Genomic DNA, 144,179 nt, shown 5'->3' with positions numbered 1-144,179 from the left:
CTGCTGAGGGAAGAGAGAGGGAGAGACAGATGTGAGGACGAGGACAAGGAGGAGGAGGAGAGGGGAGGTCCAGAAAGGAGAGAGAGAGAGAGAGCAAGAGAGCGAGAGAGAGAGAGAGAGAGCGAGGGAGAGGCGGAGGAGGAGGAGGTGCAGAGCGGGGAGGAGTGATGGGGACAAACAAGGAAAAATGAATGGGAGGGGAAAAAGTAAGTAAAAGTAAGTCCTCCTGACTGTCACATATTCATGAGCCCTCAATGGCTTCATTTAGTTTGGATCATGCCATCATGCACAATAACTAATATACTGTACTGTCAGTAAAAACAGAATCAACAACAAAAACAAAAACCCATCCAAACTTCCAGATGTTCCATTTGGACATCTAGAAAATGTCTTTATTGAAGCCAAAATAAAGAAATGAATCCATCCTTCCATGTGTCATTGCTGGATGTTTTACTATATGTAACTGATAAGATTGGTTAAACATTATTTACAGGTACCCTGTGGAGTTGTCTTGTAAGTTTACACCAAACCACATTGTTTGTTTCCTTGAGATCTAACAAAAGTGTTAAATGTATTTCCCTCCCCGTGAAATATCTGTAAACCCGTTTTATTCGTTTGTTTGTTTGTTTTTGTTAAATCCTGCATTATTTACACGTGTTGGCTAGCTGGCAGCTTTCTTCCGCCCTACCTTTTGCTGGTGCGGTGCTACGTTTTTGTTGTATTACTGCCACTAACTCTTAATCAGTGGAATAGCATCACATGCGGGCTCGTACGAGTGCATGTGTGTGTGTGTGTGTGTGTGTGTGTGTGTGTGTGTGTGTGTGTGTGTGTGCAAAAAATAAAACAGGTTTCCACCTATTACAGCACTTGATAGTGCCACTGGTGGTGTTTGTGACATTAATACAGAATCAAATGACTCTATGCAATTTGAAAGTATCACTCGTAGTACCAAACCCACTGAGAATCAACACCAATTCTACACCTCTTAGTCTCTTTTAACTAATTGTTTTGGTTTTCCAGTATATAGACTGTATGGTTGATTCTTATGGCTCTAAATATCCCCTACATAAAACCTAACTATTAATAAGGTCAGCTGATTTTGAAATAGTCTAAGTTCTTTTGCACAAACATTTTAATTGCTAACTGATTATTTTCAGTTACTGTGATTTTAGTTTTGTTTGTTTTATGTGAAAACAAACAAAACTGAAATCGCAGGTTATTTCGTGGTTACAGTAACCTTTCACTAAACTCTGTGATGCCTCTGCTGTAGTTTTATAGCTTACTTCCAGCAGTTGCCTAAACATGATAATGCTATTAATATACAGTGATATCTGGGATTGTTCACCCATTCTCATGAGGGCGCATGAAAAAAATCAATCTGTAAACAAACAAAATTAACAGCTTAAGCCAAGTGATGGCACTAGACACTGTCGGTGTTTGTTTATCATGGCTTGATGGATAAATTCATGTGTTTGAGGTAAAATTATGATGTGAATAAAAGAGAAGATGTGATTTAGAGAGAGGAAGAAATAATGAGTATCTGACTACTAAAGTTCACACAGAGACACATGGACTTCAGTTAGTGTTTTCCCATTTGAAAAGGAGAGATAAACCATTGATCTCTATTCATTACTCTTCTCCCCTCAATGCCATTGACTTTGTCTCGCTCTGCCTCAGTCCTTTTCACTTTAGGAAAACCCTTGGTCGAGTCAAAGCACAATAAATGATGGTAGACGGGAAAAAAACAACATGTGAAGTCATAATTGACATCTTTAAAACCCTTTATAGACCATGCCAGCACTCCGGAGAGAAGTACGAGGAGAAAGGGGATCGAGACGGGGGGATGAAAGGAGGATGAGTGAAACAACAAGGGACATATAGAGGCTGATCTGATCTCAAACAGTACACTCACTGAGGATGTGTTCAAACTTTCCATTGAAGGACTCTGTTGTGTAAATAGCATGTAACAGAAGTCACTCAGTCCCTGTGCACAACTGACTTGCTTTTTTCATTTGGCTATGAACATGGTAAATCCATTAACATGAAGGTCACTGGGTAATGGACATATACAGGAGAGCTCAAACACTTCAGCTCTCCTTAGTGGACAGATTTAAAAAAAAAAACAAAGAAAAGAAAAGCGGTGACATCATATAAAAAAGCTTTATGTCTCTAATTGAGACTTTTACTGGAAGCGTTTGTTAAACAGTGTCAACAGTATTGGATAAATCACAACAAATTCAATGATAGTTACTAAAAATCAGGAAAATATGAGATACCATAAATAAGAGTTAGAGCAAAGGTATTGTCAAAATGAATTAGTACTGTAACAAGAAAACAAAGGTATAAACCAAAAGTCAGATTACTTACACCTGTGCCAACTGATAATTCTGGTTTCTGATTGGCTGGACTTTTAATAACTGGACATATAACTGGATACCTGTGTTTGTTTGTCTGGAAAGACAGTTTTAATATTATCATGTGGATGTAACCCTATCCTCTATTCTTATAGGCTGAGTATGTTCAAAATTTCCGAACAACCAGAAAAACAAAAACATTTTTTTAAAATCTCCTCAGGCCTTTACCACAAAGCCGGATTTGTGCTTAGCGAGGTAACTTCAGGTTTAACCCGGGGTTTTCAGGGTTACGACGGTGGTTCAATTCTTACCGGGGAACATCGCCATGGTTACTTTTGGAGCTCGGTCCTCTGATCGCGCGAGGGTCTTTTAGGAGGGCGAGAGTGTTCCGAGACCATCAAAAACCCTTTAACTTTCCCTGATGATTTTCTACATGAGAGATGCAGATTCTCGTCAGAGGGAGTAACCCATCTTTGTCAGCATCTTGAGCCATATGTTGCCAGTGGGACACGTAGGAGTAACGCGCTTACAGTACCACAGACTGTATCCATTGCCTTGCATTATTTTTCTTCTTTTGCTGTTATGTATGTTGTGGGCGGTGCAGAAAACACAGTCAGCATCGCGAGTCCCAAGGTGGCACATGCTCTAACAGGGCTACTGGATGCCTTTGTCATGTTCCCTGACCACTTGCCCACGCTGTCCATAAAAGAGGGCTTTTATGACTTTGCAGGTAGACATTATGTGACAGCTTGATCTATAAATAAAGTCGAACCTAATACGTATACTGTTGTATATTAAATGCAGCTCCTTTCATAGGGTTCCCCATTGGTGCCATTGATTGTACCCACATTCCCATCTCTGCACATCTGGGTGAGAATGAAGCCGATTATGTGAAGTCAGTTCAGAGCAACATTCAGATAAATCTTGCGATGGTAATGTTGCAGCGCACAATGCGCATTTTACATTCAATTTGCACATTAATAGCAATATCTTGCCTTAAGTTTGAACTGATATTTTACTTTGTTTTTGTAATTCACACACACACACACACCTCTCTGTGTGTTTTTTGTAAGCTTTTGTCATTTTGTCATGTAGGCCTATGTGAGAGCCACTGTAACACGAAAATTTCCCCTTTGGGAATGAATAAAGTACACTGTTTATCTGATAAGGACACTCATTCTTTGGTCATACCAGCACCTTGCCTGCTTGGACGCTAAGGGTTTGCAGAAAATGCAGTAGCCTGGATAATTAAAGGTCATTCCCTTTGAGCACATATGGAAATATTCACACAGCACAGGTGTCACAGTTGGACTACCTTTCTCTCCACCATGGAATCCTTTCAAATGCACATTCATTCTCCATTGATTTTAATGCTGTCATCTTGTGGAAGTATTGTTAACCCCAGATGTTTTTGCAGATGACTTGTGACCATCACTGCATGGTCACCAGCATTGAGGCAAAGTGGCCTGGGTCAGTCCATGACTCCCGGATCTTCAGGGCGTCTGCACTGTGTCACAGATGTGAGCAGGGTATGACAACTGTACATAGCATATTATTTTTTTATGTTCTTTAAACTGCATTTTGTGATACCGATCATGGCAATATTCCTTTTATCATCAGGGCTCTTCAGTGGACTGCTGCTTGGTGACAGGGGGTACGCCTGTCGGCCCTTTTTAATGACCTCCTGTCCTGACCCTGATGCAGGGCCAAAAAATAGATTCAACGTGGCTCTTACCAAAACAGTGGTTAGGATAGAGATGACATTTGGAGTCCTGAAAGCCCGGTTCACTTGCCTGCGTGGGCTCAGAGTGGCCTCGGACTGGGCAGGATAATTACGGCATGTGTAGTGCTTCACAATATTGCCACCATAAGGAGGGAGAGGGCCCCTCCTGTGAGCCAACAAACCCCCTGATGTTGTAACTCCATCACCCTAGACCACCCTGTTGGCAGGGCTGTGTGAGAGGGCATCACGCAGCAATTTTTTGCCTGAGAAACACTTGCCTTTTTCTTTTAATTTTTTTCTGACATCCACAAAGAACATGCCTTTTTCTTTTCATTTACAAGTCTTATTATCTTTTGTTCTCCTGTTCCTGTTAACAAAAGGGAAATACATTTTTGTTTAGTTGTTTACCAAGCCTGGAAATAAATTAAATTACTGAAATACCTTCTTTTCATTCTGTAGCTTTCTCCAACTTGAGTTTTACTTTTTTCATTAAATGTTTTTTGCGTTCTATATCAAGCTTTCTGTACCTGATATCTACTTCCAATATCCTCTTGTAGAGAGACCTCCCATTGTCTGCTCCAACTTGAAATAGGTAACAATTAATACAGTTACTTTAGCATGTAAGTACTGTTCCTTGGAAAATAAATACAGATGTCACATTGACTAACCTGTTTAAATTAAGGTTAATTCATTGCCACTTGTGATCCTCTAAGCCCAGATGTTGGGGCCATGGGCTCGGGGGGAGGAAGATTTCCCTCTTCCTGCAAAATTATCCCGGCAATGGAAGCAATTGATTCATTTTAGGATGGAGATTCCTATGTGCAGACCACCAGCATACGCAAGTAATTAAAGATAAGTCAATTATAGTGTCCACGTTCTCATCCTGTGTGTGCAAATTGAAAACTGCATGACATTGGTACCAAAGGACTAATGTGTACCCCCAAAGCTCTCTCTGAGCATACAGACACTGTCTCATCATCAAGGTCGTCCACCTGAGAAAATGGGACACGTAAATGGTCTATTTAATCTGTGATCAGCAACCACAGATGACATACCATTGTATATAGGTTGCTTTCAATAATACCTCTGTATGGGACAGTTTCTAAGTGGGTGTTGGCAGCAACACTAATTTCTTCCCATCAGCTTTAGACTAATTAAATACATGTTACTTATTCCCACAATGATTAGTATATTATATAACTGTGTTTTATTAGCAGCCAACATTGACTCATTGACGCATACCCTGTACAAATGTGGCCTGTTAGGTGCTGCCACGTCCACCAGAGGCTGATGAGACACCCCCTTCCATCCCTTCCATTAAGGGGGGACCCTCATTATTGCTGAGGGACAGCTCCTCAGCAGCTTTGTACTTCTATGTTAGAGGGCCACCTCCTCTCTTGTTCCTTTCACTTCTTTTCCTGTTGGCTGCAAGCAATGTCAAAGCCATTTCATTGTGGTCTTGCATACCGATATTATCCTACAACAGAGATTGATTGAAGCACTAAAACCATGCACTTGCTGTACTTATAAGATATGAAAGTAAGCCTACTTACTACTTTAAATCATGTTTTTATGTTTATATTCTAATTGCTCCCAAGAAATACTTATTCTGACCCAGGATCTTTTCCTAAACCTAACCAAGTAGTTTTTGTTCCTAGACCTAAGCAAATAGTTCTTTGGCTTACGCCTGACCAAACCTTGTCCGTGCCACAACTTTAACCATGTGTTTATTAGTGTCACCCTGACGATGAGGGTCTAGCATTCCTCCCGTTGATAGGCTCTATTATTGGTTGTATCCGAGGGTAGGGACAAGCGACCTATATGGTCTTTTGTATATCTACAGTATTTCCACAACAGCCCGTGTAGTCGACTTACTATAACAAATTAGTGTGCTCAAATATAGGGTGGGCCAGCTAACAACTCTTCTATAGTTTCTTCATACATCACCAAATATACTGTCCACCAACTGAATTCTGGGGAGGCTGTGGTTCAGGAGGTAGAGTGGGTCGTCACAGGATCACAGGGTTGGCGGTTCAATCCCTGGCTCCTCCTTTCCAAATGTCAGTGTCCTTGAGCAGGAAACTCTACCCCAGTTGCTCCTGGAGACCGGGCCAACCTTGCACGCCTGCTACGTTGCCATCACTGGATGAGTGAGTGTGTGTGTGTGTATGTGTGTGGGTGAAGGGGGAAGCACATTGTTAAACACTTTGGTATAAAAGCTGTATATAAATGACATCCATCTACAGTTCACAAGTGCAACACAAAAAATTCTTCGCCAAAAATATTCAGAAGTTTAGTTACTGATCTAAGTCTGTCATCAAAAACAAAACAAAAATGTTTACTCCCCAGCTTACCCATTGTTTGGTTGGACTATACTCTTGTAAGTACAATCAGAGGAAAACAGATGCACCAGGACAGGACATGACTACTGTCTACTTTTACCATGGTGATTAGTTTCATTTAGACTGTGCTGCTCAGATTCATGTAGAAGCTGTCACACTTGTAAGTCGTCACTGAATTAAACAACTCTGCACAGGGAGTCTAAGGAGGAGGGCTTCTCTCTGCTGGGTTTAGAAATTTGGAGTCTAGGTTGAGGCTTTGGACTAAATCCTGGATTAGAGAGGCCAATGAGGAGACAGCTAAACCCATTCAACCTGCTCAGCCGCAAAACACGATCAAGTCAAATTTAGAGAAGTTAGAGAAAAAGAAAGAAGGAGAACAAAAGAAGGAGAAGGAGGGATGATTTGGATAGAGGGAAGAAGAGAAGAACAGTGAATTCTTCCTGTGTTGTGAGGAAGTTTAATTCGGTGTTTGTTTGAGTCCTGCCTGCCTATCACAACACTTCGCAATTCGAAACCCATAAGAGATTCAAACTTGACCTGCATGTCTTTGGATGGTGGGAAATATTAAAGCTTCAGGTTCAAACATGAGGGGATTATTTTGCATGTTTGGCTGCAGGAGTATGTTCTGAGTGGTGAAGCCTTTTCCCACATTATGGACGATATATTTCCTATCTAACTAACTAACTAACTAACTAAATGTCATTATGAGACATGAAGTTAAGATGTTAAGAGTCACGGTGTTGCTTCCAGTACATAAAGATTTTGGGGGAAATAAAGAGTAGGCTTTTTTTTTAAAGTCATGAATACATCCACTAAGTTAATGGAAACAAATCAAATTTCCATATGTGACATTTCAAAAGGCTGCTTGACATTCTGATGAACTGTGCTATTAAAACATATTTTATTATTATTCTTAGAACAATGTGGGCAGAAAAATCCATCCAAACTCCAAACATGAAAGTAGAATGAAATAAAATAACATAACATATAATCGACTCGCACAACTTTATGCCAGTTTAAACAGCTTTAACCATGCGCAGTATTGGTTACATAAAAGTAAAGGTCATTTCAGGCAACAGATGCCACCACTCATTGATCTTCAGTTCTGAGCCGTGATGACATCTTGTGATAAAACTGTCTGATCCTTTTCTCCCTTCAAGATTAGATTTTCACTTCAGTGATGTTCAAAACTGCTTATAAAAGAGAACTCTAATACACACAATAACACTTTACAGCATATGTCTGGGGTATGTCAAGGTAAAGGTAGACAAATACAAGGGTATGTCAAGAATGTATTAAGCCTTAATTCCATAGAAAATGTAATATGTCATATTTCACATACAGTTTATATACTTGTAGTCTTTAAAGCAACGCGAGATCCCAAAAAAGATGAAGACAAAACATTAGAAAATGAGATTTGAATGTACCCATCAGTGGAAACACAGAGATGGGCTCTTCTGCTGCTTTGTCTTTCAGCCAAACTTGCAATCATAGTGTTGTGGCAGGCTGGTACAGAAAATTACAGTATTTCGGGTAACGGCAATGAAATAGCAGGTAGAAGACAGAGGCTTAGCTGTTCCCAAAATTCAGGCTGCAAAAACTTGAAAATCAGAGCGAAAGATGGGAAGGAACACAGGAAAGAAAGAAGAAAAGAAAAACCGAGGGAAAGAAAGAAAATACATGTCCAGTGTTGTTGAGAAGTTGTCAAACAAGATCTGAAATGATTTATGTTTTCCTTACCAGTATGTTTCAGGTCTTGATGCTCTGAGGAGAAATGAAAGATGGGGAAACTGCTGTCTGGACGCTTTTATCAAATCATATGACAAGACCTTCTCGCTCAAAGACAGAGAAAAACAGATGAAGCAGCTGCAGAGAAGATGAAGCATGGGAAGTTGTACTGGATGCAAATTCTGCCTTAAATGTATTTTAGTGAGAACGTATAACCTAATCAGTTAGTATTCATGCAGGGATTTCACTACCGTTGCGTAACTCATCCCGTGTTATGTCAAACATCAGAATGATCTCAATGACTGTGACTGTGGAATGATTATTTGGTGCCAGACGGGCTGCTTTGAGTTTTTCTGAAAACGCTGATCGCCTGGAATTTTCACGTGCAACAGTTTCTAGACTTCACTCAGAATGGTGGGAAAAACAAAAAAACACCCAGTGAGCAGCAGTTCTGCGGACAGAAACGTCTTGTAGATGAGAGAAGTCAGAGGAGAATGGCCAGACTGGTTGGAGCTGACAGAAAGGCTGCGGTAACTCAGATAACCACTCTTTACAACTGTGGTGAGCAGAAAAGCATCTCAGAAGTCACCACACGTCGAACCTTGAGGTGGATTCTGGATTCAGCTCCTGTCAGCCAAGAACAGAAATCTGAGGCTGCTGTGGGCACAGGCTCACCAGAACTGGACAGTTGGAAGACTGGAACAAACGTACGTAACGTAGAATTTGAAACGCAGGCATGCAGAGCTAGAAAGAGATGCTAAAACTGGGTAGTTGCTAAATGCTCGGTTAATGCTGGGTGGTTTTCTGCTTTATTGAAGCGGCTCATTGAAAAATCCTGTTCATGTATAACTGAATTGCTTTGGTAATGTTGTGATGGCCAGTGATTCAGTTTGCCATCACTTATGCAAATCATAAATGTAACATTGCCGACTGGAGTCACCACGAAGTGGTGGGGGTGGATAGCATCCATCCATAAGTGCACGACTCTCACACCAGGGAGCGGAGTTGGCAGCCACAATCCCGTCTGTGGTTAGGATTAGGCCAAAAAAGGGACTTTGGCCAAGGTTAGGCAAAGACTGAGATTTCTGTTAAATGTAAATAAACACATTGTGTCGGAGGTCACTGTGAACGCTGTCACTGTGAGTGCCTAAACATAACCATAAAATGGTTTAAAGAGACTGTAGTCACTTCAAGTAGACATTGTTCTACAAGATCGGATATTTTGGTGGAAAACGGATATGCTGTCGGTGAACATCTTACTGATATGTTCGGAATCAACACATCTGTCTGGCCAAATATGTATGTATTAATAATTACAGTTATGTTTACTTCAAAAAATATTTTCTGTTGCAAATTAGTTTCATACACATGTAATTTCTGGGGTTGAGTTGAAACAACAAATAAAGTTAAGTCCTGTTTTTTCTCACTCACAATCTTACTTTTTCTTGAAGAATTTATAAGCTACAAAACTGCAACAGCATCAGCATCAGAAGAAAACCCTCATATTGGTACTAGCGACAACTAGCTTGATCAAAGTCTAGATGAATGCCGTACACAGTGCCCCTGGACCAATCAGGGGCACTGAAGACTGCTCACACCTCCCATTCAGTTCCCGGGCCATCAGAGAGCACTACCTCAGTTATGGAGACTTTTTGGTTCGCGGGGATGAAAAGCAGAGCTGCGCTCCTGCTGTTGAATTTCAGGTAAAAGTCTTCAGTGCCTAAATCAGCTACTTAGTAAAGTTCCTGCGGTGAAACAAGGCTTTGAAGGAATGTGTTTATGTGCTGTTTACCTGCAGAAAACACCCACACAATCCTCGTTCCATGTGTCCGAGCACGGAATTTCCTTGGTGGAATGCAGTCCAGGCATCGAGCGCAAGTTCTTTTTCCTCCGGTCCAGGAGGCACTGACAGTCATCCGAATCAATAGGACGAGAACCTGTTACCCCCCATTAATGATGCTGTGTATGTGTGAGCACTAATTAGCCTCCATTAGCTTGGACAAGAGCTGCAGAGAGAGGAGAGCATCAAAATTTAATGAGTCTCTTGTAGCTGCTCTGAATATTTGCTGTGTTTTAAGTGCTGCATTTAACTATCTCTTGCTCTCTCTCTCTCTCTCTCTCTCTCTAACATACACACACATACACACACAAACACACAGACTGCTGGTGCATTCAAATAAAAAGGCGAGTTGGTCGATACAAGTGATATTAGGTCAAGGGAAAACATCATGTCCACTTAAAATGGGCTGCTTGTTACTGGCTATGAGCCACTTGGAAGATACATTTACTTAAAGGAACATTGTACATTTTCTCTGGATGTTGCTTTGGAAAGTAAATTCTGCTAAATAAATGAGGGGCTATGGATTCACCTCGCTAAAAAAAAAGTGTTTTATGAATCTCTACCCACAGATCTTTGTCGTAGTGATCGCACTGTCAGGCCGTAAAAGTATTTAAGCCGAGATCTTTTATCAACTTTGACAAGGGTAACAGGTTTCACTGTAATGTCCTTTACTTTGATGGGCTCCGTGTGTATCCAGTACCACAACCGTTGTTTTTTTTTCTGACTATGCAAGTTGATCTAGTAGTTCCCAGCACCCTTATGGTACGCAATGTGCGGACAGCTCTTTCTCTTTCACGGTTACGGTAATCTGTCACAATGTCTGATTTTAGTGAGGGGAGAAGTCAGGAAAAATTCCAGGATGTAGCTTTAGCTGAAACTGTCTTTCTTTGTTTTTCATACCTGTTGAGAAATGGATTAATATAAGCATCAGTCCGCACAATTTTTCTTCAATTTAATTGCCACTTATAAGATGTCATGCTCATGCAATATCATCATATATCACAATCATGCTCATTTCCATTCATATGTGTAATGTTTACAGGAAGTAAATACAGTTATTCAATTTCTTGCCAAGAGATAGATGAGAGGATTAACAGCAGAGACTTCTCGGGGTCTCCACTGGTTGTCCAGCGACTAGTCCAGACAAAGACATTGATTTGAATGATTTGATTTGTTGTTTTTACACTTTGGTTTTTGTTCAGATTAAACAAATGACATAAAAATGTGTAAATTAAAGAGTCTTAGAGGTGCCGGTAGGTTGATTTTCTTACCTTTGGACAGAGCCAGGCTAGCTGTCTCCCTGTTTACAGTCCACTCAAATATAGCCAATTTACAATGACATATAAGATACGAGGTTTGATATAGAGAAAAGCCGCAAATCCGCACATTTGAGAATCTGGAATCTGGAGTGTTTGCCTGATAAGTTTTTTTAATAGACTGTGAAAATTGATGTTGATTTTTTCGCTGATTAAATGTTTGATTAATCGGCTTTCAGTGCTAGAATATTATTAATATAAATATTTTCCTTTATTTAGCCTTCTAATCAAAAAGAATTAGAAAAAACTCCATCATTTATGATAAGTGATTGTTTTGCCTTCACTACATATTGTTTTTTTTTTTGGTTTGTTTTTCCTCAAAGATTTATTTCCCAACCCTAGAGTGATGGCATCTTGACCAGGTTTCTCAGATTGTCAAGGTTTGATTAATTTACTCTAACCCAGTTATGACACTGAAAAATATTGACCAAAACTCGGGTTACTTTAAATCACCTCTTTTCCATATTGGGCCTCTGCTGTTGGGGATTCTTCAGTGTTTGATGAGTATCTGATAAACCTTCATACAGACCCACACACAGTTAAGACAGACAGAGAGTCTGCCTCCTGGGCCACTAATGGACAAAGACAGCAGCAGAGATCAATACAACCAGACACAAAGCTGCCTGAGAGAGAGCGAGAGGAAGTGGTCTAAAAGGAACACATTAATGGACCCTGTTGGTGGCTTTAGTTTGTTTTGCGAGTTCTGTCCTAAGTTAGAGAGGGCAATTATACTGTACATGCACATTAACATGTGTAAATGACAACAACCTGCATATTTTCAGCGTCGGTAATGGTTTGTAATGTGCTTCTTTTCTTCAACGGCAGCTGAATGCATGCATGTGGTCAAGCTAAAAGTGTAAAAATAAAATAAATAAAACAATATATAAAAGTAATGCAATAAATTACATTTAGAATAAGATCATCCATTTAATTACGGTTCAAAAGTGCTTTTAAGGCGAGAAACCTTTCATGATGAATGTGTTAGAACCATGGGAGGCATCAGGATGGGAGAGAAAGAATGAGAGAGTTTATTAGGCTGTCACTGCCTCATGTTATCATAAAATATTAAAAAGTGAAAGTGAAAAAACAGATACCTCTAGGTGAGAACTTCATGCCTGCTTTAAAAAATCTGTCATAGCATGAAATGATCCATTTCAGCAACAAACAGTGGCTGTTTCTTACATGCAATCTATTCCATAAACCCTGAAGCTCAGCCATAGTGATGCGAGATAGGCTGGTGAACTGAAAGAGCATTTAAGGGCACCGTCCTTCCTAACGTAGAGTCGTCTGGCCTTGCTCGTATTGTTCACGCTGGCAGAAGGCAGCAGCAGTGGGGGAGTGGGTAGGAGTTTCCCACTCTTGTCGGAACACAAATCTCTGCAGCCTGGTAGCCGACACTGCTCGCGCCGAGAAACCTCCCTCCAAAGAAATTTCAAAAAACAAAAAAAAAAACAAAAAAAACATCACTTTTTTGTAAACTCACTGAGACTTCGGTGAGAATATTGCCATCAGCGAGCAAACCACGGAGTAATGAGCTCTGGATTCACAAATGAGGCTATGTTTAGCTTAGCTTAGCACAAAGACTGGAAGACTGCTAGCCTATTTCAGGCTGAAGGTCTTAAACTGCAAATTTTAGTTTGAAAAAGTACAACTTTATTTACAAAAGGTCGTTTTTGTACAGTATGGCTGATTTTATAGGGCATGTCGTGATTTTTTTTTTTTTTAAACACACTGACATGATGCATATTTGCATTTTTGTTTTTTAATTATTTGGGTGTTTTGTACAAAAATAACAGACTCCTCTTGTTTTTCTGAAAAATATGTTTCTATTCATTAAAAAGAACTTGATGTATCGAAGTTGTAGCAAGTCTTGTGGTACTGAGAATAACATTCATAGAAAACTGAGGCATTGTTTCGTGACTCCCTCCTCCATACACCTTGCAGGAGGAGGGAGTCATGAAACAGTTCTGTCCTCCTGTAACTCTTTAAAAATAATGAATATGGCAAGAACCCCTATTCTTTTCAGTAAAAACAGACATGGCTCCCTTCACACATGTAGTGTGCATATTACAGCCTTCCCACACTAGGGCGCATTTGCTTTCTGCTGTCATTTTGGTTTTCCGCGATCATGTAAACTTTACATTACTGCTGAACCTTTAGAGAACTTAAACTTGTTTTGGACATGAAATCCATCAGCGGAAAAAACAGAAACTCCCAGACTGCCTTTTTAATAGCTTTCTAGCTCCCTAATTTAATTTGTTTGGAGAGGAGACAGAAGCTTGTCGAAGGACTTGAGGCTCAGAGCAGCGATGACACGTACAACAGGGGTTTTTGACCACTATGCTATTTTCTCTGCGAGGGAGGAGGGCATTAATTATCTTCATATGCCAGTGTCCCCTCCTGTTTGTCTTATCTATTACTATCAGTGAAATGGATGAAAGTCATTACACTGAATGATGAGTTTGTGTTCGCCGGGTTTACGCAGGAGTTCAATTACAGCGTATAGATCTACTTTCGGCTAATGTTTTCTGAAGACAAACAAACCTCCAACTTAATGAGCAGCTCGCTAGAACGAATTTGGACTAAATTGAATTAGACCTCGTGCTGATGCTGCCCATGCTGAGTATTCCGCAGACTGGGCCGTTTGTCAGTGCCACAGGAGTGACAATGCTAACATGACTTAAAAACAGATCTCGCTGTGTCACGAGCTCAGGACCCGGTTATAACATGCGCGATGTAATTACAAGTCATTTTAAGTCTCGTAGCCATTATTGCGTGCTATTATCAGCCGCACAAAGCCGCAGCCACTTCACTGATGGACTGGACACTGCTTCCATTTGTCACTGCCAAACACACACAAAGGAAAATATATACTGATGCACATATCACACACCGTATACGGGGGTCCATGCACAAACACACACACAGCCTAATTTAGTGTTTCTTGGGATGAGACCAGCTACTGTAGGGATGGCAATGTCAGTCTGTGGGTTAGTCCAGCACTTTTGTCCACACTCAAATATATTAACCATGACTGAAGAGACTGACGTGAAATGTTGTACATACATTTGTGGTGCCGTGAGGATGAAGCCCATTAACTTTGGTGATCGTCTTGACTTTTCATCTAGTGCTGCCGTCAGATCAACTTTTTAATTTGTCCACTGTTTTGGTTTATGACCAAATACCTGTAAAACTAATGACATTCCTATTAACCTCACTTTGTGTTTTTTTTATGTGCAAATGTAGGCAAGCTAACACGCTTTAACTAAGATGGTGAACGTGGTAAACATTTTTACCGGCTAAACATCAGCATGTAGCATTGTGGTTGTGCGCATGTTAGCATGCTGAGCTTAGCATTTAGGTCAAAGCACCACTGTGCTGCCTTAAAGAGCCGCTGGCAAGTCTGTAGACTCTTAGTCTTGTTTCAACAGCATTTAAATATTTCAGTGTGTAATTATGACCTGCTTCACATTTAAGTATAGTTTTTTTTTTTTTAAATCTAATAAGACTACATCAAGCAAAGTACTGTTGCTGTGGTTACCTGCAGTATATATATATATATATATATATATACACCTTGCACACTCATTTAGCCTAGTTTCAGACGTCTGAATCACCGCCCGTCACATCTCCAGCTTCTTTCAACTGTTATACTGAATATTATATAATACTATATTACATACATAAATTGTTATGTAATTTGATATGTCTTACAGTTACACTGTCTGGTGGTTGCAGTGAGGCTATGTTCACGCTAAGCTGAGCAAATCTGAAAAAAACTATCCATTTGGGAAGATTATGAGGTACCCTTTTTCAGGTTGTTTTGATAAATAGCTCCATTCACGCTGAAAATCATGAACAAAAGCAGAATCTTCTTTATTTTATTTTAGTCAGCAAGTTGAGGAGTGGGACGGATAAGACCTCTGCTCTGTCCCCTCTTGCTCTCTGTGATAACCTATACTGTCTTTTTATACAGCCAAGCTCACAATTTACTAGCTCTCATTTACACAGTTTTCTATTTCGGTTGTCAGACAACCAGATGAAAACTGTGATTAACCGCAGCCAATAAATACTACCTGTTAAGCAGTCAAACAGTAACTGCCGCTGTGCTGCACTGATACACTATTTTATGATCTCAAATCGTCTGACAAAATAAGCATACAGTGAGAGAGACTTGAGTTTTGATCTGGTGGTCTGGATCAAACCTCTGGTCCTCTGTGTCCTCTCAACCCTGATCTGCCTCATCATTAACAAAAAGGAACATTTAGAACAGAACATGGGTAAACATAATTTGCTTCCAGGTGATCTCAACATGGGCTTGTCTCTTTTCGATATCACAAAGCAGACAAACAAAGAGAAAGCCCCACAGACATGTGCAACTGCATCCATGGATACTGTCGGCTAGGTAACAGGGAAAATGCTTTATTACATTACCGTATTGTACACCGCAGATGAGACACACATAAACACACTGAAAATGAACGGGGGTAATAGCTTTTAGGCTGAGCTAAGCTGCAAAAACATCCAAGTTGTTCAGTGTTATTATTCAGTGTTGGAGACTCGTTTTTGTCGAAACAAGAAGCAAAATCCTGCCAGTGGTTTCCAGTTCAGTTTCTGTTGTTTCAGGATTTGCCTCCAAATGAGAGAAAATGTTTTTTTTAACCAAGGAAAAAAAGAACAAAAGAAAGAAAAAACATTTTCAGGGTGATCTCACCCTCACTCTGTGTGCTTCCCCCAGACCTCCAGTGTGTGTGTGTGTGTGATTTTTTTGGGGGTTGTTGGTGGTGATGGTGGTGGGGGGGCTACACTCACCTTCACCCATTTCCTTGACCCAGTTTCAACGTTGTGTTTCTGCTGCACCTTTTCAAGGCTGAAGGAAGAGAAATCCCATTTAAATCCCCCCAACATGTCTGACCTTCTCTGCTGCCCCTCCACACACACGCACACGTGCTCACACACACACACACACACACACACACACACACACACACACACACACACACACACACACACACACACGCACGCACGCACTGCATGTTGTCCTCTTTCTGCCTGGCTTCACCAAAGAATTTGGGCAGAACAGTTGAATTATTCAGTATCACCCCTCCTTCCAAAACACACATTCACATCCTGTCCCTCCATCCTCAGGACTGAAGTAGATTAAAGTAGAGGTGGGAATTACGAATCACTTCACAGAATCGTTTCAGTCTGCTCACTTCTTCAGTTTCTTTCCTGTTCTTTATTTCTTTCTTTCAATTTCAATTCTTTCAATTTCAATTCTTTCTTCCCCTTAACTTCTCAAACAATCTAGTTGGTCCCTGTGAGTGGAGAGTCTCTCTCCATCGCTCACTCTTACTTCATAAATGAGCTGCGACTGTATGTTCAAGATGCTTGAAAAACATGCACTAACAAAATGTTTACCAAAACATTTGAAGTAATGAAGGAAAAGTGGCTGCAGTAGAAAAGACTGACTGACCTCAGCTTCTGAAACATTTTCAGCTGAGGTCCTAACTGTCATGGAGATTAGGCGGACGAAGCGGGACACAGCACTGAGCCTATAAAATTTTATTATCCAAATTTTAATTTCAGTTTCTCCATAACAAAAAATAAAACGATCTGATTCTCTAGCCTAACTAGACTTGTACTGTTGTGCTGTCTTGTCATCTTTGTCCCTCGACATGCTTTTTCTTCCTTGACAGTAAAGCTCTCTCTGTCTCTGGGTTGTTATTTTGGTTTGGTTTCTCCCCTTAGGCCAAGCTTATCAGACAGACCCTAAAGTATTGACGCCAAAATCCCAGACTAGTTTCTATGCGCTGCTCAGCAGGTGGCTGCACACACACACACACACACACACAGATTTCAATGGTGAAGTCCTGGGGGAAAACAGTGAAGAAAAAAATATAAAAAATTATTCCACTCCTGCCTTGGCTCATACGGAATTAAAGAGCTTTCTGTCTTCAGTTTCAGATTCTTCTCTAACCTCCAGCCATCCTTCCAACAAGAGAGATTTTGTAGCTTTTGGTTCATCACAGCAGGCACAAATACACAAGCACACACACTCTCCCTCTGTCACACAAACACACACATACAGATATCTAATAGATGAATCCTTGGCTACCAAACACTGCAGATGTCATCGCTGGGCTGATGAATGTTCAGTCTGCCATCTTATAGCTCAAATATAATTACATTACATTTACTGTAGTAATACAGGCAGATGTGTTGTTAATTCTTTGCACATTAACGGTTTCAAAGTAGCACGACGACAGTAGCTGTGTTGCAGTTCAGGCTCTGTCTCCTTCAAAAGTCAAATTTACTACTTGAGATAAATGTTCCAGCAAAACAGCCAACAAAGATCGAAGTGGTAAAAAAAAACCAAATTAGATACTTGATGGAGAAATGGCAAAAAATTGTAGCATGTCAGTGGTGAATACAGTTATATAACTTACATTTTAATGTACCATCTGTGATTAAAATATCTAGGCTGTTAGTCAGTCCAAGTATCTAGTCTCCACTTGTAGACAAAAAGCTGGTACGACCTAGTTGTGATATTTCCTGACATAACATGTTGACAAAAAACACCGCCTTGCAATAAACTGAGGGATACAGAGGGCTGCGAAGGATTCATCGATTGTGTGGTGCTGCTGAGACTTTGAAATGGGGCAGGCAGACCTTGTTGACTCGTTCTGACGTGTTTGATCTTTAAGCGGAGACTTTGAAGGAGGCGACGCTTTAACTTCTCAGTTGTGCAAATCTAATGATATCTGGAAGTCGAAGTATTTTAGCCTTGAAGATATTTCACCATTCATCCAACAGGCTTCATCATTACCACTGTTGGTTAAAGTCCTGGTTGTTCGTAACTGTGAAATCAATTTTAGGAAAATAAACCAATGCTGCCACCACTGTACATGTGATGCGCTGTGTGATGTACATGTGTGTTCATGTGCTTCTGAGGAAGAGCAGCAGATGGTTGTTTCATGTTTTGATAGTCTCTTCCTCAGAGCGCTCAGACATGAAGGCAAAATCCAAAAGACCTGTGGCAGATATTCAGGCAGCGATATAAAAGATATAAGCTAAATACCTGTGGCATTCATTCAAATGAGTGACAGATGGTGCAGAGCAGATAGAGGAGCAGCGGAGAGAGGATGGATGAGGAAACTGCACATGGAGTCTGTTCAGGGTCCTGATCTGAACAAACCTTGGTGTTTTGATGGACATTTCAAAAACCACTGTCAGTTCTGATCAGTTCATCTAGCAAACATTGAAGTACAAATAAATAATAGATTGCTATCATTATGCTATGATTTTTTTTACTTTAATTTTAAGGCATTATACCATTTTTTAAAACTTTGATTTACAGTACATAATACAGCAGATAGAGTTTTAAGCAGAATTATAAGTAGGCTTCAACAGTAAACTGAAACTTTACTGATTTTCAAGACCATTTTGTTTGGCTCTGACAATATGAGAAGATTGTGTGAAGGTACAAAGATAACCCACAAAGCTCATTATTTTTAATTAGACCCACCTTTTCAGTCTTTTACACCACCTTTTTACCACCACCACTGCTCTGCGCCAACAATCAATTAAGGTGACAGTAACGTTTTTTTACTGCTTTCACACTCAAAGCTTCAGCATTTTTTTTTTTTCTTCTCAGTTTTACAGTTGAGGAGCTGTGAACAAATGTGTATTGTCAGAAAGCCGCTGGATCTAAACAAGGTTATACCAAACCAAAAACATTATTGCTCTGATATAATATAAGGTTATATGCAGCATAAAAAATAAAAATAAAAAAAAATTCCATTGGTTTTACAGCAGGTGCACAGATAAGCCACCAGAGCTCATAAAGTGAGCAATTTTTTTTTCGCTTGGAAAACAAAAACTTGTATATCACAGTTCCCTTGTCTTAGTCCTTTTATGAATCCCTGCTATTTGCCACTTCAAAAAGATGATCACATACTGTATGTCAAGAGACCAAATCAGCATAACATGGACACATCACCCCCAGGAGACATTATCAGTGATGTGTCAGCACCACTCTCAACATTCGACACCCCCTCGCAGGCGACCCAGCCAGGGTTGATTAAACCCTGACGTGTGCCCCAGGAGCACTACCCTAACCCAACATCAGACAGTCTCTGAACATAATCCAGCCAGCGATATCATTGCGACTACAACGTAACTGGAAAAACAGGTGGGTAGTGTATGAACGTAACTTCTGGGAGACCGGGTTGCTACATCCCACCTCCAAGCAGTAAAGTCTCTATCCCTGTCTGTGATTCTGATCTAACAACCTCCTTATATTTGACCCTCTTTCTCTCATGGGCCTCTTAAATCCAATCTTCCCACAGGAGTCAACACCTGCTCGATCACCTGCTTTAGGACTACATCAGGCCCAGGTCCACACAAAGCTGCCAAATGTGTAACTTTAACAATACTGATAAATTCTGTGTTTATATTTGAACGGTTCCCTTTGTCTCCTAATAACATTTGACCAGATTCCCCTTTGATGCAGTCCATGTTATTCAACCAGGATACAGTGTAATCAGACCAACCAGAAGGAGTCACTAGTGCCGAGACAGGGACATGATCCCTCACCAGCTTCCCACCCATGAACGCCACTGATTTTGTTTGATGGGACCAAACCCCTCAGGGTCATAACTCACAAAAACAGACCAATGAGAAATCATTCAGATACTAATGGAATCAGCACATCTTACTCTTTTTGTCAGGTGTTGGCTCATAATGACCAAATTTAGACTTTTTTTCAGTATTCAGAGTGAATTCAGGAGATTGTCTGCACGTCCATGGCTCTGCTTGCACTGAAAGCAGCTGATGCAGATTTTCATGATGCAGTTTCACCAAATTTTAACAAATTTAAGTTAAACAAACCAGCAAACTAACTGGATCGATGACAACGTTCTTGTTTGCAGTACCCAAAGAATACGTACAAACAGTTGGCATATGTACAAACAGTATCGGAAGCGGAAATTAAAATATACTTTTTTGTACAAATATGTACAGATCTATAACTCTGTTTTTCAGTGTGTGTATGTTAAGTATGCAAACCCACTTTTTATGGGGTTTTATGTTTACCAGTCCTCTCTCCTCTCAATAAAAGGCCACAACAGAGCTTTCAACAAGTTTTTATTGCGAAGAGACTCTCATGCCAGCACCTCACTCACAGACTGTGGAGAACGTGGAGGACAGATGAGGGATGGGTGGATTGAAAGGAAGATGGAAGATGGAAGGATAGATGGAGATGGAGTAGAGACAGGAGGTGAGGAGGCGGAAAGCATTTTGGGAACTTTCAGACTGCACAGCAGAGAGTTTCAGAGGGGCAACCGGGCATGTGTGTTCACATTGTGTCTATCCATGTGGGAAGCTCATAACGGGTGTGAGTTAGTGTAGGTGTGTGCGTGTGTGTGTGTGTTTGTGTATGTGTGTGTGTGTGTGTGTGAGTGTTTGTATGTGTGTGTATGCGTGTGTGGGTGGATACAGTATGTGCGATAAGGTTTCTGGTTCACAGAAGTTCAGAGAAAATCACCAGAAGCACAAACTAGAAAACTGCATTTTAGAGGATCTGAAATTAAAATTTTTGCTGCTTTACACCACCACACACTCTCTGCTCCCAGCCTGGTTTCTGCTTCACATGACCTTCATTGAAGAGGGAAGCAAAGTCTTCCAGCAGCATGATGTCATCTCTGAATTAAACATGTTAGAATAGAGCAAGAGTTCTCTGTTAGAGGAATGATCTCATCGTTTTACCGGAAAAATCTTCTCCTGAGCACAAAAAGATTTAAATGCCAGTGTCATCACACCATTTCACATCAGATCTAAAAATATACTGTGGCTTCATTTAAATGAATGGGTATAGGCACTTGCACACACACGCAAACACACACGCACACTTGTACTCGTTTCATACACACATAGAATGACTCATAACCCATCATCAGATCTTAAAGATGTACTCCCTGATGGTGTCAGATTGTTTTAGAGTGCCGGGAGTTCATATACAACATAAACCAAATTTTTGTCCATTTCTGATTTTCAGACTTCAGAATTTTTTTTTTTCCTTTCTCATATTTTTCATCTGTTTCTGTACATTCATGAAGTGGACTCATGCAACTCTGAATACATTTTGCAGAAAAAGTATGAGCAGATGTTTGTGTTTGCATCAATTTAATAAGATCAGTTGGAACTGATCATATTTATGAGGAATTAAGATGGTAACAATGAAAGATTTGGGGATTTAGACTCAACTAGAGTGCATCATTTTTATAAAACACTGGTCCATAAAGATCTCTTTGAATAATAAAGAAATCTGAAGAACAGACAAAGATATTCCAAGAACAACATCTATCAATTTATTGCTTCTAAGAGTGCAAAGGGGAAAGTTAATGGATTAGATATGATGACATATGAAATCAGTGAATAAGAGGTGCTTTGAGAGCGTGAGAAAAGCACCAGTAATAGAAAGTTTATACAGTGGCTTTAGAAAGTATCCACACCCTTTCACTCCCTGTGCAGCAGATTAAATTGTAAATGGATAAAATGGTCATTTTTGCCCATTAATATACATTCAATAATCCATAATGAAAACATGAAAACATGTTTTTAGAAATGTTTGCAAATTTATTAAAAATAAAAAACTGAAATCTCTCATTTACAAAAGTATTCAGACCCTGCTGTGATACTCCATATTGTGGTCAGGTACGGTCCTGTTTGCTTTAATTATCATTGAGATGTGTCTAGAAATTGCTCGGAGTCCACCTGTGGCAAACTGAATTGATTGGGCATATTTAGTAAATGCACACACCTGTGTATATAAGGCCCCACAATTCACACTGCATGTCAAGACAAAAACCAAGCCATGAAGGTCCAAGGAACTCTCTGTAGACCTGTGCAATAAAATTGTTGTATGGCATTTCTAAAGCTTTGAGGGTTCCCTGGAGCACAGTGGCCTCAGTAATTGGGAAATGGAAGAACTGGAAGAGTCTCCAGGATTCTTCTTAGAGTTGGATATCTGGCCAATCTAAGTAACTGGGCTTGAAGGGGCTTGGTCAGGGAGGTGACCAAGAATCCATGGTCACTCTAAAAGAATTTCAGAAATCCTCTGCAGAGATGGGAGAACCTGCTGCAGGGACGACCATCTCAGCTTCACTCCATCAGTCAGGCCTTTATGGTAGAGCGGCTAAACGGAAAACATTTTGAGGAAAAGGACTGACAGAAAGAGGAGAGCAAGAGGAAAAAGATTTTCTGGTCTGATGGGACAAAAAAATGGTCTGTTTGGGCAGAACTGAAAATACTCTTTCTGGCGATCACCGGGCACTGCTCATCAACTGTCTAATTCCATCCCTATGGTGGAGCATGGTGGTGGCAGCATCATGCTGTGTTGGTACTTCTCAGTGGCAGGCACAGGGAGACTGGTCAGAATTGAGGAGAGGATGAATGCAGCCAAATACAAGAGAGGTGAAGAAAACCTGCTCCACAGTGCACGCGAATTGAGACTGTGGCAACAGTTCACCTTCTAGCACGACAGTGACCTGAAGCATATAGCCAGACACTGTCCTTGAGTGGCCCAGTCAAAGCCCAGACTTAAACCCCATAGAATATCTGCGGAGAAACCCGAAGATGGCAGTTCACATCCTATCTGACAGAGCTTTAGAGGATCTGCCAGGAAGAATGGGATAAACTGCTCAAATCCAGGTGTGCAAAGCTTGTAGAGACTTACCCAAGAAGACTCGAAGCTGTAATTGCTGCCAAAGGGGCTTCTATAAACTACTGAATTAAGGGTCTTTTTTAACATCAGTTTTTGTGTGGAATAAACAAATGAGATATAACTTGTTAGTAACCTTCAGAGGTGCTGGTAGGCATATTTTGTTACCTTTGGATAGATCCAGGCAAGCTGTTTTCCCCTGTTTCCAGTCTCTGTGCTAAACTGAACTAACCAGCTGCTGGTTAAAGCTTCACATTTAGTGCACAAATGTGAGTGTGATATCAATTTTAACTCTTGAAAACTGAAAAGAAAGTGAGTATTTTTTCCATACATGTTGAAATATTTCTTCATAGCATGTTTTCAGATGGCTTTTCGTTGTTGCCTAAAGCTGCATGAACTTTCCCCCATGGTTCAAAAATATCAACAATGAGCTGGAAGGAAATTTAAGGAAATTTAAGGGGCTCTAATGGCATGAAATCAGTTAGTTTTGGGCCAGGTAGTCTCAACCGAAGTACAAAGCAGGTTTTTTTACATGGTTTTGGCTGTAGGAAATTTTCAAGTAATTTTAGTGTGTGTGTGTGTGTGTGTGTGTGTGTGTGTGTGTGTGTGTGTGTGTGTGTGTGTGTGTGTGTGTGTGTGTGTGTGGTGTGTGTGTGTGTGTGTGTGTGTGTTTCTTTGCCAATGCCAAATACACATGCACACACACAAACATACTGTCATATGCAGCCAGCTAGCTCATTTTGGTTTGGCACAACAATGGCACCATAAAATTATCCATGAGTGATGTGAAATCAGACTCAAGGCCAAGCCCTGCAAGTGCAGAAGGAATGAGATGCTAACGCTGTCAGAACAAACAAAAAAGGTACAAAAATATAGAAAAAAAAAGACAAAAGCCAATCAAACTACGAAAACTGACATCTAAACCTGTTCAATCACTTTCACTGCTGGTCACTTAAGTCAAACAATCAAATCAATGAGAGCAAAGATGAGAAACTGAACATGCAGTAATTACTGGAGAACATCACGACCTCCTGCTTATACACCCCGGGCACAGGAAGTGACACGCGAGAGCAGACAGTGGTTAATTACTATTGGCCCTCTATTGCCGTCCCACCGGGCATCAGCCTCAGTCGCTCCTGATGCTAAAATAATTAATGCTGTTGCCGTCATCCCCGGTCCCTGTAGCCATGGTGATGAGAAGATTTTCCCCCGAGTCCCCCCTCCCTCTCGTTGTCAAGTAGCAGTTAGCCAATGAGGAGAGTCAGAGTGTGTGTGTGTGTGTGTGTGTGTGTGTGTGTGTGTGAGTGATATACTTTTCAATAAAGATTGTTCTGAGTGTTCTAAGTTATGGTTTTAAGATGCAGGTTCCAGGCTTCAGTCAGAGTAGGATATCTGTTTTTCAAATGATACATTTCCTGTGAATTATTCAGACGACATAAACTAAGAATCCACTAAGAAAACAAAATTAAAGCTAAACAATATCAAATCCTACTGCAGTTTGGAAACTGAAAATCATTTATAGTTTTTTACCCAGTGGGTTTCTAAGACTCAAGAATTTTCTCATTTTGACAACAATGCAGACATTTTTGGCCAAATAATAAAGTATCACCTCACATTATTATGCCAGAATTAACTTTGGATGCACTCTGCAAAAGTGATGAATACATTCAAGGTTGTTTTTGCTTGAGATTTTAATACATTTGGTGAGACCCTGTCTTCAAAAACCTTGTCTGAGTTTTCAATGAAAAACTTTGGGAAACACACAATTTAGGGAAATTTGGTCACCCAAAATCAGATGAAATGATCAGTTTAATCTTCGTCCATTCGATAGAGAGATGGATCCACAATGGTTTTAGGCCGGCATAGCAGCCTGTTGCTACAGTTCCAATGCGTATGTTTCACCAGTCAGCAAGGATCAACACTGTAGACTTCACCAAGTGAGTTCCTTCAGCACTGTAAACTGCAGCTGGAGAAACTTTTGGGGGGTAGGAACAACAGCCCAGGAACCTAAACTTACACCACACTACTTGGCCAAAAGAATAAAACTGTTCACCCATGTGTATTTGCGGAATATGCCACTCCAAAACCATGGTCATTAATCAGAAGCTATAACAGCCTCCACTCTTTTGGTTTCCACCTGGCTGCAGGGATTTGTTCCCACTCAGATACGAGAGCATTAGTAAGGTCCAACACTGATGCTGGGTGATAAGGTCTTGCTTGCAGTCTGCGTGCTTGTTCATCCCAAAGGAATTGGGGTTGAGGTCGGGGCTCTGTGGAGATAAGTCAAGAACAGTCACACCACATTGGGAAAAGCATTTCTTTATGGACCTGGCTTTAAGCGCAGGGACATTGTCATGTTGACACAGGAAAGAGACAACACAAGCTGTTGCCACAAAGTTAGAAGAACACTATTGTGTAAAATAATATTGTATGCTGTAGCATTAAGATTTCCCTTCACTGAAACTCAAGGGACTGGATTAAACCAAGGAAAAACACCCCCAGACCAAAGGTATGTGGACACAAGTATGGTGTCCACATTGGAGAAAGGTATTGCAACAGGTCCATGAGCATCTTCAGTCTCATGAGCACTTGTTTTGCCTGTGATAATCATGCACCATTTAAGGTCACATTGATTTTTAATTTTTGTTCTCCACAGTAATCTCTCACACTCTCTCCATCTCTGTTGACCTCTCCCTCCTCTGCTTTCATATCTGTCAACTCGCTGTGCTTTTATGGATTGAATTGCAATGAATATGGGGACAAACAATTTGCAAAAAAGCACTTGAAAAGGATTATGGGATACTTGACATTTGTATGTGTGTGTGTGTGTGTCTGTGCCCGCGTGCCCATGTGCATCAGAAGGTGTCCTGGTGGTCTTCTGTTTTCTGTTGGACCCTCTAATCCTTTTAAATCAGCTTAGTTAATCCCACTTTCTTCTCACAGCGGCATTGGCTTCATGTGGGCACATACAAGCCTTCTCACCACTGAGCATACGGGTTGCATTTTCAGCCCACTTGAAAAGAATGCTGACATTTTTTGAAACATACTTGTTTGCTGGCTTACAAAGACAGAGTAAGATTAAAATAATGATATCAGTTTAGTCAGATATCAGTCAGTTAACAATGGCAAACTAATGGTTAACAAAGGTAAACACAAGTGGATGAAATGAATACAAAGATGTGGTTGGAAACACTGGGAAACACTCGGTGGCTGGGAAACACTCAAAGGCTACGTTCACTGCTCTTGAACGTAGCCCTTGCCGGTTCACTTGCTCCTCCTTTCTTATCAGTCATGGCCAGGGATATTTAAGACACCTACTGCATTATGATTGGACTGCTAACTGTGGGCACTGTTTTCCTTTCTTTGCAAGGGTATTCCAGAGCTGCTTCCTGGTTGTAACCTGTTTTCGTACCATGGTGGTAAATTGGGCTCAGTCAACTGTTAGGTTGTCGTATTGTATATGCAGATTGAGGATAACACTGATTATATTGTGTTACTATGCAGTTTATAGTCAGTGTCTTAACCCCTAAACCACAGGGGCTCATTGGAAAAGCTATTTCTATGTATCTGTTTATATAGCACATTTTATACAACAGGTTGTACAACTCAATGTGCTTCAAGATAAAAAGCAAAACATAGAAAGAGATCATACATGACAAAAACATAAGGTATTACGATTTTAAAAAAGAGAATAAAATAGGAAGGTAGCATCATTAAAAGGGAATAATAATACAGATAAAAGGTTTACCTGTTAACATACTTTACACCTAACTAAAAGCTAGACTGCAAAAATGTTTTTAGTTTGCTTTTAAAAGATACTGTTGTAGCAGACCTTAGCTGATGTGGTAGATGATTCCAGACAGTAGGACCATAATGACTGAAGGCACCATAAGCTGATTTAGAATTTATTCTATCCGCTGTTTACTCAATCAGCATGTCAACAACATAGGGAGGATCTAAGATATTCAAATATTTAAAAGCAAGAATGTAACATCAATTCTTTGTTTCACTGGGGGCCAGTGAAGAGAAGTTGAAACGTGTTGTGAACATGTGTTCAAACTTTTTAGTTTTAGTTAATACTCTGGCTGCAGCATTCTGAATGAGCAGGAGTTTAACACCTGCTTTGTCAGTCCAGCAAAAAGTGCAGTACAGTGATCTAGTCTACTAGAAATTAATGCATGAACCAGCTTTTAAAAATCTAACCGAGACAGGAAGCCTCTAACGTTACATTTCTGAGATGATAAAAGGCAGTTGTGGAGATATTAGATATGTGCTTATGGAAGTTAAGATCAGCGTTCAAATCACAACCGAGTTTTTGACACTTTTTCATAAGTTTTTACTGACAGGGGATTTAACAAAGAGTGAATCTAGTGCATAAAGGCCTTGGGAACAACTAAAAGACTCATTTTTCCCCCTCATTTAGCTGTGTTAAAAAAAAAAAAATTTTGGCCATCCATGATTTATTATCAGCAATGCAGTAGACGAAGTATCACTGGGCTAAGGCTGTTGGCAGAAACACATACTCTTCGTACAACTGTATCATCAGCATAGAAGGGATATGAAATATTGTATTGCTGAATGATGGGAGCATATACAAATTAAACAGACCCTTGAAGGAATCCATACGGAAAGCAAACATCATCTGATTCAAAGCTACCAACAGAAACAGAATTTGCTTTCGTCCTGTGTTACTGGAAGATCAATGTCAGAAACAGTTTGAGACCTATCATGTATTTAGCCAGCCTTTTAGCTGATTCTAGCATGTAACAAGATCACTGACATCAGAGTAGCCTGCAAAAACTCTCAAACAGTACCTAAATCGTATTTTAAGGCCTTAAGCAAACTGCTTCCAGTAGCAGCACAATGTCATCAAGAACATCTCAGATCATGTTTTGTTTGCGTTCTGATTTTTAGGTATATTAAAAATGTTTCCTGACTTAACTCCAATGTGAATTTGGAAAAATGCACTGTTTCATGAATTTAATCAGTTGTATAGTCAAAATTCTTAAATGTGAAAACAATGATTAGTTCAGCTGGTAAAGATGTAAGAGAAATGGAGATGAAGGATAAGTGAATGTGAGATACAAAGCAACACAGTCACTCCCCTGTGCTACCACTGGGATTTTTTTTGTTTGGCAATTTTGCCCTTTTTCTCCTTCACCTAATCTCTCTCATATTTTCTCCCAACCAACCTCCTTCCAAAATATCTGTTTATGGAGACAGTCTTTCAACCTCACCCTTTATAGTTCATAGGCTGTGACATGGCAGCTGCTTATGTCAATGCTAATTATTCTTCCCCAACCTGGAAAAAAACTTCTGCACTGCCAGTTCACAAGGTCCGAGGTACCGACAGTCCTGAATTCTAATTTTGGAGAAGTCAGGTTGGGTGAAGGTTTTTTGGGGGTGGTGGTACAAATGAAGCCTTTTTTTTTTTTTTTGCCCTTGCTAAAGAAATCCTGAGGAGGGAAACAAAGCTGCAGGGAAAAAGAGATTGTAATGAGGATTGTTCTTATACATAGTGTCTGCTGCTCTCTCCCATTTCAGGTTGCTCCTTCTGAGAGGCTGAAGGTCATTGGGCTGAACCTGGTTGTCCTCCCAAATTAAACATTCCACCAAAGACTCCGCGTCATCATCAGTTCATGCCTCGCAACCTCTAGCCAATCGGCAAGTTTACATCACCGATGTGGACCGGGTAGCAGGGAAGTACCATTGTTATGTGCATAATTACAAAGGTGGTAGCCCTGTCTGATGACATTCAGCCATGGTATATAATTCACTCAAAGGTCATTGTATGATTATTTCTTTAATTGATTTTTGATTTTTTTTTTTTTTTTGAGGGGGGGGATTAAGCAGATCTGGAAATTCTGAAACCTCACATTTTTGTTCATCACGGGTCACATTCAGCCTGTATCCCATTTATTGTGCATTGAAAGGTCACATACAGATAAGGTCAAAGGTGAAGATGGTTGAACTTTGAGTACAATGGTGAGCTATTCCCAAGGTAGTGCTGCCACAATGTTCAGTGTCTCCACTCTCTGCTTGGGAAAACCATGGCTTATGCCACAAAGAAATTCAGATCATGGAGGGCCTCATTCTGCTGTCGTGGCACAGGTAGTACTGGTTAAACCATTTGTTGTTAGGTGTAGTGAATTCAATTAACACTAAACCTTTTAAGGAAAACCAGCTACAAACAAGCCCCAACATAAACTGTATGCCTTGGTTGCGAAGGTCAGAAGAAGGATGCAGGCCTTACCTGAACCACTCATCTACTGCAGCGTAGTCTCTCCTGACTGGGTGGTTGTGAGGGCCCAGCCTCCTCTTGCATCACCAACCGTGGACTGAGCTCACTGTTGGTTTCGGCTCATTTAGGTTAACGCACAAACAGAAAGGGGGAACTAAACAAAAATAGTTCAGGGATGAGGGCTATCATTCATTGTCAGTCAGTCTCATCATGTGTCCCTTGCTGTCAGCAGCACACCGACTTTCCTCCTATTCTTTGTCCCATCTCTTCTTTTTAATTTCCCCTCCATCTACCTTCCGACCAGCTCTTATTAAATCTTATTAAAGACCCATCTTCTTGACTTTTGACACACGATCAATGTGACAAATGACAACCTGTGACACTGACACTGTGTTCATGTCGTTCTTAGTTATTTCCTCCTCATCCTATGTTTTTCCATCTCCCTTTTCTTCACTGACTACTCTGTTCAGGTTTCTCTGTTTTATGTTTTTTAACTTTTCAGCTGACTAACAGTGGCCTGTCATATGTTCAGTCTTTAATGTCTATTGAGTTTTCCTTTTTAAAAACCTTTTTCCTCAGTTTCAGATGCCGCTGTATAACTGGATCTCCAGTTATCTCAGGTTTCTGAATTCAATTCTCTAACCACGCTCTGTGCATTTTTGACTCATATTTATCTTCAGTCAATTTATGCTGTGATTTAACCTAGTTTTCTATTCCCCTGCTAGCTCCACTGTTCTTCACAATTAGCGTCCAACACTAACTGGCTCTTACTTAGCAATTAGTTTCCTCTCCCACAATAAAACACTCCAGTAATAACTGCTGGTCTCTTCCCTCTCTCATCTGAAAAATACATAAACAAATCAAAGCAATTCAATTAGATGCCCACAAAACAGATTATAGTATTAAGCAAATGAGGATGCAGTAAGAAAATGAGCACGGACGAGTTAATGAGAAACAATCTGGATTTGCATAAAGATCTGCCAGGAGAGGGCGCTGATTACGAATAGTAACTGCGTCGGTAGGCTTAAATTAAGTGGCTCTTTCAAAAACAATAGTTAACAAGTGCTTTAGAAAGACAAATACACAATATAGTATATAAAACATACAGGAGAGATAAATTAGAGAAAGTAAAGTTATATCAGGAGAAAACAATTTTTAAAAAGTTGATTTGTGATTTGGTCTTTCTTAGATATTGAGGTTGGTTGCTCCAAAGTCGACGAGTTTCTTATTAAAATTGATAAGAATTAAACAAATTCCACACAGTGTTCAAAACTGTTCATATAATCGACAGCGCCTTTATGTGTGTTCATGTCATGATTGATGTTTGGTTCTTACTTACAGGCATAATGATTCACTATAAAGTGAGAGTGCAAAAGAAAAAGAAGAACAATAAAGAATAACATAAATACAGATGATTAACAAATGTTAAAAGGCATAAAGATCTGGACCAGCCAGAAACTGACAAAACTGAGAGACAGGGAATTAACATGAAAAAATTACAGATATGGGTTCCAACAGTGTTTAAATGCTGGTTAAGTGAGAAGAAAATGTAAACAGATTCACTGCCTAGGGGCAGAAAACCCAAATCAAGGGCCAGTGTCTTTTTATCTTCCAATACAAAACTCAAACACTGCAGCAGTTGATTAGCAATTGGTGCCTGGATAAATCAATACCTCCAAGGATATGACACAGTGAAAGTGCTTCCGTTCACACAAGAAATGTATTAAGGTTGTTTAATTAAAAAAAAAAAAAAAAAAAATATATATATATATATATATGTATATATATATAAAGAGGTGGGAGCTCTGGCTTAGTCATACCTTATAAAATACGTAAATATGTGCAGGGAACTTGTTTCATGCAACGGACCGAGCATCACGTCCTTTATCTGAGCACTAATTATTGTTGGCTTTTTAAAAAAAATTTAACCATGACGACAGTGAAAGTTAACCTATTCAAGTGATCTTAGATGCCCCACCTTAATCAGACCTGACCTTTGATATAGTTTCCACGTGTGCATATAGTGCCTGGTACAATATGTGAATTCATAAATATAGTTGAGAGTATTTTGGGGTTTTGCTAAATTGTCCAGCACCAGCATTTTGTTTAGTGAGTGGATTCTTTCAGTGACAACATTTTTTTAAAGTTCTGAAAACATACAGTCTAGTGCACATACTAGAAATGTGAACTGCTTTAATAATGGATGAAAATGAAATGTCCATCTTTGACTGAAGGCTACAATCTCCACAAAGGCTTCAACTTTGAAAATATTCCAGACATTGTCCAATATATTCTGAGGCCCCTTTTCAATGAAATGTAAGAGTTTTGTTTGTTGTTTTTTTGGCAGATTTATAGACGTCTGAAGGCATGAAGGAGAAAAATCAATCAGTCAGTGACTGATGAAATTGTTTTTACTTGGTGTAAATTTGGAGTCTCACTCCACTAGTTCTGTGCCTCTGTTTCCATGGATTGCTCTCTGTTTCCCAGCAATAACAGGCTGGTCTCTGGCTGCGAACACAGCCACAACTCCAAAGCAAACTAAGCACGTTTCCATCTTGCTTTTGTCTAATCATTGTGCATAAACGAGACAACCGCGGTGAAAAACCTCTGCATTCTGCGTGCTACTTTCAGCCCATTTGTTCTCAGTGCCACAGCCTCGTATGTTTTCTGCAAAGTTTACAACAGGGTCGTTGTTATGCTACCACTAGGAGTCACCACAGTCAAGTCCTGCACATAGGACATAAAAAAAATACTGTAAATTCATTGATTTACATCTTTGTTGTACATACATACTTTCCAATGCTACTGCGCACTCCCACAAAACATGATGTGTCTGGATGCAAAAAATAACCAATAAAAAAGATCAAAATGTGAACACCTAATTTATTTTCAGTGAATATGAGCTATTGCAAAAATAGCAATGGAAGAAAGTGTGCTGATGTGTGTTTTTTATTTTGTTTCACTGACTTTTCGGAACTAAATATGAAGTGTACATTTTCGCCGTAGTTGACCATGTGACCCTCCAACCTTCACGGCGCAACATGTCAACACGCTGGTGGATGTGAAACCGGAAAATCTGGAAAATGTGGGATTGAAAGCAACACCGTTAGACAGCAATTAAAGTTTTGTTGACTGTTGTTTAAGTTGGTCATCTGTCCTAACAGAAACTATATGCACGGGCGCGCACACACACACACACACACACACACACACACCCACAGAGACACGCACACAAATGTAGCCACATACATTGAAGACACTTGCAATGTAGGCAGAACTTGAGAGTAAACCCAGGGACAAAAAAATAATTTGATTTACAACATCCAGTGTAGAAGCTGTCGCTGCATTTTAATGGAAATGAAAGAATATGTGTCCTTTATCTGTTTGCCTTCACCTAACTCATTTGTCACACTTCATTTCATAATTTGCACCAACACTAATTAACTTTATATATTTTAATTCTCCCAATTAAATTTAATTGTTTTTACTTGATTGCACTGATTTGTTCCGTTTAATAAGTCCGATATTGTGGATGGAGAACTTTTAAGTCAGGTAAAGGTTGGGATTCTTTCTGAAGGCATCGCCCGCTGAAATCACTGCAAGGCGAGGTAGAGAAGCAAATGTCAACCCAGTCCAAGTGCTTGTTGTTTTTGATGGAGAAAAACACATTTACCTACCACAGAAAAATTACACAATAACAGCATATCAAATAGTGGCAGCTTTAAATTTCCTTTTAGTTATATATATATATAGATAGATTTATTTTATGTTATATTATTACGATGTCTATAAAATAGTGACCTTGAGGTTACTGGGACTGCCAGTTTTCCGCCCCATTTTGACACATCAGCTCTGACAAATTATGTGAATATAAAATTGAATTTGGAATAGCAATTGAGTTCACCAGCAACATTAACTGCCAGCACAGAAATAGCTTAACATTCACACAGTTCCATATGAGCACAATTTTAAAATTCGAACTTATTAAAACGCATAATGGAGCCATACCATTGCACAAGGTTCCTACGCTGTGATTAACACGTCCATGCAGTTTGGTCTGAGTCAACTCTGCAATTCCACGTTCAGTCTCGGGACAGTAGCTCTGTGTCGAGACGACGTCATTGAGCATGCTCAGGCAAGTCATGCACTGAAGCAGTATGACTCTTTCATGTATTTTTAATACAGTGGAGCTCTATGGCACCACTGTTGCCAAATCTACATCAGGCTTTGGCTGCACAGAGAGCTACTGTTTGCACTTTAAATTCATGGCTGGTTTTGGTCTTGTCATAGGATTGGTTGGCAAAAAGAAATATTGACATCGTCATGCTTTTTGACTTGAGCACCACCTGGACCAACTCTAACACTGAATTAGTGGGCAGAGGTTAATACGATAGGTTAAACTTTAAAGGCTGAAAGTTTGAATGGACGTCCTCTACCTCCAATAGAGTATTTTTACTTGTAATGTTGCTACTTTTGGGCACAGTAAGGATCTGAACGCTTGTGCAGTGTTTTTTTTATAAAAAGGTGAGGTGTACAGCAAAGGTCTGAAAATAATGATCACCCTCTCAATATAGGCCACATGAGCATTATAATAACCTTTGGAAAGTGTGTGTGTGTGTATGTAGAGGACAAAAGGGTCAAATTCTTTTTCTATAAATGCTACACTAAGAGGCAATTTCTCCCCTTTTCTCTTTTTTCCTGTTCTTGTTCTTCTCTTTTCTTTTTTCTTCTATTTTTTTAACCGCAAACATTTTAAATCAGTTGTTCCCAAAGGTGCATTAATGTATGATTTCCCCTAAAAATTCCCATGTAATTCTGTTATATTCATTTCATATCACTTATGGTATATATGCTGATAATTTAAAATCTAAAAAATCATTGATCTGCTTATCCCTTGTGTGGCCACAAATGTGTGTCCTGCAACATAATGAAACGCTGAAACAACCAAAACACAAGCACCCCTTATATACCCCCCAGTAACTAACTGGAGTGGACTATACCACTAATGTGGGTGTTCATGATGTATGTACATATAAACAGACAATATGGCCAAACAGTTAATTGCAGTTTGCTCAATTCTGTTCAAAAATCACCATGCAAGTACAGAACAAACCCTAAACGTAATCAACGATTTCAAAACAAAATATCAAAAAAAGACATAAAATAGTCCCCCCCCCCCAACATGGTGGAACCAGGAAGTATAAATACACACAAGGTCCTCTGCAGACTGTATTGCCTCAGGACCAGAAAACAGGTAAAAAAAACAACATGAGATGATACTTTAATATATCAAGTGTGCTCGCAGCTTTTTATGTGGCTTTGTTAGTATGCTTAGCAGATGATCAAACAGAACAGAAGACAGTTGTTTGTGGTCCTGGCTGTACTGCTCTTTTATCTCTTGTGCTATGTTAAAGGACTGACTCTGAACTCTAGACCAACAGATCCTCCTAAGCTGCACAGGTACGAATATTAATACACACAAAGCATGAAATACAACACTTTGACCAGGATATGTGCAAAAAAAAATATGAATCTTTCATGAATTTTCTCATTTTTTTTCTTTCTCTTTCTACAGTTGAACCAGTTTCAGAGATGTCCACGCAACACTGGAGGCCCCTGTTGACTAGACCAGTCTCCTCTGGCAGCACAATAACTGTTTGATGAAGAAAGAACACAAAATCTGGTAAGGAAGTTCAAGCTGATGCTCTTTTTAAATAATGCACATGAAATCAAATGACTTTGTGTGATGTGAAGAGGTCACTTTCAGTGAGAACTAACACCAACTCACTTTGCACCTTATAGTCTCAACCTCATTGTTTTGGTCCTCTGGCTGCATATACTGTGTATATATACTGCATATACTGGTTGAGTCTATTTAGTTCCAGTTAACAGCCCCAAATAAAACTGCAGCTGTTTTCAGCGAGCGAGCTGTGACAAACCGACTGTACACTACCTTGACCAGCAGCAAGTTTGTAGGGACCAAACTAGAGCTAAAAAGGAGAGTGAATATTGATGCCACATGTTTGCTGCATCTGTCAGAAGGCACTTTTTTTTTGGCAAACATGTTAGCAATCAGACTGTCGTAGGTTCCTATTTCAAGGCCGTGTTGCTCTGAAGTGCTTGTGTCTTGCTACTTCGTGACGGACAGGAGCTATACACTGTTTGGATTCACTGCAGTTGCGGTGGATTCTAATGGCAACCACTGTTGAGAAAACGTCAAAACATCCATAGAGACACAACTTTGGTTTATAGCTACTGCCGTTAACTATTTTGTCTGTCAATCATGACCACCGTAAGCAAACATATCTGCTTTTCATAGCCACGTTTATTCCAAAAAAGTGTGAGTGTTAGTCAAAACAGGATTTTTGTGGAGTGTTTCTTTTTAGAAAATCTGTTTAATGCATATTTTAAAACATATCTGGGTATATTTTGGTAAATTAAAAAAAAAAAAAAGGTAAAAACTGAACAGCATGGGTCTAAATATGTCTCGGCTGCTGCTCCTTCTCCCCGCGTCTCACTTCCCTCCCCTTGAAATATCTACAGAGAGTGATTACAGCTCACTTCTCTCCATCAAACTCTAATGGTGTGAACGTTCATTGTGCGTCTGACCGACAGCTTCAGTTTTTTTTTTTTTTAATTTAGTTTTGTTTTTTTTTTAAATCGAAACTGTTTTGGAGAGTTGGCTGCAATTTGTGGTGCTGCTGAATTGTACTGCATTACATGAACAGGTGTCTCTATTATTTTGTCCACCCCTTTATTTCCGTGAGGGTAGGCATAATAACAGAAACACCTCTATATAATGCAGTACTTTGTATAATTGCATCCGTATTATGTAATACAGTTTGATATCACAAATTGTGCTAACTGCAATTTAAGTTAAAATCATGACGAACAGAAATAGACAGAAAAGCCAACTGCGAAGCTCAACTGCAGTGAGGTCCACTTGCTAAATGTCATTTTTAGCTCTGTCGCTAAGTCGAATTTAAAAAATGTATGCGTTTTCATGGATGTGTGTGTGTGTGTGTGTGTGTGTGTGCGTGTGTGCGCATGTCCATCTTCCCTCCTCTCTCCTCCCTCCCAGATTTAAGCCCAGTGCTGAGCTACTAATGGAGGACAAGCCTGTTAGAGCAACACGCCACGCTTTACTATCAGCACACCAGGGACAAACACACACACACACACTGAAAAACACACATACACACACACACACACACACACACACACACAACACACACAGAGAGAGTGAGAGACAGACTCAAAAACCCATACACGTATTCATGCAAAAACGCACAGAAATGCACCGAAATACAGAAGACATACACTCAGATGAATCCTCACAAAAACAACAAGCATTCAATTCCCTAATAGGCAAACACACACCAAACAGTAAACACACCCTCACACACATCCCAGTAGAGCGCACCACCATAGCAACAGCCTGCAAACAGCTAATGTATTCAGTGATGCAGCAGTCTTCGCTAGTGTGAGCAGAGCCTCCAATTATACCTCCATTTGTTTGTCCGTTGTTTTGAAATCAACATGAAAACTGGCAGAACGGCAGCTCTACAGTTTACAGTTTGGAAACTCGGCACCACTTCTCAGACATCATACGACAAAGCCTTATTCTTTGGAACAAAATGCTTCAGGCCACAGAATAACATTAAGTCTCAAACGTGGTACCAGAAATGCTAAAAGCAGCCACGCAGTGTGTAATAATAGCGATTTTCACGTTTATTGCATGCACGTCACATTGTGCGAGATGGGTCTCAGAAAATCTTGGTCGCAATCAGTGTCAGACTGTACGATATCAGGTTGTGAGACAAACGCCTCTAAATGGTGAATGCGATGAAAATAGACAAACGTATGCAAGCAGAGAGATGTAAACTGCAGCAAAACAAAAAACAAGCTTTGGCTATATCACTGGTGCTTTTTTTTTTTTTTTTTTTTTTTTTTTAAACTTTATTCAAAAGTGGCACTTACAATATCAGTATATTTTTATAATTTCATGTCACATTCCAGTTTGTTGGTTTTGTACATGTTGGTTCTAAATCTGCTGTTGGGGGCCCAGTCTCCCAGCGAGCTTTGTTTTGAGAACTGTTGCACAGACAAGCAAATATTTCACCACTTTTCTCTCAGGATTGGCCAAAATTGCACAATTATAGGGGACTTAAGAGAGGTCAATTTTTTCCCAAAAAACTGCCCTTTGACACACTAGTGTCTCTAATATACTAAACCAGCTGAGCTACAGCTGCCCCATTGCTTGTGCTGCTTTTTTTCTTTTGGAACTGTCAATGTCCAGATTTTTGTACCATGTAATTTATGTGTATTAACTCCTAGCTACTAGCAAGTGCCTTAGGGGAAGCTAATCGGGATCTTACAATCATCAAATAATAAACAACTGGGCATCAGACTAAATGGTCTTAGCTTGAATCCAAAACTAATTTTTTTTTTTTTTCTTTTCATTTTTTTTTTTTTTTGTCACGAGTTCAGCAACTAACACAGCCATACAATCTTTGCAAATTTTTTATGGTAAATATTGTGTAATTCATCAATTTGGTCAAGGTCCCTTTCACATTTTACATAGTAAATGGCCAACTTTGGGTTGCAGTTTTGGTCGGTGGGATTGTTAATAAAACTATGTGACGCCCGTGTTTTTACTCTTGCGTATATAGTCTGGACGTAATGGTATTTAAAAAAAGAAACAGACACTTGTCTACATAATTTAATTTCATCTACATGCAGTATTTGGTAAAATCATTACTAGATCAAAATCGCTTGTGTGGATGATGTCTGCCTTCAACTCGTAACAGCTTTAAGGATGAAAATGCAGGCTGTTTTGAGGGGGAAAACAAAAGTGTGTAGTTCTTTCAGTTGTTTTTTTCTTTTTTTTTTTTCTGGAAAGCCAGGTTAAAATTCAATCCTGCCCATGGCACTAGTTTTGACCCCAGGGTTTCACCATGCTTACATCACTCAGATGTAGCAAACGGGATGGTGAAAGTGAGTAGACAGAAAAGAGAACAGAGCAGAAGGAGAGAAGGAACAGGGAATGCGAAAAAGGAAGGAGGGTTTCAGAGACACAGCAGTGTGTTAACCAGAGCCAAGCATGGCAAATTGGACTGAATTTTCCGCCTGCGCGATTTCAATACACAAACGCAGGCGTACATAACCGAGCTTAATAAGTGCCAGGCTAATGCATTGTATAATCTCCTCTAAATTAATATGTTAGACACAATTGCCTGGTAATTAATTCCTGTCACAGCATATCCAAATGAGAAGATTTATTCAAATCTGTCAATCATAAAACCCTAGAGCCTGAGGCAGATTATTGCCCAGTGTGATGTGGCAGTGTAAGGATGATGATGTGGTTATATGTGGCGGTATATGTGTGATATGTATAAACATCCATTACCAGGGCCTTTTAAAGAGCCGGTCATCGGACGAAGGTCACCGTGATGATGGGATGAAAGGGAAAGGCAGCAGCCTTTTGTTTTATGGCTTCATAAAGAACATAATGTCTCCACGGTCTCTTCAACCATCGGACATCCACCCACCGTTCATTTTCTGGGCTTTTCCTTTCCCCCACTTGCCTTTCTCCCTTATTGTTTCTCAGGGTTCCGTTTTGGTGAAACTGCGGGTACAATCCACACAAAAACTAGCGATGAATAGCCAGAAACTTTTATTTCTGGAACTGAAGCCTTAAATGACTCGTGGCCTCTATAACAGCAGTAAGGTTAAAACAGTGAATATAACTGTGGATGACTGGCGCTTACATTTTTAATGTTGAAATTTGTGAGACTTTATGAGATTCGTGAGGCATAATAAACCTGATATGAGCAGTTTTTTTAATATATTATGTGAAAATAGTAACACAAAAACACTTTTTTTAAAGATAACCATTCTCAAGCATTGACCATTGACTACATTTGCTGACGTTTGTATCAAGTGACAAAATTCGAGGCTTTTTGTTACAAGATTTTGTCCAAGATGGAATAGCTCTGGGAAAGGCTAGCAGCTGCGAGCACATGTTGAGTGAGAAGGCGAAGAACAACACATTTATTTGATTTTGCTAAATAAACCGCTTTCTAGAGAAAAGAGACAATATCCCACTTTAAACAGCAGATCGGGCCAAGAAATCATGACGACGGTTGCAGGACCAGGGCGTCACGAGAGATGATTAAAAGGGTCAGAAAGCCCACTAATAGACAGGTGGTGATGGGTCAAAAGTAGACATTGCCTAATTTTAAGGGATTACAAGCCAACAAGTTTGGAAACCACCGGACTAGAGTACTGTAGGGACTTGAAGTTGAAGCCTGATCCACCACAATTTGTTCAGATCCAAAGATCAAAACCAAGATTTAATGTTAAAACTGTCACTCTCACGCTCTCTCTTTTGTATTCTCATAGCTACACACAAACAATGGTACGCAGTTTAGTCATGCTATTGTGATCCATGAGGTTGTCCACCACAAAGAATTAAGTAACTAGTATTTGCCAAGACAAACACTGGTAACCCAAATGTAGCCCACACTAAGCCGTTAGTCAACCAGCTCACAAAGTGATTGTTCTGTAGAGACGTGATAGAATGGCTATAATTCATTTTAATTCATGTGCTATTGTAATTTTAATATCAGAAGTAATACTTAATGGTGGTGTGGAAACAATTGGGGGATTAATCACTAAGTTGATCAAGGGAAAATAAATGGTTCAGTACATTCAAACCTTCCAGCTTCTGAAATGTGAGGATTTGCTTTTTTACTCAGTTGTATATCATTGTAAACTGAATTAATTTGGATTTGTGGCTGTAAATCGAACCGAATAAAGAAAAAATATAGTTAGTCCCTATTTAATAGTAAGTAAACCAGATTGGGGAAACAGACAACTGGTCGCCAATAGCTAGAAAATGATAGTCACTGTTCCTGCTTTACAACTAAACACAAATACACACACTACACACACAGACAACACATATACACACAGATGTTGAAAAACACACAGAATTAGACACACGTTTCTGCACACACAGAGCCAAAAGGTATTTCACTTTTCAACTATTTGCTCATGCCTGGTGCTGGTATGAAAACACACTCTCATATATACACACACACACACACACACGCACACACAGGCCTGCAGGCATGTGATTTTTCTTTATTAAAAACCAGAAAGCGCAATTAGCTGTAGAATATGTTTAACCCTTTATCGCTCCCTCAGCTCGAGGATATATTGCTTCTTCCTCTCCATTATTAAAAATATCACAGATATGAGAGGAGGAGGGGAGCAGACAGGAAATATCACAGCTACATGTTTAGCAAGCGGAGGTTGGGAAATGTGTTCTGTTTAGTGGTAGGAAAGCAGCTGTTACTGTGTGTGTGTGTGTGTGTGTGTGTGTGTGTGTGTGTGTGTGTGTGTGTGCGCGCGTGCACGTGCGCAAACAAGAGACTGAATGCATCTTTGTCTACGTGCTGTGTGTGAGTATGTTGGCATGCTCCAGATGACAGTGCCCTTATATTTCACAATAATGACAATTATTGTTGGACCCTAGAGGCGGCGTGAACTATGACAGTGTATGTCCCTCACTGACTGAGTGAAATGTATATGACTGACAATCATGTGACAGTTTTTCAGGGACAGTTTCTCAACCAAATGAGGCATCCATGAAACTGCCACCATTAACTTATTGCAATTTCTACTTTGACTTAAAGTGCGTTTCCATCCACCTGTTTTTATGCGCATTTTTCCAAATTGTGTAAGAAAAAAACCTGAGTGGAAACTCTAGCAATTGCAAAGCAGATTTGTGGGCTTAGTTGGAAAAGTGGGTGTATTGATTTATAAAATTGATTTAATTTGACTTAAACGTCCCTCAAGCTCCGACTGAAGGGACGAAAACATCACATCTGTGCAGACCAATACGGAGATTGTAACGTTCTTTATATTGAGACATGAAAAAAGCATGAATGCCATATAGCCACCATTTTTTCATCTATTGAGGTTTAACTCTAGCTCTTTTGAAGATGTCATCTCGCTGAGCCCTCTTCTCCTGCAATGATTTAATGCCAAACAGCTGGAGAATTACCACCACCCACTCTGTATCTCCGCACAGCCAACTCCTAATATTCACATAGCAGTAGTGGATGGAAATGTGCATTCATTTGCATTTTCTTTTTCTGATTTTTCCAGAAATTTCGGATTAAAGTTGCACTACTTTTGGATGGAAACTTGACTTGAGAAGGTAGAAGACCAAAACCCCTCTAACATACTTGTGGGTTAAATAAATGGCTCAGGTAGAATAAGTTCCAGATTTAAAGATTTAAGATTTAAATTTTTCTAAAAATTTTAAAATTGTAATATTTTTCAAGTTTGTTTCGTAAAGTTTTTTCATATTTAATTACATTCCCTTGTTTTAATGTAGTCAGTTGTGTCCAATATTTGAAGTTGAAAAAAACAAAACGTTTGCTCTTCATCAACACCTTGTCAGAATTATACTATTATAAAACGCTTAATGTAGCCTATGTTTCTGTTGTTTTGCTTCTGTTTTGTGTCGCTGCTTCTCCTGTGCTGTATGCAAAGTTGTTTGCTCATGGTTCACAGTTTGTGGTTTCACCTCCGCTTCTCTCTAGCAGACAGAAATGTTGTGCTGCAGTCAGATGTCTGCTTCAGTGATCAAGCTGGTGGTACATGATATCCGTGTAGCCTCCCTCTGTCGGGGCTGGAGAGAAAGAGAGGGAGTTTGTGTGTTTTTTGATGTGTTGTCCGCCTTGATTCAGGATTACGTGCGTTCCCCTCTGCCGGGAGGAGGACTTTGTGTTTTTGGCATAGTTGTCTGGAGGCAGGAGAGAGCTCAGGCCTCAGGTCTGCCTCCGGGTCCCAGTTAGGTCGGTTGCTCCAGTTTTTGCCTTGTAAAGATGAACTTTTTCCGGCTTGCTGTGACTTGACCTATGATCAACATTTTTCTTGTTATTGAGTACATTTATATAAATACTATAACCTAAGCCTGCAGGAACAGTACTCAGCAGTTTAGAGGTTTTGGTGAAGTGGCCACAGTCTGAAATATTTGTGAGTTGCAAGAAGTTCTTTAAAAATTATTATAGTAATTTTTGTAATTCAAATTTGAGGCAGGGACACACATCATGACTGTTGGGTCGATGTTAAAATAAGATTTGAGCCTCACAATTTAGCCGACTGTGACTGCTGCAGTCTTGTCCAGTTAGGGTTGACAGTTGGCAGATAAAATTATATGGTATGTGGTGGTGCAGGACTGTAATCATTTATCAATCATCTAGTTTAGTCACTGCTGGTCATTCTAATTAAGATTAAGTGTTTTGTTTTTTTGTTTTTTTGTTTGTTTTTTTTTACAAATGGCAAGCAAATAATCAAATACTCATGGTAAGTCAAAAATATGACATGGTAATTTAAATTATATAATACTAAGTCAAATATTTGACTAATTTTTTTGACTTACTATCTCATAAAGACAAACTGAGTATCTTAAATGTCTATTTACCATCATTACACCATTCACTGCAGAGTACCACTCTACAACCTTCAGCTCTTTGCAGAGTTTAAATGGGACCTGTTATGCTTTTCCTTATTTACTCTCATATTAAATGTGTCCCAAAGTTTCAAATAACAAGGTAAATGTATGTATAAGTAATCACTGTGAGGCAAAAGCTCAGGCATTAGACTGCTCTGAACGCTATGTTTCCAACGTATTTTTCTACTTCCACGACGAGCTGATTTCTTTGTACGGTCACCCGCTCCAAGCACTGCTCATTCTCCCAAATAGTCTGCTTGAGTAGTAATATAAGCATTTAATGTACTCCAGCATACAAGTAACTGATGGTGCCGGTTTCATGTACAGTTTCATGTACAGTCTTTTGTATTTCCTGACAGCAGACGTTTTCCACTCAGTCGGCATTTCAGCACATTTCCCACACCTACACTTATTAACAGGAGCATATATTTAAAAAAAATGTGATTGAAGAACCAAATCCACTGTTATCTCTGTTATTGCGGATGTTCTGGCTGTCCGCTCTCATATTCCGGATTGGATTCGGGTTCGACTAAGTACGGATTGATTTGAGAAGTTGCCATGTCCAATCAATTAATTGTGATACGTTACTTTTACTATTTGCTTTCAGAACCTCCACACTGGTAAGAGGATGAGGCGGTGCTCTCAGGCACTGGGTGTGGCGCGACTTGGCAGGTGTCAGAAATTGGCCAATCAGAAGAAAGTGGGCTTTTAGGGAGTGGGGCCCTTAAAGAGCTCGGAGCTAATATTGCCTGTTTCAGTCAGAGGCTCAACCGAGGGGCTCCATAACAGGCATCATGAGATAAATTAGGATATTTTTTAAAAATTATGTATCATGCAAAAATATTCTAGTGGAGCCCAAAAATGAAAATATAGAGTTGGAAATGAGAATAATAGGCTCTTATTGCCCACATCTCTACATTAAAGTTTATATTGCCTTTTGTTTGCAAATTACACTGTAAATTAGTGAAGCTAACAATTAACCATGGATGTCTTTCTGTTTTGGTACAGAAATGTACATTGTTGTGGGATTTCAGAGGTTGCCTAGCAACTTGACACTACCTTTTGTCTGACGTCGTCCTCACTAAGGCCATTTGATACATGCTCCTTTCTGACTGTCAATGGATATCAATGGAAATGGTTTTCACGTGTGAGGTGTCTCAATTGTCTCAAGGTCTGTTCCTAGCCGTAGCAGTTTCCTTTTAAACTCACAATACTTAGAGTAGAGCATGTAGCTGCTTTGCATTATGATCCTGGACCTGCCACCATCCTTGAACGCAAAAACACAGGATGGCTCAGATCTCTTCAGTAAGCCTCGCATACGTATGTTGTACCTAAAGACCCCTTTGGTCAACTGTTGGTTTTTTCAAGAAATAAATAATTAAAATAGAGTGTGAACTTTGTAAAGGAAACATTTGCAAAGCCCGGGGCTCTGCATCAGCCAGTAGAACTGAAGGCCCTTGGATGAGTGTCGAAATGTCTTCAAGATTAAAAAAACTGATTCTTGCTGCAACTGCAGAGATACTGCTGCAGACACTGATCAGAAACCTGGATAAGGTGTTTACATGCCACAGTATCTCTGCTTGATTCTGAGTAACAAAGCCTGCATATTTCTCAAAACCAGCATAGGAGCTTTTCTGAGTTCTTGAAGCAAAAATATATGTGAATACAGAAATGGTATACTCTAGAACCTGAATCAGAAGCAGGATGATTTAAGAGTTTATGGAAGTAGAAGCAGGTTATTTCTGCCCGACCCATCATCCTACCTGTGGTTATTTTACATTTATGTGGTCTCATCTTTTTTGTGTTGGCTTTGTATATGTACAATTTTACTTCACTGTCACCAAGAGACTTACATTTTTTTTTTTTTCCATGTCTTCATGTTTAAATCGACTCAGTTTAATCTCGACTAGTAATAACTAGACATTTTCATCCTAATTTGTATTTTACCATCCTGAAATTCCAGCCCTGATGAGATTATGGAAATGCAGTGATAAAATCCTTTCCTCTCCTCTAACAATTTCTCCTCCTCCCCCTCTACCTCCAGTTCTTCTCTGTGCCAGAACAACACAACACGATAATAAGATTACAACACTGAGTGTGTGTGGAGCTGGGCAGCGTTGCCCAGATTTTAAGAGATTGTGCGGTAGAGAGACATGCAGCCCACAAACACACACACACACACACACACACACACACACACACACACACACAAACACGAAGCTTTTGTGTTTTCTCCTCTTATGGTATTCGGTGGTTTTAGCCAGAAACTAAAACATGAAATTACACGGGGGATCCATTTTCCCATGAAATTCTTTCTCTCTCTCTCTCCTTTCTTCTGTTTCTTTTTTCCTCTTAAACCTCTTTGTCTTTTTAATGATTTCTCTCATTTTCTCTTTCTCTCCATCTTTATTTGCAACAACAAAGGAGACAAAATTGTAGCTGCATTGATAGTTATAGAAGAAAAACAGCTAAAAGAGTCAGTTGAAGTAGTGTAAATGGTGGTGGTAGTAGTAGAGGTAGTTCTTGTAGTATAGGAGTAACAGTAGGAGTAAGTGGAGGAGTAGTAGAAATGGCAGTCCTAGGAGTTTTAGCAGGAGTGATTCTGTAGTAGCAGTCATCATTGTCATCTTAGCATTCAAAATTGTAGTTTAAGTGCAGTAGAATGTCAGTAAGTAGAAAGTAAGAGGAGTTATAGCAGCATTCGTATCTGTAGTAGTACTATAGTAGTGGTAGTACTGGTAGGACTACTGCTACTAGTAGTGATAATCGCAGTAGGGGGAGGAAGAGGAGGAGGAGTAATAGTTATAAGAGAGATAGTAGTTATAGCAGCAGTGGTAGAATAATAGTACCATTTATAACACTGACCGGTGGCAACCTGCCATTGGTAATTATTGCTAAAAGTGGTAGTAATAGATATACAGTACTTACTGATAGTAGCCATAGTAGGCGTATTGGTTGTGTTAGTATGGTAGATAAAAGAAGTCGTGGTTGTAATAGTAGGGGAGGGTGGTTGTAGTTGAAACTCATGTGGCATTAGAAAAATAAAACATGATGATGATTGCCGATTGCTCTGTAGTGTTGTTTAATATTCAATCTCAACAAGATGCTGCGTGTGAATCTGTTAAGGGTCTTACAGGCAGCCAGTACAGTAGTATTGATCCATGGTGCTCCACCACACACACACACACACACACACACACACACACACACACACACACACACACACACACAGTTTCTGCTCCTTGACTCCAGCTGCCTCCTCCTTCCTCCCGTCCTTCCTCTGTTCCTCCGGTGGCAGACTGAGCTGTAAAAATCAATGGGGAAAATGTCCTGAAACAGCCAATCCAGAAGCCATCTGGCTCTTGTAGCCCTCAGAGACCGGCAGCATGTCCCTGAGGGATGAGACACGAGGAGAAGAAGTTGAGAGTGGGAGAGAGAGAGCGAGAGAGAGAGAGAGAGAGAGAGAGGGAGACTGAGAAGAAGCCCAAGCCCACAACAACACAAAGAAAGTGTTAACTCAATAACACGTAAATCCTCAGTATGTGGTTCACATCATGTGGCTGTTACGTAAGAGACAGGTGGGAGCCTCAGTAGATAGACAGACTGGTATCAAACCCAAATCTGAAAAAAAAAAAAAATGTTTTTAAGCTTATTTGAAGATGATTTGACCCTGTCCTTAAATCATCTACATGTGTGATGTGCAGCGACCTTAATTTACCATATAACAACTTGCTGTCTGTCGGATATTTCTGTAGCCAGCCTTGCCCTTACAGCTTAGGTTCATACTTCTTTACAATCAAAGAAGTAAGGGTGGCATGGGCAAAGGGAAAAAAACAACTAACAAACAAAATAAATCATTCTCCAGACACACTGTTCCTCAACTTTTATCGAACTTGGACCGGAGGTGGAGCAGTTTCAGTACCTCTAAGATGAAATTTTGAAATTTAATGACGTGATCGCCGTAAGTAGTAAAGCTTTGTTCAATAGTAAAACAAAGTGCCAGAGTGCATTACTCTACGTGTTTTGTTAAGATAAGACCAGTGTTGTCTAGGACATCGCATTTGATTTTCAAATTTTGACCTTTAACTATTGCACCCTCGTTAAACCAATTAATGTGATTTGCAAGGTAACTTGATGTGCGCCGCAGTATGTGACAGTCACACTAATGGTGTCAGAGCAAGAGACGCACAGTGCCAGAGGTGGAGGTAGGTTTCTGAAAATTAGACGCGATCATTGAAAGTAGAAAGTTACTGATGACAAAACTATAAAACTTACAGAAAACAGAGAAAGAAAGTAAGATGGAAAGAAAGAAAGATTGAGACAGGAGAGAGATGGGAATATGACAAGGGGGTAGGAAGAGGGGAAGAAATGAACAGAACAGAAGAAGGGGAGGTTGAATGAAAGTGGGAAAGGAGGAAAAAATAAAGAAAGATGGGAATATAGCGAGAGGAAGAAAGAAATGAGAAGAGGGGAAGAGGTGTGTGTGTGTGAAAATGAGCAATAGAGAAGCTTTAGACCCAATCTGCCAATCCAGTTAATACACCTCAGCAACCCATCAAACGATTTGAGAGCCTGTTGGAGATGATTTCAGTCATCTGATCCTTTAAAAGGGTTTATGATCTCTATAACAAACCAGAGGAGCCATCCTATCTGTCTGCCCATCCTCTCGGCTCAGGTTCAGTCAGTCATGTTAGCGTTTCATAGGACCTCAGTCATCCTACAGTCATATCAGGTAGACCACGTAATCATCAATCGCTAAATCAAGGATCAAATAAAATAAATCCCCCGTCATATCCATCTATCAGTGACCAGTAAACAGTCGATACAGAAACATATAAACGAGTATGGATCTATAGTTCATATAAAAAGTGTCATATAACAAGCCTCCGATGCCATAAAGTTAGAGCAACACTGGACAGAGAGTGGTGGATTGTCATAAAACTGTGTGCTTACATTCCTGAACTAAAATTGGGTGTGTACAGTATCTGGGGAAAAAAGAAAAGAAAAAAAACCATTTGAGATGGCATCACCCAAATGTGTCTGTTACAGAGTTGGCAGGCAACAGCAGTCAGTCGGTTGTACCTGTCATGTATAAAGGAACACAAGCTGCAGTCACCCAGAAATTGCCCACTGCGCCGGCAGTCAATCTCACCACTGATGGATGAACCTCCGGGGCTACAGAGCTACTTAACTGTGTAAAAACTGAAAGTAAAGTCAGTCTTTAGAGAGTATACATATAAACCGTAGAACTGAAGGAGAAAACCTTAAACTCTTTTCAATGACGGCGCGCCACTGGCAAGTCTGTTTGCTGCGCCAAAAATGCAACAAATGTGGATTTTCTGTTCTACTAGACACCTGCAATCAACGAATAATCAACTTTTGAGTATCTAGTGTGTCCAAATACATTATAACAGCTCGGTAAATAAAAAAAAAAAAAAAAAAATGAAGCAGTAAATCCTTGATTAAAAACCATTTCGGCTATTTGCAAGTTTCCAATTTTTCAACTGGCAGTAGTGTTCACAACCCTGCACAGCCTCGCGTCTAGTATCATTTCCTGCCATACTTAGCGGTAAAGTTCATTACATTTTCAAACACAAAATGACAAAATAGTGCACTGTCATCATTACCACTGGTGGAAAGTTTAAAAAAAAAAAAAAAAAAGTACATTTACTTATGTGAACTGAAGTGGAATTTTGAATTATTTTTACTTGAAAGCGGGTAGAGTATTTATTAGAGTAACAACTCTTCTTCCAGCACTGCTCATTAGTACATAGTACTTTGTTTATAGTGCTATTTGGCAAGTGTGAGTTCAAGTCCAGAGGAGATATATTTATAGTGTGGCGACAAAAAAAAAAATGCTGATGAATGCGGATTCATTTGTACTCCAGAAATAATTAAAAAAAAAAAAAAAAGTGTGGGGAGTGGGTGGTGGTGGGGGGGGGGGTAAACTCTCCTAAACTAAACAGGTGGGCGGATCGAGCCGTGCTCTTCCCTCCACTGCATCCCTGCTCTCCGTGCAGACATCACCGCATGGAGACCGCATGGAGGAGTCTCCGTGGTGGGGCTGTCACGCGTCAGGGACACAACACGGCGTCTTATCTCCAGCATCGCTGCTGCAGCTCCCGCCGCCGCTCAGCTGCCGCTTTGCTGCAGATTCGCGCCACTGTTCGTGTCTTTTTTTTTTTTTTTTTTTGGTCGCTGCTCCCTCACGGTAGCAGAAGCACTCGCGGTTTCGCCCCTCTCCGCCCGTGCAGCCTGTAATGACTGAAAGAGGAATGCTGCTGGTTTTATATAGGCCTCTAAAAATAACTCACCCCTCATTGCCATCTATGGGCCGGACTGACAGCCCCCCGCAGCCAATAGCGCCTCGGCCTCCCTCGGAGCTCCGCCCACTCGCTCGGTCACAGAGCCTCCTTAATTGGACGCCAGTGACATCATCAACCCTATTTACCTTATTAGGTCACGCATAAAATTGATTGGCAGGTGGCTCCTCCCCCGCCGCCCTCCCCTCTCGCGCCGGTCGCCTGGATTGCAGCGGGGTCCAGTCTGCTGCTGGAGGAGCAAACCTGGCAACCTGGCAGTTTGCACTGAGACCGATTGGCAATCTGGCAATGCGGAAATAGATCTGGCACCCTCGAGCCCGGATTGAGGAGAGAGGCGTGACAGAGCGAGCAGAGAGGAGAGGGAATAGCGTTGTTAAAGATAAAATAACCAACTCTTTCTCTTTCCTGTTAGCTTTTTTTTTTTTTTCTTTTTTTAAATTAAAGTGCTCAGGTGCGCTCGTCTGCACCAGCTGGGGGGGGTTTTCCAGCGTTTGTTTTTCTAATTTGCCAAGTCTGAGAAGCAGAAAGAAGAAGTGCGTTTTTATCGTTTGGATTCCGGACTTCTTTACTGAGTTTTCCTCTTTGCATCAAGCATGGATGTGTTGGCGAATTACAGTATTTTCCAGGAACTCCAACTCGTTCATGACACTGGTTATTTCTCCGCGATGCCTTCCCTGGAGGAGAACTGGCAGCAGGTCGGTGGTGATGCGTTTTCTCTTTCTTGTTCCGGGAAACCGAAGGGGTTAGAAACTGGGATGAAATGTCAGACGTGCGCTGGTGGATGTTTTTCTGTGTGTGTTTTTGGTGTTTTGCATCACTGGAGCGCTCCGGAGTGGCGGCAGCAGCCCCGTGTAGTTGCGTCTTTTTTTCTTTTTTTTTCTTCTTATTATTCCTCTTTTTTTTTTTTTTTCGCTCACATGGAACACGGCGAGGTCCGCTGACAGGAGAAAACACACACACACACACACACACACACACACACACACACACACACACACACACACACACAGGGAGTGGGGTGGGGGGGGGGGTACAGACAGAGAGCATTAAAACATTATGCATAAAAACATTCTAACCATCCTTACATTTACGCACACGCCCCTTACTATAAACGAAAGGTCCCTTGAATGCACCTTAATCATACCAAAGGTAAACCCACTGATCATTCATGCAAAAGCAGGAGCATGACTCCCCCCCAGGATGATTTTCGGATTTTAACCATCCGCCATCCCCCCAAACGCTTTTAAATGCTGCTGGGGGGGGGGCACCCCCCTCCCTCAACTAAAACGCAGGTGGTCAAGCTGGCTTTTCCTTCCAGGTTGACGTTTTTGAGATGAGAGGATTTCCCCTTCACTAATAAGGCAACATGTAGGGTTTCACTTTGGTCCGTCCAGGACCAAATCTAGGTGTCTTGCCTCTCACTCATCCCACGCATGTTAACCACACGGGCAGTGTGAAGCGCCATTGGGTAAAACTCCGATACGCAGGTGGTCGTTCTGAAAATGTTGCTTTTCTTGTAGTTTTCTCCTTCTTAAAGATGACGTTCCGGAGATAACGGGCAGAGAGAGAGAGAGAGCAACATTTAAGGGCTCCACGTTGGTCCGATGGGGATGAAATTCAGATGCCCCCCCCCTTTTTAAGTTATTAAGTTCGTGCATATGTGACCTTAACGTTAAAATGAAGGGCTCAAGGGGTTGGTGGGGTTCAAACACGGTGCGCTTCCTCTAACTTTCCGTCAAGCTGCGAACGGCTTCTGTCCCGCTGTGTCGCATGAAATCGACTTCATGCCGTCATTCTGTGTAGCTGGCAGTCCGGACTCGGAGTGAGAGCTGATCGAGGGTGAAAGTGGGGTGATTTTTTTTGTTTTTTCTTTTGTTTGTTTCTCAGTCTGAGCTGATGATGTAGAATTTAGAGTATTTGAATCCCGGAGCCCGGTGCCGTTTTTTTTTTTTTTTTATCACGACTGATCTGATCGATTGACCAGTCTGCAAGCCTGATATGTTTGGATTATCTCTCTCTCTCTCACACACACACACACACACACAAACACACACACACACGTACACACACACATGCAGAGAGAGAGAGAGAGAGAGAGTGAGAGAGGGGCCACGGAAGATGGACACATGCCTAATAGCTGGTGACTTGTTCTTAAATAATATATCCGCATCTGCCACTGTTTGTTTGCAGATAATCCTGCTGAATTATGCATTATAACCCGCTATAGAACATACACTACCCTCTGCATGACAGCCCACAGACTGGCTGTTTTTATAACGTCCATCTCACATGCAAAACCCTTAATTTTCTTGGCATAAAAATAGATGAAAAGGCCAATTACAGTGATTTTCTGTGTACAGAGTTTTTATGGTCTGGTGGTGGTGGTGGTGGTCGGGGGGAGTGCAGGTTTCAAAATCTGAACGAGGATTTAAAACACTTCCTAGACTCACAAATACGATACGTAGCACCTGTTTGACACTTTTTTAGTGAAAGCAGAATTTAATAAGAAAGAATCAGGTTATGAAAATATTTTCCTCTTCCGTTTGCCCCCTTGAACTCGACAAATGGAACCTGTCAATTGGAAGCCATCTTCAGCCTCATGTGTGAGTGAATGAGCGAGTGTGTGTTATAGCCTGGTATCACCTTTTTATATGCTATCAAAAGTCTCCCAATGAGTCCCTGCATGGGAGAAAGTCTGCTCAGATGGCGCTGGGTCGGTCCATTGTGTGTGTGTGTGTATATGCAGAGGGTTTAGACCATGTGTACGTTTATGCTTGTGGTCTTGAATGAAGCCCGGACTGCATTTCTCCCGTCTTACTGACACAATTCAAACTGCCTCGTCCTATTTTTAGTCCAAACAGCACATACTTTCATCCCCTGTAACCTATTTTTTTTTTTTTTTTTTTTTTTTTTGGGGTCTGTAATCATATTGCTAATTGATTGAGAGGTTTCATAGAGTTTCAGGTTTTGATGTCATGTCTCATTTTCCACAGAATGGCTGGAAAAGCTGTTTAAATTGGTGCCTAGAGACCTGGAATGTAGAGCTGGGGAAAAAGTAATTCCACTCAGTTTATCCACGCTTTTATTCACAGAAATTTTTTTTTTTTTTTCATATTGCAGCCTATTACAAATACTGTTTAACTAAAATGAGAGTGCATTGTAAGTTATCATTTGAAATTTGACACCAGTGCCACTATGACACAAGACACAAGTGAATGAAAGCACCTGTTTTTGTGTGTGTGTGTGTGTGTGTGTGTGTGTGTTTATAATGACACATGGGCAGTCCAATAGAGCGTTTTTGTTTATCTGGGTCCCCATTAGTTGTTACCCTGGCAACAACTAGTGGCAATGGATAGTAATTGGAGGCAACTGAAGACTTTTCGAAGGGGTACTGACATTTTTTTTTTTTTTTATAAATATGCTTGTTTGCCATAAAAGTTGGCTTCCATTGACTTTTAAAGCTGCTATATTTACACACTGTGTCTTGTATATTTAAACTTCCTTTAATATTTTTTTATATTAATAATGAATCAAATGACTACATGTAATGTGAATCGAGTCACTCACGCTCAAAAACCCACAAAAAATTAGCACCAACTGTAAAAGCTCCAATTAGCTTTTTAGCCTCTTTTAACTTGTAGTTTTGGTCTCACGGGACATTTTCTGTACGGTTCAGTCTCAGTTTTTCGAGCAGCAACAGGCAGCAACATGTTTTCATCAGGCGAGCTCTGCAAAACCCAGTGTACACTAGCCGCCCAACACCAAACAGGAGACGGACAAAGTTAGCGACACGCGAAAGTGGAACATCCAGCAGCTAGAGAGGGAGAAATTTTGGGCAGGAGTTTGTGGAGACTTAAGCAGAGCAATTAGGAGATTCGGTTTTTGTATTTATATCCATCATGTGGAGAGAAAAACAGCTACTAACGAATGATAACGTTGCTTCAGGCCTGCTGTGTGCTAATAGCCTATAGCTTAGCCAGGACCATTTTGGAAAGGTGTGATTTGTCAAGGCGCGTGTCTGTCTGCTTGCTGTTTAAGAGGTTGGCGTTTTGGTGGGTATTGCTTGATATCTAACATGATGCAACAGGTAATTAAGACAAATTTCAAGCTGATGAAAGACTTTTTTTTTTTTTTTTGCCTCCTTATTTCGGAAACTAGTCTCCCCCCGCTCCCACCATTTGTGCTAAACTAGACTAACGAAATCCCGGTGAATTTTCTCATTTGACTCTTGGTAAGACATCAAACCAGCATCCAAAATGTCAGAATATTCTTTAAATGTTGCTGTTTTGTGGACATATCCAATCATGTTTGTGAATGTGTTTTTGGGGAAAAAAAAAATAAAAAAAAACATCTCCATTTTATTCATACAAACCTCTTTGCGAATTTCCACATTCACCAAAGAGAAGATTTTTGATATAAGCTCAGTTTTTCAGGGTGGAAAACACTGGCTTATTGTGGATGGAAGACCAAAACTGAGAGGAAATTTATCTGCACCAGTGGGGACGCAGTCTCAGTAGGAGGAGAGACAAACACACGCACTGAGACCAGGCACACCCACATTTTTTCCACTCTTGTGCCTCCTGTCTCCCTCTATCCCCTCATTCACTCCATCTCACACACACACACACACACACACACACACACACACACACACACGCACACGCATGCGCGCGCACACACAAGGGTTGGCTGGCATGCACTAATGGAAAGCTATGGTCTGGCAGGACTCATCCCGCCACTTTCGACAGTAATTGGCCGTTTGCTGTCAGACGGACAGAGAAAGAGACACACACACACACACAGGCACACACACAGGCACACTCTCAGACAAACATGCACATACACACAAACAACCAGATTTGGTGTGTGTCAGTTATCTTTCCTGTTGGTCCCTGCATCATTCTCCTGGTCTTTGTTTTCTCATACAGGCTTCTTTTATCAGCTGCTTTGCATCATGGCTAAACATGTGGACCCAACCCCCCCCCAAAACACACACACACACACACACACACCACCCACCCCTCTCTCTCTCTCTCACCTGTCTATTAGTCCTTTTGCCTTTGACGGTATGAGCCCATGTTGTGCATATAATTGGTGCATCTTTTCAGGTTTGGAATGATGTGATAGGCTTTAGGGATTTGTGTGTGTGTGTGTGTGTGTGTGTGTGTGTGTGTGTGTGTGTGTGTGTGTGTGTGTGTGTGTGTGTGTGTGTGTGTGTGTGTGTGTGTGTGTGTGTGTGTGTGTGTGTGTCCATGTGTCCGTGTCCGTGTCCAAGGATAAAACGGCAAACCCAGTCTTCCCAATTAGATGTAATCCATTTATTTGAAAGCACAGCCATGCCAAAGTCTGATAAGTGAGGGGAAAACATAGATTGTGAAAACAGAAGGATGATTGAAGTGAAAACTGAAACGAACGTTAAACCGGCAGACTCTCTCAGTCTCGTCTCTTGATTTACATGCTCTGTACGTCTGCAGCTCCTTTCAAGCTGATTGATTTATTTGCCGTGGTGTTGTTACAGCACTATGCTGGACCAACTAGCTCTGTGTTAGTGATATACAGTGTCTCCATTAGGCCTGACAAGCCTCCAACCATACAGCCCTGCATTTTTCTCAGGAGTGCATTCTGTCAGTGTTATATCTACTGCGGTCTATGAGTGCAGTGTTGCAGAATTTCTGTCCAATCCTCAGTGTTTCCACAAAAGAAAAGCTCAGAAATGTTCACAACCTGTGCCGTTTCTCACAGAAGCTCATCCAATTAACCGCTGTTGGATGCCCTGGTCAAACGCCACCAAAACGGTACTTTCTCTCCTGACGGAGCAGAGCTTTACTCTCAGGTTTTGTATCCACCCAGCAAGCCCCATCGTTTCAAATCTCCATTAACCATTTCACACTTTCTGCTGTCTGTCTAAACTGAAACCACATCAGTAACACAACAACTCAATCTAGGCCTTTGACCCATGGAGCTTGTTGGTTATGCTACACATCCTGGGAGGAGGTTCTGCCCTATGGGTTAAATTCAGGTAAAAGCATTTTCTCAAGCATTGTTTTATGCACCAAAAGTTTTGAAGGTTTTCGTTTACTCTCACTTGAACTACTTGTGTATTATTATTATTATTATTATTATTATTATTATTATTATTATTATTATTATTATTATTATTATTATTATTATCAATGAATTATCTAATCACACACACAATTTTCCACTTACTGACTTACAATCACAGGTTACATATCAACACAGTTTATTGCAAAGTGAATGAAAACGGAAACAAATTTCATTTTGGGTTCACATCGGGGGCACTGGTTCTGTATCAGTGACCTACTTGTAGAAGATGCTGATCATAGCGGTCACTCTGCAGGCACTCTCTTTTTGGTAACCTGTTAACCCACTGCATGGACCATTGAATAAACTGGTTTGCTATCTCTCTCTCTCTCTCTCTCTCTCTCTCTCTGTCTCTCTCGCTCTCGGCCATGGCATGACGCTGGCCCAGGGAAGTTTGACAAGATAATGAATTGCAATGCATGCTGTGATTTTTCACATTTCACAGCCCAGTAACTCTGTATGTGGACTGGAGGGGATGGGGGCGGCGGGGAGGGGACGAGCGGAGGAAAGGATGGGAGCGAAAGAAAACACCGGCGCAGACACTAAATGAGCTAAGATGAATAAATGCACCTGAAAGTTAGTCAGGAAAAGGAAGACCTTTTCAACATCCTTTTTCACTCCGTCTTCCTTTTGTCTCTCTCGCCATCCATCCTGTATCACCGTAGATATGCCCACACACACAGAGTTATGTAATTGTCTGTGGAGCACAGCTGCTTCCTCATAGTCACAGCAGATGAAAAAAAGAGGAAGATGAGGGAAGGAACACAAAGGCATGAAGAGAAAAGGAGGAAAGAGACAACAGGACGTTGAGAGAGTGACAGAAAGACAGAGAGAGATGACGAAGAGGAGGAATGTAGCGGCTGATTATGTAATAAGTTATCCAAGTATCAGAAAATACGCCATTTTAAAAGGCAACTTAAAACTGAATTTATCATATCGCCTAAAAACATCAACTGGAACCCTTTCTACTCCAATTACTTCAATAATTGTATGGAAGTATTACAACATATTTTTAGTGCTGGGTGATTAAACCAGTTAATCGGCCAGTTTATTGGAAGCATCTTGTAAAAATTGCAACATGTTTGTTCTAGCTTTTTAAATCCAAAACTACTCATTGTATCCTTTTAAACTTAATTTTTTTTTTGGCATTGTTGACTCTTTGACTGTGATGTCGGTCCAGTACTTTGGCCTAGAAAAAACATATCTTTGAAAGTGTTGTATGGATTACTGTGAAATGTGGTACAGAACTCCACGTTCCCTAAACTTTCATTCCTAATGAGTGGTAATCCTCTGACTTTTCATCTTGCATCTCCAGAAGGTCAAACTTTCCACATGGGCACATATTAATGACTCATTGCTGCATTGTCTACAGACCAGGAAAACCTCTCATTATTCTGACTGAGGAGCACTCGTGGATTGTTTTCAGATTGTTACTCCCATTGCAAACCTTATAGTCATACCCTTTTTTAATGGAAATGAAGCCTAAAGCAGACTTTAGAAACCTTATGCCTGAAAACGGATGTATTTCTCCTTAGCTGAATCAATTGCATTAGTGTTAATATGATTTTATTTAGATGTAACAATGATGGCAAGCAATGCTGGTTTTGCAGCCATTTTTCCACTAGTTTGGTGACAGTCTTGTAGTTCTTTTTGGGGGGGATATTAGAGCTGTCAGAAATTCCTCATATCACCTCCTTGGAACTGTCATTCATCTTGGAAGCTGACTGGGTTTTTAACCATCAGCTGTTCGTAATTTCTTTCTGAACCGAGGATGCTAAGCTCAGGCCGATAAGCAGAACTCTAGCCTGTCTCTGAATGTCGGCCCTGTTGTTGACTCACGGCCTGTCCAGGGTGACCCACGTCTTGACCACTGCATGCAGGGAGTGACTATAGCCCGCTGGGACCCTGAACAGGATGAGTGTTGTAGAAAATGGATCGATGGAAGTATAAATTGTGATTTCTAAGCACATAATTCTGAGTCACTTGCATTTGCCATTCATATATGTAGATATACTGTCTAGTGACAACCACAAATTGGAGAGAGACAGAAAAACGTTTGAAGCTTTAAAAGAAGTCAGATCTGTAAAATCTAACCAGTTTCCACACTTCTTACAGTGTGGAACCTGGTGCCAATATTTTCCTCAATATGAGCCACTCTAATCACTGCATTCATTCATTTTCTTTTTTATCCTGCTCCCAAACAAACAGTTATTATCTTTTACTCATAATTTGAAATCACTCGAGTCAAACACACACACACACACACACACACACACACACGCCTGAGAACCCATAATTCAGTTAGTGAATAAGGCATTCAGTGTACGGTGGCAGAGATTAGATAAGAAAGTGAGCAGTCAGACTGCCACGGCAGGAAAGCAAAACAAATGAACTGCACTCGTGATGGAGCGCTTATACTGTGAAAGTCATAGCCCTGATCTTTCAAGATGAGTAGTTTTCTATGGAGGGCAACTCTCCAGCACTATTCGCCATGGAGCCTGATTACTGCAGTTTACAAGGAGATTACGCATTCATCTCTTCATGCTTCAAGTACACTGTGAATATCAACTATTGTCTAAGAATCATCATGTTGTTCGTCATGTGCTGCATATAAATCTTGTTTGTTTTTTTTGTTTTTTTGTAAAAGACATACTGACATTTGAAGAAATGTGTTTGATTTTTTTTTTTTAATCCACATTCAGATGAGAAGACTGATAAAAGTTTCATCTCTTTGCATCCGGTGCAGAGATGAATTTAGGACGTTAAATTGGGTCCAGCTTAGCAAAGGCTGGAAGCAGGGGTAAACTGCTGGCGTATAGCGCCGACAAAAGCTTCCCACAACACCAAAGCTGTCTAATATTCGTGATGTATCGTGATGTAGATAGCAGGGTAGTGCATCCAATTATTAGTCACTTGGATTTGGAGTTAAAATCGGATACTTTTTTGCTAATTGTATTGCCATGTACTTAGTAAGATATTAGTGTTTTCTAGCAGTATAAGAGTACTGAATATATGCGGTGGTTAAAGCTCTGAGATGGAAATCACGAGAGCCCTCTGCACATGGCATTAAGATAAGCTAAAGCAAGATTAGGGCTCAGTCAAACCAGCATTTTGGACCAGACTCTGTTCATTTCAGTAGCAGCGCTGCGATCAGTAGATTGGCTTGTAGAGGTAAAGTAAATACCTGGCAAGCTTTCGTATAGAGTTCAACTTTGGTGAATTTAAGAGCTGCAACTAGTAGTCGGACTAATCCATTTTCAACAGATTAGTAATCAATTAGTCAATCTGTAAGTATTTAGGTAGACAATGGCTTGGGAATGTTTGGCTGAAAAAAGACTGAAATAGTGAAAAGTGGAACAGTTTATACTCTTTGTGATTTTATATTGCCAAGAAAAATATTTGAATAGAGGAGAACCTATCTGAGTGGGCTACTTACACAGATTCTGTATCTGGGGAGCAGTGGACTGACTGAATGATTAACAGCACCAAACCATAATCAAACTTTTAAAGATTACAGGAAAGTTAAGTATTTTTGAATGAATGAAATTAGTGGATGTACTCATGGAGCCTGTAGATTATATCCACATTACAGATCAATGAATTTTATTTAACTCCTCTATTTTCTGTTATGAGGCTGGATTGGCTGTTCAAACACACTCGCATTCGGGAAGTTATCTCAAAATAGAGCAGCTGAGGGTGTTTGATTTTATTCTTTTATATTAGGAGAACTCCTCTCGGTGATCACGGGCTGAGCTGTGTTGACGCACGCACACACACACACGCACGCACACACACACACGCACACACACACACACACACACACACACACACACACACACACACAGGTGTGTTGTGTTGTGTGTGTGTGTGTGTGTGTTTGTGTCTCTACATCCTGCTGAGCCAGTGTTTGCAGAGCGACTGGCTCAGGGATAAAGCCCTGTGACCTGGCATCCATCCAACCCTCCTATTCTCTACTCACCCCGCTCTCTGTCTTTCTTTTCTTCTCTCTGTCCTCCTCCCTCCCTCTTTGCCCTCTTTCTCTCACTAACATGCTTTTGTTTGTGCACATTTTGAATTTGCACATTTAAAAAAAAAATGAATGTAAATGATAGAAATTAAAAAAAAAAAGCCTAAATATAGCAAAGAGTTTTTCCTCTGGACTGATGTGTCAGCGAAGAAAGGATGCAATAAAAGCTGATGGAAACATATTTTCCAAGTAAACAATGACATTTTAGGGCCTGCTTCCTCCTCTTTTCTTTCTTCTTCTTCTCGTTTATTACTGCCAGAGTGGAAAATGGTCAGAAATCCCGAAAAGAAAGAGAAAGAAATAAGAAAGAAAAAGGGAGGCTGACAAAACCATGGTGTGTTTGGCCAGAGGAGGCAAAAATAATTCATGAAAATAACCTAAGTACCAGCAGAACTGAAATGCCTTGATACACCAGAAGAATTACTACAGCTCTTTTTATTATATTGTCTTGTTATGATCTCCTGAGAATATTCCCACAGCTATAGTTAATGAAAACCCACTTATTCATAGTTTACTTTGCAAACTTTCTTTTGCAAATCTGTTTAATATCTGCACATCTGGTCAGAAATGCACCCTCTTCCTGCCTCTTTCGTTTGTAGCTCCAGCAGTGAACCAGCAGCCACCGGGGCTCTCGCATGTAATGTTTGTGTGTGTTTTGGTAATGACATCACTCATAGTGTGCGGAGGATGTTGACAGTGGCAGAGGAAGTGTGTGCCTGTGTGTGTGTGTGTGTGTGTTTGTGTGCGCGCTAGCTTGCCAAGGCCTACAGTTGGCAGTACACCATTCAGGATACAGACATGCACACACTTGCAGCTGCTTTCACAAAGATCCAGTACACTAGTGTGTAAAGTTAGACCTTGCTTAGTTTTGCTCTTAGGCTAGTCTTAAGTAAGTCAGACAGCCACACAAAAATAAATCCGGGCCACTTTTAATCATAAAGTCACCACCCTGTACTCAGGCTATCTCAGCAACAAACAATGTTAACAAACAAACGATAATTTTCGCGAGAGCAGACATATTTATTCACATGGGTACTCATAAACTCTAAGGTAGCAAAGAGATCCACTTATGAAGTTGCGTGTATGACAGCGGTGGGTAATTCTGATGGACTCTCATTATGACCATGGTAAACACAAACTCACATACAATGCACCATCGTTGAGCCATGTGTTTTAGTTTGAATACAGTCTTTTATAGTTTTAATTTAGTCAAAAACCAGTCATCTCTGTGCCAATGATGACCAAAGATCTGATATATTACCTTTTTTTTCCCAATATCTATCTATATGGCATATATACAATAGGGCAAATGTATGTACCATTACATATAAAATAATGTTCAGTACAATAACTGTGGTCTGCTCTCATGGTTTACATCAGACAAAACTTTTCACATGTGAAGAACAAAAACTTGAGCTAATTTTTTAAAACTACAACAGAATCCTTAATTTAGACAAGAAGATTTTGTAAATTGATAACAAATTATTATCATGTCAACAAAATCAGTGAATCTCTTAAACGTTGATATAAGATAATGTTGAATTATTGCCAAGCCCCTGCTCTGAGCCACAGTCAAAGTGTGTCTGTATGAAACCAGATCCTGCTGAAGAGTTTCGGTAGGGATGTCACATTGTTTCAGGGCATTAGAGCATAATATACTGTGTGTGTGTGTGTGTGTGTGTGTGTGTGTGTGTGTGTGTGTGTGTGTGTGTGTGTGTGTGTGTGTGTGTGTGTGTGTGTGTGTTAGCGTGTGTTAGTGTGTTAGTGTGTTAGTGTGTGTTTAGGTGTGCCTGATGTCTGTACATCAGACAGAACAAGAGAGAGCGAGTTGCAGTGATGAGTGTGCCAGTGTTCCAATACGCCTTTATGCATGCATGATTGGTGTGTGTGTGTATGTGTGTGCAGACTGGGACACAGTAAATGGGTCAGAAGCAGTGGAGGAGGATGACCTTGGGAATTTGTCCTGTTTTTCTTCACGAGTCTGCCGACACATTTCTTTGTCTCAGAGAGAGAGACTGTGACAGAGGACTCGGAGTCAACACATCTAGCCAAAAGCTAGATTTGTTGACAGGAAATGAGAGTCTTGCCCACACTTTTGCCACAAATTTGGAAGCACAATGATGTCTAAAATACCAGTGTATGCTGGAGCATTAAGGTTTACCTTAATTGGAACTGAGGAAATCGTGAAAAACAAACCCGGACCAAAAGTACTCTGAAGTACGCGTCCGAGGGGTGTCCACATTCAACCTCATGTTTCCACATCTCCTTTCACCAGCCGTCTTTGATGTCACTGCAATAGTATGCGTTTGAAACGCTTAACACAGGCTTGTCCCCCCCCCCCCCATCGGCCCTGCCCTCAAATCCCGGCTCCGCTCATGCTCAGTTTGAAAGCAAACTTTGTGTACAGGAGTTCAAACTCTTCTGTATTTTATAGCTGGCGCTCTGGGATCTCGACTTCATTTGCCTCTGCTGATGTCATTTCTGCTTTCATGTTTCCTCCAGCTCCCATTGGCCCGATCCACCTGATCCGATCCCTGGATATCAAACAAACATGAGAACAGCTGCAGGGTCAGCAAAGTTAAATGTCTGAGTCACTAATTGAATCCACATTATGTCATTACCTCTGTCTTTCCTACCGCAGCTTTAAGTGATCTGGCTCAGTGTTTTGGATCGGACTAAAGTTTGGAACTAAAATATACCTGACTTGATCGTTCATTTTAACGTAAAAAAAAGTTCCTATCACTTCCAAGTACCTCTTCCTTAAGCCTTCTAACCTGACTTTTCTATTCCCCAATGTCCAAACACCGCCAATATTTGTTTCAGATAAAACTAACTCTAAACATGTTCATCATTGATGTTTGAGTTGTGGCTTGCCAGGTCGCCATTTCACAAAATTTGTCGTAACTGCATTGTGTGCAATTATTTCTAAATCAGGCCAGCTGTGATGCTGTATGTGGACAAATGGTTGTGGTGTCTGGCCCAGCAGAGCCGTGCCTGCTACGCCAGGATATGTGGGTCGTCAGCTATTTTAATCCACAATGTTGCCAGGAATACCTGAGGGGATAGACAAGTGCTGCAGTGCGTGCGTGGAGATAAATGTGCTCCCGGTCCCTACGTACATGTGCATAGACATGAACGGGGGCAGAGCAGTTGTTTACATGCCGTTGTTTCCATGTCACTTTCCAAAGGCATAGAGGAACTAGTGGGCAAACAAAACCCTTTTGCATTAGAGCATTATTTTTGCATTATAAATGGAGGGTTCAAGAAAACCAGACTGAAACTCCACCGGGTTTCTAGCAGCTTAAAATTCAATTCTGTCACCTCTGTCTCACCGACAGTACAGGTGTTTTTATTGCTCTTCGACTGCACGGATAAAAAAGCACTGGAGTGTGTGAGAGGAAAGTAGCATAAAGCATGAAAGTGTATAATTTATTCACTGTGTTTCTGCTGCTGTGTAGGTCTTTTTAACTGTATTGGTATAAGAAAAACCGCATTCTTGTTGTGTAGACGTCCTCAGCGCAGCCCTGAGAAGGAGCCCCCAAGACTAATGTTTTTCCCTTGTGACCTGTTGATTGTGGTTTCCAGAGGTTACCATAAAGTGTGACATTGACCTTGACTCTTTAGTCCGGCAGTTTTCCATTGGATGACTATCTTGTACAAACAACAGAGGGCCAGTCTTGTGATTTCTTTTTTTTTTTTTTTCTGCTGGAATACTATAAATAGTGAAATCTGTTTTTCTTCTGGAAGGCGTATCCTTCTGACCTCTGACTCCTGTAAGGTGTTGTCTCCGTATTGTACAATATATATTTTAATCAGTTTTTTTGTGTGTTATTTCATGTGTGCCGGGTGCTCGCCGGCAATTTCCACCACAACTGGTGGTCAGATAAAAAGGTGAAGAGGCCACCTTGGATACTGTAAAATAAAAATAATTTCTTAAAAAACGATTCGTCAATGAATGGAGGAAATAATCGGCAGATGAATTGATAATTAAAATAAAAATATTAGTAGTAGTTGCAGCCCTGCTTTAAATCAGTTTTTTTTGTAACGTGGATAGTTTTTACAATCCGCGTTACCACATGAGACTAGTGTGTCCGCTATAGACATTTTGGCTGGGAGCCCGAAGCAAAGACGAAGAGATGCATTTTCAGATTTATGCACACTAGTATGGACACGGCCTCCGTTTCCAGCTGGATGAAAAGCAAACTTCACTTTGATACCAATTGGAGTCACAATTTGTGCATGTGTGTGTGTGTGCGTGCGTGCGTGCCTCTCAGTGGAAGAGGGGAGACATCTGAATTATTTAAGGGTGAACTGCAGGACACAGCAAATTACAGAAATAGAGGGTGTTTCTCTTTTACCCCCAAGACAACTTTTCTAATGCAGAGAAGGCTTCATCAGGCTGCTCTGGAAAAACACACACACACACACACACACACACACAGAGGGAGGCATGTATGAGTCATGGGTCCACCCGCTTTGCTTTCCAGCAAGTCTAATGAGATCAGTGGCTTCCTCAAAATACAAAGACATCTGGAGGTAAAAGAGAGAGAGCGAGAGACCCTAGTGTAAAAAAAAAAAAGAAAAAAAAAAAAAGAAAGGTGTGATGACAGTAGAAGCTTCCCTGGAGTCATGCATGCACACACACGCACACACACACGCAATCTTGTACATCTATCCTTTTGAGGGCTCTCCACTGACTAGAGTGAATCCTTATCACGTAAACTCTTAGCTGAACCTAAACCTACTGTAATTCTAACTTTTTTAACTACGATTGTCATTAGTTAGTTTTCAATTTATCAGATGAACCCCCCCCCAGACATATTTACTGTAACAAAATACAGATGGGTAACAAATGAAAGGAAAAACCTGCGTAGACTTGCGGTGAAACGTAACAAATGCAGTTGCCTCCAGACAGGGCACAAGGTTTTACTTAATGGTTTTAATGAGTGTGAAAAAGATGGAAATCAAATGTTATGGCCTTGGCCACATTTCGAAGCAATTGAACACCTATGGGAGATTTTTGGAGACAGAATAGTTAGACGGCGCTCTCCACCACCATCATCAAAACGATGGAATTGTTGGCGTGTATCCCTCCAGTGGTGCCTAGCTGCCTGGAGACTAAGGAACAGGGAGGCTTTTTCTATGGGCTCACCTTCCTCAGACATTTTAATGTTGGTTTTCCTTTTATTTGACACCTATTTGTAATGAAGAATGTGACTTAAGCCGCATTAGTGGTTATTAAAAGAACTAATGAGGGACATATTTTCTTTAAGATTTTTCGCACATTGAACCCTTTAGATTGGGCTTGCTTGTGTGAACACTCTCGCCCTCACCTACAGCAGCATAAAGCATGCTTTATTATGCTTTCTCTGCCTCCCTCTTTGACCTTTTATTTAACCAGATAAGCGTCGCCAAAGAGCAACCCTGCGAGGGGGAGACCTGGCCAAGGAGGTCAGAGACAGAACAGTACACAACCAGTCCAACAGGAAAAACTGGCTACTCCTGAAACAATAATAATGAAAAAGCTCAAAAAAGAGCTAAAGATAGTCAGTATAGTCATTTATCATATAACACCTTCAAATTAAGATTCTTCAGCTTCCTTAATTCAGTTACCTCCCTGCAGACAAGTGGTCCGAGCACAGAACGAAAACTTTCTTTCCGTCTCAGTCAGTGTTTTAGGTACAGACAGTAAATATGTCTCGGCAAGGTAGGTAGTGTTTGCAAAACAGGCCATCAGCTGACTCCGGTTAGGTTGTGTGTTCTAGGACAAGACTCCAATAAAAATGGTTGTGTCCAGGTTGTTTGACCGTCTCGGAGTCACAGCAGGTGATGCATTCTAAATTATTCAGTGTGATGAAGATGTTTGGATGTGGGAGCCTGGTGATGTATTCAGTCTGGGATTTTTAGTGTTTCCTCTCATGAGGGTTGTATTTTAGAGGAACAGTTCTCTGATGCTCTGATAAAGCTCGTGTGGATCCTAAACAACAGATGAAATTCGCACACACACACACACACACACACACACACACACACACACACACACACACTTAATTTCTGAAATAGTCTTACATTGTATTGATGATTACATGTTACTGTGCAGAACATAATAAGTCAATTAATCATCCTGATATGATTTGGCTCTCTTTGATAAATTCTCATTACAGATAATGAAGTGAATGAATTTAAATGAGTGGAACATAAAGGAAGGGATCAGCTGCTGTTGTGTCTTAATGGATTGACCCTTTCTGTATATGAGGGTGTGTGTGTGTGTGTGTGTGTGTGTGTGTGTGTGTGCTGGGGTGGAGGAGGGATGATGTGAGGGATGAGGTCATTGTGTGATGTGAGCATGCGTGACTGTGTGTGTATGTGAAACAAAGGCGGATGATGACTCTGTCTGTGTGTGTATAAGTGATGACTTCATTCGTGCATTTATTTATGATCAGTGTTGCACCTCAAGCAGTGTGTGTGTGTGTGTGTGTGTGTGTGTGTGTGTGTGTGTGTGTGTGTGTGTGTGTGTGTGTGTGTGTGTGTGTGTGTGTGTGTGTGTGCGTGTTTCTCACATTAACGGGAAAAGACTGAAAAGAGAATTTAATTTCCTGGTCTTTTGCAGTGATTTTTGACAGTAGAGTCAGTATCTATAAACACATAAAACTGTCTTTACTGAACTATGTGTATACATGTTAATGTTTTTCAGTTAATCTATTTAAGGAAAAGTCCAAAATATGGGGAAATCCACAGATTTCAGTTTCAGATCTGTATGTCCAATACAGAGATGCAGGACAGTTCAGGACATGTTCAACTTAGCTTATCACAATCACTTGAGGCATGGAGAAACTGCTGGGCCACCATCAAAAGTGGAAAAACACCCCTTAACTCCAATGTGGGGCTTGATTCAGCAATGAAATTACACTGTAGAGACACCACCTGTATGAACTTGTTGGAAATAGGGTATAATGTAAAATATTATAACATTTGTCAGATGTTCATACTCAAATACAAACATGTTGCAGCTTTAGTAAAACATGTTTGTATCAGCCTTTAAAAATACTCAATTGACAGATGAATTATGAAAACGAACATTTCCTGAGCAGCTTTATTGTTTGACACCAAACCTGTCAGTGCTGTAAAAATAAAAAAATAAAAAAATTTATAGCCAGAGCAGTGCAACAGAGAGAACTGACATTAAAAAGACAGGTTACATTTTTATCTTTTATTAGCAATAATGTAATTTGAATGTTTCTTATGCATTTTTATCTACATGCAACTACTGAAAACCGAGTGGAAAGTCTGGTTTTTGCTGTTGTTAAGCATCTCGCAGCAGCATGTGTCTGCCAGGTGATGTCGTGTAGTGAAGCCCTGGTCTGAGTCAGGACACAGATGTGTGCACAGATGTGCTTTGCTGAGCGAAAATAAATGACAGTTTTGCATAAAATGGTAACATTTGCACAAACAGAAATAGGAACGAGTGAGTGTTTTTGACTTACAGGTTTTGTTCTGCCCTTGGAAATGTCTCTGTGACGTCTTTTTTTTTCTTTTCTTTTCTTGTTTTGTTGAAAGCAGTTGAGTGGTTCCCGATGAGATATAGCACCGTGATTTAAAATTCATTCCCTCACATCTCCAGCTGAGCAATAAACCAAGACTTTTTTGTACTCGGCTCAAGTGTTGATTTAAAGCTTCTCTCTCTGGTTCTCTTTGGTCTGCAAACAGTTCACCATTCAAACATCATCGGCCAGTCAACAGTGTTGTTGACTCTCTGCCTCTGATACACATCAGCAGACCCTCTGCACACTCTCCCTCTTGGCTCTACTTTTTCGAATGCACGGCGGAAAAAAAAATCGTTTTGTTTTTGCCACCCGTGCGCCTTTAGAAAATAGAGGTTTCTCTGAATGGGGAAGAGGCTCTGCACAGAATAATGACTCACAGCACCCACCCGCCCTCTCAAATAAAAAAAAGAGTAACAGCAGCAGAGAGGATCTGTTTAGCATCAACTGAGCACAGCACAGGACCAGCAATTTTTCATTTTATTTACTTATTAAAATCACCTGCACTTCATCAGAGTTATGGCCACAGCATGCCTTTTCTCGCTGCCTGATGTGCTGTAGATCATGCCGAGGTACACAGACTCAACACGTCTCCTGAAACTCAAAAGCAGTCTTTGATCACTCTGACCGTGGCCCTTGTCGACGATCGGCTATGCTGCCAAATCGCCCGACGGTCACACAGGATAATGTTCTTTTTTTTCATTCTTTTCTCTTTATTCTTTTTTCACCCCCCGCTCATATTACGCTTCTCAAAAGGTGATAGGAGATTTGTTCGCAGTGCAAACGGTTCGGTGTTGGAGTGCAACTCCACTGGTCTGCACTGATCGACGACTATGGGCAGTGCACGAGGCTGCGGAGGAAACAATACATGGACAGGTGCGATAGGCACGCTAAAACCTTGACTTGTGTTTTATGTGGCTCTACACCTGCCTGTCATCCTGACCTGTTGCTGAGACTTTTTCCTGCCCTTCAATTTTTGTATTTTCTTAAACATTCAACTGATAAGATGCGCTGTGAGAGCCAAAGGCCTAAAATGGGCATCATCCTGATCTGTGGAGTACCAGTCCTTATCGGGGCTACATGCCGTGAAGAGTCAGTTTCAAACAGTTCTTTACGAGGTGAAAGAGACGTTTTCTATAGTGTCAGCTTTGAGCTATGATATTATATGCTCTGACAGAGACAGTGCACATAACACGCTGAGTAGTGGCTCACACACACATACCCACACACACTGTAACGGAGTTGTTGATATGACCTCACTTCGGGGAAAGGTGACGATCCTCTACTTCTACACTGTTATTGCTGGCTGAGTGCATCTGACTGTATCATTTTCTGTGTGTGTGTGTGTGTGTGTGTGTGTGTGTGTGTGTGTGTGTGTGTGTCTTTGTGTCTTTTGTTCTGTCATCTCTTTCTCCAATCTCTCATCACGTCTTTGTCTCAGCGTTGTTCACCGTGCCAGCTGCTTTTCTTTGGCCCTCTCATTGCTCTGAGCAATGAAGATTAGCTTAGCGCAGGGGGCACACACGCACACAAACACACGCACGCACACACAAAACAGCTTCTTATAACAAGCTGTTAACCCCCGTTTATAAGTGTGGCCTTTGAATCAGCTCGGTGAAAGGGAGTGTAATCCCTGCCGGACGATTTAATGGTAATCTCCATATCCTGATTAGATTACACACACACACACACACACACACACACACACACACACACACACACACACACACACACACACACACACACACACACACACACACACACACACATGCTGTCTGCAACAATCCTAGAAGACTGAAGTAAAAACAAATTTTATCTAAATTTTACCATTTTCTTTTTCACTTTTTATATATGTATTTTATGTATTTTACTGTCCATTTATCTCTATCTGTGTTTCTGGGCTACTCAGAGTTTTGGATGTGTCCTATGTTTTTTTTTTTTTTTTTTTTTCTTTTATTCATGATCACACACAGTCACGACTAACACTGCCGGAGTCTTTTTATAGCACTTTTGCCTTTATGTTTGTTAACTGACACTACAGGGTGACAGGGAATGTGGAGAGTCTTTGACGCCACCAGTCATAGAAAGTAGGAGTGGCGTGCATCCACGCCTTTATATATCTGTGTTCAACTTTATTTTTAGAACTGCAAAGCTATTTTTAGCTTTTTTTGCACAGTCTCTCTGAAGTTGGACTGGAGCCCAAAAGTATACTTTCCACACTCACATGGCCACAACGGCCTGCAGCGAGCGTCCGCGTGCAGTCCAAATTTATGACCGTGGGACTTAAGAGGCAGACCGTGAGCGCCAGCAAATGTGTGAACACACCGGTGTATGCAGACACCGAGTATAGTCTGCATCCAGACTGACAATAGCTTTGTGTCCAAAAAATAAAAAAATTAAAATGCAGCCTCTTACTGCTTTGGCACAGAGGGCTCCGGCAAAAGAAGGTAGGGTTGGACCTAAGGCTCGACCTTAACTGCACAATACAGCTTTGGTCGATTTGCGCAAGTGCACGGATAATGTGTACGTAAACGGTGTAACTCTCGAATTCTCCTCGCAATAGTAGAGATGGAGGATAAAATAATTGCCGTTGAAAACTTCTCAGAGGAATTAATTCATAGTATCATTAACTGTTGTGCAGTACGCTGGTGTCTGATTAGTTTTCAATCTCTTGCATCTGTTAATTAAACTAGACTTAGAGGGTTGGATTAACTCCTTGAAACCTGTACCGGTAGCAACATACGTACATCTACCCCTCGTGATTTTGTTTAAAACCAAAAAAAAAAAAAAGAAGTCCTCCACTGCACTGTAATTGTTTGGCAAACAGGTAGCTAACTTAACACCAGGCTGGAAAGCATTGTGTCAGAAGTTAACCCAACAGTGATGCTAGGGTATGCTGAACGCTCCTTGAGTACACTTCCTTGAGTAACCTGCAGCAGGTTGAATACTTCAATCCCTGTAAATCAGCAACAACACGATTTAACTTATGAAGGAAACAATGCCAAGTACTGCGGGAACAGATGGCTTTTGCTATTAGGTAAGATATCGGTTATTTGTACTGGTACTTTATTTTACATAGATGTCTCCTGTTCATTTTTGCAGGGTACAAAGCAGCCAGACATGCACTCATGCCAGAACTTGAAAAAATGAATTGTTCAAATAATCCCAACGGCAACATCCAAAATGCTAATCATAGGGTCAAGTCTATGGTTAAAGGTAGACAGATGTATTTTTTTATTCAAATGTATTTATCTGCTGAGCAGTGAGGAGACTGTTCAACTAGCCATTTAACTAGCCAACTGCTGAGACACACACCTACGCCTACAGACACACGCACACACACACACACACACACACATATACCCTGCAGTCATTAAATGCATGAATTCTTCAGACTGCAAGCTGTCAGCAATATACCAAGAATACATCAGGGGCTAAAAGTCTGCTTGTGTGCTGTAGTACACAGTCTGTCCTTACACACACACACACACACACAGCACCATGGTGCTGACATCATATATATGTACGCCATCATCATGCAGATCATTTAACAGCTTGCGGTGTCTGTTTGTGTTCAGAGTGATGTGTGGGTGATAAAATCGGGCTTGTTGTTCAGAGTAACAGCCATTTAAACTAAATTATCGTCACCAACAATAACCTCATTTAACTGGATGAGAAAATGGGCGACGAGCGACAGTTCACCAAATAACTGCTGGGTGAGCTAATGAGCTCTCTGCCAGTGTGGAGGTGAAAATAAGAATTTGGAGCTGCAACTGGAAAAGACGGATTAATAATGTGTTTCTGCCTAATATACTTATTGAGTGATTTATGTAGATGTCACTAACTACAGACTGAAAACCCTTTATGTAATTGTGTGCTGGCGCGTTGGGTGAATGAAGGGCTTTGGCTACTTTTGAAGATTGAAAACTAAAATTTGGCCGCATGCAAATAGCAGCAACATTATTTAATTTTGGAAGGCTAGCAGTGTGAGACAGTCCTCTCCCTGTTTTAGTTGAAAACCACTGTTTCTGCTATAACTCAGTCCTGCATTTTTGTGCCAAACTTACTGTATTTAATTACTTTTCACAATCATGATCTAATCTTTCTGCAGAAATGACACTATAGTATATAAATTTTATTAAATGATACTAGGTAAATATCCATAAATATATAAATATAAATTCTAAAATCAGGGCTTGGTAGCTTTATTTACCGCAACTCAATGCCCTTATTTAAAAGAGCTAATAGTACAGACAGGCCTTTTATTTCTAAGGTATACTGTTTTATAAATATGTTTTATCATATTTTATGATAAGAGAAACCAACTCAAGTAATTCTACCTTCCTTAATGTTTTTAACATGACTTTGTTTTCATCCAACCTCTCTTTTTTTGTGATGGTTTATTCAGTACTCTGTTATCAATGTAGTAGAGTATCTTATTTGAGAGTTTCACTAGTCCTGTTGCTGTTGTAGCGAAACAGATGCCTTTCATAGTTACTGAAATTAGACCATTTGATATTTGTCATTTGGTTTGTCCCTTATTAACCACACCTAAAGTAGTTGTTGTCACTTCAAGTCAAGAAAACTTTCGACATACTGCCAATCCAGTGTTTTGCATTGGTTCATTTCCACACCATGATTTATAACTCCGTAGTTTTTAAAGCAGCCACTCTGCTTGTAGAAAGTTTCCTGGTTCTTAGACCACAGGAGCCCTCTAAGAAACTCCGGCACCAGCACCAGTGGATACTAGTGGCGTAAATGTTTATGTACCTGAACCTGGCATCCACAAAGTCAGCAACACGGGGAGCAGCAGGATGGTACGGTCATAGAATTAGGGCTACAGGCTCCGTAACATATCACACTGGTTATGCCCTTGGACGGCGTCTGCAGGCCTCAGGTGGCGAAGCCTGATGCTTTCACTTCTTTTCCACGACACCAACACGACGTAGAAAAATTGTCCGTGAACTTGGTCACGCAATGCATGCCGCCCTCCAGGACCCTCCACAGGGAGACGGGATGTTGAAGGCCACACATAACAAAGCTTGACTGACCTTAAACGGGCTTCTACTTCATCACACACACACACACACACACACACACACACACACACACCAGTTTTAGATGGGTTGTCTGATGTCACACGCTGTAGAAAATGCAGCAGTAATAATGTCAGCATTTTCCAGAGCAGAATTCAAAGCAGCGTTACCTGCTGACAGCAGCTGATACTGAAGTAAAACTCACCTCACTCCACAAAGCACAAGTATAAAAGTAATCAAATTTAAATTTGCATACTTATCATGATTGGACCAGCTGCCATTCACACACCGGGGTATGTCTTTCGTACACCTAAATAAAACCAGAAACCCCCTGTGGATTTGGATGGGAGATATAATGTGTGTGTGTGTGTGTGTGTGTGTGTGTGTGTGTGTGTGTGTGTGTCGTGTGCACGCACATTGACATGCGTGCTATCTCCTCTCTGGCTGGTTGGCAGGAATGCTCTCCTCTCTCTCTCAAGCATATCTTTCATCTCAGTGGGTTCATTCACTCAGTGCAGTGTTGTTCAGTAAGGTTGAGTGGGTTAGATGCAGTGATGCAGACAAAATGACAAAATATTTTCTCTGTGTTCGTGTTTTTAAATTTGTTTATTTAATGAGCATATAGTATGTGTGTGTGTGTGTGTGTGTGTGTGTGTGTGTGTGTGTGTGTGTGTGATCTCAGCTTATTAGCTTTAGACAGGGTTACGCCTGTTTTTTGTCGATATTGTGCTGAGCTACACTACGCTGTGTCATTGTGATCGGCATGTAGTCCGACTGAACAAGTACACAATAAATATGCTGTCAATCAAACGTCATCATGCCTGTCGTATAAGAGATGGATATAAGGGACCTACTGCACAGTGACTAATATCAATTTAAATAGTCACCTGGGAATCTTCCAGACCTCAGTATGTCAGACTGAATAATAAAGTTTGACATTACTTTTATGAAAGCAGAAGCTCCCTATGGAGCCATCGTATCACCTTCTTTATTACCTTTTACACAGCTGACTGCAGATGTGGCCAAATGTCCTTTTATCTTCAAAAATTTTTAGACGACTCTGTCCTCGGGGGTCTTATGTGAAATGACAATTATCAGAACTGCAGAGATGAAGTTGTCCACTTGAATGTCAATACAAGTAGAACCAGACCTTTGATAACGACCTTAAAAGGAAATACCTGGGTGTTCCTGTTGACATAAATTGAACTTTATGCTGTATTTTAAAAGACTCCAGACTCCAGTCCAGATTGTCCTGGTTTCTGTTATAGCGTGTTATAGCCTGCATTGTTTGGTCCAATTGAATCAAACTCTGGTTTCTCCCCCTCCGTACAGTTCCTTTGGGCAGATCTGACACAGCAAGACCCTATAGAAGAAGTGGTCTTGGTCCGGTCACAAACCAATTCTTGAGCGGTTAGTCTGTAGTCCGACCTTCATCTGACCCAACCACAACACGCAGAAATTAAGTTAATATACTATATTCAATGGAATGTATTTGTGTTTTGTTGAGCAGTGCGTATATAAAACTGGATGTTAAGATACAGCTAATATAACATATTTCATCATTTCTGACTCACTGGTTTTCAACCCCCTCAAGGGTCAGTAAAGTTGAACTCAATGCAAAAATTCAGCTTGCATTTACAGTACTTTGCCTTCACGAGCAGGTACACCAATCACAATAGAAATGTATGAATTTTGGTTGGAAATTTAGCTTTTGTAAACAAATGCTGGGCCTAATGGTCTCTCAGGGTACCAGTATTTCAGAGAGATTGGTTCTATAATTGGCATGACTCCTGTTCTTAAAGAAATTGTTTGGAGGAAGAAGAAAAAGTTGTATTGTCAGTTCAGCTTTGACAAACCATCAACATGACCCTGAAATTCATTAAATCTTCATTGGGGGTGTACTCAACATAGAACACAACAAGACATACATGTGCACACACCTTCCTCACACACAGAAACACTCGAACTCTCACTGTAGATTCCCTCAGAAAGTTGTTGCAGCAGGCAAAGTCAGTGGAGGATACTTTTAGTTTGCAAAAAGACGAATCCGATGGTACAGCTTCTCTCCTCTGCTTCGCATGATACATTCAGAGAAAAAATAGTTGAATAAATGGTTCAGTGGTTAGAGCAGCAGTTCAATGTGTAGCTCTAATGACTCAAGGAGCCCTGCGGTGTAAACCATAACATAGAACCCAGTGTGGGGTTAAAGCTGTCGGGGTTGGAGCCTTTAATGTGTTCATTTTAAAATTAAAATTAACATATTAAACCCAGGTGACAGAGCTTTCTGTCCATGTCCTAAGCTCAATGGATATCTACTATTGCTGTTAAAGGTTTACTATTGCTGGTAAACCTTTGACACCTTGTCATTTTAATAAATATAAAACAATAAACAACATAATGCTAACAAACCCTCACGGAAACTGTGGTTGTTTGAATTCTGACAAAATAAACGTAACATCTTTTGTCTAAAATGATGAGGTATTTAAAGTTCACTCTCCTTTTGAGTAGCAGAGACCCATTTAGTTTAGGCAAAGAAGGCAAACTTATGGCTGATATTTTACGGCAAACAGCTAAGATGGTGAACATCTACCTTAGCTAACACGAAGCAAAATTACTGTTAATTTGGAATTAATTTTGTGTGTACCTAATGAATATCAGTCCAATATTTACTCTCCGTTAAGGTCTGTTTTGGCGTTATTGATTGTTGGGGAAAATATCTGCCTATTTAGCTTGCTAACTGTTTGACCTTCCTTCTACCAGTCACTTAGTAGCATTGTCTGTCATTTCATGCTAGGCCGGAACCATACAGTTAGCTTGTAGCTCCTGTGCTAAGAGCCTGTGTTTTTTTTTTTTTTTTAGTGTTAGAAGCAGCACGGTTTTGATTTTGTTGGTCTTAAAGCTGTGCAGAGATGTCAGGTGTTGATTCTAAAAAATTTGAATTTCAAATAACCTGAGCATTTGATTTAATGTTAAAAAGAAAAAATGTTTTTTAATGCATCAAAATTTGCAGGAGCATAATTATGAAACCTTTTCCCAAAAGCCAGCAAACAAGTCTGTTCTTAAAGCACACTTTTAAAGTTTACTGTGTTATTGTTACATAAATTATGAAAACATTAAGTATTTACAATTGCAAACTGCAAGTGGTTATGGATTAAAAATATAGAGACATCCCCAAGACACAAATACTCGGGAGAAAGGCTATGAATCTTATTTCTCTTGCCAGTGTATTACTGTATTACTATCTAAAAGCAAAATTTCATTTATTTATAAGATAACATTTGTAGTCAATATTATTTATTTTTTAAAGGCTGAGATGTGGCTGCCTGGGTTTAATAGTTTTGTGTTTGTAGTTATCAGATTTCAGGAGATGTGATTAACAGTTGTCAAAAACTGTTCAATAAGGGTCCTGTCAGGAAAGACTGGAGCCGTAACACTCATTGCCTGCAGGTGGCGCAAGTGCTGCAGCTATTACTTTATTAACCTGTAGATGGCGACATCTACGTCTGTCGGTGTGAAGTGTTGCTTCTTGCTACTAATTTATTTTCTGGTAGGTGCAGGTTGGCATATGTAGAACTAGTCTCACAGTGACAGAAGAGCTCCCCTTTGTGGAGAATTTGCTGCCTTCTAAATGTGAATGAGTGAGTTTGTGAATTAAAAGTCAGTTCCACAAGGTGTTTCTCACCTAATTTGAACGTCATCGTGTCGATTCTGTTCATGCCATTCGGTTTTTCCCTCTCGGAGGAAAGCTACCAGCTTTTATCAAACCACTTGGCGGAAGTGTCTCTTTACCTCTCACATTTAATCTCGTTTAAGTTTCGGAGTCAATGGTTTCGCTAAAGTCAAGTGTTTAATATTCATTTTTATTCCGTGGCTCTCACACAGTGGTGTGAATGGAAGTGAACAAAAGCACTTAAAGCAAAAAGCACTCAGCATTTCAAGTATCTAGATACACTTTGGCTGATAAAAACCGTACTGACACTAGAAGAAAAACAAAATGAGACCGAGCTTTATTGATCCCTCTGGGGAAATACAATAATTGTAGCAGAATACTGACATGAGATGCAGAAAAGACAATAAAATATAAATAAGAACATAGTTAGTAGGGGATTTAATTGTATCACATTAAAATATTTCAAAACAAGAACATGTTAAATTGACATTTTTCATCACTCTAACATTGTACAGTAACAGAAATAACCTCAGCAGAACTTACTTGAACAAAGCAAAAAGAAGAAAAATCTATAAACAAACACACATGTTCCTTTTCTATCTAGATTAGTTATTTAAATTATTAAATTAAAAAAAATAAACCAAACATTTCAAGTGCAACAGTCGTATGAGAACTTTGCCTTATAAAACAGCACGGCAATATTTCCTATTTTCATGAAGGTTATAATGTTCAGTTTCTGTTCAAGTACAAGCATTGAGAGTCAGTCTGCGCCTGTAACATATACCAACAATGTTTTGCAGCATTTTTTTTTTCAATAATTGTAAAATTGCAAAAATTGCAGTCATTTTTTTTTTTGTATATTGTAAAATGGGAATCCACTTGATGCACGAAAATTACCGGAAATGGAAAAAATTCAAAGAATAAGATGTACTAAAGAGGCACCGAAGGGTTGATAGAAAGACAGATTCATATATATCTTAAAGGTTAGACATTGTCTGTGTGTGTGTGTGTGTGTGTGTGTGTGTGTGTGTGTGTGTGTGTGTGTGTGTGTGTGTGTTTGCGTGCACTGTCTGGATGTGATGTGTGAACAGCAAGACCATCAGTTTTCCAGCCTAGACAAATGCCTCATGGTGGAGGACAGTCCGTCCGACATGACAAATGACCTGCAGACAGAGAGAGAGAGGCAGAGAGATACAGACACAGACGGAGAGAGAGAGAGTAGCTTCATCAACAGAAAGCACAACAGACAGAGGAACAGATGATTCGGTCGCAGATTTCAATCCCTCCATCTCAGCCAATTAATGAAATAGCTAGGACACACACACATGCGCACGCACACACACACGCACACACACACACATGCACACACACGGCGCGAAGGGACAAAGAGAGAGAGGATGGCCATAAGCCTGGTTAAGCAGTATTAAATTATTCTTCAAATTAAAAGGCCGTACCTGCCTCGTCCTTTTAGAGCTCTGTGTGTAAGCGTGTGTGTGTATGTGTGTGCGCATGTGAGTGATTAAGCTGTTGATTAATTTTACGTCTCTGTATTTAATAACCGTGGACAGTGAAAATGGAGTGTGTGTGTGTGCGTGTGTCTGTGTGTTAGAGACGGAGGGAGAGAGAGAGGATGAGTGGATAAGTGAGTGTGTTCTTGCTAATGTCTCTGTTCTGACAGTTTTGTCGCAGGTGGAGAGAGAGAGAGGAGAGTGTTTTCTAGAATGTCTTTAATCATTTGTCCGACGGAGGAGATGAATTCACGTTTGTACACATGTATCCAGCTCCTCCATCAACATCAGAAGGTTTTGGCCTGGACGTTTCCCAGCCTCGTCAGCCCTGCGCGGCTGCTGTTGAAGGAGCTCACCAATATTTTAGCAACGGCTGGACAATACTTCGGTGTTAACGCCTAGTGACTTTGCCTGAATGCGGGATTATAGCAGGATGATGAAAACAGGTGCTACATGCTTGAGGAGTTTTGTCGGATTCAATACCTGACAGACATTTCCTTGTTCATCGCAGTGAACATGAAGTTGATTATTTTACAATATGTTTGATGATGATTTGTCATTCATTTGCCAGATTGTTTTGCCTTCAATTAAACAATTAAACCAACCATATTCAGATTGTAAACCAAAATAAAACAGTACTGGAGCTTAAGTTACAAACTTGTGATAGTCAGGAGACAGTAGTGCATCACGTCTGGTTACATAACTTTCATTCAAGTTAGTTTTTTTTTTTTTCTCTTTATATTCATTAAATTTTCATTTGAATGAGATTCAGTGCAGCGAGAGCGTGCATACAAAAACCTGTAACTGCAATGACATTACCTTAAATCACTTTCTGTCTGGCGGTAAAAATTTCATGCTGAAATAAAGAAACACATCGGATGTTTCAGTAAGACACGTGAGGATGAGCTAAGAAGAGATGGAGAGCAGAAAAACGAGGAGGGGGAGAGAATGGCAAAGAAGAAGGTGAGAGAAACTGGAGAGGATGAGATAGAGAAAGACAGAAGGGAGAAGGGAAGGAGAAAGAGGAGCAGGTGACCTTTGCTTTATGAATTAGGAGGGAGGAAATGAAATGTGTGTGATGACGAGAAAAGAGAGGAGGTGATTATAGAGGTGAGAGGGAGGAGGAGGAGGAGGAGATGGGGAGGTGGGGGGGGGCTGCTCAAAGGCATGAAAACAGAGAGCATACAGAGAAGAGAGAGAGAGAGAGAGAGAGAGACGGGGCAGTTACACAGCAGGAGAGTCTGAGTGCTCTCCTCCATCAGAGACTGTTGATTAAAATTTCATTGGCTGAGGCTGGAGGTCAGAGGTGACGCTGTGTGTGCGTGTGCGTGTGTGCGTGTGCGTGTGTGTGTGTGTGTGTGTGTGTGTGTGTGTGTGTGTGTGTGTGTGTGAGATAGCGAGCTCCAACAGGAGCCATAAAAGCTCAGAGCCTGCTCTCCTCGTGCACTCACTCCTGTACTCTCACTCTCATTGGCTAATCATCTTTCTTTGTCTCTCGTTCTCCTTAGCTCACTGCTCTCTAACTGGCTCTCAGCCGTCTCAACTGTCTCTTACTAGCTGTTTCATTTTGAGATTAAAACTGGTGATGCACTTGCTTTTAGCTACTATTTACTAGTCACAAGTTTAGTTAGCACGTGCATAAAAGCTGCCCCATATTTCCTGCTTTACCTCGGAGATCAACGCTTTCCATCTCCAAGATGCAATTAAGTGCATCAAATATAAATTCAGTCAGGGCTTTTGGACTGTTGTAAGAACCACTGTCAGACAATGATTTATTCAAAGTTCCTTAAATTTTATGTCCTCTTAATTTCCTTCTTGTCAGAGTCAAAGAGCCTCTGAAAAAAAACTTAGTAAAAAATAGTAATATAATAAATTTAAAGATATTTCTCTACCTTAAAAGTTGAGTGAATGGAGGTTAATGCACTCCCATAAAACAACCGGTATACATACAATCAAGGACACTGACATGATGACGTCGATTGATGGTTAATTTGTAAATATAAAGATTTATTCATTATTAATTTTAAGCTTTTTTTCATGTAAATTAGGGTTTGGTATTAATTGAAAATTTTTGATACTAGCGCCAATACAAATTCCACTACCGTTGCCAAACATGTCATTCATTTCACAAAAGAAGCCAAAGTTCTCAAATTTTAAATGTGTGTGTGTGTGTGTGTGTGTAAATAAAGTCCTGTCCTAATTTGTAAAATCCTGATTTAAATCAGGAAATATGCTCGGCGAATAAATAAACAAGATGACAAATCTGAATAGACATTCAACTTTTTCTTAAACAGATGCATTTTTAAGCCAAACTTTGACTGTCACTCTGTCACTTGTAAACATTTTTTTGGTTTCTGGTCACTTACAGTTGGTATTTGACAGTATTTTTCATATGTCATAAACCAACTGATTAATCAGTCTATTTTAAATAAAAATCACTGATAGATTATTCATTGGTGGACAAAATTCATTTGATGCAGATTGAGCCTTGTTCAGATTTTCCAGACTAGCCTTCTCTCAGATCAGAGTCTGATCCCGCCCATGTCACCTCGTTCTTCCACCCCGTCTCGTCTCCATTAACCTGTTTTATTGAGGCCTCCTCCCGCTTTTCAAATCAGACCTCGCAGGACTCTCCTTTCTTTTGTCGTGCTGCTTTTTCAATTTAAGGCAGGGTGAGAGGATGCCTGTAGGAACTGACAGCGCACACAGGTGTTCAGGCAAACACAGTGTCAGCTCTGTCACTCTGGCAGCATTGTGTTGTGTCAGCTTCTTTGTCACTTCTGCGACTTTCATACAAAACCGACTGAGCGCTTGTTGCCGTTTTTGACTGTCAGTGTGTGTGTGTGTGTGTTTCTGAGTCACTGTGTTTCAAGGCAACCAGTTTGTGATATCATAAAATATTTTGGAGAGAATGCAAAGATGCTATTGAGATTAAAAAGAGATCAAGATTTGTCAGAGTATCAGATAGCATGTTCGTTAATTGCATTAATAACCACAGTCATAACAATAACCACACGTGATGTACATAATGATTGAGGTCAGGCAGCAAAAATAGATTTCCAAAATAAAGAGGTTTAATTGCTTCGAAAACCACAGACTGTTTTTATTGTCACACACAGAATAGTGTTGAATGTCAAGTGTATTGTGTTACTCCTCTTCCTGTCAAAAGTACAGCCTCGCAAGGTTAATTTGAAGTCACCAAATGACAAGATGCTCAGATTTCGTACAAGCTTATCCGGGTTTTATCATTTACATGTTTACCAGTACAGCTAAAGGGATTTTCTTTGCACATGAATAGACGCGCAGTCTGAATCGCTGTACAATCCTATTACGGATAAAAACACTGATGCATCAAAGCTGAACGTTTAAGAGACTGAGCTGTTAGTCTGCAGTTTGGATATGATGAGCTCAGTCCACCAGTTCGCCTTAGCTCTGCGTCGCTCTGTCTCTTTGGAACTCGCTAGGCAGCTGGTCAGAAGCTGCTTCTGAACAGCTGGTGTGTGAGAAGTCACACACCTTCAACCAGGCAGCTGATCACTGAAGAGATGAGCTGCTCTAGTTTATCTGTGAAGCTGTTATTTTATCCCACAAGCCAAACAGCAGGTTCGGGTTAGGAGTTTGGACCTTTTTTTTTTTAACCAGGGTGAGGGAAGAATGTTGTCCCTCTATCTTCAGTTTACAATTTCAGTGCTGCCTGCTATTCTGTAGAAGAACGATAGGAGGAACCATCTCTATAATGAACCATCCGACTGCCGATAGAATAAACAACAGTACAAGAAATGAAGCTGAGAAAGTGAGCCAGACCTGATCACCCAACATCAGTGTTTGACCTCCCTAATGCTCTTGTGGCTGCGTGGGAGCAAATCCCTGCAGCCAGGTTCCAAAATCTGGTGGAAAGCCTGAAACCACAAGAGTGGAGGCTTTTACAGCGGCAGATTAATGCCCATGGTTTTGAAATGAGATGGTCAACGTTGACATAGGTCGAATGCTCAGGTTTCCACATACTCGCGGGCCAGCTAGACAAACAGATGCTTCCACGCTCACCTTGAAAAGGTGTTCTCCTATTCCAAGGGTGTTGGACTCATTTAAGGTTTCCACTCACCGAACCATACAGTGCTGCCACGAGCCTTCACAGATGCACACATTCACTTCTTTGCCCCATAAAAGTACAATTCGAGAGAAATGTCGCTACGTCCAGCATTTTACAGTTCTTAATTATAAATTCTTCTTATCATGAAATTATCTGGCGATTTAAAAACATGGGGATTTAGAGGCATTAGAGGCAGAATTATTTCTCATGACGTTTCATGTGTATAATTTAGAGAATTCACAATTTAAATGATAGCTAAAAATGATTTGGTGAGTTTGACACCATATAGATGAGGAGAAAATCATGATATCATGTATATCATTCTATCACCTCCGGTTTTGAGCTTTTTCTGATCAAATTTCAGGACGCGCAGTTATAAGTCAGTGTGACTCCGTATAGATGCTGCTGCAGCAACTCAAACAGCTCCAGCCTCCACAGAGGCAGCTTCACACAAACTGCACTTCAGTTTCTAACAGAGCACACGCTCACTCTGCGGCACCACCGATGCTCGCTCAAACATGAAGGAAGCAGCTCGCTGCCAGTCGCGCCCGTTTGATATTGTACACACACTCGAGCATGAGGCATTATATATTCACACACATCAGTTAAAAGTCATTATGCTCTTCTCACTCTTAGAAACACACACATCCGCCATGTACACAGGCACATGAGCAAATTAGCTGAATAAAGAGCCTCTTTTTGCCTTTTCTTTTGAGTGGCTAATTAGCCATCAGAGCTCGCTGTGCGGAGAGAGCGAGATCCATCAAGAGGTAGAGCTTCAAAGAGCAGTTTATGGAAGCCAAAGCACTTTAATTAGGACCTATTTGTACGAGAAAGCGAAGAGAAAAACATAATTTGAAGCCAAAAGCTGTATAATGTGGAGTGAAAATAAACACACTCTAATGATAAAGAGAGACAGGAACAAACTAAAAGGATTAGACTCAAGGAGATGAGATCCTCACACGGAGGCTTTCTACGGCAGTGTGAGGGGAGGCTGAGTCGTCACACTGGAGCATCGGTTTTCTGTTGTAGTCAGTGAGGGGGTTTACATGAAAGCGACTGTGGCACAGCTATTTTTAAGATGACTGCGAGGAATGTGAGGAAACGCAGCACCTACACTGAAGTGCCGGGTTCTTCACGACCTTTTATACCGTTTCTGTTCACGTCGTGTTTTTGATCCGGGGCTCAGATGTGTGCGGCAAAGAAAAAATTAGTTACTGAGACACCAGGACTATCAGACTTTTTAGAGGTTTCAAACAAGTCAGTCTGGTAAAACTTATTTGGAAGAGAAGACACGAGTGAACATTAAAATCATCACTTTATTTGTGCATGCCCGCTGTTTTTACAGTGCAGTGGACAATTGTAATGGACACATTGGCTTTTGATCTCACTGCAGAGGGATTGGTTTGTGTAACTGGGGCTTTGTTTAAGACGAGTTGTCTCAGTTCATGTCACTGATTGTGAAGCCGTGGCCGTTGATGTCAGCATGGATCTCCGCATTTACAATTGAGCATAAAACAGCAACAAGATTCAGGGGCTATTGCTGAATTCATCTGGCATGGACGCTAGTTTTCCCACTAGTTTGGATTTTTCCAGGCTAACCTGTGTCTTTGAAGTGTAGATGAAGCAGTTTCATGAGCAAAACCCCTTTCTTTGATATAACAGCTTTCATCCCCTTTTGATTGCGTACCTGACCCTCACATTTAGATCACGTTTCCCACCATGTATCCTTGACTGGCTGAGCTGCCGCTGCTTCGTCTGTGTGATTGATGTCATACAGATGTCTTAATCTTCAGAGCACGATGAGGAGCTAATGTACGAGCGTATGGAAGCTTAAAAAAAAAAAAAAAAAAAAGCAAAGCAAGTGTTTGATATTAAGTTAGCTAATATTGTTGTAAGCCACTTTTGGTAGAGCTTTCTGTATTTATAGACCTTTGTTTAGAAGGAAGTGAGAAGAAGTGAGTAAGTAAGTAAGTGTAGGGTCATGATGGGGAGAAGATAATCATTTTTACGTTGAAGCATTTTGTTTATCGCTTTTTCTGAAATGTAATTTAACTGCTGTTAGTAAATGTACCTGTGTGACAATTATTTGTATGTACAGTTGCACTTAAGTCTGTTCACTGCTGTCTGTCCGGGGCCGGGATAAGACAGATATAATGTCGAGTGGACACTGCTTCTGATTTCGATGTGAAAAACATAGCAACAGTTCTGGAAATATATCATTATTTCCTAAGTTCTCAACCAAAATCAGTTTCTGAAATTAAGCTGAGATGAAAACTGAACCGTCCAGAATCAAGAAGCTGCAAAAGCATGCTTCATTTTTACTAAACTTAGCTTCAATCCCTAATAAAGTTTACAAAGTTTAGGTGAGCCAGGTCATGTTATTATCTAAACATTCACTGACTGGTCTGTACATATTCAACAGGGCTGAATCTGTTCTTGACTAAATGTTTGCAGCATCTAAAATCTCATATGAGGAAAGCTGTTGATGGTTCAAATGTTGTTCAGTCAGTTGTTTGTGTGGCATTAACCACACGTGAAGCAGATCATTGTAGGAGGTGACACTTTACAGACTCACGTAAATCGCTTAATTTCACCGTTGTCCTAATGGAAATGTTGGTGATAATCACCTTACTCTGGGCATGTAAACACAGACGGCGCATCTCCTGCTGAAATCACTTCAGTCTGTTCGCGGAGCTTTGTCCTCAATGATCCTTTGTCTGTCAAAAGCTCTTAGCGCTTCCATCCAGAGCCCTCTGCTCTCTGCATTCATTATTAATGGACCTCGGCAGGCTGAGAACACACACACATACTCTCAGGGCCTGCACGTCACCGGTAGCTGTTTTAGACGAAATATTAAATCAAACACTCAAAATATAAAGGGGGGGAAAAAAAAACGTTCATTGGGGGCACAAGGGATGCAGGAGGAGAGGATGGAGTTTTTCCATTGTTTTTCTCTGTAGCTCTGCGTATGAAAACATACTGCTCAGATGAAATATATCCGCAAACCGATCCCACACAAATATAGCTGCTTTTACAAGTAAACAAAATGTGGAACTGCTATATAGTCAGTCAGAGCTTTCCAATGAGGTTCCAATACATGTGGTCGACCACCGCTGACTGTGTCACTTCAGCAGTGACCCCGCATTTGCTCTTGACCTTGTTTGACCTTGACTTCTGCGATAATTACGTAACCCAATCATGAAAGTATTCTGCACCTGAGGATCCCCTTTTCCCCCTGCAGCGGCATATGACAGCTCACGTGTACAGTGTAACCGTCTTTATTGATGAGGGATTTCTGGCACAGATTAAACAATGGAAACCTGGAGCCCACCTTGGTCGACTGTAAGTGACAGAGGAGCCGGTGTTTCTCCCACTGAATATTAACATTTGAAACACACGTCTCTCCAGGATGAATTTACAATATTACGTAGTTAAAGTATTGCATTTGAAAGCTGTTTTGTTTTTTGTTGTTGTTTTAAGTTTACATTACAGGCAACACGTCTCGGTGGCCAATGTAGTGGAGAGTCGCACCAGCTGGTGAAAACAGAGTTCTGGCATATTCTTTAGTATTGCAAACAGAAACAAAGAACAGTGCACCTTATTCACATCAAATTATACAGACCGTAACTAAGAAAAACCACATGCAAACCAAGTCTTCACCTCAGCCTCTTAGTTGTCCGGCACATTTAAAGTGACGAAGATTAACGTGTGTTTTCCCTGTAAAAAAAATAAATAAACAAAGAAAACAAAATAAAGATGACTGGTTGCAAATCCCTAATTACCACTGTTTACATTTACTATAATACAACACTAAGTTGATTCAGGTAATAAAAAATGAGCTGTATGCTGTTGCACGAATGCTCACAAGTCAGAAAAACAGGAGGTTTTCCAGTTCGTCCCGTTCTGCCAACTCAACACAAATGCAGCATTAGTTATTTATTTCGTCTGGAATCTGAAAGTAAACTTAACGTGAACAAATTTTTTCGACAAGTTCTACAGAGCTCAACCTCCGAGTCCAGCCCGCCAGCTTCAGATTCTGTTGCCGTGACAGAATGTGAAGCCTTGTGATTGGATGTTTCTTACTGCAGCAGTCAACTCTAGTTGACTTCTGTTCTAAAATTGTTTTGTTCACAGTCTTGTACCTTTGACTTTTTGTCAGTGAAGCAGATTTTCTTCAGCTCATTGTTTGTACTGTTCATTCAGCCAGAATGTTGAAATGCTCCAACAGTCAGTCACAAAACATTTTTTTTTGTGGAAAAAAGAGAGAGCGCTACTGGTCACTCCACTCTGTGTGTGTGTGTGTGTGTGTGTGTGTGTGTGTGTGTGTGTGTGTGTGTGTGTGTGTGTGTGTGTGTGTGTGTGTGTGTGTGTGTTTTATCCGATGTGACCTTTCTCCATATGGTGTGGGACTGAGCAGGGGGACAGGAGGTGAGCCCTACACATGCTATCAGTCTGAGCTGTTAGCCAGCAGCCACTGACATACACACACATGCCAGAGGCAAACACACACACACACACACACACACACTGCAGGCTCTACATGTCATTGTTACCTGCTATTCATGGTCTGTAGCAGAAAAAGACCAAGGAGAAGGTCATTTGATGTCAGAAAACGGTGCGTTCACTGCCGGCCGTGGGTTTGATTGCCACTCGCTGCTCTTCCACAGCCTCCGGTTCTCTCTACCCTCTGTCCTCCCCGCCCACCTCCAACAATCCTCAGCATCAGTCCAGCCCCCGCCAGGAGACACACAGACCGTTCTATTTTTGATTTCTAGTCCAAGTGAAAACAACGGCACAGTATGCCTTTAGAAATCACTAACAGAGATTGTATTTACTGTATTAAAGAGAAGAAATATTCATGGTGCTGTAGTCGTATCTGAAGATGATGAAAAATGTATGTTACACACACTGTGCAAAAGCAAAATATTATTCTACCAACCACTGGAAAGGATAATAATGTCTGATTGGTTGGGTGTTCGATGCCTCTCGGATTCTGTTGTAACGTCAAGCCCCAGATCTAAACAACTGAACTGAAAAACCATTCATATGATGTCATAATAGGCATATATCATATAATTATCATAATCAATAAGAATGATGGCCAAAACCATGAGAACAGAATTCAGTGTTTCTTGGAAGCCCACAATCCACCAGTTGAACCAGCCACACTGACTGATAATAATGTAACATAATGCAACTGGGAACCAACATTCAAAGATTTTTCTCAACTTAAAAAAAATTAAAATTAAAACCACCTAAACCAATCGCACTTTCTGCCTATTGTGTTCATTTAAGGTATAATTTAAATTAAGTGGTTCTTTTTGATCATTCCCAGCAGACGAAGCCGCCCATTGCTATGACTAATCAACGAATGCCGTACTCCTCATATCTAAACCATGCAGCTCTGTTGTCTTGAAATAAAGTACTTGGCTGTTGAAGTTACATCCCAGATAACCTGACGGCTGCTTTATAATCTCCAGTATTGGTTTCCAGATGCATTAGCAGTGACTGATCTAATTTTATAAGAGACATAATAGCCCCCTTTAGCATACCTAACTAGATATTGTATTACACACAGCAATTACCGAGAGGAATACAAATGCTGACAAATCATTGCAACAATCTGGACCAAAGGCTAACCAGAAGGTTTTCCTCACAGCACTAGTATCAGCTTTACAAAAGACACTGTTAATGGGTGTCGTCTTTGTTACTTTACATACTTCCTTATCATTTTCAAGTTTCCTTATGAAGCATTGTAACCCCCTGGAGAAATATCTCTGATTTATATTCATATGCAAATGAGCATCCTTAGGAAAAAGGACATTCTTTTAAAGGGAAGAAGAAAAGGAGAGAAAAACAGGGGAGGGGGAAGTTCAGCTTATCACCACTCAACAGATGTTCAGACTAAACGTGTTGGTTTCGTCTGTCTTGTCACTGAGACTGAGCAGAGTAAAGCTCCAGTGCTGGCCTGTCTGAATGGACCGAGTCAACCAGCTGCAGCAGAGGGGAAAAAAAAAACTTTTGTATAGTGGCTGTAATTCTCTCTGACGACAGAGGTGGAAAGAGCCAAGGGATCAGGATGAAAACCTTCAGCTGCCAGAGGCCTTTGGCCAAACAGAGGAAGTTCATTTTTCCAAGTAGATACAGTAAAGGCACTATGCTATGAAGACAGTGTCCAGGGCCAGGTAGTTTAACGAAAGTGTTGAGTGGACGGTTATAGAGCTGTGGACTGGCCCGGGGTCTTTTGACAAAAATAAACATCATAAAAACACAAGTACTATGAAGACAGGACTTGTTTATTTCAGTGGGTTTAAGGGTTTCACTTAATTTTAAGATCATTACTGCCAGAGAATTTTCCTGGAAATAATGGGATTTCTTGTTATAAACTAAATTTTTCAATCTTTAAACACAAAATGCAGATAATCATGAAAAACATGTTCATTCTAATCCTCTGATATTATTCTTTCATTTGTTAGATTACGTGGTTGTAGAATGACAATAACTTGTAAAATTATACTTTCTCTGAAGTGGAAAAAAACAGGCTTCCCACTCTACAGGATCATCAGCTCCTCCGTTTTTAAGCGTATATTCTTAATGTCACCAGTTTTAACACGTCCGACTGGTTTTACATTTCACTGCTGATCTGAGGTTTTAGAGTGTGTAGTGGGGAAAATTCATAGCATTCAGTCATTTTGTTGTTTCTGTGACTTGTGGAGCTGCAACAGGAGCCGGTCTGTGCTGTGATATAGGGATGGAGCCCCCTGTATTGTTTTTGTTGACAGAATTTGCACTCTGCTTCATTCACACTTATTCTAAAACATATTTTACCATGAAAAATCACTGAACGTAAGCTACAGCTGAAAGTTGGATCAGTTTGATTACTTCAGTAATGACACTTCAAGGTTGGACTGGAAGCATTAATGAGGTTTAGAGAAGGTGTCTTTGTTCCAGTACCTAAAGTAGTCTTACGTTTGGGAAGCACACAAGCAAACATGGTTAAAATCCTGGGACCCAACAGGTATTTTTCCAGGGAAACAGGAGCAGATTTTGGAGAGAACTTCCATGAAATTCAACCACACTCCACTGCTGGTCAGACCAGTGGTCAGCACTGTCATTGTAAGGTGAAACTTCATAAAAGAAAACATCTTATTATCTGATTTAATGATAAATGTAACTGCTTTGGATCAACTCATTGTTTTGCTAACACTTTCATTCTGTAAATAATAACGTACACTACTGCAATGAAATCTGATGTTCAAACGTCTGGTTTCCATCTGTTTGCTTTGTAAAACCATCTAAATAATAAGAGGCACCCTTTCCATTTAATAAGACTTGTTTTGAGGTTACATTTTATATTAAACAGCTGTCAAAAGTTTGCTTTTATCTCTTTAGATTATGATCTTCTATAGTGGCTACATGTGTCTTATTTTCCCTGTGAGATGGGCCAGACAGAATTTCGATAAAAACCAGTGTTGCAGGTGGGAGAGATCAAAGCAGGAGCAGGAGCAGGATCAGCGAAACAATCCCGTATAGACCTCAAAAGTGCAGCTGGTAGATTAAGTGAGAAAGGGTAGGAATTACAGAGAATGAAAAAAGTTGAGGAAGGAGAGGGGTAGTTTTGAGGTTAGGAAAGTAGGTTAGTTACCGGAAGTTTTCTGGCTCAAATCCCTTGAGGTAATGTGACAGGTGCCTTGGGTCAAGGCACTGAAGGCTAGCAGACCAACATCTGTGGTGACGCTGTACTGCTGCCACAATCTGGAACTATATAGTTGTTGAAAAAAAAAAGACACATGTCTCTGTTATCTCTGGATAAAGGTTGAATCAACAATTATAGACATACCTGCTTATTTTTCCCTGTTTCTCTCTCCTTATCCCCTTCCTTCTCCTTTGTTTCTTTGTTTGGCTTTTCCTCCATCATCTTGTTGTCCTTCCTTCCTCTATCTTGAGATATAACTTCCATGGGTGGTTGATTTGGGTGAGCGGAGGGAAACAGGCAGGGCTTCCACAGTTCAGGACTCCGGAGTGCTCGGCCAGGCAGCAGCAATCAATCACAGACTAAATCCCTCCTCTCTCAGGACTGCCATGTGCAAGGTGACATGGTCAACAGCTGCAGGGAAATATAAAGCCTACAGTGGGTGTTTGAATTTAAATAGACCAATAAACAGGGTCTATCAAGAGTCCTCAGTCTGAAAATCACCGAATATACCAATGTCAGAAGAAATTATAGGAGTTTTGCCTCTTATAATTTTTTCCGACATTGGTATATTGGCATCGGTCATTTGTACAAATAGTAAAAGGAACCTTTGTTTACAGTTTCCTGACAACCGCCCTCTTTCACTCGTACAAATAATGACTGTCCTCACTCAGTACCAAAGATGAAAGTCACAGGACATTGTCAGGCTTCCACAAATCCTCTCAGGGTGGATCGTTGTGTGTACAGGGTGTGTGACTTTGACATGGGAGATTGCTGTGCCTCTTTCGGTCCCTAAAAATAGTCAACATTGGCTTCTTTTGACCCTGACCAAGGTCTTTCCCAAACATTTACCAAGTTGTTTTAGTTGCTTAAACTTGACCACAACTTAACCAAAGAGATGGCAGATCAAAAAACACTCATATGAGTAATTTTTGGAACAGTCATGTAGGGTTGTTTTGGAAGAAACTAACAAATGACCTCTTTCTTCCTTCACTATGAGGCATGATTTAAACTACCACCTTCGTTTGGAGAGCAGAGATGTTGGGATCCTATTTTTGCATGATTTCACGAATTACTGTTTCAGTCAGAGACATGTTAAGGAAGTCACCATTTATTCCAAATGGATATATAGTTGGATCCGGCAGAAAGGGCTCTGCTCTTTGAGGGATTTTTCAATAAATCCGAGCAGCGACAATCGATTCTTCAACGTATTGAACACATGAATTATAACATTCAGAAATCAAAAATAACTGTTTACGTGAACAATAGATCTTAACAAAGCCGAGAATACCAAAACTTTAAAACATGAGGTGTGGTGGAGGGAGCTACAACAACAAATTGTGCTGGCATGAAGGTGTCAGGATGGTAATAATGAGATCTGTCACCTGTATGAATGTGATTGGTCAGCTGGTGGTCAAATAGCCAATGAAGAAGCCGTTTTACTGATGCATGAAAATGAAATGCTGATGTCCGATCAGCTGATACAGGCGTGACTGCAGTGTTCTGCCTGAACAAATATGCACTCTGTATATGAGTTGTGTTAAGCAAGGCAACTAAAAGCCAGTTAAACATTGCACTTACACGGTATCCTGCGTGTGTGGATGTGTGTGTGTGTGTGTGTGTGTGTGTGACTGGTGCTGTAAGAAATGCTGAACTGACAGATGTTAAGTATATTTATGTCTGACTCTGGCTCTACCTATGTCCTTGTCTTGCAGACATGTCTAGAGTTGGAGCGGTATCTACAGACGGAGCCCAAACGACTCTCAGAGCTCTTTGATGACGAGCTGGATTGTCTCTTAACACCAGCATTCATGCAGGGTGGTGACAGTGATGAAGACCTGATGGACCCTCTCCTCCCCAGCCTGCCCGACCAGCCCAGCCCGCCTCCACTACTTGTAACTCTCCCCAAGGTCCAGGCCAAGATCCTCCAGGTGCCCAACCCCAGCAAGACCCAAGCGGAAGCGGGGGCTGAAACCCTCACAACCAAGGAGCAAGTCCTCGGAGGAGTCAGCGCTGCACAGCTTAGCGCTGCTGTTACATCCCTAACACCGCCGTCATCACCAGAGCTCGGCCGCCACCTCATCAAACCCACACAAACACTCACTGCAACGGCAGACGGTACCTTAACACTCAAATTTGTGGCAAAGAAGGTAGGGTTAGGGGCCGCTAAGCTGGTGGCAGCACGAGCATTACCGTCCCCGCCAAGCCGAGGAGGGACCCTCAGTGACAGCGAGGTGGGAGGAGGAGGAAGTCTGGGAGGAGATGTGCCAGAGAACAAGAAGAGAGTCCACCGGTGCCAGTTTAATGGCTGTAGGAAGGTTTACACCAAGAGTTCCCATCTGAAGGCACATCAGAGGACCCACACGGGTAAGATATTCATTACATTCTCTATTCTTACCTTCTGCGCAAGCACTTTATATTAAGATGCTAACATTTTAAACTATTTCAGCTCTGTATTCCAGCACTGAGGATTTGAAATGAAAGTTTATACAACTTTCGACTTTTTCAGTGACTTTCTGTGGCCTTAACGAAGGGGAATATATATTGAAGTGGCTACAATTCCTGCAATGTTAACATACTAACATTTAAGGTGATAGTCAGCATTTTTACCTCATAGTCTCTGTTACATTTAAAACCCACTGTGCTGGGGTTTTGAACCAGCACCATGAGTCCTAATACAATTGTCAGCACTGTCGTTATTAGTTACTTCAATAATATGCTTAAACTTTATGTGCTTAAGCTTTGAATAAGACCCAGCACATGTACAATACTTACCTCGTGAGTTACATATATTTCTGATATTTGAGTTTTTTAAAAGGGATTAGGACCTCCCTTCTTCTTCTGCTTCTTAGATGATCCTCTAGATTTATTAATTTCCTCATTAGACTTGATACCAGCTCAGTGCCAAAAGGCACTGCCGCAATAATTGCCTGTTGATTGATAGACCAGCAGTAAATGACTTGGCGAATTCAGCCATATCCAACTTTGTCTGACATGCAGCTTTAGCTGTTAACAACAACTGCCCTCTCAGTGACCTTCAAGACAGAACACACACCAGGCTAATTTGTCCAGTGGCTGGTAGATATGAGCCTTCTGCAGTGTTAGCACATGGAGATGGGCTTTGTGTTGATAAAGGAAACACTTGTGCAAAGATGGGTTTGAATAAGGCAGATTATGATGAATGCATTATTTGCCTGAGTTTAAGCAGCATTAAGTAACCTGACCTCAGCCTGAAACTTTACAGCTTTTATAGTAAGAACTTTACTCGATAAGGAACTGTCTGCTATATTTTTCTGAATAAGATATTGCTCATAACATGTGGAAACAAAAACTTTCAATCAATTCCACAGTTAAGTCTGTCGAGCAAGCAGAAAAAGGGCTTTGTTGTGTGTGTCTTGGGTCAAACTATAGTAAAGGGAAAAAAATGTGCTCTGACTTCTCAGCAGATTTCCCCAGTAAACCAACCAAAGTAGAGCTGAGTCTTAAGAAAAATCAAAAGAAAGACCAGGGGCTGCGCAAAGGGCTGCATTAGTAGGGGCATTATTGTTTAACATAGTGGTACCACTGCACATTGGTTTACAACACTAAGATTTTTCAACTTTAGAAAGTTATCACAAAAGACAGTGCTTTTATCATTAGTCATGACAATCGGCAAGTAGACAGCAGGTTATATGGCGTTCATTTTACAAAGTAATCTATGTGCTGACACATATTTGATTAGCCAAAATAACACCTTCCCTGATGACATCGCCTTGTACTACGGCAAAAGATGAGCCAGGTTCAGTTTAATTGCCGGTTGACCCTGATTGGAATCAATGAAGGGTCTGACTTTTTTCAGGTTGTTGTCTCTCTGAACATGACGTTAAGAGTCATTTTGTGTTTTATTTGGTAACCAAAGATGAACATTTAGTGGTAAGCAAAGTTGAAATGCTTTCTGGATTGAACGTCTTCAAACTGAGGCTGAATCCATCACTTATCTGCGGCATGAGACCTGTGCAGACTCTCACCACCTGAAGCTAGCATTATTCAACATTAACTTTAACAACAGCATCATTTACAGTATCTGGAGAGGTTCATGGCCTCCAGTTGTCATCTTCCACTGTTAGCACTTTCCTTGGCGTTCACCAGGATTACTGTACATAGCCTGCAGACCTCCAATGTATTAATACTGGCAACCTTGGCATCATTAATCCAGCGTGTTACAGGCTTATATGATCCCAGCGACTGTTGCATGGCTTTAAGTATAGCATTACATTCCAGGGCAGCACCTACTATAGCCAGGGGACCCCACATCTGTAGCTTTATTATAGCTACCTCGCAATGAGGCAACTAGCTTTCTGGTAGCAGGACTGCTAGCTGCAGTATCTTTCAATCTTCTGATGATTCTGCAGTCAAGTCATTCTAACCAACGATGAGCTTTTAAAAGCAAAATCATTCACTGAGAGAAAAGAAAACACCCTGAAGACACTGCAGCTTCTACACGCTCTGTGTGTGTGTGTGTGTGTGTGTGTGTGTGTGTGTGTGTGTGTGTGTGTGTGTGTGTGTGTCTGTGTGTGGTAGAAATGTGGGGGTGGTGTATTCCCTCCCGATGTGTTCATTACAAGCACAGTACTGTGGTTTAATTAGCTTAATCCTCTTTTTGGGTTATTATGACCATAAATCATTGAACATACATGTAGGGAGGGATTAACGTGGCCGAGACACAGGGAGGAGCAGCTGCAGAAAGCCTGCACAGCATCAATACACTTAATGTCACATAGTGCACACCAGAGGCCATTAGAAACATCATTACAGCGAGTATACTGTACATGTGCTGCAGTTCCACATTATGTTTGTAGTCATATTCCTCTGTTCACATCCAAAACAATTTTTCTGAGCCGCAGCTATGATGTGAAGTCAGGTTTATTTTCTCATATGAAAATGCTCAATTAAGGAAGAGTTGTAACAATAATAGAGGTATAAATTAATTCAGTAAATCTCTTAAGTCCCCAGGCGGGATTGTTCTGAGTCGGAGCCGGCGTTTTCTGGTTCTCTGGGTGTTATTTTTTGCACTCTCTTGGATCTGGTTGGATCTTTAAAAGCAGTGGTTGGCTAATAACTGTATCCTCCGTGTTGTTCAAGCTGCAGCCCAGAAGAATATACTAAAGTACATACTTGGCTCCAGGTAGCATAGATAATCGTTTTTTGGAAGGAGTGTAAGAGTGTTGTCTTTCAAAAGTATTAGATGCACTTAATGAAATTTTAGGGGGAGCATCATCGCAGTGTGCGGGCAACTTTTTCTACAGCTGCCAAGAAAACTGATACAAGATTTGGATGCACTACCGGTCTAAATTTTTGACTCATACAGCAGCCGAACACACTCACATTCTTCCTACAATGGAAATCAAATATTGTTTAGAAAGTTCTTCCCGACACTGTTGCAGAAGTTCCCACAAATGTGTTGGAACACATTTCAGACTTATTTTTTAATTCTACCATCATATATTGCCACATAACTACCAACAGCCTTTTGTGATAATTAGCAGGTCCACAACTCATTTAAAGTGTCATTTAAAGTTTATGTTTTTATACATTTTTTACTTTTTCACATACATTTTTCTGTTTCTCTAGGTAACCATTGGTTTCTATTCACATCGCATGGTATGAAAATCAATCAGCAGACTGCTGAAACTAGTTGGAGTTGTATAATCTATCATTCACGAGTTTATTTGTGTAAATTGTAATTATCATTGCATGGAGATGTAGATTAGGCATACATCTAAATAAAAAGTCTACACCGCATAACCTCACAATGATGACGTCGTTTTGACAAAAATGAATGCAGATTTCATGTAAACTGTGATGGTTTATGTAACTGAAGTCAGTTTCAAGAATGGGCAAATTGATTTGCAAACCAATGGATGCCTATAAACAAAAAATGCATTCACATCTATATAATACTTCACACATGATTTTGCAAAATGAGTCTGATTTTCAAAGGCCTCAGCCCCCACCCTGGCCCCACCCTCAATAGGTACCACCACAGCCTCGTGGATTTCAGGAAAAAACCCTGTTGTAACCTCGGACCCCCACACAGACAAATACCTCTATACTCCCCTAGACCCCCTGAATCCAACCTCCAATCTACTCTCTCTCTCTCTCCCTCTTTCTGTCTCTCTCTGTTTCTCTCTCTTCCTCTTGTTCATTCAGTTTGGGTTGCCAAGCAACTGCATCACACTCTTCCATAATTGGTTGGTGGCTGGTGAATTGTCCATGCCTGTTAATCTCTCTCTCTCTCTCTCGCTCCGTCTCTCTCTCTCCCTTTCTCTCTCCCTCTTTTTCTTTCTCTCAGCCCCCCACCTACCCCCCACTCCCACCCCCAACCCACCCTTTCTCTCAGTTGCTAGGTGACTTTATCACGCATCCTTGCCTTGCCGTGCTATAATTGGCTGGCGTCATGGTTGCTGTGGCGTCAGGCCCAAGCTGGCCTTGCTTCAGTCCACCAACACTGTGTGGTGTGTGTGTTTTGGGCGGGGGTCCTATTGAAGGAAGATGGGGTGCTCTGGCCAATTACAGAAGACGGGTGTGAAACGGCCGCCTGTCTGGCACCTGCGGCCCCCACTCATACCCTGTATCAGACAAACGCACATGCAGGTTGAGAGTGTAGCATTTCTCCAACAGGCCTAGAGGATAAGCTGCTAAGTGGTTCGCTATTGTATGTTGAAAATATTGGTCCTATATTCAGTCCTGAGTGAGGGGGACTCTGTGGAGTGAGTAGGCGGATTCACACATACAGATGCTACCCCTGAAGATTCAACATGGACGGTTTTTGGTTCTTTAGAGAACTAAAAGTAATCTGTTGCACAATCTCACACTCACAGCTGTACCAGAGGATTTTGGGCTTCTACAAAAATATAGAACTTCCTGTTATACCTTCAAAGTCGGGTAAATATGTGTAGTTTGTCGCTTTAAGAACAAACAAAATGCAGCTGGGAACATTCTTGTACTGATTATTGGTCTTGGTCTCTCCCAGCTTAATTTATCTCATTTAACTACCAGTTTAGGTGAATTAGAAATAACATGAACAGAAAAATAACAACTAAATCTTGAATCTTGACCATTAAAGCCCAACCAGTACATCAGCAGGCCAATATTATCAGTCGATATTAAATTATCATAGTTACACTGGCATTGCTGAGTATGTCTATAAATAGGGGAAAAACAAATTGCACAGCATTAAAATGCAGCAACAAATGTTTTAGTGACAGTAAATTTCTAAAATGTTATATTGCTTGTTCAGACATCTTTACCACAAAGTTTGTTTATTATGTGTTTATGTAATAAAAAAAGAAGAAGAAGAAAAATGAGTTTTTTCTCAACTATTGATAATAGTCTTAAAAATCAATTTCAATCCAGTTTCAGCTGGACTATTGACCATCCATCCATCCTTGTCCTGGCCATGGTCACAGTGACAATACGGCGTGTACTGTAGAGCTGCCCGAACGCTTATCACCAGCAAGTTCCTCAAGGTCCTCCCGGGGGATCTGACCAGTGCTGGTAGATGAAGTCTCTCCAGGGTTTCCACCAAGTCTGTCCTTTTCTCCAAAGCGGGTCCGCCCCACTTGGTGTCTGAACCATCTCAGCTGGTTCCACTTCATGCTCCTTAAGTTAAGGAGTGGTAACTTAATAATAAGGTCTTCCAGAACACGGAGAAACCTCATCTGACTGACTACGCTAGTACCGGCTAATGTAGCCTCAAGCAGAGATGAGGAGCAGACTAGAGGTCTAGTAAGCTCAGTAGTGCAAATTCTCATTGAAATTTAAAAAAAAATGCAAAAGAAAAATCATGCATGTGAATATTTTCAAGAGGATGTAACAAGATCGCATAGAATTTTTTTTTTTTAATCTTCAAAGGTGTAGTCTTCAGCCCCAACTGAATTTAGTGCTGTCAAAAAAGGCTTAATACGATTTTATTCACTTACACAATAGCAGTCCCCAAGACCTGTTAACAGATTTTGATGTGTAAAATCAAAAATAAAAAACCGAGAATAACCCTAATGACAAAATGACATGAAATACAGAAGCCAGCGCAACAGACGCTGCAGTAGCCAGGAGACGGGAGACTTCATTTCCCTGAACCTCAGGATACTCTGTCAACTGTCCAGGATGGTCTTGTCCACTCACAGATCAGAAACTGTAGAGGGGCTGGCAGAGGAAGGCCTGTTTCCAAAAAGGCACAATGGTGAGACGGAAACAAAACCCAAATCCCTGTTGTGGAAATCAGCAACCGACTGCAGGAGATTTGACTGGGGAATTTGAATATGCAAATCCTGGAGAGCACAGCTTGTGATCTGGAATTCATTTGGTCCGAGAACAACTGCGTCACCCGGCAGACATGCTGTGTCGGTGGATGAAAGACGACTCCGTTCAAAGAGACACAGAAACTGGGGGAAATACAGGGGAAGAGGGCATTCAGTCACAGTTGGATGTCCCCGTAGCACATCATCTTTTACTTGTCATTGCATCACCTTGCTCTCAGAGCGGCTTTGCACCTGTGAAGGTGCACGTTCTGCTGGTTAGATTATTCTGCCACGATGATTAAACTGAAGTTCAGAAACTCAATCTCATGTTTAGTAGTTCTGTTGGTACGTGACGGAGCATCAGAGAGTGTGCCCCGCTGTAAGACTGGGGACTTATGGGTAAACAGAGTGGAAGATAATGAAAATGAAAATAAGCATAAAGCTGCAGCTGTAGGTATGTCTGAACTGACATTTTGTGCATTTATCTTCAAATTTCAAAAAAAAAAAGTTTCTTTCCTTCTCCAACTAGTGCAGTAGGATATTTCGAAAAGGTGCGACAAGATCACGTCATTAGGAAAAAAAAAAATGCAGAAACTCCTGATACTTTTCATACCTGTAGTCTTCAAATGATTTTCTGGCTCAGGCGCAACAAGATGATGACCACCTTGTTATTCCCACCAAAAATGTTCTGATTGGTTTGGTTGTTTTTTCCAATCGGGACAGCAGCTGTCAGCGAGCACCACACCAGAATTTGGACCGCTGAGATGTGGGTGGCAATTGAGAACTCTGGAACCAGGTTATACGTATGAATGAAAACTTCTCTGAGATGTTTACTTCACCATGGCATCACGGTTAGAGGACAGAACTCGGAGGAGACGTCCGTGACTGAGAAGAGAAATAACTGACGTACTTGCGAACACATGCTTTTTCTGTTGCATTTCCACCATAATGTGCAGTGCTTCAGTTTTCACATTAGTTCCTCTTTTGCTCTTGACCGGCATGTGTTTGTGTTTGTCTCCTTACGAAGATTGGTATGTGCTGTGATGGGAGCGGAGGGGCTGCTGGGACATCTGGCTAACTGACTGTAAGCTGCAGTATTACTCCCCATTAAGAGTCATTAAGACCCCAATTATAGTTACCACCCCTCAGTTCGCACACACACACACACACACACACACACACACACACACGCAGAAACACACACATGACACTGACTGGCACACACACGGGGTCTGCAATTAGGTTCGGCCAGTTTTTCCAACACGGTGTGCGCAGTGGAGAAAGGCCTGTGTTTGAAAGTGTTTGCTCACTATCAGTATTTTGAATATTTGAAATTCATGTGGAAATGAAATTGCTTTAAATAACTGCTTGGGTAACATTTTAGTACTGTGTCAAAAACCCCGGTTCCACTTTTCATTTAAATGAGATCAATGCATTGGAACAAACCAGCCTCAACTTTTACAACATCACAATTGCAACATCGTCCGGCAACACACTGTGTTGGCCAATCAAATGTGAGTCTGAAAAGTGAGAGCTCCAGCAACGCTTGTGTTTGAATTGTAGTATAAAGAACAACTTTATTGTCCGACCAGTGTGTTTCCGCTTATGGCCTTCATCAGGGTCAACTTGTGTTGCAGGAGGTTTTACCTCTTCAGTTTACTCTGTAGCTCAGGTGGTCTACTGTTCACCTCATGATCGTTGAGGAGGATAAAATGATTGCGGCCGTAACATCTTTACACAGTTGTAAAATCTTGTCTCTTGGTATTATAAGTCGCAGTGCGGTTTTTTTTTTGTTTTGCGATGAGCTGTCAAACTGGACCTCCTGTAGCAACACAGCCCCACCGACACAATATCCGCTACTTAAGGGTTGGAACCAAAAGAGCAACACGGGACACAGACACAGAAGTACAGATGTGCATGAAAAACTAAAATTGTATTGCAGTGTTATATATCATCCAGAAATTGCTTGCTAGTGTTTTGTTTCTCTGTTACAGATCTGGTAACTTAATTAGACTTAATTCAAGTGTCGACACTAAGACATACTAAATAGCTTGGAGAGGCCAAGTATCAGTTTATGTGGCTCTGGCCCCATGAGGATGAATGAGTGAATTTTCACTTGGATTTAAAATTCTTCAAACCTACAATTGATTGATGGAACTCAGTATCAAAGTAGCTTAATAGAGGAAAATGCGTTATTCTTTTTATTCTTCTCATTATTAGTTGTAGGAAAAATCTTCGGGGTGGTGCATGATTTGGTAGAAAGCCAGATCTGCTGCTTTATCCGCTGACCCCTGGCACACAGAGACACACTCTCATACAGGCATTTACACAGTCAGACATCATCAAGTCCCATCTGAAGAGAGTCTGCTCTTACACATTACTCACACACACACACACACACACACACACACAGCTGGAAGGCTTTCTATCATGGAGAGATAACTACAGGCTGAGAACAATAGACCATCTCTTCTTCCATCTGGTGAACTGGGGGATGAAACTTCATTTACATTTCAGATCCTACCACCTCAGGGTGTGTGCCTGCGTGTGTGTGCGTGTGTTTGTGTGTGTGTGTGTGTGTGTGTGTGGGCAGGGGGCTGGGGCGGAGGGTTGGTGAAAGAGAGAACAAAACGAGATTCATTTCAGCGTGAATTTAGGATTATGAATTAACACGCCGCTGTTCTGAAAGACTTCATTTACAGCTAATTGAGTGTATTGGCTCATTGAAATGGCTGTTGTGTTAAATCTGGTCTGCCCGCCTGGCCCCAGGGCTGTGTTGGTGTCTGGGTGCGTTTGGGTTTGGAAAAAGCCAGGGGTGGTGACCTATATTAGTGAACAGCTGTAGTTTAGACGTGTGAAATTAGATGTAGAAATTGTAATAAAATCTGACACCTCCTCTCTCTCTCTCTTTCTTTCTCTCTCTCTCGCTCTCTCAGGTGAGAAGCCCTATAAGTGCTCATGGGAGGGCTGTGAATGGCGTTTTGCCCGCAGTGATGAGTTGACACGACACTACCGCAAACACACCGGAGCGAAGCCATTCAAGTGCAACCACTGCGACAGGTAAACACATATCCGCAAGCGACTGCCGTATGCAAAAGCAATGACAAACATAAAGCTTACTTTATATTTGCAGGGCACCGATGCCCTTTATCTGTCAAGGACCTGTGTTCAACCTGCATTTCCCAACAAGTAGAGCCCAAAAAAATCTGGTGATATCGTAAAAAATTTCTCGTTTTGTCCAAAAGTCCAAAACGTAGAGATTTTGAGTTTACAGATTTATAAAATAAAGAAAAACAACAAATCCTCAGATTTAAAAAGCAGGAACTGGAGAGTTTGCTCAGTATTTATCAAAACTTTAATTATTGTTTTTCATTTTGTCATTTATTTCAGACTCTTTTTTTTTTCTCAATCAACTTATTAATAAAATTATTACCCGACTTTTTCAGCACCAGTCGATGTTACCCCAGGCTTTGACAGTCCCAACTACTACATAAGTAGTCTTATTTCCCCAAAATGCTTGAGGATTCCTGCGAGTGTTTATTCAAATTTACTGCCTTAGCCAGAATATGATGGGAGACTCTTGACTCTTAATCTCAGTCAATAGTGGTCAGTAAATAGCTCCAGTGGAGTAAGCTAACCGGTCATTAAACATTTCTGTCATTACAGAGTGTGGTAAAGGTGTGTAAAACACAACAAACAATAAAATCACTTGGGAATCTTTCACAGAACTAGGCTAACAATTTAATTTCCTCCTGCTTACAGACTAGGCTAAATACATCACAGAGCTACTCCCTGTACTGAACCGCAGAAAATCCAAAATGATCAAACTGATATCTGGTAAGACACCAGACAGGCTTGTAAATAACTTTTACTTTGCATAACACTTCCATGCTTCTCATTTAAATCAACAGAGTGATGGAAACATCAGTGGGCAACTGTATCACAGTATAACTTTTTTTTTTAATATATATATATATAAAAATGGCTTCTGTACATTGCTTGGTAATGCATCCAAAACAGTAGGGAGTCAGTCAGGGGCTCTGACAAATGCTAAATAAAACAAAATGTTTTCCTTCACCCTTGCTCTACATGCGTGTCATGTGGCATCCACAGACAGCGACATAATCTACAGCAAAATTCACATCTCTTTTCTTATGCAGGAAATCAAATCCCTTAAATAGTTTAAACAGCTTAACAGTTTAAAGACAAAATTCTGCAAATGGTTCATTCTCAAGTTTAGAAGGGACGTGAGCATTTTCTTGGAAACATTTTCCTCCCTCAGCAGCTGTGTACGGGAGGAGCTCAGGTGAGTTCTTATCTTTCAGGATGATAAAGGGTTCAAGACTGTAGTTTAAGTGTAGGTAGTCAATTGATTGATAAGGAAAGTTACAGTCTTTAAATTAAGCTGGTTCCTAATGGATTCACATTATGTGGCAGCCGCAGGAATGCATGTAAGACAAACGTTGTTTTGTTTCTGTTCAGAAATGGGCTGGAAAATTATTAGCTTTCAAGTCATGTTATCTCGTCAGTGGTGGAAGATTCTACTCATTGATCCCGTGTCAAAGAATTTTTTTCGCTGACTCACATCTGACACAGTTTGACCTCGGTGGAAAACAAATGTACAAAGAGAATGAGGGGATGTGTATTTCAAACTACATCTCCCTGTGGACAGAGGACAGGGATGTCTTTGGGAGTCTGTTGAAAGTCACATCGTCTCTGCTTGATGTTTGGTCCTCAAGGTGGTGAGTGTGTGTGTGTGTGTGTGTGTGTGTGTGTGTGTGTGTGTGTGTGTGTGTGTGTGTGTGTGTGTGTGTGTGTGTGTGTGTGTGTGTGTGTGTGTGTGTGCGTATATACGCTTACTCATGCCCCTGTGCTGGAAGTTAAATGGATTCTGGCTATTGGCAGACTGGTCACAGCTAATTGAGTGGCACCAGATGCCAGCTCCACTTCAACATACACTCTGTGTGCGTGTGTGTGTGTGTGTGTGTGTGTGTGTGTGTGTGTGTGTGTGTGTGTGTGTGTGTGTGTGTGTGTGTGTGGGGTTTGGAAAAATAGTGCAGGCACATGCACGCACGCGCACGCACACACACACACTTTTGCCCTAGAGATGGTGTAATTGGCTGTTGTGGGTTCCCTCTAGTTTGGGTTTTAGGCATTAAACCCTCTAGAAACCTGCTGGAAGCGTCTAATCCTGGCTGAGAGCTGAGACTGTATGGGCTTCTTTCTGGCACACACACACACACACACACACACACACATGTAGAGCCACAACACACACATGCTCACAGAAAAGAAAAGCGTTTGGAAGCAAAGTCATACTGACTCAGATGAACATTTAAATGTCCAGACGTAACAACAGCACATTTGGATACACGACATACACTGTGTCAGAAGTGAGGCTCTCCCTACTTTAAATTATGCACAGAACTGGGAGAAGTTATTTTCGGTGTCCAGGGCTTCTGGGGTAACGTTCCTGTTCATTTTCTGTATGGTCGTGTCGTTGGTCGACAGTTGGAGCTCTTCATGGCTTGGATGGGCGTGAAAATCTCCTGACTGCATCATCACTATAAAGGATAAACATCCGTCGTTAGAGAAATATCCTCTTCTTTGATTGAGAGTCAAAGGCGCTGTACATAAAAAATGCACAGGGAGAACTAAACTACGTTTCCCCAAGGGCATTTCATTAAGAAACATCAGATGGCAGAGCGTCAATTCTGCTTTGCGTGTGGTAACATCCATCTGAGGCTAGAGATAACGCTGTGTTTTCTCCGTAATTGCAACAACTGAGCATTCTGAATTTACTACAGCTCTGATTTCGGGCTCTGTCTGGTTTTCTCCTCTGTAGCTATGGCCGCTTAGGCTGATGGGTGCTCAAAATTTTAGTATTTAGTGGCAGACCTTAGACAGTACACACATTCTGATGCTACCAAAGAAGAAATAGATTCTTTGTCTATTTAGAAAATCTGTTTCCATCAGCCTTCATAACATCTTCCCTTTATCACTCTGCCACTTTTTCCACCTGGGCCAAGAAGAGTGACTTTTTGTTTTTTGGGGGGGTTTTCTTTTTTTTCTTTTTTTTTTAATGCTCAAATTACAAGGTAGGTGGAAACATGCTTAACATAGCCAGGATACACCTCAATTTTTACAGTATTAAACACACTCACGCACACATCTGTGGTGGGCGGAGCTCAAGAAATATTAACATGAGAATGGCAAAAAGTGGCAACCATGGAGAGGTTAACATTAGATAGACTGTTCGATCTGACACTGTTTCTCCTGGGGAAACACACTAACACACACACAACACACACGGCAGTCTGTCATTAATCCTGCCTAATCAAGCAGGGACCCCCTGATGTTTCCATGGAGCTGGAAGGAGGAGTGATGAGGAGGAGGACAAAAAAGAAGTGAGGAGGAGAAGGGAGAGTTTAGAGGAGGATGGGAAGGAGGAGTGTGGGAGGGGGTGTGTGGGAGGGGGTGGTACCAGCTGGTCTGGCAGCTCCGCCCCCCAACAGTGACACAGTAACTGGTACGGCCATCTGTCCAGCCGCTCAGACACACACACACACACACACACACACACACACACACACACACAGATTGGTGAAGGTGCCCAGTAGGTACCACACGGCCAGCTAAGGGCTGAGGCGTAACATTTGACTACAGACAACGGAGAGCAAAGTTCAGCTGTAAACTCACACCACGCTGACAGTGCTGACTTGAAATCTGAAAAATTTAAATGAATTGACATGTTGCAGGGAGTTCTGTCCACACTTAGTGCTTCCAACTTATATTCTAAAGCCGAAGTGTTCACACTGAAACAACAGGACAGCAGGAAAGATAGTTGAACTTCTTAGTCTTTTTTTCATTGGACAAAAATTGAGAAGTTGACGTTTTCAGACACCTATAACATTTGCTTAAGTGGCATTCCAGTGTTCAACTGGTGTTCAACCAAGTAGTTTTTGATGCACACAGACAAGAAGTCCCAAAGTGAAGTCCTTTGCTCTACTGTGTTATTGCACAATGAGATGACACTGCAATAACAATGGCGGCTTGTTTACTTCACCCTAAAATTTGGATTAGTCAGTTAAATTGTGGTATGATTGAGGATTATTAATTTTATCTGTTAGCCAAGGCAAATCCTAACTGCAAATTTCAATGAAATTTCAATCACTGATCGGCTACGCTGACTTTTAAAATGAACAATCACAGAGAGTCAGAGGCTGCAGAAAGCTGGATTTGTTTAGTACCCAACTATGTTTGTGACGATTGACCTTTATACATGCGCGCATTTGAAAAGTCCTGTTTTCAGAGATAGGTGATAGATAGGTGAAAACGTGATGTAGTGAGGAGTGATGGCTTGACTTCAGAAGTCATCGCGAGGATTTAACAAAACCCAGCAGGAAGCAGCGAGTTTAAACTTTCCCTGAACACAGCTGACATCTTTCTTCAACCCCTTTTGTAAATGTTGTCGGCATATTTTTGGATCAGATGGTGTTGGCTTCATGGAACAGCACTTTCCTCAGAATTCAATCACCACTGTTGGTATTTATTTTCCAGCAAACCTTCAAGCGGTACAGCCCTTGTCTTTTTTTTTGGGGGGGGGGGTAGCATTTTATAAAGAATAAGGTGCTCCAACCAATGGCAGAGGTATCTTTGCTGTTTTAATTTTTCAGTGTTACTTCGCAACAACCATCATCAGGAGGAAGTGGAGGTGGGGAGTTAAACAACAGCTGATTGCTCAGTAGCGTCAGTTAACAATAGCAGTGGTTTGTATGACTGAACATCGGCGTTTACAGAATATATCAGAACGTAGCAGCCTCAGCTCGATGCACAGGACTTTAGTTTGACATATTGATAAGAATTCAGCTTTGTGAGGATGATTTCTTGCTCAAGTTGAACCTTTTCAACTGGCTTTTTACTGGCTTGATGTGATGCTGGACCCTAATTGCTGTACTCTGAATCGGGTTTCCTGCTGGATCTAAAGGCTGACATTAAGAGAATGAATCACAGCAGAAGAATGAGAGAAACAGCAGATTCCTCTGCAGCGTGACGAACTTTCTATTGTACTTTTGAGTGTTTGGCTATGTCTGCTTGTGTCTGGATAGAACAACAACCTGCCTAAATGCACACACACTCACACACACAAAGAGTAGCCTTGACTAATTAATAATGAATAAAGCCTCTGGCAAGTTATTATATTCCTATACTCATATTGTTCTCCCACATTTTGTTTTGCCTCTCATTTAGACATATCATTTGTAATTCATTTTATTGTGCATGTTCAGCTTTAATGTCTTCACAATGGTGTAATAAAATTAAATTACTCCATTGTGAAGACATGACATAACATTTTGAATCTTATATTCTACATCACCAGCACCTGGTTTTATGTCTGTCTCATACCAGGTGCAGCCACTGCTGAGTTAAATGGCCCGGCATCAGGGCGCACTGCCGGCCTGTCTGCATTAGTCTCCATGTTCACAATACATATCTAATTAGTTTCAACAGTAGTATTTTACTCTGAGGCTGGAGGACTGAGTGCAGAGCTGTGGAGGTCTGGCTGTGATTTATGGTGGAGTTTTAGCTGTATTTAGGAAATCACTGAGCCGGACTTGGCCCGTATTCGTCTTTGTGCCCGGGTTTCACTGGTGTGTCATAATGAAGTAAGACTATGAATTCAATTCTCTGTAGTTTTGAAATGAAGTGGTTGAAAATCTCCGTAGTTTTCCGCATTACTAAATTTATGCGTTAAGCCGTGAGCTCTGTCTTATTCTGCCAGTCTCTGTCTGGCTTCGTGGTGAAATAATACGCTTACCTCTAGCTTTTTCCGCTGGGCTACGCTCATTCAGTTAAATCTGACTCTGCAGAAGCATCTATGGCAGCTGTAGAAAGTACTTTTTAAGGAAGTATCTATCAATTCTTGATCTATCAATTTCACATATTACCACTTGTTAGATAACTCTGAGGACCACGGAGGTCATTTTTGAGGGTGAATATCAATATTAGGATATGTGCTGGGGGACTGACTCGGGTGAGATGGTGTCACGCTTGTTGAGTTGGCATCAGCTGAGGTTAGCATGCCAAACTTTATCCATTGTGCTTCAGTGCTGTTCAAACCAAAGGGTTAGCAAGCAAGCAAAGAGAGTACTATTGGATGTTGGTGTATCAAGTGTTTGATATCTTCAAGTAACACTAGCTAGTTAGCCTGTGTGGCTAACGCTAGCTACGGTGCATACAGGTCACTTAGCCGTCCAACGAACAGAATATCAACTCTGCATGACCCCTGAAGTTCCCACCACCCTTAAAACCTAAACCAGAGCACACGGTGGACGGTTCAGCGGGCTCGGGACTGACAAGTGGTCCTAGCAAATATACGGAGCCAGGGAGCATCTCGGTGGACCTAGCGGTGTGGAGTCTTCCCAGCAAATACGCAGTGACAGTGTGTAGTGTAAGGGGCTGGAAGTGTGGAGCATTCCCAGCACTTCCAATGAACATTGCCAATGGAAAGTTCAAGGGGCCTGGGATTATGGAGCGTTCCCAAGGAATACACTGAGCCAGCGGGGATTTAAGGGGGCCTGGGAGAGTGGCACACTCACAGCTAATACACAGAGCCTCTGGCATTGATCAGCAACACTTGCCAACCTGATATATCATGGTTATTTTGTGCAAATCTCCAATAAAATGGGATTAATTGTGCCTTTGCACACATCTTCACAGTCAGTTGTATACATTTATGTAAGTTGTTTTCTTTTATTCTTTTTTTGTTTTTGTTGTCTCCTGCAGTGACTCAGTTTCGACATATTAATACAGTTTCATCATTACATTTTCTGTTTTTCATTTCTTTTTTTTTTTCATACATATATCATGCATATTTTGGATCTTAGATGAATATTTCTGACATGGTTTCTCTGTTTCTCTCTGCAGGTGTTTCTCTCGGTCAGACCACCTGGCCCTGCACATGAAGAGGCACATCTGAGGGCAAAAAGAAAAGGAGTGGGAGAGTGGAAGAAGCAAGAGGAGGAAGAGGAGGAGGAGGAGAGATAGGAGGAAAGAGGGATGGGCAGTCGAGCTACCAACCGCCCGCCTCATTCACACCGTCTAAAAAAAACAAACAAAAAAACCAGTCGGCGGCCATGACGCCTGCAGGGCAGCGCATCCATCTGAGACGGCCATCAAGATCGAACGGACTGACGGTCCTCCCATCGAAGACGGGGATTGGAGGAAAACGAGGAGTAGCTAGATTGTTGTTTTTCTTTAAACTTACACACTGACACACTTGCAATAGTAAACAGTCCACACACCCGTCTCTGAATGCATCATCTTGGTGACCCCCAGCTGCTGCCACGTGGTTCTGGGGGCTGGGACACTGCCAAACCAACATATACTTAACTCGCTTGATGAAACATTATGCCACCTTTTTTCTTTCTCTGTATTCAGTGTGTTTAAACCATAAAGTCACTTTGGGTGAGGAGATAGTTCAGTGGGGAAACTTTAAATATCCGTATAGTCAGCTGTTAGTGCTTTTCCGGCTTCTGAAATCAAATACTCAACTTTTTCTTTGTTTTTTTAAATGTTTTTCATACACGGAACATGAGAAACCATCATCTGCCGCAGTCAGCTTCAGTAATCTATGTGAAGAAAACAACAATACCGAATCTGCAGGAGAGAGACTGTACAGATTGACTTCTAGCATGGCTGACAATCGAACCCAGGGCTCAGACGCTGGGTGTTTTGGTGCACCCATGGGACCTCGGTCAGCGGGTGCTGCTGCAACTCTCAGGCTCTCCTTCAGTGGGTGTTTGCATCTCTCACCTTCACCGATACGCCTGCCGCCTCCGCAGGCCATCTGACAGAAATGCGCAGCGACACTTTCTTCCCTTTTTTTCTACTTAGAGGACAATAATTCTTCTTGTTGTTATTACAAAGAATGATAATTTGTTCTTTTCTCTCTTGGAGAAAATGTCTTAAAACTCACTGAATTGTGTTAGAAAAAAAAAAACTGAAAATCTAAGATGACTTCAACAGAATGTGTGGGACGAGAAGGAGAGCGTTGTTGGTCTTTTAATCCCCATGTGCACTGACTCCGCTTCTGCGGTCTGTAAGCAACCAGAGGATGAACAAAAAACAGAATCATACCAACTCTCAGAAAACGGATTTGTATTTTTTTGGACTAAAATAAAAGAAGAGAGCAGGGAGGTCTTCAGTTTTTTTTTGTGCTGCTCTTTCTGCCCTGCGATTCACTCCAGCTGAAAAACAAAACCCCGGCTTGACCCTCCGTGGACTCGCACACTACCAGAGTCAGGCGGAGGACTCGCTAAAAACTGGAAACCCGCTTGTGTTTTTTGGTTTGTTTTTTGGTTTTGCCTTTTTGCTTTTTGTTGATTCTAAAAGTCATCCCAGAGCGGTTTCACAGACTCTGAGATCTTATCTCCCTAGCAGCACTGCAGGGAAGCAGAGGAGGCTGCAGTGCTGCTTTTTGTTTATTCACGTGGGACAAAAGACGCCAACCAACCTCTGCGTGGTGGTGCCGAATCGACACGGTCACACTGGCCCAGTCAAATTTGCCTGTTTCGTATCCATTGACTGCACTGACTTTTTTTCAATGTTATCTGTGCTTTTTTTTCTACAGCGAAAAAAATATGGAAAAAGAGAAACACAAAGAAAAAAAATCATAAAAAGACTTGAAAAAATACAATACAAAAACAATGCTGTCTCGCTCTACACATTGCATACAGAACAAACACACATACTCGGTCAACACACACGCACTAACACTGCAGTTTCTTTGCTCACGGCTCTTCTTGAGATAAGACTAATAAGATTTAGGAAAATAATTATTAAACTAATGAGCAGAGTTGGAAAACAAAACACTGCATGGCAGGCTTTATTGCAAATGCACACACACCAGCTCATGAACACACGCACACACATGCACACTCTTCCTGGAATTATATGTTCTGCTCCCAAATCTTTTTTCACAGTAGGAATTTAGCAACTGTTGTTTAGTAGAAGAGTATCTTAGCTCTCAGCTGGAGGTAACAAACGATTTCAAATCCTTTTGAGGTGAGAAATCAGCTTGGTCTCAGTCCCAACAATCAGCCACATATCCCTCGCTACAGATTGTGCCTCTCATTTAATCAGCATTTTTTACTTCAGAGACTCCGGTTACATTGTTGGTTACGATTGAGTGTATCAGCCACTGTTTTCAACAAAAATAAATAGAAGTAAAACAATTGCAGCAGGTCTTTTAGTGAGATGTTGATAATCCTCAAAGACCCGTTTATCCTGCCACATGTAAAGTAAATATGAATGTCATCAAGGTGAATCCCCTATCCCTTGACCCAAACAAAGATAAACAAAGAAAAACCCCTAGGGGAAAACAGTCATTTAACCTGAAAATCAGGTTGTTAGGCAAAATGTCATTGGGATCACAGACTTTTTTTTGTTCGATGTAGATGCTGTCAATGCACATTTCACACTATTCCACTGATCAAAAGTTGGCAGTTGTAGCACACAGAGAAGCATTGCAATGTACCAAATGAGACAAAGAAGAAGAAGACTTTGTAGCTAGCGAACATGTCTTTACACAATGCAGCATCTAAAATACTCCTGTCCAGCCACACACACACACACACACAGATTTTAGAGGTGCCCTTTGTTTCACCCGAGAAATCTGGACTTGGTGCATCTGGCTGATGGAAATCAAATGTAGTATGTTACGGATATCTTGACTCAAAACTACCTACGTCACTATCTTTTAGTAGAGACATGCAATATGTGTGTGTGTGTGTGTATATATATGTGTGTATATATATATATATATATATATATATATATATATATATATATATATATATATACACAATATATATATGATATATGATATATATGATATATATATTATATGATATATATATATATATTATATATATTATATGTATATATAAATAGTTAGGCTGACACAAATATTTTGAAAACTATTTCCATGAGCATGAGTAGGAACACAGGTAAAAGGTGTTTTAACTCACTGTACATTGAAGGTAATATTTATGTTTTATATTATGTTTGTTGTATATTTTGTTGTTGCAGGATGGAGTCTTATGGTCCATTTACACCAACATTTCCAATGGTGACATTTTGCACAGAATTCAATTAATCTGAACAGAATTTTCACAATAAGAGAATTCAGTCATGATAGCAAAGTCAATCTGCTTAACTCTCGTGCAGAATAACTTTAGCAAAATAAATAAGTAAATAAATACATTTTAATACCAAAGGCCTTTGGGTGGTTTGCTAACAGTCATTTGCAAGCTTCCTAGCTAATAATGTAGCTTGCGAGCTTGCTAGCTTGTGGCAGTGCGTATAACTGCAACAGTGCATGAAGGGATACCATTTCGCTGAGCGCTTAGAGAATTACGGGCAGGTCTTCAAAAATCGCGGGGTTTTCAATGTTATACTAAATGTTTGATGAAAATAATGGCTTCTTTATGTGACCTGAATGTAATCATTAACATCAAAATCTCAAACGTAAAAAATGATACATGAGAGGTGGAAACTGGTGCGAGCACATATCCACACCACCTGCTTCCTTTGTTCAATGGTTGCAGAAAAAAAATAAACTCGCCTTGCAATCGGGGCATTACTGATACCGCCAACATCAACATCAACACTAACACTGACACCGCTGGTCCATCCGCCCACCACCACCTATATGCCCCGTAGCACATGCAAACAGTCTAATACTCACTGCTGCTGACTGGTGCAGCTGGGTGAAGGTGCAGGGTTCCTGAAGCTGGCAGGAGATTTCACATCCCATCATGCCCAGTCATTGTGCCAGTCGGCCTTGCCTGCCTTCATTAGGTGAAACAGTGAAAACATTCCCCCTCAGGGGGTTTTATGGTGCAGCTTCGAACAATCGATACCAAAAACCTCCAGCGTGGAACTGCCCTTAAGCCACGGCAGAGTCTCCCCGGTCGGGAGAGATCAGCAGGAGACCGGCTCCATATGAGGCCTCTGTATCCAGCGGCAGCTTTCTCTACTAATTCTCTCTTTCTGCTAAATATGACGTAAAGCAACCCACCTTTGAGATGAATCCAGTGTTTGACTTTTGATTTTATTTAATATTTACTGGTTTCCGTTACAAAAGCTGCATTGATGGTTTTTTTCTTTAGCTTGGATGATGCAAAGTCATGCCAAAATGTTGAGACATGCAAAGGGATGCAGGAGGAGCCCTCCTATAGAGGACGTACAATCATAGAGGGATGGGGATCGTAGCACTTTTGTGTGGCTTTTGATGGCATGAATGTGTGTGTGTGTGTGTGTGTGTGTGTGTGTGTGTGTGTGTGTGTGTGTGTGTGTGTGTGTGTGTGTGTGTGTGTGTGTGTGTGTGTGTGTGCGTGTGTGCGTGTGTGTCCCATTAGGCATACTGTGAGGGAGGCAATGATTCAGCAAAGTGGTTGATAACAGATTTTTAACTGCTGAACATGTGAGATCCATGTGGGAGAAATGTTGGTTGATGCATTTGCTGTTGGAAAATGCTTTTAATCAAAGCAATGGCCTACAAATGTGTTTATTAGGTTTTTGTTCTGACTCTTCGTTCGTTCATACATTCATACAAGTCTCTTTGACTTAAGTCAAAGAGAGAAAGTCTTGCACTTCATATTAAAGCACGCTAAAATCAGAATCCTCTCTGCCAGTTTCTTAGGGTAACTAATGGCTCATTATTTTCTTTTTCGCCTTCCCCAAAATCTCAGGATTTGTCAGTATTTGTTCTCATTACTTAAAAAAAACTGGTGAAATAATAATAATAATAATAACATCCAGACGTAAATCAGATCTTAAAAATACCATTCTGCTCCACAAACACTGTAGTTTAATCATTTCATACATAAAGGAAGTCAGACGCAAAATATGAAGCTCATTTGCATTTTCTACTCATTTGTCCTGTCACTTTGTATTACCAGATGCATTTTCTAAGCTGCTAATACCCCAAGAGGACCTAATTTACGGAAAGCTGAAGGGATCAGTGTCTTCTTGCAGCTGGAAGCAAATGTCTGCATGCGTGGTGACTTAAAATTGAAGTTGAAAAATTGTTTAAATTGATCTGCTCCTTTTAAAAGTTAACGGGGAAAATCGATAAACAGTGAATATGATTAGCCCTAAGTACACTCTAAATGGAATGCATCACTTTCAGCACATTTCTGTGTTGTTTTTGGGGATAACACACCGCGCAATTGTGCCCCAAACTACGTAAACATACACACATTGAAGATTTCATTTACCATTTTAGAGCGTAAATTTTAAAAGATTCCCAGTTAAAACTGTAGTGCTGGCCAGCATGCAGCAAATACACCTCGTAGTTTCTCTCCTCTTTAACTAAAATCCTTCTTGACATGTGACAGATTTCAAAGTCACTTCCGATACAAATTCACATTTCGTTCCCTTCATGTCTCACAGCCTGTTGAAGCAGGTCTTCTGTCACAGTGTTGCTCTGGGTCTCCTGTCGTCTCTCAGGCTCCTCCAGGCCGGCTAACTGCCGTCCCACAGCTCTGATTAGCATTAGCACTCCCGGGTCCTGTTCTCTCGTTGCAGTTCAGCTAATGAGATAGCTCTGGGTCACAGGGAAACTGAGTGGTCTGGAAAAAAAACAGCAGGGACCTTGAGCCGGACCAATTCCAGCGGTCCGTACCCAGTGGACAGATTTTATGTAGAAGAAACAGAAGATCCCGTTAGCACCGAGAAATGTCAGGAGACCGTGAGATATTTGTCAGAGATTAAACTTTGATGAAAAAAGGATTTAAAAAATCATTTATCCACATGAATATCCAAATCCTTAAATCAGCCCTTGCATTTTATCTCATGTATTACAGATAAAATAAATTACCATTTATCTGCAAAGTCCTATCAGATGTTTAATCCACTCTGTCCCCCAACCCTCCCTCTTCCTTCCCAGTTTAAGTGCCATTCTTGTTTCCCTCCATCCCTCCATCCTCACCCCATCTCTCCCTCTCTGTCCACAGCAGTTGTCCATGCACTATCAGCTGCGGGAATGCTGAATGCACACTTTACACATTTTGCCCAAAGATTTGCATATTTGCAAGTTAACTGCTGTGAATGTAATAGATGTAGAGGAACGAGTTGAGAGGCAGAGACGCAGAAAATTAGTGATGGACGGAAGGTGGAATGAGAGGGATTGTTTTTCTTACTTGCTCGTCCCATTAAATCTTAATTACCAGTATGCTCCAAATCTTCATGCTTCGTGTCATTCTCAGTCTCTTGTCCACTGTCAGCTGGAGCCGAACTCATTGTTCACAAATGTAAAATAATGTTCTCATGGTCTTATAGGGTGCCCAGTATAGTGGCGCTAGCAGCTTAAGCAGGAGTGAAGTAGCTTTAGTTTAAGTTAGCTTCTTAGCACACTGCAAATAGCACTATCAAGTCTCATATTTCAGAGTGAAAGGTGGACTGGAGTCTTCAGAAATGTTGACCAATGTTACATTGCCAACTTCAAACACATTTACCATTCCCATACGTCAAGTGGTCAGGCTTCAGAGCACATCAAGAGGAAACTCTACCCTTTGGGACTTACTAAAGGTGCTTTCACACTGGCAGGCTTGTCCAAATGTGGGAACGGTTTGCCCTAAAAACTTTTTGTTTTTTCTGGACTCTGGTGCAAAAGAAGAAACTGTACATAAGTCTATCTGAATTCGGTGATCTGAAATCAGCTCCAGATTACCTCTATGAGCAGAGAGTAACATACAAGGTCAACTTGATGGCACATGACAGTTTTTTTTGAGTACCTAGTTGACTGCTGACGTAGAGAAACAAAACTCTTTCTACAAGTGCTCAGCAAGATTATAATGTTCTATGTTTTCCTTGTGGATGTAAAAATGAGCACCAACAAGTCTTCCTGGTCACAGCCAGAAAGAGTTACGTGAACATACCACAGATCAGGGGCTTGTTTCACCAAATTTGCAACATCCAAGAAGTGATTTGCTAATAATTTCCTCTCGTATTGATTTTAAGATAAGCTTAAGTTTTTATCAAAAGAAATGCCATACTAGCGACTCATGCATTAAAATGTTAGAACTTGCAAATGTATCTGCAATTTTCAATTGACCGTGATTTGTGAAGCAAAATACCGCAATCTGTGTGAAGCAGTGCTCGCAAGATGCTTTTGTGAAACGGGCCCCAGACCGTCAGAGCTTTGGATTGAAACCAATAAGCCCAGTGTGAAAACAGCCTGTAGACATCCTCTTTGACCACGGGCAGTTGTTTGGACATAGTCCTTTGAGGGACCAGGCTTCAGTTTCCACAGTTTTCCACCATATCACCCTGAAGAAGGATTGTTACTTCTGGCAGCTTTTGTAAATAGTGTGAGATCTTACATACAGATCGCTCTGTGTGAAATTAACCGTACGTGGCGACAACACTGTCTCAGACATTTCAGCATTTCTATAGATCTGCTTTAGTTCTCGCAAACATTGCACTACATGATCATACTTAGCTATTGCACTCTCCATGTGCGCGCACTGCTAGCATAGTCTGTTGGAGCACTCTGTCAAATATCCACTTAACATTTGTGACACGTCCAGGATGCACTTTGCCACCAAGAACCATTTACTATAGATCCACTTGCAATAGGTCAGAATGACATATCTAAATAACCTTCCAGTGAAATGCCTTTTTTCATCACTATTATTCTGGGGGAATATGTTGTACTCAGTCATGCTGTGACTTGGTTAAACTTTCTTGCTATCAGTCGCATCCCGGAGTGTCTGTCTGTAACTACTGTGTTTGTCCATGCTTGATGTGTCAGTATATAAGAGATTCACAGACCTTTACCCCTCTCCTTGTGTCCGTATGTTTCACCTCACCCACACCATACCCTCTCCACCAAAACCAAAACCGTGAGTGCCCTCTGGGGCCCAACATGCCGATAGCCTACAGCTATCCAGCTGTACTGGGATGTGCTCTCAAGAGCTGCGTGTATGCAGCTTGGGAGCTCCAAGTAGTTCTTTGGTGAGATTGCAATAACTTTTCCCCCCTTGCCAGCTAAATGTCCTCGGTCAGTACAGTTAAGTTGAGTTGACCCATTCCAGTAGGTGCTTTTCCATCTCTGCCAGTTTATCCGCTTAGTTAGTCTCTGATGCCAGTTGCATTCTTGTTAAGTTATTTTAGTTAAAGAACTATCTTTTAGAGTTTGGCCCATTGTTTTATCTCTGTTAATGTGAAAGAGGGTTGGTACCAAAAAGTTCTATTTTTCTATGTTATATAGCTCGGTCATGCGACACGGCACACTGTCATTATCAATCTCTGTCAATGACAAAGTTAAACCAATTACGAATGGAATTTGGCATTATTTGATTAGGGGATTAAATTGTCTCAGTTCCTGTGCAAGAAAACGAGCTACACTAAATCAGAGACCTTCTGCCTCGGAAAATGTGTTATTTTTGTTACAATTCTCCAAAATTTTCAGTTCTCGACAAGTCTGAAAAATATTTAGACAGGTGCGTAATCTGCCCACCAAGCTACAAGTTCTAATTTTCTTACTCCTGGGATGAAACTAGAAAAGTAATATTCTCCACACTGTAAACACTCGCAGTCAATTTACTGAAAGCTACGATTTTATGCCCGACTAAACCTACAGATGTAGATGGATTCATTTTAATTTTATTGAGACTAATTTATGGGATAAACAGTTACCATCCAACAGGTAACAAGTTATTTTATACCAAGTCTTATTGACAAGTGTGTAGGATCGAAAAACTAAAGATTCTTTAGTTTCTTCATAACTTGTTAAAATTTAAATTGTTTGATTTTTTTTTTTCCCCCTTTATTTATTTATTTATTTATTTTTTTACCCACAAAAAATTCTGCCAATCATTCCTACTGGTGAAGACAACATGTTGCTGCTCACTAGGTGCTTTTCAGAGATCTAGGACACAATGGAGAAGACACAACACAAATTTAAATCTTTCCTTTGGTTCAAGCGCATAACAAAAGTTTGGGTTGATTTTGGTTAAATTTGAGGTTTTAGATGTTAAATTTAGTTTTAGATAGTTTTTTAATAGTTTTAGATTGAGGTTTAGGCTTGATGTTCATCTAGCTTGCCCAAATGGATGATGTTGTAAAGCTGTATTGAATGGAAAAAAATTGTCCAAAACCCCTGCAATTCATCTGGTGAGTAACATATTACCATAATCAATAGGAATGATGGCCAAAATAAGACCCGGGTTGAACAGAAAAAGACATTTACCTTTAATATAATAAACATCAGCACCCACACTTACTCAAACAGAAATCTGGTGGTTTTGGTGCCAATCCTCATGCTACATATTATGTAAAGTGACCAATCCAGTGTCGTTATTGAGTGAAGGCTGGTATTTTAGCACCTTTGTAGCACCGTGGACACCTGTGTGTGTGCACTGTGGCGTGCACTGTGGACACCTGTGTGTGTGCGTGTGCACCGTGGTGTGCACCTATGTGTCCACATTCAACTCTAACCACACCTGTTAAGAAATGACAACGACATGTTTTTCTGGGATGAATGGACATATAGAAAAGTGATGAAAATCGCAGATGTTTTTTCACCATCACAACATCCCTCTCACCTGTTCTACAGGGGCTCTGTAACCCTGATACCTTTCATATCAATCTTCAATCCATAAACTGTCACTCTCATCCGCCTTCTACCCTCTGTCACCGTCATATCTGTTGAGTTTTTTTTTCTTTTTTTGAGTTCTCTTACGATTCTTTGCTGTACAAAGTGTTTAAAATATTATTTGTATTATATAATGTTAGTATGGTAATGTTCTTTATTAAGGAAGAAGAAAATTTATTTTTGTTACTGGTCTGTTTCATAATTCTTTTCTAAATTGGTATTGTAAGATATCTATGCAAGAACGTTAAGTGGAGCATTTTTATTTAAGAATGTAATATGTGTAATAAATGGTAGAATCTGGTCATGGCTCTCTTGTGTTTTGTGCTGATGAAGGTTATTTGTAAAAACTTTACTGAACCTTTTCTTAATCCTTAACACGCTTAAAAACTGCAAACTCATCAATTGTTTAAATTTGCTGGTTTTGATATAAAATCTGGTACCCCCATAAATCATGAATTTTCATTTCTGCAGATCTACTTCTGTATGTAAGTGTCCGGTCATCGCTTCGCCTGGGCAAATCACAGACACACCTGTGATTTGATGCAGGATCCTGCTTGACGGCACATTTGAAAACCTAGCTAGTAATTCAGCTTTAGCAAGCCGTTTTGTTTTCGTTTTGTATCTGTAATGTTCAGTGTTCAAGTTACTTGAACATTGTAAAAAGTTACTCATAACATGCCACAGAGGTAGTAAACACAGGTAGAAATAGAAAACAAGACACTGCAATTTAACAGGCAGGTGGTCCTACAATTGGGAGGGATTTACTGACCATCCAGCAACTAGCCTAGCTTCAGTGACAGCACACACCTCTCTAGAAATCCCGACCTCAGAAGCACGGTTTCACTCACTCCAACTCTTAAAAAAAAAAAAAAAAAAAGTGGTGACCCCTGAATGTATGCGTACCTGTGGCTAACATTTTTCCCAGTAGTCAACCAAGAACGCACAAAATTTGAATAAGACAATTTTGGAATTACTTTAAGTCTAGTAGAGGCTACCGCCTACGGCCTACCCCACACCTCAACCATTTCCTGGACCAGTCTGGCCACTGAACAAAGAGACCAAACTGATGTCAACCCCCCGTCCAACTCCTGGTAAGACAGCGGACAAAGTGGCCCCTAAATGTCAAAGTAATGGAGCGTTACTGAAATCTGTAACTGTGATGTAACTGCTCAATTTCAACTTGGAATCTCTTACACTACTCATTACTGTCCAAAGTCACATTTCTGTAGCGCATCACTGAGTAATGCGTTACTGCCTAACGCTGGTAATGTGGCTGTTTAACTATAGCTGCAGTAATGTTACCTTGTCCAAATCCACTGATCATTGAAGTGAGCTAACTTTTAAGTTCTGTGTTATCCAGCAAAAGCAGCGTTTGCGCAGCAGGAAGACATAATACTTAATAATAGTAATAATAATAATAAAATATCTCTCCCTCACCATCTCTCTCACCTGTGTGATGCATCCGATGTGTGCTACAAGTGTGTGCAGTCGAGAGAAGGAGAGAAGTGGGGGAGGACCAACATCGCTGATTATCCACGAAGTTGCTGATTAATCAACTAAACGTTTAAGCTCACAAATGCTGCGTTCAAACATAATGTGGTCAAACTAAATGTAGTAGAGTCAAGTCAGAGTATGTCCATTCAACTCAGTGAATGAGTGAAAATACAGCAGACCAGCTGTAACAGAAAGGAAAAATGTTCACATTTTCCTTTCCCTTTCGCTGTCACCTTTTTCATCCCATTTGCGTCCCTTCACTTATGACAAGGCAGGCAGAAAACTCGGAATATAACCTTCTAGAAAATGACTGAAATCACCCCTGTATGGACACCCAGATGACTTTAATTATGAGTAACATGGTGGCACATTATCCCTTCATAATGGCCCTTCAAGGCAGATGGGCACACCTTGTCCAGCCGCTGGCAAGAGCACAGACGTACAGAGAACCACTGTCACATAACTACGGCATGGTAATTTAAGTCTTTATTACGAATTAGAAACAATCTCATGAATATCTATGGCTCTCCCCTGCCTGTAAACGGCAAAGCTCCTGAGACTGCCCCGGTCTTTAATTAGAACTAACTTGTCAGTGACTGAGCTGACATACCAACCAAGACACGCAGGCTAAATGAAGTAATCGAATAATAAATGGCTAATTGGGGATCAATTAAGTGGAAGAAAGGGAGCTCATATACAGCATCTCTGCTCTGCAAGTTTGTCCTCTTACATAGAAATTGCTAATTAACTAATTAAAAGGGACCAAATTGTAATTGTATTTCTCTGGAAGGACAGACTTGACATTCATTCCTCTGATTTAAATCATCTTTGGCTTTTCTGTAAATACAGACTTTGCATTTCCACATACGCTCATGTTTTCTTTGCTTACAGAGCGAGCCCTCATGATGCCGGATGAAGACATTCCAGCAAAGCCAACGCACAGGATTATTATCATTTCTCAGCAGTGGGCTGTGCTGGCTAGAAAATGGGAATTCACAATGCTGATTAGTGTGGGCATTTTGAAGTTTTGCAGGCTTATTCGCTTCTTGTCAGAGGTGGAGAAGGAAGACGAGTGAGCTGCTTATAATCTTATTCAGCAGCATTAGTCTGTGTAGCGTGGGTAAGTGTTTACAGAAACAGCAACCATCAGCTTTCCTTAACAGCAGAAGTAAACAGAAATGTGGTGAATTGCCCCATAGCATACTCTATAGTTATCTCCCAGAAGGCCCATGTCAGCTCATTTGAGTGACTCTCGGGCCACACCGTCCACCACTGCCTGTCTAATATAATGCTGCTTTATACTAACAGAGGAAAAATATCACAGCTGTGCATAAAACAGCTGCAGCTCTACAATGACTCATGTGGACTAAATAAAAGGGGAAAAAATGTGAATCCAGCAAAAGCTAATGCGAATATGTCTGTTTTACCTACGGAGCTACGCATTTACACTGTTCTGAAAATATAGTTTCTATGCCAATTTTATATTTATCTTTTCATTTATTTACTTATTTATGTTCAGTGGCAACGCTTTTCAAATTCCTGCTTTCTACAATATCTACACAGGGCAACCACTAGATAATGGGGGGGGGGCTTTTTTACACATCCAGCAGTTACACAGCAACATTATTATTAATTGAGTTGAGTCTCAGGTGTAAGTCCATTATTCACCCAGTTTTAGCTCTGTCTTTGGTCTCTACCAGCTACTTAAATTATCGGGCTGTTTACCTGCTAACTACACCGCTGTGTTTGCCAGGTAGTCACTAACTGTGTCTGTCTGCCGTTTGGGGCTGGGCAGGTGACATACAGTGGGTCTTTAGAGCTTTTTCACTAAAAACAGCTGCCTGCTCCGGCTAAAAACGACGCCATGAGAGCGATGAGAGTGAACAGAAACAGTAAGGGTTGAGGGCTGGACAGCTACTCAGTGAGCTGAAACTAACTAAAAAGCTCAGCAAAGCCGACGGGAGCTTCACATTCAGGGGATAATTCTCTGTTAGCTCATCACTACAAGTGACCCCATTCGCATTGTCTCATGGTTTTCACATTGTCATTCGATACAATGTTGTTATAAAAATTATAGCCACTTTAAGGTTAGGGGGGGAAATGTGGTTATGGCAAATGAGGTATGGTTAAGATCAGGCAACTAAAACACAAAGTTTATGTTGAGGAATGATCATGGGTAATAAAAACAAAAATGTTAACTGAAGATCTGTGACAGGAGTTGAACTTTGGTGTCCTACACGGAAGTCAGGCATGCTGACTTTCATCCACCACACCTCCACACTCTTACTTTCCACATCACTTCATAAAGGACACAAGATTTCCTCTATTGGCACTGAACATAAACCATTAGAGGTCCGTGGAAAAAATGCCTTTAAGCCTCATGTTTATCCTCAAACAGCTACAGTTCTGTACAGCTGAAACTTGCAGTGATTGTGGGCAATGAGAAAGAAGACTTCTTCCTTGAGCCCATGAGTTTGACGGCTTATCAGATGCCAAAACACTGCACATGCTTGATGGTCCAACGGTCCCTAACATGACTAGGTGTAAATTCGTAAATCTGGATTGTGTGGGTGGCCCATCAGATTTTTAGGGGTAAGCCTGGCTGCCCTTGGCTGCTCCCCAGATCCGCCTCAGTGGTTGGACTTTCGTGCAAATCTCATGTCCTATCTATTGTTATTCGTTCACTGAAGTCAGGTGGACAACCTCAAAATATGTCCCTTAGTTTTTTTTTACTTTTGAAAAGTCCTCCACTGATTGTGCATTACTTTTTCAAAGCAATCATTGATTTACGCGTAGAAAAGGGGAATCAGTTTTACAAAGTGGCACAATGTTAACATACTAAAAGCCAAATTAGCTAGCTGCTGTCTTCCTTTGTGTGGCTACCAAGAACAATTTCAGATCGTCTCCTACAGAAACACAGCCAACTGCACGCAGAAAGTGAACAAAGAAGTCTGCTCCAAAGGTAAAAGAAGTCTCCTCTGAAAGAATAATCTAAACCATGAATGAGGTCTAGACTGATTTTCCAAACGGTGCTAGTGGGATTTAGAATTCAGGGACGTTTATTTGGTTCATTACAAACTGTGGAAGATGTTTAATGAGTCCTGCTTTTTTTTTAATTTGAATTTGATTTTATTTTTTTTGTAGCGATTTAGCAGCATATCTCATCAATCTGAGCTGTGTGAGCGTGCTACATGCAACCTCCAGAGTTCCTGCCAAACACACTGATCTAAAAATACAAAACTACATGCACAAACATTTCTCTGTCTCGCTCTCGTTCTCTCTCTCTCTCTCTCTCTCTCTCTCTCTCTCCCGCATCATCTTGTATTAGGAGAAAGCATTCTCCCCTGAGACAGCAAGTCATAGTTTTCTAACCCGCAACCTGTTTGTCTTCCTGAATACTGTTTTAGCAGTAAAGCTTCACAGCTTCCTTGTTTCAAAATTAGAGTCACAATAAGGGAAAATCAGCCTTTTTGTATAAAATTTACCAGAGTGAATGTGTAGGTGTAGGTCGTGGGAGGTAAGAAGCGTGACATCGGTTTCCATTCGTTTCCACACTCCTTACTGACACAGGAACCTGATGGAAAATTTTTGATTGTTTGTGTGTTGATACAAAAACATAAAGGAAACCAGTGGTGGAAAATAACTAAGTAAATTTACTCAAGTGCTCCACGTAAGTACAATTTTCAGGTACTGGTACATAACTTAAGTATTTCCATTTCCTGCTACTTTATACTTTATACTACACTACATTTATATGATAACATAATTACTAGTTACTTTGGAGATACAGACTAATAATACAAAATTTAATCAACGAATACACTGATTATGCATTATTATAGGCTAAGATAAGACTTTATGTGGTATTGCTGCTTTTACTTAAGTAAAAGACCTGAATATGTCTCCCGCACATTAGGGAAATATGCTTTTTTGCCATCTGATCCAGAGTTTTAAGGAGATATCTATCAAATTTAAATTCTGTCTGCTCAGTTCAGAGGTTCGGCTTAGCATCTAAACTAACAGCACAATAAACTGCTAGCCCACTGAAAAAGTACACCTTCCTGTTGCGAACAAGGCAGTAATCAGGCTTTTTGGGCAGGACTGTGAATAATAATTCTTTATTATCCCTTTATAGATCAACAATGAGCAGAACAGACAGAATGAATAAATTAGGAAAACAGAAAAAAAAAAGAAACATTAAGATCGCCGGTGTCTTTTGACCACAAGGTCTGCAGCCAGAAGGTTTGGTATGAATATTCTTTGTCTTTAGAGAGTGATCCTATTTATTTAGGTGATTTATTAAGTGTTATTAAACATTATTAACAACACAATATTCCCTCTTAGAAAGTAGCCTACAGAGGAGATTGTTTTGGTGCACTTGTGATGTGTTTGTGATGAACAAAGGAACCATCCGCCCCCATTGTGTTGTTCTTGGACAGGTGTGCTTCACTGCTGTTGGTTTCCTGGTGTGCTGGATCGTTTCAGGTTGCCAAACTCAATACAGCTCCTGCCAGATTCTGGAGGTGGGAAGCCCTGATTAGCTGTGACTCTGTCTTCCTGAGTTTCAAACACTAGCTTTAAGATTGAGGCAGTGTTGTGTTGATAAAGTTTGCCTGCTTGTGTCCTGAGCCTAGTTTTGTCGCAGTCTTGCTAAAACAGTTCCATGTTTAACCAAAAAATATCAAATTTTTCTGTCTATGTTTTATGGAAGCTTGCATGTATAGTGATGTTAATTGAGGGGGGGGGGGGGTGGGCAAATGGACTTTTCTGAGACCTCAGTGGCTTAGCCAGCAGAGGTCAAAGGTCAGGAGTCTGGACTCTGGGGGGGTCACTGGAGCAGAGAGAAGTGGTTTGTGTAACTTCTGTCTTTACATGTTCAGATAGATGAACTAATTACAGCGAGTGTCTGCGGAGGTCCACCGACAATCAAGTCTTTAGCTTATCTGCTGCTTACAGCCACTCAGGAGGTCAAACACACATTAGCCTGCTATCACCGCTAATCTCTGTCTCCCTGTCAGTCTCTGCTTCCTCCCCACTCCACTTCAATAGCTTTCTCTCTCTCTCACAGACACACACACACACACACACACACAGTGAATGCACATGTTTTTCAATAACCTGGTCACCTTTGTTTTTTTTTGTTTTTTTTGCAGTAAACTGATTTCTTAAACATCTTTTAAAGAAGAGAACTGGTTCCCTTCCATAATTCTCAGGAGCTGGAGGAATTCTGCTTTAGGGAGGTGCAGTTCTGCCATGTAGACAGATTTTTTTTTTAAACCAGGTTTTTTTTGAGGGATTTTTTTCATGTGCATGACAGAGACTTCAGTAAGGGAAAGTACCTCTGTGGTGGCACTTTGGGAATAAGATGGAGAGATCAGTACTCATATCCAAAACAATGAAATCCAAAGAGTGAATTAAACTGAAACTTCAGCGAAACTATGTAGTAAAATTAAGACACATTCACAAAGTAAGAGCCCATCCTCTCACCGCAGCACAAGTCCAAATAGGTCTTAGGGCCCATTTATGGTCTCTCAAGAGTAGTTAGTAAGCCGTGTTAAAACTGGATCCGCACATGTTGTAATGTTATTAGAATAAAGTTGCAGTTTCCAGAAAAGGTCCTTATTTTCCAACAATAAAATGAGAATAAGTCTTAATATTACAAGAATAACCTGATACTCTGTCTGATAATTTTAGGAACTTTTTTTCTTAACATATTACAACTTTGACCTCAAAATCTCCCTAAAAAATTCTAGGTTATTCCTTTTTTCATTTTTCATTATTTGTTAAACTCTAGCTGCATTAAAATGTGAAGAGCACAACAGGCGGTAAAGGTGTTTGTGTCACGTTTGCTTTGCATGTTTTGGATATTTGTGTAGCATTATTATCCTGCCCTCATTAGGAAATAGTAGTTTTACAGCCAAGTTTTACAGGAGGAGCACACACATAGACACACAGCTCGCACAAACAAGCGAAAGCGTTAGCCTCCCTAAATGCCGACGTAGAATTGAGATGTAATCAGGCAACATTACAGCATTATCTGGAACAGCAATCTCGGAAATGGTCCTCTTTTGTGCAGACAATGAGCGCTGCGTCTTCTGCTTATCACAGAGTCAAACATCCAGCAGTGATGTTCCTACCATCGTCTCTCTCTGTCTCAGTCAGAGCCTCTGTCGTTTGGTCGACTTTATCACTGGCTGTACTGTAAAGCTTTAAATTATTCAGTGCTTTCACAGATTGAGAGGGAGAGAGAGACATTATCTTTGGCAGCAGCCTCTATTTTTCTCCTCTTTCGTCTCACTGCACACCAGTTCAGACAGTATTTACCGGAATAACCACATCCTCCCTCCCTCCTCTCTGCTGTGCTGTGGGTGGTTTTTATAGTTTTGTAAAGTGTTGTTATATAGTGTCCTATACAATTTTATATCGTGTTCTAAAGTGTCGTTATGCAGTAAAGTGTCCTATACTGTCCTCTTTTACTGTAGTTCCAAGGTATTTATTTTATGGATCATAATTTGGCACTAATTCTATAGGGAAAATGGAGACACTGTAATTGGTACATTTAAAATTACAATTATTTTTAAATGAGTTTTTAGCGTAACCTAGACAGTCTTTTAATCGGTGCACAGCAAGTCAGCTTAAACATGCAGAAATGTGAAATTTGTCTTCAGGCAAGCATAATAAATTAATACTTACCTGGGTTCAACTGGAGCTTTTCTTTCAAGGACATTAATATTTTCCCTTCCCTGTTCTAGGAAATTCTAAGAAAATCACAGATGCAGTGTCCTACAGTGGTGTTTAAATAATGTATTTACTGTGGTCCTTTCCATAGCGTTAAATGCAGAACTCTAGATGGATGGTCCACCTGAGAAATAATGAGAATACTGAGAAATTGGCTGATTTTTAACTCAAAGATCTTTAGTTTCACGCAAGTGGTACAGCAGTATGAGCATGGTTTGAGATCTGTAAAGCTTCTTTTTACCACTGAGGTTCATCGGAAGCTCTCGGTCCGTCACAGATGTTAAACTCACCGTCACATCGTCTTCAAGTTAAGAGCTGCTCATGCACTTGACTCACCTTTATAGCCAGTTTGATGGACATTTAAACGTAGAGACAGAGAAACACTAGATAAATTAATAAAATCAGTTTTTCTTCCTCCTCTTTGTCCTGCACCTCCCAGCCGGTCGAGCTCTTTAGGTAAAAATCTAAAAACCTAAAAAACAGGCCTGAGCCCAGGGTTTCTTTAAGACGTGTCCGAGTCATGACTTGTTACTTGCGCTCGTGGACTCTGCTATGTTGCTACATGCACAGATGTCAGTGAGCAAAATGTTATCATAAATCAAAGGAATAATGGCCAAACCACCAAAATCAGACCCAGGTTCTGAAGAAAAAACGTGAATTTTCCTCTAATCAAAAAGATATCAGCCCTCCTCAGATGTAAGTTTCAGAGCGTTATCCTCAGATAACGGTAATAGCTCTTTGCTTCATTTCTGTCAGTCTGTAATCATCACACATGAAACGGTATAGGAGGAATAAATCACAGAGCTGCTGAAGGGCCTGTTTCTGCTCACACTAAGATGTGGAGGAGAAGCAGTGAGTGAGCCTTTAAAGGAGACCAGTAAGACTCTGGCCTCGTCAAGCCTCTCTAGATACACGATAAATGGATAAATATCCAAAAAGCCCTGTTTAAATATTTTTAGAGACACTGATTTTATATTACTGGCTGAGGACAAGGTTTTGGGGTTTTTTTTTTTTAAGAAATCACCATGCTATCATTTTCTGGCTGCAGTTGAGACCTGTAACCGTTTGCAGTGTTAATAACGTCTCATTTAATTGCACCCTCTGGCATTTAAAAAAAAAACTGTCTAAACAACAAGTTTCCTTTGAGAGGAGTCATTTATAAGACTGTGGAAGTGTAACTGAGGAGAAGACAAGAGTGGCCAGGTTGTAGAGAAGCAAATGAGCAGTCAGAAAGCCTCATTGGTAATCCATTCACAATCTTCTCTTGTGTATATCCCTCAGCTTTCTGTGTGTGTTTAGAGTCCTTTTGTCTGTTTTCTGCACCTGATGCATTCTGCAGCAACCCATTGTGGAAGAGGAAAAGGAAGAGGAAGCCTGAACTAACACACACACACACACACACACACACACACACACACACACACACACACCAAGCCTATTCACACGCATACACAATCAGTTTCTTCTGAGTCAAGGTCTCAGGTCATCGTTCAAGGATCTGCTCTGATAGAACTGGAACAAGTGTGTGTGATGACTGTATTTTCCCAGCGTGTGTAGTCATAAACAGACTAATACTCTGTGTGTGGTTCATGTTCATGTACTCAAAATGCTTCGTGTGTAAAGGTAAACATATATTAGCTGTAAAATGTTCTTAAATATTAAAAGTAAAATCAGTAATTGCTCAGCATTCTGCCATATGTGGTCAAATATTCCAAAACAGCACAGCAACAGGTCATTATATACAATTGGCCCAATAACAGTATACACGAAAGACCAAAACACATCAGTTCCTTCTCTTTATCCCTTTATTGTCTTCAGTTTGTCCAATGAATTAAGACCAGTTATTCAATGGAGGGACCAGTAGGAAGGTTGGCTTGGACTCAACACAAAGCCAATTCAGTAGGTTCTCACACAAAGCTGCAGGCAATCCCCCACAATGGGAAGATGCAAGCGGACTCAAACAGGTGCCGATTGTCCCTAGGTGGCATAAATTGAAACAAAGATCACATTTACACTTCATGCGTCTTGGGCAGATCAGACAGCTCTCAGATACCAAAAAAACAAAAACTAAGCGCGAAACGCATCCGAAAAACATTCACGACGGATTAAAATTCAATCGCTCACTTGGTAGCTAAACTGTTGTTGTCGTATTTCAAGTGCTAAAGTGCACAGGTTATTTCCCTGGCGTTTTTGTCAATCACCAAACAGCTTCACATGCATCACCACCACTTCCCTTTAGACGGGAGGAAGGGGCCCCACTTATTTGCATGTACGCCGGGAAAACCAAGAGAGATTGCAATCAGACCTGTGAACTGGCCATCAGAGACACATACTATAATTTGCAGTGTAAATGATAGTGCCTTACATCTCATCAGGATTTTATCCAGATGTGAGACACTTGAGATGACAATTAATGTAAATTGGGCCAAAGACTCATCCACATGTGGTGAAAATGTTTTATCTTGAGAGAAAAATTCCCGTTCGTACTAAAGTTGTATGATTTCACGTCAGGAAATTACAGAGAGGAGGAAAAAAGAACAGAATAGTCTGGAGCTCATAATGTTGCCAACTGACATCTGTACAGTCTCTACATAGGCTGTATGTGGCATATAAAGATGGACTGCAAAAACTAAATTTGCACAAACAAAGCTAGGCCTTTGCTTTGACAACTATTTTAACAGATTTTATCAGTGAGCCAAAAGTGTTCGAAAGTGTTAACAACAACAGAATTTAGCTGTGATTCTCAGTGGGTTTTACATACTAGAGACCAGAGCTGGAGACTTGAGACTTGAGCGAGACTAAAGACACAAACGTGAAAACTTGTGACTTGTCTTGAACGTGACCCCTCTGAGACATGACCTACCTGAGACTTAAGGGGTAGGTTCAGATTTTTTCAACTCTATCAGAAAACAGTGCCTATGCGCCGACTATGTATGTTGAAAGTAGAATCGGTCACTGTAATTGTTCTTCCTGTCTGTACTGGCTGTGAAGGGATCGCTTGCAAAGGTGTTTTCAAAGTAAGTGACGGGAGACGAAATCAGCCGTCGTCATTTTTGTCAAAATTAATTCAGAAGTTCAGCTGAGGCGAATATGAGGGCTTCAGAATCTTGAGTTAGCCAAAGCAAATGGGTTTCTTGTCAAATTACAGACTTTTTTTTTAATATATATTTTCTCTCCATGTTTACCCAGACAGTGTTTCCATGCTGAACTGCAGTGGAGGGACAACACAAAAAGGGACTTTTCTACTAAAAAGACTGTAACTTTACCAGCTTGATTTGTCTCACTCCGACTTGGATTTACGTCAGAAGACTTAAATACAGCTCAGCAGCACCCTATCATGTGCCAGTGAGTCATTCTATTCGGTGGTTGTGTCAAACATATCACGTAATGGAGCTGCAGCATTCAGATAAATTCTTAAGTTAGAATGTGTGATGTTGGTGTGTGTGTGTGTGTGTGTGTGTGTGTGTGTGTGCGCGCTGTCAGCCTGTCCTTGCTGTGTCCAGCGGTGACAGCAGAAGCTTTGGTCCTGTCGCTGCTCATCGCTGCTTCACATCCACAACGTTCACAACGTGTCAGTGTTTCTGTTCCACTTGGAGGCCAGTGGGGCATCACTACCATCTGGCTATAAGGCTATACCGATGTCAAATATAGGCCAGTGAACACACACACACGGTCGCTCACACACGCACACACAGTTACACACTGATCATCCACACAGCGTGCTGTGAGCACTTGGAGAGCAACAGGGGGAAGGAAGCAACGTGGACATGAGGCGAGCCGCTGTGACATTCCGTCCAAATTGACCGCCAGCGCTCTGGTGGCAGTTGGCCTGGTTCCTTCTCATTGCACTGTGACATTCCCTCAATCAGCACTGCAACACACACACACACACACACACACACACACACACACACACACAAACATGCTCACACATGCAGAGCGATATCCTCCTGTGGCCCTCATTGTCTCACTAGACTATCCATATGAGTCATTCTTCCCCTGACTACAGCATCCAGTAAAAATACACTCGCAGAAACACACACACACACACACACACACACACAATACACACGCCAAATCGTCCCTTTTTTTTTAATTCAGTATCAATAAAGATCAACACATGTGGCCTGTTGGGACAAAAACGTTCAGCCATTCAGGAAAAAAGTTTTCTTCATATTTGAGAATCAGTAATAAGAAAGCTGCAATTTCCACTGTGATAAGGCGACATGCAGTATCCCCCTGACTTTTCTAAATCCTGTTTTTATCACTTTCACAGTTTCAGTTGAAGACCCCGAAACAGTGTCCTCTCACTGTCTAACCGCCTAAGTCCTCAGCAGCTAGTCACTGACTTAGTTGTTAGCTGTTTGGTCCTGGGCAGGCAGTGTGCAGGTGGTTTTGTCAGAGCTCGTTTGCTGAAAGCAGCCGCCTGCCGCTGGCGGAAACCAGGTTGACGTGAGTGAACCGAACAGTACATGTGTCGTAAAATGAAAACAATGCGCTAAAAGAGGCTTAAAAGCTCCACAGAGCTGCAGAATTATTAGTCAGAATAAATCAGCGGTTTCACTGTGCGGGACTGATGAGTGGATCTGCCAAGTAAGAGTGCATTTGCATATTTTCTCATGAAATTTAAATATGCCAGACAGCCATCTATAAAGCTCAGAGTATTTTATTTTATAGCTGCTCTGAGACCACACCAGGCTGAATGATGAAAGATCACAAATTACATTTAGCAGGATTTCAACTGGAATTAAAAAAAAAAAAAAGAAAAACAGGTGCTGTACATGGTTATAATATAGAAACTGTTTTTGCATAACTGGTTGAAAACAGATGAATCTACAGCACTTATCCCTGGCGGGTTTCACCTTGCCCAGCAGTCTTCTGAGAGCTGTTGGTCTCATTAATCTCTTGTTTTCTCTCCCCTGCCAGCTTCCCTCTCCTCTTTTTTTCATCCCTCATCCCTCGCTCCTCCTCTCCCCTTTCCAGACAATGATCCAATTAGCTGCTAGCTGCCATGGCACCAGTTGCCTGCAGATGTCTGATGCCTGTGCGCCTGTGTGTTTGTGTAACTGCATCAGTAATTACCAGTCAGATACTCCTGCAGCTCACTAACCCTGCTCTGACTCTATGCCTCACACTGCTGGTGTGTACCGCTGTTTAAAGGGTACACGAAGCTGTGAAACAGTCCTGTGGCTTTAATCAGCGGCGCTGCTGTCGAAGTCATGGATGAACCTGCGCTGTGGTTGAGAGTAGAACAACCACAGTGAAGTCATATACAATGTCAACGCTAATGTGGTTAAATTTGAAAGCACAGTTTATGGGTGAAACAGTGTCCGTCCGTTCTGGCTGTTTGTGATTGGTTTCTTTAAGCTCGCCGTCTACCTGAGATGCATGAAAAAAGTCCAAATCCACAAAGAATAGAAGGCAGAACACAGATGAGATGTTGATCTGTGGTCTGTGGTCCCCACAGGCCTCGTTCACATTTTTAGTTGAAAACCATTATTCTCTTATTTTGACGGAAGCTTCACTGATGACATTATTGTTATATTCTGGTTCTCTATATTAGGTTGTGCATTTCTGGCTCTACTGTGCAGTCAGCCCTACCTCCGAGATATCACATTAATACACTATTAACATCAAGCAGATGTGGAGGATCTTACTGTAAGGATGCACTTGGAGTAGTGGTGAGAGAATGCTGACCTGACAAATGTGAGACCCATATACACATTCCCTTTAGCTCAGTTTTTTGGTCTCCTTAGCAGCTAAATGCTATACCCTGTTCAACAGCCAGTCACCAATTTTGTCTGTCTGCTGTTTGGTGCTGATAAGTTTAAAACCCCTTTTAGTCTGCTGTTGCTAAAGAAATCCCAAATTGCTGCAGTGTATTAAAATTTTGCTTTTGATAATGGAACTCCTAAATCTAATTTCTGTATTTTTACATCTGACGATTCTGCGTTAGTGATTTACGCTCAGTATCAACATGCAGTAAAGTACCTCAATCAGGAAGTGGTGTGATGTTTATGTAGCACAGCAAGGCGAGTGAAGTGGAGGCCCTGATCTTGTCTCAAACACCAGTAGTCAGGGGTTTTTGTTATGATTTAACCCTGAGTTTGTTGATCCGAAGGTTTACAGCTTTACAACATTGTCTTGAAAAGGCCCCGTTCTCTTTTCCAGATTGAAAAGTAAGGCCAGCATTTTGAAAGTTTTCAATGCGAAGAGCATTTTTGAAAAGCTCGGGGTAGGAACCTGCTGGTTCAGTGTGGATTCAAGGCCAATTTGGAAAGAAAAAGAGTCATTTTTAAATGTATCTGCACCATTACGTACACTGTCATAATGTGTGCACAGGGACAGAGAGGTGGACTGTATTTTTGTACATTTGAATGTGCATTACTGATCTGTTGTCCATCCATCTCGTCTCTCTTCTCTCTCCTTCCTTTGTTCTCCTTCTTTTCCCTACATCCTCCAAGTCCATCCTTCATCAAGGTCCTCTGGTCAAAGGGAGCAGCAGCTGCTTGAGGCTATTTAGAATCCTGAGGGGTTTGACCTCTGACCTTTACGTTACCGCACCGTGCCATCTATTTTTACTCGATTTAACACAGCAACGTGAGTGTAGACAGAGCAGAGCAAAGCAGGCAGGATCAGTGAGGGAGCATGCCTGGAATTCGGCAACAGGGTTTTAGTACAAAGAGGAGGGGTTTGGTTGATGTAAGCTTTTATGGTCCCATCACAATTTCATGTTAGGGGATGGAAGCCCCCAGGATCAATAGATATTATTCAATGTTTTATTCAGTGGTTTTATAAAGTCATGTGCCTCACAGAAAGATCATCAGGGATCAAAACACGAGACGCTAAAAACTGAATGAATAACGCCACTGGTAGAAGTAGTAAACACAGCAAACAACAGTGTATAAACACTCTTTTATAAGTAAAAATCTTTTTTTCAATTTTTTCTTCAGTAAAAGTAAGTATTAGCATAAAAATATACCTAAAGTACCAAAAGTAAAAGTACTGATTATGCAAAATGACCCCTTTTAGAATTATGTTTGGAGTGTTGGTTGGACAAAATAACTAATATGAGAAGGTAAATTTTCCCTGTTTTCTCACATTTTTCACCCTTAAAGATAAATGGATAATGAAGAACAAGAGTCTAGAGCTTTGCTAGCAAATCTGTGAGGCTGCACTCAAGCACAGCTGTTCTTTGAGCTAAATGCTCAAGTAGCCGTTGAGACATTTCACTCAAAACCACAAATGTCAGCCTCTTGGCAGCAGATGAAAATTCATCGTCTGGGAACCATGAATGTCTGGATGAAATTTTGTGCCAATCCAGTTTGTAGATGTTGAGATATTTGACTGGATGACTGAAAACTTTGACTTGCTGGAGCTGCATGGAAATAAATGGGATCACCAAAGTCATTAAGGTCCACCCTCTGGTAATTCATACAATAGTTGTTGCAATATTTTAGTCCTGGTTAAAATGACCTAGCAACCAACTGACTGACTGACCTACAGTTTAGTGCCATCCCTTGAGCCAAACCACTAGTGTGGCTAAAAATTGTCAGTTTCCACCCCTAATGAACGTCAGGTCCCTACATTTAAATATTGGTCCAACCGTAATCCTGACCTAACCTTAACTCACAGATTTCCAACCTTTTTGGTTTGTAATACCGACTCATAACCCTCCATCACAGGTTGTATGTGTCTATGAGCTGTGAGCAGTTCAACCAAAGGTTCCCTTCCCTTCCTAGATTGACTCAGTTTATTAGTTTTAAGGGTCTTGAAGAGGTAAAACTCTCCAATATTTAACAAGAAAAAAAAAAGAGATTTGAGAAAGTAAAACAAACAATTTTATGTAGGAGGAAGGTCTTCACCTGTCTTATTAATCATCTCACAGCACATCAGATTTATCTCACAAGACCTCAGGGCGTCTCGACCCCCACAATGGGAAACGCTGCCTTAAGTATACATGCCTCAGGCTGTAGTTTATATTTGGTTATGTTACATACCTTATCAGGACCCAGACTTCCATCATATATTGATTTATTTCGAAGTAAATCTCTCTGTTTTTCACTGAGATGTCATTATTAAGGCATCTGCTCGAGAAATGCATGCAGAGGAGAATCAAGGACCTCTTAGGAATTTTTGACAAACCTGGAGAGATAAAAATCATATCGTCCAGATTCAATATATAAACGAGGCCGGGCTTTTGATATGGTGCAAGGTTAAAGTGATGTCTTTGTCAAGCCCACGTAGTGTAGGTGGTTGGTATTCAAGTCAAGTATGTCAAGTTGCCCGTGCTGAAATGGGAGAAGAGCGGTGTCTGTGTCAGTAAAGATCAGCTGGTGCAGATTCTGTTAGAAATGTTTACTTTACTGATGCAGTCTTAAAGCATTATGACCTTTTTCATGTGAACTTGATCCCACTCATGCCACTGGACCTTTTTATGTAGATGAGTTGTCGTTCTGGGCCATGAAAATAGCAAAAGATTTCGAGCGCAGGCACAGGATATCAGCTTATATCTAAAAATATTAAAATTAGAATCTTAAAGTGTTATTAATAATAATGTTGGAATTGTTAAAAGAACAGGTGAGCCTGAGCCCGCATGGTTTGTCTGCACTAGGGTTGGAACTAACAATTATTTTCATTGTCTATCTGTGGATTATTTTTTCAGGTAGTAGTTTGTATACAAATGTCAGTAAATGGTGAAAAACAAATCCCCACGGCCCAAGGTGATGTCTCAAAATGTCTTGTTTTGTTTGACAAACAGTCCTAAACCCAGAGATATTCAGTTTACTATCACAGAAGACTGAGGAAACCAGAAGTTATACACATTTGAAGCTGGAACCCGAGAATTTTAGAATTCTTTCTTAAAAAATGAAGCAAAATGATTTCTGTAGATAAATTAATATATTAAGCGACTAATTGTTGCAGCTCTAGTATCCTCTGTGTGTGTGTTTGTGTGTGTGTGTGTGTGTGTGTGGGGGGGGGGTTGGTTACCAGGTGTGGAACATGCAGAGATGCAAGAAACACACAAACATGCACAGATGGCCCAAATCTCCAGAGTCTTTCATATGCACATGTGTAAACAGACATGGTGCTGCAGGAATACCTCCTGGCTGAAAAATATATTGGAAAAATATGGAATACAATAGTCAGGTGCCTACATGAACGCTGAAAGAGGCTCTGCTTGCTGTGATCATTCCTCCTGTTCCTCCTGAAAGATCCCTTCCCTAAACAAAAATCCACGGTCCTTGATTTGTGCAAAAAATGTGTTCAGAGTATTCAGAGAATATTCCCATCGCTCAAACTGGAAGGGAGGGATTTTATAGTGGCCAATATGAACAGAAGGAATGATTACAACAAACAATAACTTTTTCAACGTTCACATAAGCAACTGACTATTATTTTTAAATAGACTTAAAAATACTGGGAACCTATCTCTTAACTCCTGGAACAAGTAACATTTTGGATGGAATAGCAGTTTTTTTGTATGTAAATACACTTAGTTGGCAGTTTATTACGTACACCAGGATAAACAAAGTCTAATACAACAGTCCTACAATAAATACTCCCTTCATGAAGGCTACAATGCTCAGTTTTTACTGAAATTGTTTTAGAGAGGTGTTGCTTCAACTGTATTGTCATTTTGGAGGTTGCAGTTTGTGGTGTTGTTGAATTGTATTGCCCCTTATGGACAGGTGTTTCTATTATTTTTTTCCCACCCCATTTATTATCAATGAGGGTAGGCAAAATAACAGAAACCCCTCTCTGTATAATGCGATACGGTTCAACAGTATCACAAACTGCAGCCTCCAAAATTAAAAAGAAAGACCGCTGTAGAGTGCATTATTTTTTGCTAGGTGTACCTAATAAACTGCCAACTGAGTGTATATACAAATAGACAAACCGTCCATGATGAGAAGCGCAGTTACAGAAAAATAATTCACAACATGGAAGCTAATAAAGCAGAAGGGGGTTATTGCCTCAGTAGACTGCATTGTTTGGGCTGGAGAGGATTATCCTGCTCATAGCACGGCCACATAACAGCAATCAATATTTATTTGTTGTTTATCGGATCTATAAATGGAATAATTATTACCGCTCGAACAAGTGGAAGCCATCGCCTAGCAACAGCTGAAAATGCCTTTCCAGCCTTGAAAATTAATTTTGAACAGTGATGCAGAAGCTACAGCAGAATCCAGTATTCCACACCACGGACAGTAAAAATCAGATATGAGGACACCACAACCATAATCATAGTGGGGCATGTTTAACATGAACAGCAGGTAACCATAGCAACAATAGTGATGCTTGATGGCATGTTACCGGTCAAGTCTTACTAACTAAACTAACCAACACAGGGGTTATACTGACAACAGATAAACTTTGAAATCTGGATGATGGTTTGAACACAATCTGGTTATTAAAGCTGTGTAATATTATAAGGAAAGTTTTTCATTTAAATTTATCAAAGTTAAATTTAAATAAACAAATTATCTATGAGTTATTTTTAAAAAATCATGATGTAGAAGCTAATGACACAAAGCTAAGGTGGGTTTTCCGAGTGCATTATTTTTTATATCCACTCATACCGGTCACTTAACAGTGATCAATACAAACATGTATGTATTGTACAGCCTTGGGATAACGCCTTCTGTGTTAGCATGAACACAGTGCAGAGGAGACATCCTCTGCTTCTTCACCCCCTACCTTGTCTGTTAATGTCTTCTTTTCCCGTCTAACACTTCTTCGCCTGTCTAACACTAAGTCTACCGTATGTACATGTACAATTCAGAAGTCTCATCAGGCTAACAGTCAGACTCGACCTCACCACTGATCAGCAGTTCATCACGAGCAGGCCTGTAACCATCGACCATGAGCAATGATGGGCTCTCACCGCTGTGGTTTAAAGTCTTTAATTAACATGTCTGTGTGACAGTGGAGCATGTGTGTTAGTGTGTGTGTGTGTGTGTGTGTGTGTGTGTGTATGTGTGTGTGTGTTTGAGTGTGTTGGCAGAGGAGTGTGAAATTGGCTAATTAACGTGACCTCCCTTTGATCCAGGGAGAAGACACATATGACATCTGAATTGGAGTGAGCCGGAGGGATGGGAGGATTCCTGAAACGTGTGTGTGTGTGTGTGTGTGTGTGTGTGTGTGTGTGTGTGTGTGTGTGTGTGTGTGTGTGTGTGTGTGTGTGTGTGTGTGTGAGTGAGTGTTTGTGTTCCCAAGCTTGCCACAGCTTTGAAAACTTGATTTAACCTTGCATCATGCTGCAGAACACAGAAAAGAACAGCCACACAGGCTGGATTTTTGCTGCACATGAGTTCAAGGTTAATTCTCACTCTTACTAGGTTGTTATGTGAACCTAAAGGTTAAGCAAAACAGACCAGGAAAAGGAAAAAATACTGTCATTTGTGTACAAAACATTGGACTTGGTGCACATGTAGCCTTTGATGCCCTTGATGATTATCTATAATTATCGCAAAAAAACTAGCTAGCCATGGCAGCCATTTATCTTTCCTCAACTGCAGTATGTGGTAAAATACCAATGATCTTGACTGGTTGAAAGAATCCTCATTCTAATACTATTCTAGGAAACACATAATATTTTCCAGGGTACGAAATGAATTTCTTGGTAAAAAAAAAAAAAAAACTAAAATAATCATTAAGGGATCGTATTTTGTACCCAAAGCCAAACCACAGTTGATGTTGTATCACTGTTAAATGACACATTCATATTGTTCGGAAAGATCTAGGAGTGAGTCAACATTGAATGAGAGCGAGGAAACAGTAAATTAGCTGTTGTGCAAGTGCATAGCTGCTCCAGATGGAGGGAGTTAAACAAAAAACAGATGGACAATGAACCGCTTCATCGCACCAATATGTAAGAACCATATTCACTTCTGCAATGTGTTTCTTCCACCAAGATGTTATCGGCCTATGAAGCCCAACAGCAGTAATATCCATGGTAGACACTGTCACAATCAGTATCATTATTATCATCTAATTTCTATTAGTGACTGTGTTTTGTTTTTTCTGTTTTTTTTTTAAATCTTACCATAGTCATTGAGAGGAAACTAATGTGCTGGTTATGTCAGAGAGAAAATGGTAGCAACAGCCTGTTTGTATTATTATTATTATTAGTATTTGTGCTATCTGGTTCTTTCCTAAACTTACTTGATTAGTAACCCTGCTGGGAAAAGGTGCAAAACATTTCAAAAGTCCATTATAATGTATTAGATTGTAATTTAGGGCTAAATGTAACTGTCCTACAGCTTCTTTATGTAAACAAGAGTACAATTCATCGTGATAGACTAGGTGAGACCAAAGACAGGACAATTTACCTGTTGGAAAGATGATGGAATGGTGTGAAATAGGGATTGGTTTCCATATTTTGTATGTACATATAACAAGAATCATATATTTCTGTGGTGACCTCAGAGTCCAGGGAATCTCATTCACAGCACTTGGTTAAGGTTACGGAAAGATTGTAGTCTGGTTTAACACAGAAAAAGTTCATTTTGACTTCAAACACGTGTCTATTTACTTTTAACCAAAACCACAATCTTTCTCTAACCTTCACCAAAGTACTTTTGTTGCCAAAGCCTGACCACAGACAGGACTGTGGTTACGAAACCCGGGTCTCCAGTGTAACAGTCATGCACTTTTTACATCCAACATCCACCCCAGCAACCTTCTGGTGACTCCGCTGCGGTTAATAAATGTAGTGCTTCATTCATTCAAAAGAAAAACTTTGCCTCCGAACGTAATCCAGCCAATCCCACCACAACATGATTTGGGAAAACAATTTTATGACCATCATTTCAGAGATAGGTTTGTTCTGTCTGCTGTCTGTTAGTGTACAGTGTTTTTTGGGGGGGGTTTTTAAGAGCTTTTTTCTCTGAACACGGCTGCCTGCTTTTAATGCAAGCGACGCCTGTAAGCAGGGAGAATAGACCAGGTCAGTTAAGTTGTGGGCCAGACAGCTAAACAATGAGCTAAATCTCACCATAACTCGCTAAAGCTGAGGGGAGCAGCAGATTCTGGAGATGATTTTCTTTAGGTTCATCGCTCCAAGCGACCCCTTTCACATTGTCCCATTGTTTTCACATTGTCATCTGACACGTTGTTGTTATAGAAATATTGATTATAGCCACTTTAAGTAACAATATTCGAGAGCTCACCGGGTGTCATAAGTATGTAGAGCAATATCACCAGCATTGCGGTGATAAGAGACACAGCCGAATGATGTCACCTAAGAGGTGCATGTAGGTGGAAAATAAAGCAGGACTAAGTATTGCGCTTTGAGGAACTCCACAGCCCAGAAGAGCAAAATAACACTCCTTCTCAGCGATGGATACAAAAAACTTAATTCTTTCAGTGCTACACTTGGTATCTCAGCCCAAATTTATGCACATATATCAAAATATCTATTTTATTGCTTTTTATTTTATTGCACTTTTAATCTCCATTAATCTATTGTTTTACTGCCTGTATTTCTACCATCTTATTACTTTATCGTGTTTAAAGGACTTTGAACTGCACCAACCTCTTTGAAAGATGCCGTACAAGTTAAGCTTCAGAGCAGTATTTTAACCAAGAGGAACATGAATACTCTACATAGATACATTTGGTTTATGTCTCGATGATAATGTCACTGGACTTTGCTGGTAACATTCTAAACTACAACTAAAGAGTAGTATCAGATAATACTGCATGTCAGCTGTTTCTAAGTTACGGCTCATACTACTTATATACATACTGTTTTTCTACCATTTAACGTTTTGTTGATCATTGTTGTGTATTTACAGTTGTCATTAGTCTTACTGTAAAATAATGGGTTACAGTTTTATATTTCTATATTCTTTATATTATTTTCACTTTCAGCTTAACTTTAGTCACATTTCACAGCTTTCTCTCCTCAGTATGTTCGAACACTAGACCTGCTCTGTTCCTCTTCACTTTATTTTTTAACTTTAGCAGACTGTTGGGCCTCTTCATCTATTTCACGGTTGCTCACATTTCTTTCCTCTTATCTACTCTAACTTCCCTCATTGCTCATCTTTGATCTGTCCTTTCCCTCACCATCCACATCTCAGTCTGTCCGTCTTCATCCAGTCTCTTTGTCTCTGTCACATCAGGTCTTTTCTGCAGTTTCTCAATGTCTCTTTCTGGTTTCTTCACCTGCAACTCTGTCGCTGAGTTCTTTGCTACTTCTGTCTCTTTTCTTTTTATGTTTATCTCCCCCTTTTTCTCCCCTTTCCTCCTCCTCCTTTTTTCCTTTCCACCTTTCCTCCTTCCTCCTCCTTCTCCCTCGTCTCTCTCTCTGTTCCCCTCCATCACCTCCTGGGTAATGACAGGGGGGACAGGTGGAGACCAGACCATCACTACCACCAGTCTGTGTGTGCGTTTACGTGTGCGTTTGTCTGTGTCATTTACACACACACACACACACACACACACACACACACACACAGATGGTGGACAGGGGTCCCTGCCGGCCAGCATGTCTGTCTGGTGATGGGGTGTTGTTGTTGTTGAGTGCACTCAGCCACACATGATTAGCTAGACAAACACACCCCCACACGCACACACACACACACACACACACACACACACACATACACATATGTATGTATTCCCTTCTACGTAGCACATATGGGGCTCAGCACCAAAACAAGTCACCTGCTATTCCAGTACACACACACACACACACACACACACACACACACACACACACACACACACACACTTACAAAACAGAACAGAACAGAATAAGGATCAGAGGGCTGTGGGACTGTCAGTACCGATTATGCATCATTTTGTTTTGTGTGTCTCTGCTTTATGTAACATTGTCAGTACACTAACACAAAAAAATTATATAATTATATATTTTTTAAATGCAACCCTCATAAGAACATCAGAAAATTAAGAAAACTGTTGCCTAATCCTAATTTATACCACAGCATAGGCTAATTAGCCATTTGATTTATGTTTTGCTCTCTCTAGTGAAGCCGCCATTACTGTGTGGAAATAGTCAAAGTGGACCCAGCCTCAAGGACTGTGAAAGCGTGAATGAGGATTGGGCCTAATCAGATGGGTAAAGATAGCCTGTGTAGATCAGTGTGTTTACATGCACCTAAGTAAGCAGGTTAAGGTCACCTTTCTCCTTTAAGATGATTTGTTAAACGTCCTGTGAATGAGAAACCAGGTTTCTGTAATCGGGGTAGAAGATTAGAGAAACTAAGCTAGCCAGGTTTCTAATCAGCTTTTTACAAGTAAACATGTGCTGGGCAAAAGACTTCAGGCAGGGAAAGTAACAGTGGATTGGCTGGATGAAAGGAGAGGTAATGCTGCCGTGCAATTCTCGTATTTAATTTCATTCCAATCCCAAAGTCAAACTAAGCCTTAAAACCAAAAGAAAGTAGCCTCTATAAGTTAAATCAATTTTATTTATATAGCCCAATATCAGAAATCGCAAATTCGCTTCAATGGACTTTACAATCTTTACAGCATACAATACTCTATATATCCTTAAGCCCTCGATTCGGATAAGGAAAAACCCTATGCAGGGGGAAAAAAATGGAAGAAACCTCAGGAAGATCAACAGAGGAGGGATCCCTCTTCCAGAACGGAGAGACATGCCATAGATGTTGTGTGTACAAAACAGACCAGTCTCAGAAGCCTAAATAAGCTTGTTTTCACCACTAACATTTGACTATTGGTTAAATTCAGAAACATTCACGGTGTGACGAAGAGCTCTGCTCTGTCTGACCACTAACTGTGCCATCATGAGAATAATAATAATGAAGCGTTACGGTCAAAATAAGAAAGTCATCTTTCCAAAATAAGGTCAGGAGGGGGGTAGAAATCTGATTACTGAAGTGCGGCATGCATACAAAGATTTACAGTAGCAGGTTATTACAGACACATTATCTTGTTACCTGCATGACCCGGTTTCTCTGAGTAACCTGGTTACTTAAGTGCAAATGCAATGAAATTAGGCCGCATTCAGACATTTGCCCTGCATTTAAAAAACACACGGGGGCTGCGCGTTGGTGAGGGTTTTGTTGTTTCACGTACCGGTGACACAGCGGAATACGATTCGCGAAGTCCATTTGGACGTACGGGCTTGCATGTACGTGACTGGCCAACTCAGCGCCTTGCCGGATGACGTCACGTTGCAGTGCAGCAAAAGTTGAAGCAGGTTCGACCTTTTTGCATCACAGCACAGCGTTGTTTCGGACGACGCCACCACCCCTTGACGCCCCCCCCCGAATGCACTAACATGCTTTCTCCATTTAAATGAATGAGAAGGGCGGCCTTTTTACACACAGAGCAAATGTCTGTGTGAACACCGGTCCTTATTCAGTCTCAAAACAAATTTGTTACAAAATTTTCTTTGGGAGAGAAAAATTAAATTGTCACCACTTTTACAGCTTCAAACGATGGATGTGTATGTATATTATTATCAATCATCATTATTATCATTTGGAAAAACAAAAATTACCCACCTATGGGTTTGTTGAGCATATCAATAGGCATTAATCTGCTGCTGTGACAGCCTCCCCTCTTCTGGTTGCGGGCTTCACTCCAGATTTTGAACGTGGCTGCAGGGACTTACTCCCATTCAGCCACAAAAGCATTAGTGAGGTCCAACACCGATGCTGGGGGATAAGATGTTGGCTCAAAGGTGTTGAGGTCAAGCCACTCAATTTCTTTCACTCCAAACTGGGAGAACACATTTCTTTATGGACCTTGTTTTGCACGCAGGGGAACTGTCATGTTGAAACAGGAAGTGGCCAAACCCAGACTGCTGCCCACAAAGTTAGAGCGACTTTATCACATTAAATTTTTTTTGTTTCGTGCTTATCGTTCAGCATCCTGGTGCATCTTGTTACTGTGGCAACTAGATTCCTGGCCCAGCTGGGTTTGGTTTTATTCCACAGACATGAAATAGAAGCACATTATGAATATTTAATTTTTGTTTTTTCTACTCTTCTGAGGGGAGGGAGGTAGAAGAAGAGAGAAGGTCGTCAATTTGTTGCCCACATACCACACTGGAGATGCGGGAGAAAGAGTGGTCTGACAGGACAATGAGGGATTACCCTTATATGTCTTCTCACTGCTTTGAGGATCTGCTCCGCTGCATTTTTCCAGACCAGCGACAACGACACTGTCATCAGTGAGCAGGTGCACAGCAGGTGCACGACATCCGACAGCACCACCTGAACATCAGAACCGTTGTCGCTTATGAGACAACATGGTTCTCCCAAAGAAAGGGGCCAGTGGTGTCCTAAAGGTTGGAGGGCTGAAAGCGCATTTGACCGGTTCACTTAATTACCATACTGCACAAGGGGGAAAAACTCAGAGGACAACAGATTGGACCGTTTAGCTTGAACTCTAACTTAGGTTAAAAAGAAAAGCCCAAATAAATCAAGAGTTTTTATTATAATTTCCCTTCCGAGCATCGCTTCAAAAAAACCAAACACCCCTCCCATTCCAATAATTTTCCAGGAGGACACTATTCCCATGTGTGTGTGTGTGTGTGTGTGTGTGTGTGTGTGTGTGTGTGTGTGTGTGTGTGTGTGTGTGTGTGTGTGTGTGTGTGTGTGTGTGTGATCACCTGGGACTGTCAGAACAATGCCGTCTGTTCTTTTGAGCTCATTAGTTTCATTATACAGTTAGTTAGTTTTATTTCCTGGAAGTATTCTCACGCTGTAATTAGTGGCCGATTTTGGTAAGTGACACATAACTAAAAATCACTGCACGAGCCATGAAATCATTTTCCCTCGCATGAAATAGTTTAACATAACTGTCAGTGAAATTTTTTGAATTTTTGAGGACAGAATAAATATCCCCAAGTTTTTTTTTTTCTAATCAGGAGACTTTTGTTTTGGTAAAATTATTTAAAATAATCCTAATAATAATAATAACCAATTAATCAGTGACTCAGTGAGTCAAAATACAGAGTAGTGTTTTTTATTACTGACTACTTGAAAAATATAAAATTAAATATACGTTTTAATCATCCGCATTAATCTGATATCTATAGTAGCTGTATATATTAAGATTTGTAAACAAAACACATAAACCACCCAACACAAAGTGGAATTTTGAACGCAGGACTTTTACCTTCAGTGGAGTATTTTTATACTGCTGGTACTTTTTCTTACAGTGGTAATCCAGTGATTTATTATTCTGCTCCCATAAAGTTGGGAGATCCGCAATACACCAGTTTTTTAAAAAGGTCAAAATTTGCGCAGATCCTGAATTTACCGTAGTTCAACCCAAATAGTGTCAATCCCCTCGTCCATCAAAGTCCACACCTCCAGTTTATAATGCGGATTTTCCGTTATAAACTTTCGGTCTCCTGACGACATAACTATAATGAAGTGTATGGTTAAATATGCAGAGAGAAATTTATGTGTTATCATAGAGGCCCCTGGATCGGGGGGGACTGAAAAGGGAGATAACACTTTATGATTAACACCATATGTTGGTGACGTGTCCTAGGAAGATAACGGCCTTATTTAAGAGTCGGTGGTCAAGGCTGAGGGGATAGTGGTTCATTGGCTTCACACCCTCTCACAAGCAGATCTGAAGACGCTTGTTCTGACGCTGTACTTCTTTGTAATAAACCTTTATATGCAATCAAGACGGTGTCAGCGGAGTCTCCTTCATCCTCTTCACATCATCATCACCACCTAATAAACTACAATAACATCATCACGGTTTATTTCTCAGACTTGACGAAGCTCCTTCAGAGCCACGGAAGACATTACACAGCTGTTTTCACAGGCTGATTACTTGGTACTCGACATGGCGAGTAAACTGGTCTTCATATTTAAAATTCAGCGGGGCAGCCATTTAAGTAAAGGAACCGAATGCTTGAGATTGTTCTAACAAGGAAAACGACAAAGCCCTCCAGTGCCCATAAGAAGTGTCACTCTTGTCTGCAGCGGAGGAAGTCAGGTGTTGTTATTTTAGCGCAATAAAGTCTGCAAAGGGAGGAAGCTGGCATGGAGAGATGTGTCAACAAAACACTGGACTTTTAGCACGACCTTACCCATGTGTTTATTATCGTACCTGTGGCGACGAAGGTTCACCCATCTTAACAAAGAAGTAATTTTAATCCAAACCACGCACTTTCCCTAACCCTAACCAAGTCGTTTTTATGCCTAAACCTGACCAAGCCCATCTCCCTCCGGTGAG

The 144,179-nt window shown here is 40.8% G+C and overlaps 2 protein-coding genes and 1 long non-coding RNA gene across 3 annotated transcripts; all 3 read left to right on the top strand.

The window, feature by feature from the left end:
- Positions 1 to 2,936: 2,936 nt before the first annotated feature.
- Positions 2,937 to 4,344, top strand: LOC120801679 (putative nuclease HARBI1). Its single transcript, XM_040148856.1, is given in 5 exon segments — positions 2,937 to 3,084; positions 3,171 to 3,286; positions 3,772 to 3,883; positions 3,975 to 4,172; positions 4,175 to 4,344. Coding segments are annotated over 5 exon segments (744 nt in total).
- Positions 4,345 to 34,502: 30,158 nt separating this feature from the next.
- On the top strand, positions 34,503 to 36,448 carry LOC120802033. The gene is made up of 3 exons (XR_005709161.1): positions 34,503 to 34,726; positions 34,842 to 34,949; positions 36,348 to 36,448. It is a non-coding gene; the product is annotated as an uncharacterized LOC120802033 (long non-coding RNA).
- Positions 36,449 to 49,446: 12,998 nt separating this feature from the next.
- On the top strand, positions 49,447 to 109,851 carry klf7b (Kruppel-like factor 7b). The gene is made up of 4 exons (XM_040149464.1): positions 49,447 to 49,815; positions 90,509 to 91,160; positions 100,009 to 100,132; positions 107,000 to 109,851. The coding sequence occupies exons 1-4, from the start codon at positions 49,714 to 49,716 to the stop codon at positions 107,049 to 107,051; spliced, it is 930 nt and encodes a 309-aa protein (XP_040005398.1). The 5' UTR covers positions 49,447 to 49,713; the 3' UTR covers positions 107,052 to 109,851.
- Positions 109,852 to 144,179: the final 34,328 nt, after the last annotated feature.

This window comes from Xiphias gladius, chromosome 16, assembly GCF_016859285.1.
Source record: "Xiphias gladius isolate SHS-SW01 ecotype Sanya breed wild chromosome 16, ASM1685928v1, whole genome shotgun sequence".
NCBI lineage: Eukaryota > Metazoa > Chordata > Actinopteri > Istiophoriformes > Xiphiidae > Xiphias > Xiphias gladius.
This window is presented reverse-complemented; position numbering and strand designations above follow the sequence as displayed.

Excerpts from the sequence above, each read along its gene's own strand:
- klf7b (XM_040149464.1), top strand. The coding sequence starts at position 49,714 with ATGGATGTGTTGGCGAATTACAGTATTTTCCAGGAACTCCAACTCGTT. Across the intron at positions 49,816-90,508 it reads TGGAGGAGAACTGGCAGCAG|ACATGTCTAGAGTTGGAGCG; the intron begins GTCGGTGGTGAT and ends CTTGTCTTGCAG. Across the intron at positions 100,133-106,999 it reads AAGTGCAACCACTGCGACAG|GTGTTTCTCTCGGTCAGACC; the intron begins GTAAACACATAT and ends TTCTCTCTGCAG.